This window comes from Momordica charantia, assembly GCF_013281855.1.
Source record: "Momordica charantia cultivar OHB3-1 chromosome 9 unlocalized genomic scaffold, Mcharantia_2.0 BLBB01000009.1, whole genome shotgun sequence".
Classification (NCBI taxonomy): domain Eukaryota; kingdom Viridiplantae; phylum Streptophyta; class Magnoliopsida; order Cucurbitales; family Cucurbitaceae; genus Momordica; species Momordica charantia.
This window is the reverse complement of record NW_028275167.1, coordinates 7694113-7838291: the sequence shown is the minus strand read 5'-3', so window position 1 is coordinate 7838291 and position 144179 is coordinate 7694113. Positions and strand designations below refer to the sequence as shown.

Sequence of the window (144179 nt, the reverse complement as noted above, 5' to 3'; positions counted from 1 at the left end):
ATATTAGTAATAAATGTGGGATATGAGAATTTTAACTTCTGACCATAAACAAAATAATAGATGTAATCACCATTCAGTTATGTTCATTGTGGTCATTACTATTTTATATTCCCATCAAATTTGTCGATAAATCTTAGGTGCTTACTAGTAGGTGGGACTAGTAAGCTAAGACAAATGAATACATAAAAAAGAAAGATAAAATATAATAAATATCGACCAAATTTTTTAATGATAATAAGTAGAAAAAACCTATGTTATCTTTAGACTGAAGGACCCTTAGTGTGGGTAGGTGAGATATGACTTATTTTCCCTTATTTAAAAGGAAATTAATTACAACAAAATTCTATAAAGCATTCTTTGAAATACTTTATTTGTCATAGCAAAAACTCAAACTAGTAGAGAGTTTTTTTTTCAAAATTTACCTACTCTACTTTTTGGGATTCTAGATTCTGTATTAGAACGAGAAGATCTATCTTTAATTATAAAATAATAATATAAAGAGAATATTTTATTTTTGCCTCTATACTTAATTTATGAATTGATTTTATTTAATAACTTTTAATTTTATCCGATCTCTTTGTTTTAGTCAACATGGGTGGCGATTCAAATTTACAAATTTTTTTATTGGAGATAGGATATCTTAACCAGTTGAGCTCTGCTCGATTTAGATAATTTTATCTGATCCTAAACTTGAATAATTTGAATAATTAGTAAAATTAAACCTCTTATAAATTAAGTTGAAAATTACCAATGAATTAACCAAAAATATTATACAAAAGTCAACTAATAAAAACTCAGAACGAAGCCAAAAAACCTAAATTTAGGTGAAAATTTATCCAAACCATGATTATAATATCACCAATAAAAAACAACTTTATTGAACAATAATGTCCATATCTAGCCACAAATCTCTGAGAAAAAATGAATGGAATATATGGACTTTTTATTATTATTATTATTTATCTTGAGAGTTATGGAATCTTTCTAATTGAGGGGTTAATTTTTTTTTTTTTGAGATAATTGAGGGGTTAATTGTTGTAATAGTTATGGAATCTTTCTAATTGAGGGGTTAATTGAGGGGTTAATTGTTGTAACATGAGGTTAGCAGAGCGCTAATTGACACCTATCGTATACCCATTCTTCTTTCTAATTAATCATAAATATGTGATTGTGCTAATTTGTTTAATTAAAGTAGTAATAAATTTTAATTTATTTTATTACTATATTATTAATAATTAATATTTTTTATAACAAATTATTTAATATTAATAATAGAACAACCATAATTTAATATAAAATACTATTAAATTTTATTATTCTAATATTGAGTAACAATGAATTATATTTTAAAAAATTTATGGATATTAATTAATGATAACAAAGTAAAATTAACAGATTAAATATAAATTTCGAATAGTTTTGTATAAATTTTTATTAGTAGTATAAATAAAAAAGAAATAATAAAAGTATAAAACAATTAATTAAAAAAGTTAGGGATCTCAATAGAGAGAAAGGGTAAAAGTAGTAAAGAAATTGCAATAAATGTGTGAGTTCCGAGAATAAAGAATTAGAATGAGATTGATGAGGGTGTAGGAGATGAATGAAATTGCCGCTTTTCAGGGAATAGGATTACCAAGTTTGAGGTAAACATGACCTAAGTACTTTTAACTACAGTAGTTGATCATATAGAAGTGAATTTGTCTTAGGTTTTAAAAGTAGTTCGTATAGAAGCTCCATAGGGAAAGAAAGTTGAATAGTCGTTTATTGATTTCAAGTAATAACATGATAAATTTATCGAAATAATTTAGAAAAAATCTAAAAAAATTTGCGTGAGATTAGCACACATACTAGTAGAAACGGTCCGACAAAGTTTCTTCTTCTTATTGCTCGCAAAAACAAGGGGAAATTGACTCAAATGACCTTCAAAAGTTTGTGGAATGCTCAAATGATCCACCCCTTTTAAATGTGCCCAAATGACGGGAATTTGACCGATTTGACCTAAAAATGTTTTAGGTTTGCTCAAATGACCCAAATTCAGATTTTTCACTTATATGACCCAATTCCTCTTTTGCTTTCAAATCAAGGTCCGTGAAATGACGAAACTGCTCCTGTTTTATATAAAAAACTTGACAATGTATAGCTCTAAAAAAACTCGATGGAGATTGCATAGAACTCGACGGAGTTTTTAATATATTTCACCAACCTAGATTTTATTAGTCACCAACCTCTTGTATGATCATTAATGCAATTAATTTCATTCGAAATGGATCAATTCTTTTTTGTACTTCTCTTTATCTGCAGAGAACAATTACTTTCAGTGTTTGAAACGTGTCTTTCGTCATCTTCAAACGATCAGGTTAGTTTTTTTGTTTTCAGAGTATAAGTTATATTTTCTAAGTGTAAAGGCATCATTTTCCCTTCTTTTTAAGTTTAAAAACATTGTTTGCTGGTTTTTGATCCGTTGAGAGTAAGAGAACGAGTTGTATTTATAATGTAGTTTGGTTAATCTCGGGTGAGTTACATAAGAAACTCGATGGAGTTGTGTGAATCTCTAGGGAGTTGCGTAGAAACCCAGCCGAGTTTTGTAAATTGGTGGAATCCCGAGGGAGTTACGAAGAAACCCAGCCGAGTTTAGGAACAAAAATTTCCTGGTCGAGTTTTATTAGATCCTAGTTGAGACTTATTTCTGAACCTATTATTAACTAGAGATATTCTATATTTTTCTTGCAGAATGCGTCGCCTATTTGTAATATACGGGGGTAAGTGGAACGAGGTAGGAACTGTGTACGAAGGTGGCGTTATGGGAGGGTTGGACGTTGATGAAACGATAACATATACTGACCTAGTAAATGCCTTGCATAGGCTCACGTGGGTTGATCCTGACAAGTTTAATATTGTTATAGAATGCATGTATAAATTTGAAATGCAATACGAAGTTCCAAAGTACTTTATTTTTTATGATAGTAGCCTAAGATTCTATTTGACTGGCCCTCCAGACCCTTCTCAAGTGCCGTTGTATGTATCTGTCTTATCGAAAGGAACATACGGTAGTGGGAGCAAACCAGGAGATTCGTCCTCATTTCCATACTATCCAAGTCAAAAGATCCCATCTCTTAGCCCTTCAACTTCTATTGATTCCCCCCCCCCCCCCCCCCCCCTTATTCCCACAGATAACTCCTTTAACCGACAACATGGTCCCGTGCAACTTAAGCGATGATGATCCACCTTATTACGATGAATTGTACGAGAATGAGGTTGAGTATGATATTCGGAATGAGGAGGAGTATGATCTTCATGAAGACGACGTTGTGCATGGGGTTGAGGACGAGGATGATCAAGCAGAATCTGAGTTTGAGGGTGAACATGGGCATGACAATGGCAACGATGATAAGATTAATGATCAACCCGATAATGGATCTGATCAACCTGGTAATGAAGGTGAGCCTGTCTTCGAGGTGCAATTAGTAAGTGCAAATGCACGTACTCATACTGTTCAGGAATTGCCTCGTTGTTCAACGCAGAATATCACATCTATAGATGCGGGAGATTATGTCTGTGACATCGTCATTGGGCGTATTTTTCGCTCAAAGGATGAGCTCCGCTTCAAATTGTCGGTGTTGGCAATGAAGCTTAATTTTGAATTTCGTGTAAAGAAGTCCACGAAGACTTTGTACACAATTGGATGTATTGAAGTAGGTTGCAAATGGGGGTTGCGTGCGAATAGGATCAGAGGTGCTGATTCGTTCACCATTTCGAAGTATACCGATGTCCACAACTGCACACGGGAGGTACTCAACCATGATCATAGACAAGCAGGAAGTTGGGTGGTTGGTTAGTTACTAAAGGCAAATTTAGAGGATGTAAGTAGACTGTACAGACCGAAAGATATAATGACTGACATGCGAAAGCAATATAGGGTCAATATTAGGTATGAAAAGGCATGGCGTGCGAAGGAAGTCGCATTGAATATATTGATGGGATCACCAAAAGAATCATATAATTGTTTACGTAGGTATGGGGAGGCATTAAAAGTTGTGAACACTGGTACGGTCTTTGAAATGGAATTGGAGGAAGACAAGTATTTCAAGTAAGCATTCATGGCCCTGGGTTGTTGTATAAGGGGGTTCTCTAGTTGCATCCGCCTAGTACTTGTGATAGATGGTGCACATTTGAAGGGGAAATACAAAAGGGTTATCCTTACTGCTTCTTCTGTTAATGGTAATAATCAGATCTATCTCATTGCTTTCGGAATTGTCGATATAGAAAGCGATGCATCATGGTCCTGGTTTTTGGAGAGGTTGAAACATTGTATAGGAGAGGTGGATGGGTTACTGTTCGTATCAGACCGACACGTTTCCATTACGAAATCGGTCCGAGAGGTGTTTCCAGAGGCTGCACACGGGATTTGCATGCATCACTTGTCCATGAACCTGAAGGACAAGTTCAAGAACGATGACATACAAGGAATGTTCATTTTGGTAGCTAAAGCATTTCAGAAATCCGTTTTTAGGTACTACTTTTCACAACTGGCAGGCTTCCCAGACGTTCAGAGGTACTTAGAAGGAATCGGTTTTGAGAAATGGACACGTACATTTCAGCCGAAATTGAGGTACGACCAAATGACATCCAATAACGCAGAGTCAGTGAATGCAGTCCTCTCCCATGCACGTGCTTTGCCAGTTACCGCGCTTCTTGAACAGGCGCGCGCTCTCGTTCAACGATGGTTTTACGAGAGGCGAACTTATGCATCTAGCAGAGAGACAATTCTAACTGACTACGGAGAGGCAAAGATGCGGGCCGCAGAGAACCTCTCTCGAACGTACTCCATCACACCCTTTGATCTGCACGAGCTGGAAGTACACGATGGATTGAAAAGGTATCGTGTGAATTGAAATGCTAGGACCTGTGGATGCAAAGAGTTCGACTTCTACGAGCTTCCATGTTCGCATGCTATTGCTGCGGCAACGTTTCGGAATGTCAACAGGTATTCTCTATGCTCGCCTGCATACAGCCTCCAAACACTAATTAACGCGTATGCCGAATATGTGTATCCTCTCGGGGACGAGGAAGATTGGGTTTTACCTGATAATTTCGTCCACCGAAACGTTGAGCCGCCGAAGATAGTACAGCGAGTAGGGAGAAGACAGACCGTACGTATACCTTCGGCTGGAGAGACTCGCCAAGTCTACAAATGCGGTCGTTGTGGAAACACTGAACATAACAGAAAAACATGTCGACAGCCGCTTAGAACTTCGGATAGTTAGATATACGCGTTCATTTTTTACGTGATTTTTGTAAGCTCAGACATTTGAAACTCAAGTTTCTTAAAGTTATTGAATACTTTCCTAAGTTTCTTTACATTATTTCTTAGTATTATTCAAATCACTTCTGAATGCTTTGAGTCAAAAAATGCATGGTCTGGAAAAAAACTCGGGGGAGATCGGTTGAAACTCGGGGGGGTTTAGGCGGTTGTGTCCTCTAATGTTCTAGAAAAAAACTCGGGGGAGATCGATATAAACTCGGGGGAGATTTTGACCAGTGTGTATATATTCAAAGTCAGTAAAATATTTGGATGGGGATTTATAATATCTCGCTTGGGATTTCAGCCAGCTACTTGTAAACAAAAAAATGACCAATACAAAAAACGTTCATAACAAACGAAAGTCAATTTCCGAATAAAAATTCAACGCACAAAATATCGAAAGAGAAAAAGTTCAATAACTTGAGGTAATCAAAATACCGGTCTGTTCGCCCATATTTAGACTGCGAACTGCCTTCTAAATAATAACATTCTATCCTGAGTTAGGGTTCTTGAGGTAATCAAAATACCAGTTCACCCATATTTGGACTGCGAACTGCCTCCTAAATAATAACATTCTATCCTGAGTTAGAGTTTTTGTATTAGAACCCGTTACATCGTATTCAAAAAATTTTACAGCAAATATACCACAATCCCCATCACCTTCCTGTTGGGGTGCTGACACCACTCGTCGAGCGCGCCACGGCATGATTGAGAGACTCGGGCGAACAGACATCATCCCGCAGTGATGCAGTAATGCTGGTAAAACTGTCCGCATGGGATTCAACGCCGCTTCTAACTCGGCGTCCGACGTTAACGACAAGAGGGAATCCCACACGACCAACTCACCCTCCTCGAAATCGACATAAACCATAATCCAGTGGTTTCCTCCAATGTTCACTGGCATGTAGACTGCGTCCACGTCTTTCCATGCATGGTCGTTGTCGGAGTGTGTTCCGTATACGTAGCTCAATATAGACTTTGCGTTTAGCTCCCAATCGTACTTCATTCTTGTTGGCACGGAAAAGGTGTCTGAAGTTCTTTATATGGGTCGTCCGTCCTTAGAAGGAAATCCTGTAGCCAGATGAGACATGGTTACCAACTATTCATCTTTGCAATTAAGTATGTACAAGTTTGTCTACATACCGTAAAGAGTACGTCGACGGTGGTAAATTTCCGAGCACACAGGTCCATCCGCTGGGCGAGCTTCTTGCTCCTGAACATGAAGAGTGTATCGATAACCTACACATATATGTAACATATCATATGAAAATTAAATAATGGAGCTAAACACCGAATGATATTTAATCTTTAAGAACCACATACCTCGCCGGATAACCATTTCTGAGGAGTCAATAGGTCGACGAACCATGACTTCTGCCGACTGGCATATACCGTGCTCCGCGATTTACACTTCGGATCGTCCATCCATGTCTGAAAATTGGCGTCCGCTACAGAAGGTATCTCCCATAGGGGGTCGTAGGCTAAGACCTTTCTCTTCTTACCGCCAAGCACTACTTCGTACGACATACGAAGTTTCCATGGAACTTGCCTCTTTCGAGACCCTCGACGAACTTCCGGAGTATGAAAATCAGCTCGTGAGTCCTGAGACTGACTACAAGCTACCACCGACTCCGCTTGCGAGTGCACGTCGATCGGTGGATCCTGAAACAATATAAAGGGTCTGTACATGCAAACGTGGGCCATAACATATGACTTAGTATACACCTTCGAAGAGACAATATCAGCGGTGACCGTGTCGATAGGCGGGTCCTTATCGTCGGGTTGCGATGCAAGAAAATTGTATGCGGCCGCCACCTCACTAGTACAGGCATCGAGACAGTGATCCTGAAGATCGATGGCCGGGTCCCTAACACTAGTACCTGCGTTCAGTATGGGATCCTGAACATCGATGGGCGGCACATCTCGTTCTGTACATGCGTCCGGGTCCCTATCACTAGTACGGGCATTAGGCAGGGGATCCTTTGGAGCCACGACCTCAACGGTGGTTGGTCCAGATTCGACAACTGAATGAGGCGATTTCCCAACCTTTTTCGGTGTCGCATCGATAACATCCTGCAAGGTTTCGGCTTTATACTATACATCTATGAAACTATTACATAACAATAACTAAAAAAGCAATGTTATTACCTCCAAATCGTTCTGTTCCGGTTCTGCAGATTCCGGATGCACATTTCGTTGCGATTTCTTAAGCTTGTTAAGATCAACGGCCACACCCTGTTACGTTCAATACAACCCATTATAACTTCACGTGTAAAAGTAGTATAACTTGAATCGAACAAATGCCTTAGAAAGATGCTGCAGGTACTTCCTAATTGCCTTCAGGTCATCTTCCATCCCATCTAAACACTTGTCCATTCTTGCAACTTGCTGATGAAGACCTTCAAGAGTTATTTCAGTCTGCCCCTTTTCTGCGTCCTCAACAGGAACAGGCTTATCCACTTCAGGAACAGGCTCTGCGTTAGCTATTGGTCGTTCGATAACTCTTTTCATGAAAGCCTTCTCTTCATCGGACGCATGTAGTTGTACAGTGACTCTCGCCTGCATAAGAAAATACATTCACATGTCATGCAAGTTCAACCACAAATTAACTTATATAATAAATAATATTAACGTACAGTTGAAGATCGGAATATATCGCTCTCAAGAACGTTATATGCAGTCGAATGTGAGCACGACCATCTTAGAATGCGCGGGATTGCGTCACTCTTGCTAAGACTGGCAACGCGTCCACTCAGTGATGATATGCACTCGTACGCCCAAACCTAATCAATAACCAATTAAAACTTATTTCTAATACAACACTATACCAACTTCATTAAAGATTTTATAATACATACCTGAAATGCATATGGAAACCCATATAGATTATACGTAGGCTTTAGCTCGCTCTCTTTCCCCTTCTTCTTTATATACAAGCCACGACGTAGGCTTTTCATGGTCTTTTTAAAGACATTAGTGCCCCAATCGTAGTTGCAACATGACTCCTAGTCATCTACAACTCCGAAATAGCTAGTGTCCACCAGTTGCCTCTTCTCTCTCCCCATAAGTGCAAGCTCCATGAAGTAGACCATACTGACTTTGACAGCATCATCATCGTTTTCAAATTGTGCTACCTCGTACATCGCTTCAAATTCACCTATCGTGAGGTCTACGCTATCCTGAAAATATAGAGATCGTAACCTTGCAGGGTGCCCACCTTTCTGATCCGTCCTCCTCCCATACTTCAGTCCAGTTATAATGTCAAATTCCTCCCGGCCGAATGTGCACTTATTGCCGAAGAGGTCCACACTGACCACGTTCGGTCTTTTGTCCTCAACCTCCCTCAACAACAGATGGTGAATCAATGGACCATTGAAGGTGATCTTGACATCGAGGAAGTGCCCAAAACATGTTTTCCTAAACATGTTAAGTTGACGATGGCTAAGCTTCTTTTGGATAAGCTTGACCGTTGTCCCTATGTGAGACAGGCAGTTCAATTGGGCACTGCCATACCTACCAGGAGGAATCTTCGGTACCATCTCCATATCCTAAAAATGCACAACATAATGAAACAAATAAGCAGATGATGAAAATATAACATGTAGGACCAGGATTTTATGCTCGAGTTTTAACAAGGTTTTAACAATCTGGAAAAGTTGGTTATAACATATAGGCCCAGAAACAAATAAGCAGATGATAGAAATATAACAATCTGGAAAATTTCCCCACGCATCTTTAGGGAGTTTATGCTCGAGTTTTAACAAGGTTTTAACAAATTTTCAAAATTTTCTCTCAAAATCCCGAGGGAGTTCGCGACCAGGATTTAACCAAGTGAGTGAGCTTAAACATGAAGGAACTCCCCAGAGTTTTAACAAAAAATGAATAGTTTTTCAATTTTTCTCTCCAAAATCCTAAGGGAGTTCGCGACCAGTATTTAACCAAGTGATTGAGCTTAAACTTGAAGACTCCCCAGAGTTTTAACCAAAAATGAACAATTTTCCAATTTTTCTCTCAAAATCCCGAGGGAGTTTGCGACCAGGATTTAACCAATTGAGTGAGCATACACAAAGGAACTCCTTAGAGTTTTAACGAAAAAGGAACAATTTTTCAAATTTTATCTCACAATCCCGAGGGAGTTCGCGACCAAGATTTAACCAAGTTAGCGCTTAAACTTGAAGGAACTCCCCAGAGTTTTTGAGTTTAAACTGAAAAATTTTTCAATTTCTCTCTTTGAATCCCGAGGAGTTCGTAACGGAGAGAATTTCCAGTGAGCTTCATACTTTAGAAAAGACTCTCGAGTTCAAAGCCTTTGAAAAAAATCTCGTGTAAAAACTCTATCGAGATGGATAGATAAAATTGGGGCTTTTTTCACCTTCAACCCTAATTTGAAAAACCCATATGAAATCGCCCTAATTAAACCCTAATTTGAACTCCCCTACATTAGATCATAGTTTCAAACTTCTAAATAGAACCCTAATCTGAAATCCCCCTACCTATGTTCTAAATGGAACCTAATTTCAGATCCCCTAGTTCGGAGTTTGCAAACATACTTTTCTCGAAAAAATTTGAAGAACTCGATAGGGATTCATCAAAACTCCAATGAAAGAGGTAATTAAAAGAGGCTCAACCTCGAGTGAGGTTTCTCGAGGTTCAATTTAGGCTCAACCTCGCCCGAGATCGGACCCGAGAAAAATGACAGAGGCTTAGAAACCTCGAGGTTGCATCAACTTTTTCTATCATCAACCGTTGACCTCGGGTGAAACCTCGCCCGAGGTTCATCGTTTCTTATGAAACTCGGTCGGGAAACCATAACTCCCGCCCGAGGTTCATAGTCAACTTTAGCAGAATCATGCATGCCGAAATACGAAACTAAATTTAGAAATGACAACATGTTTCAAAATCAAAGCAAACAAACAGCAAAATTGCTTTTCAAATGTAGTCCAATCTTAAGAATAAATCAAAAACAGCAAAATTAAAAGCAATGGTTGTTGTGAATTAAATGATTCCCGGGCGGGAATTAATATGACCCCGGCCGAGGTTTTTTCCAGCGGTCATGTCTTATAATTAAGGATATTTTAGTCATTTCATCTCCTCTGACACATCATTAATGCTTAAAGTATGTCATTTGAGCACATTTAAAAAGGGTGGGTCATTTGAGCATTCCATAAACTTTTGAAGGTCATTTGAGTCAATTTCCCAAAAACAAGCGTGAGCAATAATAGAGCTTGTCGAATAATCAAATAAAGTTTTGCGAAACTCATTTTTATTTTCTTTTCTACACGATCAATATGATGTCGTTGTTGGGAAAATTACTTCCTAAGAAACTTTTCCCTTTCCACAATTATTCAATGAAAACTAAGTCGAACACAATCATAAGAGAATATAAGGGAAGCAATTTATAGCGTCTCACCCAAGTGAGGGCTACATCCAATCTTCCGCTACACACATGTCTATTATGATGTTGTGATAATACAATGGACAATACAATAACTCTCACTCTATAGGCTTCAACAAAAGTCATCTAGCTTCTAGGAACTACAACAATATAATCCTAGGAATATAAGAATGAAAAACCTCACCAATAGACTGAGAACTGATTGCTGACAACACACTACAACTTCGGATCTCGTCTCTATCTCTCTGCCAACACACTGCCTCAGCACCCACTGATTTCGTGCACCTACATATTCGTGCCGACACTTAATGTGCAACAACACACTTGGAAACCTAAAAATACAAAACTATGAATTTATAACGCTGTTATAGTGCCATGGTGCTACGGACACAAAAATCGTCGGTGCGTAAGGGGTCGCGACAGTATCGCAGCATTGTCTCCTTGGCCAGGGTGGCTTACGGCAGGTCTTATTCGATTTTCTTTCATTCTTGTTTTATCCAGACTCGTTCTGACTCGTCTTGACTTGTTTCGATGTGATCAATTTGGCTTTACTAATCCCAACAATCTCCCACTTGGAGACAAAACGACAATCTCACCTCCCACTACAACAACAATGTTCATCATCTTGACAAACCAATAAAGCACAGTTATGACTGCACCAATAGCTTTTAACTGAGCAACATCTTCTTGGCACCAACCAAGGTTCGACTCCTACTACACCAACTGCTCCAATTATCTTCTTTGCAACAACCAAAGTTCCATCTGTGATTACCCTAAAACTGGACAATCCTATATTATCTTGTCTCTCATACGTAAGAGACATAGTTACGTGCTCTCACTCTAACTAAGCGATTCCCGATGCTTCCTTCTTTGATCGCACTCAATGATTCCTGAAAGAAAGCTTATTCGTTGTTGACTTGGCCAACCTAACAAAGTCTATTGCCAAGCTAGAGACCACATCCTTAACCTCAGCGTCAACTGTAGTCTTTCTTCTTGATGCACTATTTCGCCTATGCGACTTCATCAGCTCGCTAATCCGTCTGATAATCGGGGATAAAATTCGACAGTCTGCTAAATAACTCATTGAGCTATTCTTCTTTTTCCTTCTCTATTTACCAGCTGTTGAACTTGAACTGGTGGTAGATTATTATTATTTGTCTTGACTGTCAATGCTGCCGATTCTATCATGTCTCTATTGGAATACAGAATGAATTCGACCGCCAGGCACAGCGGAAGCGCATGCTATTAATCGGTTTTAGCTGATTCAATGGCACAAATTTAATTAAAATTAAAACCCTTTTCGAAAAACACAAAATTTGGGATCGAATCACTTACCTTTTTCGGATGAGAAAGAGCTAGATCGAACTCCACTGATCTTCCCAGCTACTCTCGATTTGTAGGAATAGTGTGTGGGCACTCTTGGGATAGAAAAACTCTATAGAGGAAAAGGGGTCTCTAACATGTGTCCCCTTTAGGGTTTGACCTATGAGTCTTCTTATAAAAGACTTTAGGGTCAAACCCTAACGGGCCAATCAATTATGGGAAATTTAAGTAATTGGCTAAATTATGGCACCCACTCAAGAAAATGTCCAATTTTTTTTTATAATTTTGTAAAAATGGCTAAAAGATATATTTGGAATTTTACATTTTTTTGTTTTTTTCTCACAATGTCTTTTCTATGTTTTTTATAATTTAAAGTATTTAACCAGCCAACAAACTTGCTTTTCAATTCAAATGTTGTTTCCTACTCATTGGAAACCACCTAACATTGATTTATTTCTCATATTTAAGAGATTTAATTAATTTGATTTTATATCCCCACCTTTTAAATTTTAGTCTCAAGGTGATCTCCCATATCTTTCTCCTCTGCAACAACCAATTGAACGACCAATGTATCTTACAAGATCTTCACTACAACGATGGATTAAGTCTCATCCATCCAAGCTGTCCTCTCGGCAATAGTGAATTCTATACTAATCGGATTTCTATATGACGGTAGTTGAGACCAAAACAAATCACTCAGACCAGAAATCTGTTTTAGTATCCGTAGTTTCCTACACATTAGGCTTTGTCATGATTGCAAAATTTTCATGGTATCTACTACCCTTGGCTTGGCTTGGGCATGGATTGAGGTTAGTCTTATTCAATTTTCTTTATGTTTGTTTTTCTCTTAGTCTTATTCAAGTTTCTTTCTATATGTTTCTCTCTCTCCCTTTACTATTCTAGTTGGAGTTTGTAACTTAGCCCCTGAAATTACTTTCTCCCTCTTTTCCCCTCAAGTTCTTTATCATAGGTCACGATTGTGCTCACAAATCATAGGAACAAGTTAGTTGTAGAAGACATTATAGATATTGCTTTTGTAGATACCAACATTTATCCCAAGATGAAAATACAACACTAGTACATACCATTGTAGATATTAATATTGACCTCGAAATGGAAGAGCGACCTCACCCAATGCAGACCACTGTATATACCGAAATTGACCCCATAAATGGAAGTGCGGACTACTATAGAACATTTACCCAATAAATGGAAGTGCGACCCCATAAATGGTTTCCGACGATGCATTACAACCCCAGGATCTCTTCTCTGTCTCTCTGCCAACACATTGTCTCAACATCCATTGATTTCGTGCACCTGCACGTTCTAGCCTCCACTCAATGTGCAACAACACACTTGAAAACCTAAAAACACAAAACTACAAATTTATAACATCGCTACAGTGCCATGGAACTACAAATGCAAAAATCACCCACATGCAAGGGGCCGCGACAACACCGTGGCACTATGTAGCAGCACCGCGGTGCTACCTCCTTGGCCAAGGTGACATTCATTTCTTCGATACTCTTTCATTCTTGCTTCGTCCCGACTCGTTTGACTCATCTTGACTCGTTCTAACGCCGATTTGCCACCAATCCTAACACTCATATACGGTAGCTAATTATATTATACTTCGAAGGAAGTATCATGTTAAGTAAGTCTTTGGTCAATAAATATTAAGTCTTCTTAATGAATGTTGGTGGACGAAATTAAGAAGACTTTAGGGTTCATTGACAAAAGACTTGGGTGGCATGGTATTTTCTTTAAGCATGCTAGACCCATCTATAATGAGGAAAAAATAGAATTTTAGGACCCGTTTGGTAATGTTCTCATTTCTTTGTTTCTATTTTCTCTTAAAGAAAAATAGAATTCCATGTCCCTGAACACTCATGGATTCAAGAATGGTAAAACAAAATTTTTATTTATGTTGGAATAAATTAGAAATGGGAATAAGAAATAAGAAACTTCTTTTGTTGTTTCCAAAATTTCTATACAATTTTAAGAATGTTTCTAAAAAATGAGAAATAAGAAATATAAATAGTAATCAAATGCTTAGATTTGTTAATAAAATTGGAATGGAACATACCAAACATGCTCTTAATATTCAAAAAAATAAATTCTAAGTGTCTTAAATTTTCGTATAAATATTGATAAAATTATATGGATCGATGTTTGATATTTTTAGAAAATATAAAGAAATTTACAAAAACTCATAAAAGGTATTTATTATTCTTATCGTTCTTATTCTACTGATAATTTAAATACTTTTTTGTTTTTTGGTCAGAGATAGGTGCCTTAACCACTTGAGCTATGCTCGGTTTGACAAATACATTTTGTTAATTCCATAATATTTAGAGGAAAAGATGTTATTCGTGGATAAAAATGTTGATTTTAATGGATGAAAATTTCAATAACACTACATCACGATCATATCTCTAGACTATACAACTCTACCGCGATGGGAGAAGTGAGATATAATTTTTTTTCCTCCTTGAACGAAAATTATTACCAATAAAATTATTGATGAAAATTTTAGAGACATGCAATTTTCTCTCAGACATATCTCTAGACTAGACAATCCTCATCACCGTGTGAGATATAATTTTTTTTCCTCCTTCAAAAGAGAATTATTACGAGAATTATTGCAATGAAATTGTTAAAGCATTTGAAATGCTTTTTTTTAGTACAAGCATTCGAAATGATTTAGTTGCATAATAAAAGTTAAACTTGAAATACTAATGCAAAATTATGGACGGTAGATATATATGAGGAGAAAAATCATAAAAGATTTTACATGTCTCTTTAGATTAAAAAAATGATAATGCAAACCTGAACTTAGCTTAGTGTTTCAATGTTTTTCTACAAGAGTTAAAAAAACAATTTCAAACACATACATGCATCTTGTATTGTTCGAAAGAAAGGTCAGCTGACAAAGTTACGAGCAAAAGAAAATTGATGATAAAAATGCCAAATAACGTCACCAAATGACGTGGACATAATGATCTCCACTCTTTGATCAAATGACTTAGATCTAATGGCCAAAAAAATAATTTGATCTTTTAGCGCTTTCATAAACCTATTTTCACCACTTTTTGGCCACCATTCTTCTCCAAGTTTTACAATACTTTGTTACTCTCTAATTTGTAGGGGGGGTGGTGGGGGAGGAGGGAGTATGGTTTAAAGAGTGTTCTCCGTGTTCTATCTTATGATTTATGTATGTCTGAAGTATGTTATGATTAACTTATGTCTTTTGAATTATGCATATGTGGAGTTATATCATGATGAAGAGCGAGAGGTAGGGGGGTATGGTTTAAGGAGGTGTTCCACGAGTTTTGTGGGTTTTAAGTAAGTGCATAAGTTCTCGAATAGTTCTTGATAGATTTTGTGATAGTTGCTTATGTCATTTGTTTTTTATTATTCTCGGGTTTGAATGAGGAAAACATATATATTTTTGTGGTTCAATTTTATGAAATTAGTTGGATTTTTGAGTTTTTGTTCTATATATGTTTATTTGACAAATGAGGTGTGTTTGTAAAATTGGTTTAGTATGTTTGTTTAATTTTATCTATTAGTGTAGGCTTTAATACTTGTACTACAATAATAGTTGATGCAATTCGCTGAACAGGATTGATGCAACGATATATGGTGGAAACATATTTTGTAACCTTGGCTCGATTGGAGGGAGAATGTTATTCGTAAATTTAGGTAGACATTTCGTTGTTTTAATTTTCAGAAATTCCATTCTATGTACGTACTCTAATTGAATTGTTTTTATTTGCAGAAACTTGTATATGTTTTCAATGACATATATTGTTTAATGAAATTCATATTATTATCTAAGTAATTTTGCAAGTTGAATGTTTTAAATTTAGCGACGAATTTTGATGTCGATTAGACATTTGTGTTTACATTTGCATAATAAGGAGAATTAGAATGAAAGAAGAAGGAAAACTGGGAAAAATATGGTCAGAATGCGACGAAGGCATTTTCGTCGCAGAAGGGCAAATGCGACGCAAATGATTTTCGTCGCATATGCGACGAAAATGGCCTTCGTCGCAGATGCGACGAAACGTTGAGTTTCGTCGCCAATATGCGACGAACGCGCGTTTTCGTCGCTTTACCTCTTTAGCGACTCAGTTTTAGCGACGAAAATTTCTTTTCAGCGACGAAAAATTTTCGTCGCTGAAACCCCTGATTGTTGTAGTGAGATGATTAAAGTTCCATCGTCATTCTTCTCACATGCAAAAATTTGTTTTATTTTTAGTGTCGCAGTGGAACCACGAAAACCAAGTCATGGTGAAGAATTTTGAGACAATCCTAGGAAACTCTCTCTCTGTTTTTCAGGGAAATTCTCCCGTATAACACACACCCAATGAGAGAGTGGAGAGATTTTAGGGGAGGAGCAGTTACATATTTTAAAATTCAAATTCAATTTGAATTTCTTCATTAGAACCTACCATTTTGTTTGAGAAAGAGTTTGTATTTTGAGAGTTTAGATTCTTGTAAGTTCTGAACTTGTTGACCTACTTGTTTGTGAGAGTCTGTACTACGTGGGAATTTATTTTCATATAGATTTTGTAACAATATGGGAGTATACCTTGAAATTATGCGAGCAGTTTGATATCTTGAACCCATCAAAATGATTGGTGTTTAATCTTGAGTTCAAAATACTACAAAAAAAAAAAAAAATACTCGATTCTCAAATACTTTATTCTCAACGTCGACATCGAACAAAATCTTAAATCAAATGGTCCTCCACACGATATTAGTGATTGATATACATGATATATATAGATAAAAGAAAATTATAATATTTAATTTCACATATGAATAGTAAAATAAAGTAAGGGAACTTTTTTGGGAGAGGGTGAAGGACGTGGTGGTTAGGGATCAGACTTTGTTTTTTTGTTTTACTCAAAAAGTTTCATCCTAACAGAGATGTTGTCGCTCACTTATATACATATTATCTTCTTTCCTCCTCTCACACCCAACAATAATTTTTTGAAGAAGTTGGTGATGCTATGAGTCTCACTAACTTCTTTCCACATTCTCTAGGTAGATATACTTTCACCAGTTTATTTATTTAATTTTCGTTGTAGTTTTGTTCTGAATTTCACAATTTTTTTTTGAATGCTAATTATTTTTATTCTTTAACGTATTGTCAACTCGAAAATATTAGATACATGCACTCCCACGTAAATCAAAATCAGTTCTGATGTATTAGAATTTCATTGTAATATATGAGTTATCACATTGTAATAAAAGTACTTGTTACATAGAGAGAGAGAGAAGAGATTATTATATGATATATGGTTATCATGAAACAAGAAAGCATAAAATTTGTCAAGGACGACCACCTCTATCACCTCCATGACTTCCATTCCAAGGATTATCTAGTTTCGGACCTATCATTCCTTTCCTCATTTTAGGACCTGAAATTTAAAGGAATCACATGGTTTATCAAACAATAAATTAATAATTAAGTCCGTCCCATAACATTTTGTTTCTTATTTTTGGTTTCCATTTATTGTTTTCGGTTTCTTATCCTAAAATAAATAAAAATAAAACTACATTTGATAACCGTTTCTTGTTTTTTGTTGTTTATTTTTTATTGAAAATAAGATATAAACATGTTTTGTTAATAATTTATTGTTTCTTATTCTTTAAAATTTTAAATTAAAAGAAATAGCTAAAGTTTTATATGAAAATTAAATTTTCAAATTAAATCTTCAAAATTTTTTATGTTATATTTATTTTTTGATATTTATTATGCGCTTTATAAGTTAAAAATGATAAAATAATATTTTTATCTATATTTAAAAAAAAAAAACTTAAAAGTTGGAACCAGAAACAAGACATATGATTTTTGTTGTTTCCAAAATTTCTACACAATTTTAAAAATATTATTTATAGATAAGATACGAGAAACTATTATTTCTAAAAACTAGAAATGATAAATAAGAAATAAGAAATGACCAGTAATATATTATTAAATGAGCCTTTAATAACATACCACTAGGAGGTGTAACTAAGTCGCTTGTTTTTGTAGCGGCTGCAATGTTGCAACAGGCTAAGACAAGCATGAGCAGAAACATAGTCTTTCGTATTATCGACATCAAGCGGTGTTTGAAGCCCATTTTTCTTTCTCTTTTTGCTCAAAATTTATCTTTTAGGATTTTTGTAGTTAATTCATATGGTATATATAGCCAATTATATCATATGATTCAAAGAAAATACCATCTCATCTAAGTCTTAAGTCTTTGGTTAATGAAGACTAAGTCATCTTAATTAGTTAAATCTTAATTAGTGAGTATGGCTGGATCCCACATGAAATAGGTAAAAGGGATGTTAAATTTGTAAAAGTATCGATAAAATATTTGAGTTGATTAATAATTAAAGAGAAACATCATGAAAATTATGGAAACTCAAAAAAGTTTCTAAATTAATAGATAAAAAAGACCTAACACCTCAAATAAGTTAGATATAAATTGTCATTATAATTAATATTAATTTATATATTTCATATGGTATATATCCTATCAATATATCAATTTTTCCGATATTTTTATAATATTTCGGAGAAAAACACAATCTAATAATCTTTAGGTTAATATCAAGTCATTTAGTTTATGAAAATATCAATAGAACATCGATTATTATAACTTTCTCTCCATCGTATTTTTAGATTAGATGATCTGAAAAGGTGACATATAATTCTTGTTTTCTCGACGACAATCATAATGATGAAATTCTTTAGTGTTTGAAAATGCTTCATTTTCATAAAACAAGTCAAACTAAACTAGAAACAAATTTTATTTTTCACATGCACATTTTACCTACCCTACTTTTTTGAATACCGCTTACTTGGTTCATGGTTTTTTCGGTGAACATGAAGATGGATAAGAAATTTCCTTATTTGGTATTACAAATAAGTTTTAAACCTGGATGACATTTGGATGTCGATGAAATGTCGATATTTAGATTTTATAGAAATGTTGATAAAAATATCGATAAAATGTCGATGTTGTCGTTGTTGGATACTTTTGGAAAAATCATAAAAAGAAATTAAATGAACAAATAGGCATTTCACCACTTTTAAATAAGCATAAAATTGCAATTATTAATATTATGTTCACATTAATGATATTTTTTCGATATTTTTTTATTATTATGAAAATGTCCATGTTGAACCCATGAACAATATGGAAATATCGACGTGTGATGGAACTTTAATACCCGACCAAGAGGAATCAATTATCAAATTTATAGAAATTTTAATTAAATATCAAAGACAACATTAATGCGAATATTATGAAAATTAGCCCTAATAAGCTTAGCTCAATATATAGATAAAATAAATATATTTAAATTTAAATTTTAAATAGAGAAAGATAAAAAAAATATTATAAGATAAAATATTCTAATAATAATAAATTATATTATATATAATAAATAAGAGAAAAGAAGGAAAAGAATTAAAAAAGAAAACTAAGGATATTTATTGTATTGGCACTATAGAGATCATCAATCTGGATAGAAATAAAAGATGTATGGCGAAAGAAAAAATTAAGAAGTAGGAAAAAAATAATATCAAATTTATTCCATCAATAAATATAAATAGTTAAAAAAATTAATAATTTTTTTTCATAGAATTGCAACAAAATCACCTCATTTAAGGGTAAATGTATAAATTTTTATTTGGAGTATAAAATCAATTAGTTCATTTAATCACTTGATTGATCCTTTTCTATTTATACTTTAGATCAATTTATGTCAATAAAATAAAAATAGATTTTTATTGTTATCAAAGACGAAATTTTAGGATAATAAGTATAGTATGGATAGAACAAGAGTGGGCAATATTGATGTGGATCAATTTCTAATACATATCTTTTCTTTACGTTGAAGGATACATTGACACGCATTAAAAAATTTTATAAGTATACATTTTTTTCTCAAGTCATCCCGAGGTAGGTGAGATTTATAATCATTTTTCCTCCTCCAAACACAACTATTAAAATGAGATTCTATAAAGAGCTTTTGAAACTTTGAAATATTTTGTTTGAATAAAAAAAATTTAACTAATTAATGGGTCCCCTTCTTCACACTTTACCTACCCTATTCTTTGAAATCACACCATATGATACATATAATATTTGCATGTGAGAATGAAAATGTTAACCAATTAACTCGAGCTAGCCCTCTCAAATCTTTTCATTTATGAAAATGTTGAAAGAAATATTGACGTGGATTAGAAAATTTATAAGTATGCATCTTTTTTCTCAAGTCACCCCGTGGTAGGTGAGATTTAATTATAATCCTTTTTCCTCCTCCAAAACACAATTATTACAATGAAATTCTATAAAAAGCGTTTGAAACTATGAAATATTTTGTTGGTTAAAAAACACATTTGGTCTCTATACTTTTAATAATGATTTAGTTTCTAAACTTTAGTTCATAACACAATTTAGTTTTTTTACTTTTAAATTGGTAGCAATTTAGTCCTTAAACTTTAATATGTAACAGTTTAGTCCTTATAGTTTAAATTTTTTTAACAATCTAGTCCCTATCGTAAAATTTTTTTGTCAAAATTAGGTATCGATTTTTATCTTGTAATGATTTAGTCTTTGTAATTTGTAAATACATTTGGTCCTTCATTGATTTATTGATCTAAATTTATAAGAACGATAGGAATTAAATTGTTACAAATTTATAATTACTGGGACTATACTATAGTTTGAGGGCCAAATTGTTACAAATTTAAAAGTACAGGGACTAAATCATTACAAGTCAAAGCTTAAAGACTAAGTTGTTACTTCATTCCAAGTAGAGAGACCAAAAGTATTTTTTAACCTATTTTGTCTATACCAAATACAAAAAAAAAAGTCAAACTAATTAATGGGTCAGCTACGCTCTTCACACTTTACCTGCCCTATTACTTGAAATCACACCATATGATACATGTTTTTGCATGTAAAAATGTAAATAAGTAAATCAATTTGAGCATAGTTCATTAACTAGTTAAAATATATATCATTGACTAAAATATTAGATGTTCGATTTCTCAATTCTATATTGTTGAACGAAAAAAATATAAAAACAAAGGTGAGAGATTTTTCCACACATTCTTTAAGATTCCTTCCTTGATGAGCGAGGCGGCTTGAGATGATACGGGGCCTTAAGCAAAACTTTGATTGAGAGACCTTAATGTAGGAAATAGGATCTAAAATATATTTTTCTTACTTTTTGAGATACAAAATATGTACTAAATTTTGATAATCTAAGTTCATGCAATATGGCCAATTCATTTAATCTTTCTTGTGACAAAGTTGCCCTTAAATACTATTTCATTAATTTTGATTTTGAAAAGCTTCTTTCAGCGTAAACAACTGTTACCGGTATTGTTAATAATATTCTATAAGCAATATATGCATTTGGAAAAACGTTTACATTTCTTTATATAATTTAATATTTTAATAGGACAATCAATTTCATCTTGCAAACTTCTCTTAATACGTTTAATTATAAAAATAAATCTAAACCACTGAAGTCTTTAAAAATTTCATATTTAAAATAAATCTAAACAACTAGTGTCTTTAAAAATTTCATATCAAATAAGAAGTTGAAAGATATTTTCATATAAGTAAAATTACTAAGTTGTATTAATGGGTTGAGATTTTTTGGACTGTGATATCATATTAATTTTCATAACCAATGACAATAAGAGAAGTAGATCATGTCTATTATAAACCATTGTAAAATCTTTTCCTTTTCAAGGTGGATCCTTAACCGAGAATAACTTTGAAAACCCTTTGTCATGCATAAAAATTGTAAAGAGTAGTAGTAAGCTGAAATCCTTCTCTCTAGTCTCCACGGCCTTTTTTTCGCCTACGTGAAACACTATTCTACTATTCTTCTCTTCTTCATCGAGTTGAATTGCAACTCCTCGAATGAGAGAGCAAATGTAAACAAAAACAATCTTCCTCATTTGCTCAACAATAGCAAATCCTCAAATGGCTCCATGTGCCAAATTGCATTCACATCAACACGGCATGTCACAACCCGACTCAAAGATACAAGACACGACCATATTCAACAATTTCCAACTCAAGAGTCGTTCATAATTCAGCATATGGTAGAATAGGTTTGGGAATCGGACAAGATGAGAACGTCCCGCTCTACCCCATAATTTAGAAGTAAATGCATAGGCATAAGCGATTTGAATATTTTAATAAATATTTAAAATTATTAAACAAACTATTTTAAAATAATTAAAATATTTTAATGATTCCAATATTTTCTTTTAAATAGGGATTAAAAAAAACTAACATAATATCACATATTTTTGTTGTAATATGATTCATTTCCATAAGGTCACAATACAGATACATAGAAGAATATATTGGATTTGGTTCATTAGGCTTAATAATATTATTTATTATATATTATTGTATAAAATTAATATTTTACATATAATTAATATTTAAACATATTTCCTGTCCCGTCCCTTGAGGACCTAAATAAAATTCCCAATTTGACCTCGTACCCAATCAAATTGAGGATTCTCCAACTTGTGGGAACTCAACCCCATTGGTTTTTTTCGTTTGCCATCCTGATGTAGCATGCTCTTACTTCTCATCAATTCCTCTGTTTTTTTTGTTAACAAAAGTTTAGTTCGACGGTAATTAACACTTATTTTTTATCGAGAGGTCATGAGTTCAAATCCCCACCCGCACTTGTATTAAAAAAAACCCTATATTCTATCATTTTGTTTTAATACAAGTGGAGGTGGGAGGTGTCTAAGACAGGTAGCAGTTAAGCTAAGCTTGGCAATATTTTGTCTATCATAGTACCCTTGAATCCATCATATTTAATATCCCAGCCTTCAACTGCCACCTCTGTAAATATTCATTAATTAAGATATGCTAAAGTGAAAATTGAAACTCTATTTGAATTCTGTGTTTGTTGAACTACTTAAAAATAAATAAATAAAATAAAATATCCTCATTTGCAAGTCTTTAGACATGAATGGTAAATTTCAAACACCAACAGTGACAAACTACATCTTTTTAACTTTTCCTCAATTAATAGGAAAAGAAAAAAAAAACATTTCAACTTTGAGATTTGACTGGAGACAAAGGCCCAATGGAAAAATAAAATTAAGATTTGAGTGAAAAACAAATCACCAGTTAAAAAACAAGAATAAAATATTGGTTAAAGAAAACTTTCTACATCACCTATCTTAAAAAATTTAGGGGTTTTGAACCTGAAGAAATGTGCTTTCAATCAACCTCCAATTAACTGAAAGCTGAGTTTATATGGCTGAAATGAAGGGTTGGGAGATGATTACTTAAGCAAGGGGAAATGAGATGGCAAGGATAACTTAATGGATAGCTTTCTTTATCTTGTTAGCAAAGTTACCTAGCTAATTAGTTTTGAGATGGAATCTCAGGAATAGTTTTGAGATGGAATCCCAAGAATATTAATACGGTATCAGAGTTTCGAGCCTTCTATCCAAAAATGGTATTCGGTCAAGATCGATGAACCAAAATCTTAGAGGGCATGTTAAGGATCCTCATTTATAAGATAAGAAACCTAACAAAAGTTTATAATAGACATAGGCTACTCCTCTCATTACCAATTGGTTTTGAGATGCAACCCCATGAATTACCAATTGGTTTTGAGATGCAACCCCATGAATATTAACATCTGTACTCTTCAACACATTTTCTCTCGAGACCAATCAATGTGGAAACACTTCTTAATGTCGAATTCCAAAAACCAACCAAAGGTACCCCACTCTTCTTTCGGCCATCCTTCTCACAAAGCTATACACCGACATTACCGCTTATACAACTCTCAACTTGCAAGTAATTAACCTTTTTTTTACAAAGGATGAATGTGCAAATCTTTTTCTGAAGAGTACACACCCAAAAACAATCGCATTACATTTACACAAACAGAGAATGTAAGAATGTAACTATAGTCTAACATCAGTCAGAAAACGGTAGAAAATCTTATATGTATAAACACGAACAACATCTCTATTGACACTACATCTTTCAGAGTAGAATCTCAAAGTAAGATCATAGAGATTTAAGCTCAAAGTAGACCATAAGAACTCATATTCTCCTAACAATATATATACTAGTAACCCACTTGAAAACTCATGTTAAACTATGATTGAATTCAAGAGTTTAAGTTGATACATTACAATAACTTTTGACATGCTTCAAAATAAGCACAACGCCCACAGAACCAGAACCGAATGAGCTCAAATCGAAAACAATGGAGGGCAATGGAAGACACAGAGGAGAGTATAGACAAGTGATGAAAATTGAAGCATAAATATATAAATAAATCCATGGAAGAATTCAGGATCATCATGATCATCAATGCAGAAAAGCGTAAATAGCAGTAGAAATATAGACCAAAAGAGCAGAGGAAACCAGAAGAAGCAGCGCCGCCGTAGCATGAACAGCCGATTTGCTCCCACAGGAGAGCATCCCAAGGCGAATTTGAATAACATCGACCATGGACAGCATGAGGAACAAGCATCCCATCACAGATCCAACGGCGGAGGCGAGCATCCCGAATCTGAGGACCTTCAGATTAATGTGTGCCCTAAAGGCCTCATCCACATCCCTGCTATTGAGGAGATTAATGGCGAGCTTGAGGCCCTGGGCGACGAGGGAGGAGAAGAGGAAGAAGCTGAAGGAGACGACCTCGAAGACGAGGAGCTTGCGGGCGACGTCGACGCCGGCGTCGCAGGCGGAGGGATTCTCGAGGCTGTGCTGGCCGGGGGTGGTCAGGGAAAGGCCGACGAAGACGGCGATGGTGAAGAGGGAGTTCACGTTGACGAGGCCGTCGAGGGCCGTAACGTGGACGCTGGTGGTGGACGATGAACGGATTTCGTCGGTTCTGCTCCGGCCGCCGTGGAACTCCTTTGGGTAGGGCTCGGATCTGGTCGGAAACAGGGAAAATCAGTTGAAAAAAATGGAGAATCGATCGATGAATGCGGAGAGTGAAGAGAAGGGTTTAGAGTTTACTCATCCATGGAGGAATCGGCGGAGATTTGACAGTGGATTCGCCGGCGGGAGGATTGAAAACTGAGGAATAGGATTGCTTGGGGGATTTGTGTTGGAATTTTTTGTGTGTTTGTTTTTGAAAGCGAAAGAAATAAAGAAAGAGAGAAATGAAAAGGAGATGCTTTTTGTGGAAACGTGGTGAGAAAAGGGTCAAATGGAGGGGACGTGGAAGTCAAGGGGTCTTTTGCCGTCTGGTGCGATGTTTTCTTTTCATTTCGTGAGACCAATGTATAATAAATAACAACTATGAGTATAGGTGTTACTTTTTTTGCGCAGAGAATCTCTGATAAAGCACCCGGAGTTGGATGGGAATGAATTGTTGAGAAAATAGAGCCAAAACATGTGAGAAACCAGAGGACCCACACCCACCCAGAGGGTCGAAGGCTATAGCGCCGCGGTGCTACAATCCCTAAAGATGGGCTATAGATGCAAAGACTAAAGCTTCAGGGCTTAGGCTCTATTGCTAAACTTTCGAGGGGAGAAAATAGGTAAAATAATCCCTACAATTGATTTCAATCTCAAATGGGATAGAACCTACCCATCCATTTATAATATGATGAAGACAACAACTAACATCTAAATCAAATAAATTTAAATCAAGGAATTCAAAACTTAAATCATATCCTAAATTATATCCAAGTCATAATTGGATACAAACACAAAAGGAAACCAATTCTAAAATAATTCTAATTATATCAAATCATATCATCTATCATGTGGTGTTGGGGCGCTAAATACATTTTGAATTTACTATTTGTTGTAGGGAGTCTAGTCTCTTTAGGTTTAGTGAGTAGCCACTCAGCCCTCACATTTGGTTAACTCCTCGCAATTGGTTAAGTTTATTATTGTTACATTTTATTATTTATTAATAATCGAGTTTCTTTTTATTTAAATTGAGAATTTAAGATTTGGGAGGTTTTTCGGGTGAAAAAACGAATTTGAAAAAGAGAGGTTTAAAAAGCCTTGTTAACTTTTATATTGAGTACTTACTTGTAGAAATCTTATAAATACCTCTCTAATCTCACTTTCAAATCACAACTTAAAACTCATACTTTCTTCTCTATTTTGCTCTTTTAACAGCAATTGGCTAAAAGAGGGATGCTCTTTGTTATGGAGCTTTGAGCTCAACCTCCTTTGCAGGATGGTTTGAGCTACACGATGTTTCAATTGGGTTGTTGTACCTCGGAGGGGATAGGCTAGAGGGTACCTGCTGAATCAATGGTTGATAAATAAATACACATCACAGAGGGCTTGGAGAGAGCGATATACTTGCGCCTCAACCTAATTGTTTACATGTTTATTTCTCAATTTCTACTCCAATTACCTCTATTATTTATAATTCCCCCAATAATAATTTTAAGGAAATTCAACTTGGATTTTAAGGAGAATTGATATGGAGTCTACCATTGAGAAACCTAATGAGAATATTCGAGATCTCAACAAGCACACTTTAAGAGATTGAAGGAAAAAGTGTCGTTCTACCTAATCTTCTCAAGGTGGCCTATGTCCTCACTGACAAAAACCCAATGAAAATTGATACTGAAAGCATGAGCGTTAAAGAGTTCGTGGAACACCAGGAGAAAATTGACAAGTATGAGAAAGATGAGTACAAATGCCATATTATCTTTTAAATTGTCTTGCTGATCATTTTTATGATTATTATGATATTACTTTCACATCTGCCAAGAAATATATGGAAAGCCTTGCAAAGTAAATATGATACTAAAGAGGCAGGGGTGAAATAATATGCTCAAGTCATTTCTTTCACTCTCATATGGTAGATGAAAATTTTGTAGTTGAGTAAGCGCAAGACTTTTAAATGATAGTAGCTGAAGTAGTATCTGAAGAAATTAAAATTGTGGCCGACATAATTGACAGGCTTCTACCATTGTGGTGAGAATATCAAAAAACTATGTGAGCAAAAATAAATTTCTCTAGAGATGCTAATTGTTGCATGCTCACAATCAAGGTGAATACCAGTGTACACTATATTCGTCAATTGTAGTACAAACGAGGTCGAATCCAAAGGGACTTAGTGTAAATTTCAAGCTATGCTCGAGAATACCAATTGTGCAATAAAGTAAAAATATAATGGTTTGTTGCTAAAACTGTAAAAAGATGTACTATAAATGAAAGCTATAAAGGATTCCAAGAAATGAACACACCCTACGAATGTTGGGGCAAGGAAAAGCTCTAGTACAGTACAAAAGAAAATGGATAACAATTATGGAGAAGACGGGGGAGATTCCTTAGCTCTCACTCAATCTCAACCCACACTCTAACATGAAATCGACTGCTATTATTCAACTCGACACGGTTTCTTTCCGAGATACCCAAATATGAATACCTACAACTCCTGTTGCTAGATATCCAAGCAATAAAAATGAGTTCTAAGCATGATTACGAGATCTCATTCCTGAGTATCCACGAACCCACTAAAATAAACAGCAGCTAAATCACAAATATAGCAGATCAATTATCCATACATCCTTCCGGATCATATAGAAACTAGTAAACTAAACAAAGTGGCCAACAATGCTTAATAAAATGAAAGAAATCAACACAGCTCTATTTAATAGCTAGCAAAATGAAATCAGCCAGAGTATTGATTGTTCAAAAGTTACAGCATGGAAATCTCCACCAAAATAAAGTTTAGTTCATGGGAAAGGGGGAAGTGAAATAGGGAAGCAAAAGATACAACCCATTTTAAAGAAGAAAACAAAAACGCAGATGGAAGAAATACTAGCACGCAAGGACCAGCAGAGCTTCTCTCTATCGTCAGCTCTCCTCCCGAAAATGGTGGATTCCTTTCCCTGTCTCTTCCAACACGAAAGGAATGTTCTCCTCTTGGAATTTGTGTGTGTCGACTAGGTCGAGCCCTAATTTTAGGGCACCCCACTAGAATTTTTACGAGCATGGTAAAATATCCTCTTGTGGGATAATTATTGCACTGTGAATCCATGCTCCAACATTAGATTGCTCCAGCTTTTTACATTTTCAACTCAACAATGCTTCATCAATTTCTGCCTAAGCTCTGTGCTTTTCTCATGTCTTAATCCTCAACTTTCAACTATGCGCAAAAGAGCCATTGATAGAAGAAATCAGCCAGAACTTAAGCTAAAGCATCAAATACAAGGGAATTAAGCTCATTTCACAGACTCTATTTCCATTTATGCTTTTTAAGATCTAAAATAGATACACAGTAGCAATAATTAGCACAAAACTACCCGAATAATAGTTAGAATAATTCTCTTTTGGAGAGTTATCACTAATCACTTGCATCCGCGTGGGAGAAGAAGCAAGAGGACAAGATACTTTAATTTAAGAAGGTAATCAAAATTTCACCAACGTAAATCTAATCTCTACTAATGATAATTTACATAATGGTCAAATTCTGAAAATAATCATTTAAAGCCAAAGAAGAGTTATATGAAAAAGAGAATAAACCTCATTTTTCAAATAAGAAAAATCCAAGCCAAGTGAATTCAAGCATATCCACAATACTCAAGATTAGTTTGTTTTGTTCGATTTTGCAGATTCCGAAAACATGAACCTGTACCCCAGGCTAATGTTACTGAAGAGTCTTTTGTGGATATGATAACTGATATATATATATATATATATATATATATATATATATATATATGATTCAGTGCGTTGATGGATGGTGAGATGGTTCTGGTGCCAATAGACATGTTTGTTATGATAATGATTGGTTCAAAGTTTATACTCCTTTTAAAGAGCCTAAAACAATAATGCTTACGACTTAAATTATGGGAACTAGTGAATTTGAGTTAAAATTCATTGTTGGAAGGGTTTTAATTTTAAAAGATGTGCTTTACACATCCTCCATGAGGAAGAATTTGATGTCAATCTATCTTCTTAATAAGGCTGGCTTTAAAGAGACTATGGAATAATATGATCAATATGTGATAACTAAAAAAGAAGTTTTTGTTGGGAAAGGTAATGCATGTGATGGAATGTTCAAATTGAACATTGATAATATAAATAAAGCATCCACCAGTTCAATTTTTATGCTCTCTTCTTTAAATTTTCGCATGCTCGTTTATGTCATAAACATAACAAATATGTGGGAACTATGAGTAGTCTGAGATTAATTCTTAGTTTAAAAAATGTTTTGAGAAATGTGAGATATGCAGTAAAGATAAAATTACTAAACGATCTCATAAAAGTTTAGAGAGAAATATCGAATTATTAGATTCAATTCATATAGATTTGTGTGACTTTGAAGGGATTTTAACTAGAGGAGGAAATACATATTTTATCACTTTTATTGATGACTTTTCTAAATATACTTATGTTTATTTCAGGAAAAATAAAAGTGATGTTTTTAAGAATTTCAAAAAATTTCTCCTCAAAGTTGAAAATCAATTCGGTAGAAAAATTAAAGGAGTTAGAAATGATAGAGGCCGAGAATATGAATCATATGAATTTAATTCATATGTTGAATCATTGAAAATCATTCATGAGACTATTCCACCATATTCACCGTATTCACCGTATTCTAATAAATGGAGTAATTGAGAGGAAAAATAAAACTTTAATTGGTGTGACTAATGCTATGTTATTATAATCATATGCATCTCTTGACATCGTATTTGATTCAGCTCATTTTTATTTATTTTATTTTATTTTGAGTTTTTTGTTTAAAATAATAAAAATAAACTTTACTTTAAATTAGTTTAGATTCTTCAAATTTAAATCCATCGATTTTGTTTACTCATTATTTAATTCAATCAGATAGGGATTGTGAGTAAAATCAATTTAAACTTTTAAGGATATTTTCGTTATCACTCATTCACAAAAAATTGAGAGGGTCACAAATTAGAGTTTTTTGAAATGAGGTTAAAAATCCAAATTAAATTAAAGAAGAGGTCAAACATCTTAATCTCAAAGGGGAGGGGAATTGTGGATTATGAGTAAAATCAATTTGAACTATTTTCGTAATCCTAGATTTACCAAAAATTGAGAGAGGTCATATTTTCAATAGGAGAGTCACGAATTAAAGTTTTTTGAAATGAGGTCAAAAATCCAAATTGAATTAAACAATAGGTTAGAAATTTCAATTTCTCCAAAGATTGGTGGAGATAATCAAGATTGTGGAGAAATTTAGTTTTCAGAAAATGGTCAAAAATCTCAATTTCCCCACTACAATATTTTGAAAATGGGTCAAAAGTCCAAACTCAAAAGTTCTTAGGGTCAAAAATCTAACTTTTCCAATAATGTTGAGATTTTTCTTTTCCTTTTTTGGTAAAATACATGTTTGGCCATTGAGTTTGAGAATAAGTTCGGTTTAGTCTCTAAGTTTCAAAAACCGGCAATTTGGTCTTTGACCTTAAAAAATAGGGTAAAAAAGTTCTCGAAACTTCCGTCAGTGACACTGTCACTGAACTTTGCTGACCTGGCATTGGTGAGTTGGTAAAATTTAGATGATATGACCATATTTATTAAATTTTTATTATTTTTATTTCACATGACATTTTTTCCTTCTTATTTTCCCGTTCTCTTTATCCCTACTCCCTCTTCTGCTTCCTCATCTCCGACATCATCGTGCCAAATCCCTAAAAAAAGAAATTTCCAAAATCTTCGATTCTACAACCTCTTTGGATATCTTCATGGCAAAATATTCAAAGAGGTGGAATCGAAGATTTTGGATATTTTAGGTAAGAATTTCGAATCGTGACACGGAAGAAGAATGTTGTAGACAAGGAGAAGGGAAGAGAGAGAAAGAGGAGAGAAAATTAAAAAGGGAAAAAATGTCATCTTGTTACATATCTTCTAAAATTTGTAAACTCATCGATATCATGTCAGCATTTAAGATGAACACTATCTAATATCATATCAACATTCAGGATGAGCATTATTTTTTAAATGTTGGAAACAAAACCGTCACTTTTTAAAACTGATATATTAATGGTAGATCCACACCTACTAATATCTTATACATCAAATAGAATAGAAATTTTTGTCGAAGTGTGCCTTAAATCAATTCATTGAATTCCAATGTTGGAATTGGAAAATTCACGAGATCCAAACGAAAATAGGCGTACTTTTCTAAATCCAAGAACACTTCCGTAGAGAAAATCTGTTGCTTTGCTTATACTTGTGAAAAAGTTTTCGCCGTCTGAGCCTCTTTGTACAATTCCAAAAACCCACTTCTCCAAACCGATCCAATCCTATAACCAACCATAACCATCCAACACAACAACTTCGTCGCCAAGGTTCAATCGCATCCCTTCATCGTTCCAATCAGCGAAGGGGAAGAGATTTCACCGAAGACCCACAGAATTCCGATTCTGAACCCAATCCCGCTTCAGTTTCCAAGTATTTTCTCAGTTCAGAAGACGAAATCAATCTTCATTTCAGTTTCGATTTGGATGTAAAGCGGTCTCGGCGGATTACGAGTTTCTATTCAGTGAGTTCCCATAATTCTGTTTACGGGTTTTCGTTTCATCATTCATTTGTCTTGACATTTTTTTTCTTTTTCGCTTTTTAACATTTAATCGTTCTTCGCTGCTCGGAATCTGAAACGTCTGTAGTGTTCCGGAACTTAATTGTTCACTAGTCTAGTTCATGCCCTAATTTTTCTGTTGGGTCTGAATTTTCCCACATGTCCACTATTGGAGTGGAGTGATGAGTAATGCAGAGTACTTGGAATTAGGTTGCATTTTCATTCTTTTAATGAGTTATTTCATGTAGGTGCTTGACAATGATTGAAACGAATGGTACTCATGGTTTTGGTTTTTCATATATGAATAATTTCCCCTTAATTGAATTGAATTATGAGAATTCCATCGGTTGATGTTATTCTGATTGTTTTCTTTTTCCTACTGTTTGAAGGAATGAAGTTACCTGTCATCCAGGTGAGGTAGTTCCAATTTTTGAACTCGATTTTATGTTATTGTTTGCTCTACTAAGATTAGGACTAAAATTATTTTTCATTCAAGTAGATATGTGTGTCCTTAATGATTCTTGAACGTTGCATTGCAACACTTCAAATCTGTGATGGTTAATTAGCAGTCTTTTCATTACGAGTTGATGTAGGCTTAACATGACCTATAGTTTGCGAGGGGAAATATTCCAATCAAAAAATGGGAGGCTTCTTCAAGATGAGGCTTAATCATGCGATAAGATAAAAGAGTCAACTTGTTTTTAGGCAGCTAATTTGAAAAATTTTCACCATATAGTTTTATACTTATGGTTAATTTGTACCATAATGTAACATAGATCCCAAGGTTCCTGTTTCTCTCTCTAGCCATCGCTCTCTTTCTTTTTCCTGTTCTCCATTTCTCTCTTTAGTTCAAATTTTTATATGCTTAAGTGTAGGATGCTTCATGCTAAAAACTTTGTTGCTATATCCTCTTCTTTATTTTTTTTTAAAATAATCTTTCATATTTATATCTTTTTTTTTCTTTGAGTACAACATGTTGAGGAGGGGATTCGAACTCACAACCTCTTAGTTGGAGGCATATGTCAATTACCGTTGAGCTATGCTCGCTTTGACATCTTTCATATTTATATCATTCTTGGAAAAAAGAGTAGTTTGTGATCTGAAAGAGCTTTTTATGATGTAAAATAATTTCTTATTGGACTTCCCCCTTTTTTGGAAGGAAAATAACTTTTCAAAAGAAGTGGGTGAATGCTCACTATAGTTAGGTGTTGATTAATGGAGAATCGCAATTAAGAAGAAACTAGAGAGAGCGCAATGATTATAATATTATTTCTTATTGATTTTAAACTCAATTTTCTAGATTAGTAACATTGATGAAAGTGTTACAGTGAATTTAGACGACGGATCAGGGCCAGCACACAACTCTATTGAGGTGAACACAGATGCAGCAGAAGGAAATGTGACTTTAGAGCCATATGTGGGTATGGAGTTTGATTCTGAAGATGCTGCCAGAAAATTTTATGTTGAATATGCCAGACAGATGGGTTTCGTCGTGCGAATCATGCAGCGGCGTCGTTCAGGAATTGATGGAAGAACACTAGCTCGGAGACTTGGATGTAATAAACAAGGTTTCTCTCCCAATCACAGAGGTATTTATGGATCAGACAAAAAATCACGGCCTAGTGCACGAGAGGGCTGCAAGGCAACAATTTTGGTAAAAATGGAGAAGTCTGGAAAATGGGTCGTTACAAGATTTGTGAAGGATCACAATCATCCTTTAGTTGCTTGTTCCAATGGTTTCAACAATTCGGTGAGTTATTATGATTCTTTAAGATATGCCCTTCCCTCACCACCACCACCACAAAAAGGAATAAAATAAAACTACCTGCTGATTTCTTTTGTCCTCTTTTTTTTTTTATTATTTTATTATTTTTTAATTTTATGTCTATAACTATAATGAGATAAGGTAGCAGTGCAAAGTAATAAATAAACAGAATTCAAATACAAAATAAAGTCCGGAAGATGATAATGCATAGCATTTCATTCGTCTTAATGAAAAGTTCGTTTCTTATAAAAAAAAAGGCCGTTGACTTCTGTCAAAGGATACCAGAGTGTTTCCTTAGAATGATGGTAGTAATCTGGTACTTCTTTCAAGTATGAATTGCTCATTAGCATACTAATTTTCTTTTTTTTTTTCTTGTTCTCAAAAAATGCCATTGTAGGTGAGGACCTATGCAATTGATAGTAACTGATTTAGGTATTGGAACGTTTCTTTTAATTTGGCTCCTTTTGGTTGGCTGTTTTTTTTTTTTGTATGCCCTTGTATTCTTGCATTTTTCTCTATGAAAGTCTGGCTTTTCATTTGGGAACGTTGTGAAGCCATAGCTAATCAATATACTTTTTGGACTGAGAGGGGTGGACTTCAACATATGACAAACGATTTGTTAGTGGTGCCAAGATTGCGCCTGACTGAAATTGACGATAGTAATCTGCAAAGTGAGTGAGATAAGAGGTTTTCAATTGTAATGAGAAGTATATGTTGGGTCATTCATGCATGAAAAGAGAATTGCTAGTCATTTTTGTCCAGGATTTTGAAGAGGACATATTGGAAATTTGGATATACAACATGCAGGAACTCGTAGAGGTCATAAGACACTACGCAACTATGTTGTTATGGAAACAAGAGTTTCAATTAAAGGAATGAAAGTATGTGAAAGGGTGATTATATTCTTATTTGATCTCACTGTGATCGAGAAATTGCGACCTAATACTATTGGGAAGCTTGGATGCCACTTTTGGGTGTGTAGTGGCTACTGATGTGGGTCTGCCACAGTTGATTGGAAATAGCTAATGGAATTCCTGGTAGAGATCGAAGGTGTCTTCTGAGTGACCCAAGCTTACTTTAATCTCAGGTATCTATCTTTTATTTTTTATTTTATTTTATTTCATTTTTAAAAAATGAAAAACCTCTCTTGGCATACAAAAAAAAAAAAAAAAATACCGATCTCAGGTATCTATCACTCAAGTCTATTTTCAAATATGTTCAAGTCTATGTTCAAACCAATCTTCTTAGGTTTAAGACTTCTCTGTGGGGTTCGGTCTCTAAGGCTTTTTGTAATTATCAGTTAGGTGTCATTCTTTTGGATTGGAGTCCTTTTCTGTAATGGACGTCTTCTTATTTGGCTTTTTTTTGCATGCCCTTCTTGTTCTCCTTTTCATTTTTCTCAATGAAAGAGTGGTTTCTTATTAAAAATAGAGTATATATATATATATTTATAGGAAAGGCCATTTAGTTTTGTTGAAACTCAACACTGTGGAGATTGCTCTGAAGACGAGAACATGATTGGGGTGCCATTCATGGGACATTCACCAAAGTCCTCACCACTTATTGCTTTGCTTTCATGCACCAGATGGGATTATCTCTCTCTAGAAGTTAAGATCATGCTTTTTTTTTTATACCCAAGCTTTTCTCTGCTCAACGTGAGACCCTATCATTATTCATTATTTAAGAAGGATGTGTTTGAAAAATTGATGAAGGAAATGTTGCTTGCGTGGTTTCCCCAGGTCTTGTTCTTGGAAATTTCACCGAGTCTTCACCCCTTACTGGTCTATTCCATGCCCCAGGTGGGGTTAACTTTCTCTAGAAGTTGAGATCATGCTTTTGAGTTGATATTAGACTCTTCTCTAGTCAATGTTAGATCATATCATTATGACATTATCCACAATTTTAGAAGGACGAGATCGAAAAATGAAGAAAATGCTCTTCGAGCTTTGTGATTCAACCAAGAACTAATGCCTTTTCTAGTCCTTTCTTTCTCATAAAAAAGAAAGACGGAAATGGGAGGTTTTGTATGGATTATCGAGCTTTCAATAAAGTTAGAGTCAATAAATATACCATACTGTAGTCAAAGGAGTTACTAGATGAGTTGTATGGTGTGGTGGTTGTTCTGAAGATAGATATAAAATTAGGGTATCATCTAATTTGGTTTAAGCTTGTGCATGTGCACAAGATAGTTTTTGTTAGAACACAGGAGGATGTAGTTTTTGTTTTAAACATACAGGGATGAAGGTCACTATGAATTTTTGGTAATGCCCGTTAGTTTACCCCTTAAACCTTTTATCCCGAACAATATCTGGTTTCCTTTCTTAAGGGTGTTCGTGGTGGTCTTTTTGAATTATAGCCCTACTTTACATGATCATGCCAATAATTTATCAACAGCTTTTGGCATTAGTTGATCGCATATGCTAAGAAATACCAGTTTGCGATGCCTCTTGAATATCTAGGCCATATTGTTTATCAAGGGAGTATCAGTTGATTAGTTCAAGATTGCAGAAGCCGGATGCCTTTCCTGCATTACTTATCGCATTGGTCTAGTTACATAGCCGTTGCTGTTGCCTGAATCTACTTCCATTAAATTGATTATTTTTTCTTAGAAAATTTTGTAGGAACGCTTCTAAAGGGCAAAGTTTTTGTGTTTTGGCATTGTGAGGTTAGAGCATTTTTTCGGCTCCTACAGAGAAAGGAATAGCAGGCTTTTTGAATGTATGGTACTTAGCTTCTTCGTGGATTACAAACCACAAGAAATTCTTTCATAATTATAGTTTACAAATGATTGTGAAGGATTGAAAAACAAAGATTGTCCAGTCTTTGGGGAGGGTGATCTCCACCCTCTGTCCTTGATTGTTTCTCTCCTTTTGTTTACTTGAATATATCAGGTTCTGTCTTTTATGATTTTATCTAAGAAAAAAAAAAGAAGAATCTACTTACATTCACCCTTCTTTTTCATGTTTCACAACTCAGGAAGGACAATGGTCATACCTTTCTAGTTATCCCACTTTAAAGCAACTTACTTCTAGGTATGATTCTGAGCTAAGAAGCACATACACTTCAGTTTGGTAACGTGTCTGTGTTAGATAGTCTGACATTTAACAGACACATATCAGACACTTGTTAGCTAAATAGATGTGTTTCACACACTAGTTGTACAAAGTAAATATAGATTCGACACTTATTAGGCACGTATCGAATACTTATTAAGCCTAAGAAATAGACATAAATTATAATATAGGACAAAACAATAAATTTCGAGAGTAAAATACATCAAATTGTTTTTTTAAGCATAAAAATGCATAAAGCTTATTGACTTCATTCCCATATAAAAATGATATATACTTAAAAAAATAGTATATTTTAATAAACATGTTCGTGTCATGTCCATGTCGTGTCGTATCCGTGTTTTGTGTTTGTATCTATGCTTCCTTCATCTCTATTCTTTCCTTAAACTATTTTCTGACCAAAGAAATCAAATGTGCGATGCAGACGAAGAGCAGAGATTGGATAAATGTCTAAGTTCCTAATCTAAAAATGTAGTTTTATTAATGAATGATTGTAGCTGATTTGTTAACATAAACATAATAATTGAAGAACCGATTAAAGAGAATCAGTTCTCCAACTCTGATTTTGTGCTTAATTGGTTCCTTTTTCCATTTTGTGTCCCATGTGGGCTCGTCTGGTGGTTGCAAGTATGTCTCTAACATGTAAACTTATTTAAAAGCTTTGAAGTTCTTCTTGGTATATTGAATCGACATCGGTACTTGCAGGGCGATAAAGATAAGAAGATCGAGGAGCTTAAAATGGAGTTGGAGCATCAGGAGCAACTATGCGTAGCGTATCGGGAAAAGCTTTTCAATTTCATCACCAAGGTGGAGGAGCAAACAGAAGAATTATCTTCAAAAATACAAGTGATCATTGGCAATTTAAGGCAAGTAGAATCTGGAACGCAAAAACATTTTTCATGTCGACAATAGTAAATAAAGCTTAAAGTGAATATGCAGAGAGTTGAAAGATTGAGTCTCAATAATGTTCTTGATAATTTAGTCATGTACAGTAGAGCCATTTATGTATTGAACTGAAGATCAGAGTCTTGGACTCTACTATACCATGTTAGATGCACTGAAAGCATTATGATTAATGAATCTCATAGTGTTTTCTGTTCTATTCTGATCTTAGGTTTATGCATTATGTAAATCTATTCTTGGGGATACAGACACAAGTATATAATATAACTCAGAAAGTGGCTTAATTAGTTTAAATACATGAGACAGCCAACTCATTCTATTATATACTTAGTGCCGAGAAACTAGTAGCATATTAATAATTTAAGTAGGTATTGGATATGATTTAGAAGAGGCATTTAAATTCATGGATTGTAAATAAGTTTAAATACTATTTTGGTTAACGTGCTTTCGGTTTTGGTTCATTCAAGTCTTGGTACTTTCAAAACGGCTATTTTGGTTCCTTCATTTTAATCTTTGTACTTTCAAAACATTCGTTTTGGTTCTTAATACTTTTAAAAAGTGACAATTTTGGTATCTTTAGTTTTATCCTTTTATCTCATTTGTTTCTATTAAAATTGTAGCATTACGCTGTGCATTAAATTTTTTTGAATAGTTATAAATTTGTATTAAATGATTTTCATTCCACGTGAAATTTGTATTGAAAATTTATAAATATGGATCAAATCAATGTAAGTATTTGTCAGCATTATTAATTAAATGTGGAAAAATGACCTTTCGATGTATAAGAGTTGTAAGTTGTAAGTTCCAATTTTAACCTTCCTAAAAGAGGAAAAGAGAAGATCTATCCAGCGTAGTCCTTTGTGACTGGATTTGTAATCTGTAGTTGCCTTTTTTAAAAGAAAACCAATTGAAGTGGATGACATGATTTGTGTTATTAAAAGGAAAATAAACTTTGAGGCAGTATATTGTAGGGTTAAACAACTCCCGTCGAAACTTCTATAGAACTAATTCGATTATGCATCCTCAACGGTCTTAAATTTGCTATTTCATTGAACAATCTCGTTCTTCTTGTTTTTTGGACTCACAACTTTCCCTATGGCTTACACGCATTGTAGAAGGGGAAATGTTTTCTTCAGTTGCCCATGATTCAAATGCTTTTTTCTTAAAAAAAATAAAAAATTTTATTTATGCCATTCTTTTTTGATTGGGGTTATTGAATATCAAAAACTTATTACATAGAATCTTTATTTCTTTTTACCTACAATAAATTAATTAAATAATATTTAAATTGTAGATATTTGTTACTATAGTTATTCAACCAAATTTGCTAGTTAATAGAAAAGAAAAAGGGTATAAAACAAAACAACAATCTTCAATAATTTAATATGTTCTTCTTTTATTAATTTTCTCGAACCACTTGGCTGCAATTTCTAGAGGGGTGAACTATATTTATACCAACGAAAAGCCATTAATTAATAAATAGTAATTGATTCCCTTTAGGATAGAATTCAATCTTGTCCTTCACAAACATCTTATCCAATCAACGAAAATTCATTAAATAACGTAGGCGGTATCCTTTTATTATTTGTTTGTTTAGTATATATATATATATATGAATTGATGGACTTAATACATATGTAATTATACACTATTTCTTGTTAAATCGTGTTTAGGGGCTTGGATGGGTGTAGCCTTACATTATTGTTTGGGTAATACCCCCATCAATTAGAGTTGGATCGTGCGCTACACTCATCCGTCATTGTTAGCGAGTGAGATAATGAAATACTACAGTTGGCCGCAATCAAACACTACTAATTGGGTGCCACTACAATCAATTGAAGTTGTTTCTCGTCCTAAATCAATGTTAGCATAACAGTGAGTGACAATGAAAGTTAATGTGATCATGTAAGGGCTACGTAGGAAGCGACCTTGCTCCTCTGGATACCATTGCCACCAGTCGGGCTTTGACTCGCAATCTAGTATCATCATTGATTGACAAATAAAATTTGAGATGAGTTAATTTCCCACTTTAGTTAAGATATTATTATTTAAAAAAGTTTTAGGTCCATAGTTTTATTACATTATGAATCTTGCTATCATCTATGTATGTGTAATTATAGTGACCATATGTCCTACTAGCAGTGCCAAAGATTTTATGCTTCCACACTAGAATTTTATTATTTTTAATTCAATTTTTTTTATTAAAGTTATTTGTGTAACTACTATGATTTATTTAAATTCTTATTGAATCCCAAATAAATGTTTTAAATTATAAATTTAATTTCAAGTTAAACAAAAATAATTTTGAAAACCAAAAGAGAGGGCCGTTTATTTTTTGTCACATTGGTCTAGTTACATAGTGGTTGCTAAAAGAGGGAGCGAGTCAAAACAAGAGCAAGAGCGAGAAACAGACGATAGGAAGGGAGAAGCGAGAGCGAGAAGGGAGAAATGAAGCGAGAGTGGGAAAATAGATAGAATTAAAAAAAAAAAAAGAGAGAGAGAGAGAGAGAGAGAGAGAGAGAGAGAGAGAGAGGGGAAAAAATAGCTAAAAAAAACGAAAAACAAGGAGCTAGAAATAAGGAAAATTAACTCGCAAGAAACAAACATAGAAGGAGAAGCAGGATCTAAAAAAGAGAGAAAAAATATATATATGGAGCAAAAAATCTACTTATCCTTTTGCATCTTCAAAATACACCTCTATCAAATAAAAATAAATAAAACTTATTTTAAAAAATTTTAGGGTTATGTTTTATTTAGCTCTCCACATTTAGATTATTTACCCCAAAAAAAAGAAAAAAAAATCCTAGATACATGCCTTATACACTCAATTATATTATTAGAAATTATCAAACAAAACAAAACATTAATGTAAACATGATTCTAATAATTATCAAGTATGAAAATCTTATATATTAATTAAAATATTTTCATGAGTTTCTTAATTTGTATAGTTTTCTCCACGATCTATATTCATCCCTTTCACCCTTTAATCCAGGGACAGATCCATGTTGGGACCGTAGGCACGTACCCCTAAATTTATATTAAATGTAATATAGTATACACAAAAATAAAGAAAATGCATGTAGCTTGTTGGGTTCCATACTTATTAAGCGTTCGTGTCCCACATTCTTAGCCTAAGTTCGAATTACATAAACTATTGTTATTAGTTTTCTAAATATATTTTTCATATATTTTTATTGTTTTTGAAATATATTTTTGTCAAAGCGAGTATAGTTAAGTGATAATTAGTACATCTTGTATTCAAAATAAAAAAAAAATCAAGTTTCTCAAATTCATCGTTAAATAATTCTGCCAAAACTTACCCATTGATATTTTTTCAAAATGTTCAATAACAATAAGCCAACTGGGGAGGAAAAAAAGGGCAACTCAAACAACTAAATCAAAATATATGTACATTAATAAAAAGTCAATAAAATAATGTTATATATATTATATTTTGTCAATTCACTGTTTAAATTTGAGCATCATTTCTACTTTTATCTTTGAATTTTAAATTATTTTAATTTCTTTCCAAGACTTTAATTAATAGTATGCTTATCTAAAAGATTATCAAATTTAATAGGACCAATTGGTTTTCTAGTTAGTGGGAAAATTTAGAAATATGGCCATAGAATGACACACTTAATCAATAATTCAGTAATTAAGTTTTCTTATTCCTATTTTTGGTGAACTAATTAAGTTCTCTTACTCGTGAATTTAATCGACATCAATGAAATAATAGGTTAAATTATATATTTTTTCCATATACTTTGAGCACTGTTTCCTATTCTATTTTAGAATTTTTTAAAATTTAGATTATTTTTCTAAACTTTTCATTGTATTTATCTTAAGTACTTGTCATTAACATCGACCACACAAATGAGTGACTTAGCCTCATGGTAGATATTATGTATGAAAAAGAAATGTAAACAAAGCATCAAACAAAAATCCAATAATTCAATAGATTTTTGTATTACTCTCTTCTCTTATCGTAGTCGCGTGCCATCAACAACTATAGATCAACTTCATACCAACTCTACTCATTTCGAATCTTCACTGTATATTTGTGATTGGTTGAACATTTTTTTATTTTATCTTTGAATTTTTAAAAAATTTAGATCATTTCCTAAATTTTTAGTTATGTCTTATCTAAAGTACTTGTCATTAACATCGGCCGACAGAATATGAGTGTAAATGGAAAAGCCTCATGTAGATATTATGCTATGACAAAAAAAAAAAATGTAAAGAAAACTAACAATACTCCAATAATTCAACGTATTCTCTTATTACTCTTCTATTGTTTAGTAGTGTGCCATCAAGAACAATAGGTGAACAGGTCAATTTGAGCAGCAACTCCAGTCATTTCGTATCTTTTTAATGTATATATTTATGATTTCTGGTTATAATCATCTTTACATATTTTTTAAGATTATTACATCACAAATGAGGGAGTGGGGTTTGAATCTTCAACTTTGAGAAGGGACAATACAAATATCATAATATTTAGGTCAAAACTAAAATAATTTCTTTTTATCTCAAATTCATTCCCATAAATTAGGTAGTGTGGAATAATTATGATAATAAAAAAATAGAAATGCATTGTTCAAAGGTTAGAAAAATATAAAAAACAACAATATAAATACTACTAAGGACGATATATAATGGCCAAAGAGAGGTTCAACAATAATTGACATATCTCTCCAACTAAGAGATTATGAGTTCCATCTCCTACCCCACACATTGTACTAAAAAAAATGATATATAATGTGTATTGGAGGTGTTAATTTTTTTTTTTAATTTTTGTAGTTTAAGTAGTTTATATAAGTTTTTATATAATTCTCAAACAAAAAAATTATTAATGTAAACATGTTTCTAATAATTATAAGTATGAATCATGTATATTGACTTTAATATTTTCATGAGTTTCTTAATTTATATAATTTTCTCCCTCCTCAGTATATATTCATCCCCATCAACATTTAATTTAGGGGGGATCTATGTTAGGACTAATCCCGAAATTTATATTAAATATAATTTAATATACATTAAAATCAAGAAAGTGTACATGACTCATTGGTTTCAGTGCTTAAATGTCAGTCTATTTTCGTTTTCTAAATATATTTTCAAAAAATGTATTTTTTTCATTTAAAATAAATAATTTTAACTTTTATGTCTAATTAGATTTTTTTAGACAAAATATGTCTAATTAAGTTTATATTATATTTCTTTTAATAAATTTAAATTCCTAACCCTAAACTTAGATAAATATCATAATTTTATCACTTTATTTAATAAAAAAAACCACATGAACTCATTATTTGAAAGAAGTCAAGTTTCTCAAATTGACCATTAAATAACCTTCCCAAAACACAAATTTTAGCTCAAGAATCAACTCTATTGTTGATTTTGTCTAAATCCTATCAATTATTTCATACCAAAAATATAAATTTTCTAACTTATTTGACACACGAGAATATTTTTTTCAACAATTTTTCAAATAAAATCTATCGAGGGTAAAATTTGTAATACAAGTGAAAATTACAATACTTATCCGATGCAAATTGATACATATTGTCAAGCTCAAGTTTAAAATTGATATTTTTCCGTTATATTTATATGCATTTGTGCTCCCTAACCTAAAATCTTGGATCCACTATACTGATTTAATCTCTATATATATATATATATATATAATTTTTTTTTCTCTTTTTTCTTCTCCCCATAAATTTGAGATCCAAAAATACCGACATTGATATTTAAAACTTAAGAGTTATATATATTTCATACAAAACCAAAGAGATAATGTTACGAAAAAAAAGAAAAGAAGGAGGCTATGAAACAAAAATGTTCAATAATTCAATAGGTTATCATATTACTTCTCTTGTCTAGTAGCATGAGAAGACAACAATAAGCCAACTTGGAGAAAAAAATCTCCAACAACTAAATTAAAATATATGTACATTAATAAAAATTCAATAAATAATAGGTTACATATAATATATTTTGTCTATTCACTTTTTACATTTGAGCATGATTTCTACTTTTATCTTTGAATTTTAAGTTATTTTAATTTCTTTTCAAGACTTTAATTATAGTATGCTTATCTAAAAGATTATCAAATTTAATATGGTCAATTGGTTTTCTAGTTAGGGGGAAAGATTGAAAATATGACCATAGAATGACACTCTTGGTCAATAATTATTGTAATAAAAAAATAATTCAATAATTAACTTCTCTTATTGTTATCGTTATTTTTGACTGAGTAATTAACTTATCTTACTCGTGAATTGAATGGACATCAATAAAAAGTCATTGACTAATAGGTTAAATTATATATTTTGTCCATGTACTTTGAGCATTGTTTTTCCTATCTTATCTTTGAACTTTTTAAAATTTAAATTATTTTCCTAAATTTTCCATTCTATTTATTTTAAGTACTTGTCATTAGCATCCATAGACAAAAATGAGTGTGACTTAGCCTCATTGTGGATATTATGCTATAAAAAAGAAAGGTAAAGAAAGCATCAAAGAACACTCTAATAATTCAATAGATTTCCGTATTACTCTTCTCTTGTCGTAGTAGTGTGTCATCAACAGTTATAGGTCAACTTCATACCAACTCCACTCATTTCGAATCTTCATTATATATCTGTGACTTCTGATTGTCATCATGTTTTTATTTTCTTTTAAAATATTATATCACAAATAAGGAAGTGAGACTTTGAACTTCCGATTTTTAAGGAGAAATACAAATATTTTAATATTGTATTATATATTGTATTCAATATTTTTCTATTTTATCTTTGAATTTTTTAAAAATATAGATCATTTCCTAAATTTTTAGTTATGTTTTATCTGAAATACTTGTCATTAACCTCGACTAAACATGAGTGTAACACTTATTTATGGAAAAGCTTCATGGTAGATCAAACAACACTCCAATAATTCAACATATTCTCTTATTACTCTTCTATTGTCTAGTAGTGTGCGGTCAACAACAATAGGTCAACTTGAGCAGCAACTCCCACTCATTCCGAATCTTTTCACTATATATATTTATGATTTTTTGTTATAATCATCTTTGCATTTTCTTTTAGATTATTACATCACAAATAAGGAGTGAATATTTGAATCTCCAACTTTGAAAAGAGACGATACAAATATCATAATAGTTAGGTCAAAATATATTTTTTTTTATCTCAAATTCATTCCCATAAATTACGTATCGAGGAATAATTATGATAATAAAAAAAATAAAAATACATTGTTCAAATTTTAGAAAGGTCAGAAAAATATAAAAAACAACAATATAACTACTACTAAGAAGGATGATATATAATGTGTATTGGAGGCGTTAATTTTTATTTTATTTTTTAAAATTTTTGTAGTTTAAAAAGTTTATATAATTTTTTTGTATAATTCTCACCATTTTTCTCAGAATATCCACCAATAGATATTTAATGATATAATTATTTCTTTGGAAAATGATATATACTGGCTCTATATATATATACTTAGACAAAACCCTCAAAGATTAAGTTGAAGCAAAAGAAAAATGGGTTCCAAACAGCATTCAATAATTTTTGAGGTTCTCTTATTACTCATGCTTATTTTGCAATGCAGCATGGCAACAGCAAGAACAAATCCATGGATTCTAACTAATACCGGTAATAAAATCTCTAAACTTTCAATTTTGTCAAATTTATGCTCTTCGATTTGTGTTTTGAAATTGAATATATGTCTGATTTGGAAATCTAAGGTGAGAAAACTATGTCCTTTAAAATTCCGAATGAGATCATTAAAGGATCGAACGAGGTGAAATCAAATCTAGAAGATGCTCCGCCTCAAGGTCATAATGGAGGTCGGACTCCTAGGAGGCCTCCTTAAAAGAGATTGCACTTCGCGAAGCTCTCTCAACGTGAGAAAAAGAGACAAACGAGTATGAAGATTATGAGAGAAATTCTATATGATCCCTAAATTTCTTTTGGACCATCCCAATTTCATGTTTTACCGAATTATAAGTCTCGCATTTCCTTTTTTTGTATCATTAAGAAAATAAACTCGAGTTGGTTACTCAAAATAATAATGTTATTTGGATGTCATTGTATAGAGGTTGGATCTTTTTTAAAAGAGAATATTGCACTTTCCTCAACATGAGAAAAGAGAAATGGAGACGAAGATTATGGTAGAAATTCTCTATGATCCTTAAATTCCTTTTGGACTATGCTAATTTCATGTTTTAATTACCTTATTATTATAAGGTCTTAAATTTCCTTTTTTTTATCTTTAAGAAAATAAACTCGAGGTGATTACTCAAAATAATAATGTTATTTGGGTGTCATGCATATATAGATTGCACTTTTCTAAGCTCTCTCGAACATGAGAAAAGAGAAAATTTTGTATGGGGATTGTTGGAGACGAAATTTCCCTAAATTTTGTTAGTTTCCTTTTTCGTATTGTTCATGAAATAAACTTGAATTTGGATGCTGGATTGCTATTTGGTTAGTTTAGTACTAAAGGAATATAACAGAAATTGCCTTCTAACATATATAAAAAAAAGTAATTTTTCACAACATAGAATTTAGAAGGACTTTTGGAAAACATCACAAGCACTTAGTGCTTTTAATCCAAGTGCCTATTATGAAAATACTGGGAAATTGACGTAGATAACCTAAAAAGTTTGTTGTTTGCTCAACTGACCTCAATTAAAAAATTTAACTCAACTGGCCAAATTTAATATTTTGAATAGAATGTTGAAGGATTAAATTACTATTTTAGCCTCAATCTGGAATGCAAGTGAAGTCGCAAACGAATTAACACGAAAGGAAATTAATGGGCAGGTTCGACCGTAGTTTTGACCGTGGTTATTGTTAGTTTGACCTTGGTTAGTAGAAGAGGAACACAAATTTTTTGCTTCACCACGACCGTGAACTATAGGACCCCGGCCGTGGTGTTCATGAAAGGCAACTAATGGGCTAGGTTGGACCGTGGTTAAAATGAATGCTTGACCACGGCCGTGAAAACTAGTACCACGGCGGTGGTATTCATGAAAGACAACTAATGGGCTAGGTTGGACCGTGTTTAAATTGTTTGCTTGACCACGGCCATGAAAAAGAGTACCACGGCCGTTAATTTAATGACCATTATACCCCTCAGTTCAAATTCAAACGGTTTGTATTGCTCATTCCACCTTCTTTTCTGTTCTTCCGTTTTCGTTTTCGTTTTCGCCCATTCGATTTACGCTCCCTCAATTTCCTCTGTTTCACTCTCTACTAGTCAATATCGTGCTCCGAATCGCTTCCCATATCCGAAACTTCGAGGTTAGAACATTTTATTTCGTATTTGCGTCCCTTTTATGGCAAGAAAATAAGTTTTTGTTTACTTATATTTGCGATTTTTTTTCGTTATTCATCCATTCATTCCTTCTATGGCAGCCTATTTAGTATTTTCGGTATTTGTAGGGCTCGAAATCGGCGTTTTTTGTTTATGATTTGCGTTTGTGGTTCAAATTTTGATTTAGGGCTTCAGGGTTTCTGTTTTCGGTTGTATTTGCGTGGGTTTGTGTGGGTTGATGTTTTCTGCTGCATTTGTTATCGTTGTGTGGGTTTTCTACAAGGAAGGTTTAAGGGTTTAGAAATTTGTGTTGAACCACGGCCGTTAACGCAACAGTGATTTTTGAACGATGCATTGGTTTTGGGCAAATTAATGGGCGCGTTAACGGCCATGGTTCAACGCAAATTTCATGGCCATGGTTTTTGGCCGTGGTTAAAATGATTGCTTGACCACGGCCATGAAAAAGAGTACCACGACATTGGTTCTGTCCAAATTCACGATCGTACCACGGCCATGGTCGTGACCTTGAAATTTGACAGAATCAACATCTAGCCCACCCATGACGCCACCTTCGTACATCCTACCAGCCTCATTCCACTTGCCACCATAGATCACAAATAGTCGACGCATCCTGCATGGAGAATAATAATAACACACAAGTAATAAGTAATCAAAGTCACCACGACCGTGTTAGTTTCAAGACACGACCATAATATAAAGCACAAACGCGAGTGGAGGCACATAATCGAACATTAGAGGACCACGGTCGAGGGAACATACAACCATGGCCCTTAATCGAACATTAGAGGACCACGACCCCGAGAACATGTCACAACGGCCATGAAACAGACGATAAGCACCACGGTAAAGGGAATTTGCAACCACGGCCATGAATCAAACAATAAAAGGACCACGATGAAGGAACATGCTACCATGGCCATTAATCACACGATAAACACCACGACCGAGGGAATTTGCAACCACGGCCATGAATCAAACAATTAAGAACCACGACCGATGTAACATGTTACCACGACCATTAATCACACAACCACGGCCGTGGTCCTACCTAAACACCCCAGTCACGAATCGACAAAATGGACCATGGTCGTGAGCCGATCAAGGTTATCTGTATGCAATCGACCTAAAACCACGACCATTAATCATAAAACCATTGACCACGGCCATTAAACGAATAAACACGGCCATGCATCATTGACTTACGTAACTTCTTTTACCCACAAAAATACTGATAAAAATTCAGAAATTTCATCTACTCCAACTAAATACATCATATTCTAGATGAATCGAAAACAATATTATGAACCAATAAAAAACTAACCTCGTTCAAGGTGTCAGAGATGAAAAATTGACTTCCTTTAATGGATTCAAGATGTGAAAAATGTTGGAAAAGGTATGGAAATTCTTCAAAACCACGTGAAAGATGTGCTTCTGGACAATACGGACTGAAACATACTTTTATTCTCTGCAATCGGTGAGAATGTGTGGGTATATAATAAATGATAGTACAAAAATTTGGTGGGGAATTATTAAGTTGTGGTACTTTAATAAATTCATGGTCATGAATCAAGTGGAACTCGTCCATGGTTTTAATTACACCAACCTACGTGATTCCGTGCCAGATTTGTTGTAGTTCAATTCATTTGGGGGTATATTCGTAATTACAGACTCTCTGAAATGTCAGAAAAGTTAAAATTGGATCAGTTGAGTCAATTTTTATAATTTAGGTCATTTGAGCAAAATAAAAACTTTTTCAGGTCAATTGAGTCAATTTCCCAAAATACTTTTAAGATTGTAAATGCAAACATAAAAATATTTTGTAAACTTTTTATACTAAAATAATTTTACTAAATACACGGATCTTAAAAGTAAGTTCTACTAGTTATATAGATATTACACATTAAACATAGCTAAGCGGTAATTGGGATATACCTCCAACCATGAAATTGTGAGTTAGAATCCCCTCCCCAATATATTGTATAAAAAAAAAAAAACAAAAGAAGATGATTTGTAGTGACTATGAGGCATGAATTAAATTATTATCTTTAAGATGATATCTGCCTAATTTCTCTCATCATTAAAGAGATCATTTTAAAATTCATATAATACTACAAAGCCATAATCTATAGTTGGCAATCCTGTAGAATTTCCATTTATTGATCTAAAGAAAAACCATGTATTTTATGGAAAAGACTAATTTAAAAATTATAAAAAAAAAATCAAATGGGCGTTAATTTTTTTTTCAAATTTTTTTATTTGTATTTTTATTTTCTAAGAATAGAGGGGGATTCAAAACTTTTTAATTCATAGAAGATGTTACTAATGTCTTAATCGTTTAACCTATGTTGGAATTGGTTAATACTTTTCTTGCAATGAAGTGGTGAAACAAGAGTATGGATAAAACTTTATTTATTTAAAAAAAATTGAGTAAAGCATTTGTAATACTCAAATATATGCATGTGACTCAACGATTCGAAATTATTATTAAGCATCGACTATTCAAAATATCCGTTAAAATGAACATAGTTCAGCAGTCAAAACATTTGGAACATTTTCTAAAGATCAGAAAATTTAATACCTATCCCACCATATTTGTTGCAATAAAAAAAAACACTCAAGATGATCCTTTGAATCAGATAAAGAAATAATAATAATAATAATAGAGAGGGAAGTAAAACTTGAAAGTTTTCTAGCTCTTAATAATTAGAGGGGCTAAAGCTCCATAAATTAGAAAGGTAAAAATAAGAATAATACTTAGAAATACCAAAAAGTTAGGGAATTTGATCGATTTGACCTAAAAATGTTTTAGGTTTGCTCAAATGACCCAAATTCAGATTTTTCACTTATATGACCCAATTCCTCTTTTGCTTACAAATCAAGGTCCGTGAAATGACGAAACTGCCCCTGCTTTATATAAAAAACATGACAATGTATAGCTCTAAAAAAACTCTGACGGAGATCGCATAGAACTCGACGGAGTTTTTAATATATTTCACCAACCTAGATTTTATTAGTCACCAACCTCTTATACGATCATTAATGTAATTAATTTCATTCGAAATGGATCAGTTCTTTTTTGTACTTCTATTCATCTGCAGACAACAATTACTTTCAGTGTTTGAAACGTGCCTTTCGTGCAAGATCCATTGTTTTTTTTTAACCCCGGAAAGATCCATTGTTTGAAACGTGCCTTTCGTCGTCTTCAAACGATCAGGTTAGTTTTTTTGTTTACAGAGTATAAGTTATATTCTCTAAGTGTAAAGACATCATTATCCCTTCTTTTTAAGTTTAAAAACATTGTTGGCTGGTTTTTGATCCGTTGGGAGTAAGAGAACGAGTTGTACTTATAATGTAGTTTGGTTAATCTCGGGTGAGTTACATAAGAAACTCAATGGAGTTGCGTAGAAACCCAGCCGAGTTTTGTAAATTGGTGGAATCCCGAGGGAGTTGCGAAGAAACCCAACCGAGTTTTATAAATTGGTGGAATCTCGGTAAGGTATGGTTGATTGTTGAAACTTGATGGAGTTTCATAGGAACAAAATTTCCTCATCGAGTTTGGTAGATTCCAGCAGATATTTCAAAACTCGAGGGAGTTTCGAACGAACCCCGTCGAGTTTAGGAACAAAAATTTCCTGGTCGAGTTTTGGTATATCCCTGTAGAGTTGTTGAAACTCAAGGGAGTTTGGTACGAACTTCGCCGAGTTTAGGAAAAAATTTCGCGGTCGAGTTTTATTAGATCCTAGTTGAGACTTATTTCTGAACCTATTATTAACTAGAGATATTCTATATTTTTCTTGTAGAATGCGTCGCCTATTTGTAATATACGGGGGTAAGTGGAACAAGGTAGGAACTGTGTACGAAGGTGGCGTTATGGGAGGGTTGGACGTTGATGAAACGATAACATATACTGACCTGGTAAATGCCTTGCATAAGCTCACGAGGGTTGATCCTGTCAAATTTAATATTGTTATAGAATGCATGTATAAATTTGAAATGCAATACGAAGTTCCAAAGTACTTTATCTTTGATGATAGTAGCCTAAGATTCTATTTGACTGGCCCTCCAGACCCTTCTTAAGTGTCGTTGTATGTATCTGTCTTATCGAAGGGAACATACGGTAGTGGGAGCAAACTAGGAGATTCGTCCTCATTTCCATACTATCCAAGTCAAAAGATCTCATCTCTTGGCCCTTCAACTTCTATTGATTCCCCCCCCCCCCCACCCCCCTTATTCCCACAAATAACTTCCTTGACCGACAACATAGTCCCGTGCAACCTAAGCGATGATGATACACCTTATTACGATGAATTGTACGAGAATGAGGTTGAGTATGATATTCGGAATGAGGAGGAGTATGATCTTCATGAAGACGACGTTGTGCATGGGGTTGAGGACGAGGATGATCAAGCAGAATCTGAGTTAGAGGGTGAACATGGGCATGACAATGGCAACGATGATGAGATTAATGATCAACCCGATAATGGATCCGATCAACCTGGTAATAAAGGTGAGCCTGGGGTTGAGGACGAGGTGCAATCAGTAAGTGCAAATGCACGTACTCATACTGTTCAGGAATTGCCTCGTTGTTCAACGCAGAATATCACATCTATAGATGCGGGAGATTATGTCGGTGACATCGCCGTTGGGGGTATTTTTCACTCAAAGGATGAGCTCCGCTTCAAATTGTCGGTGTTGGCAATGAAGCTTAATTTTGAATTTCGTGTAAAGAAGTCCACGAAGACTTTGTACACAGTTGGATGTATTGAAGTAGGTTGCAAATGGGGGTTGCGTGCGAATAGGATCAGAGGTGTTGATTCGTTCACCATTTCGAAGTATACCGATGTCCACAACTGCACACGGGAGGTACTCAACCATGATCATAGACAAGCAGGAAGCTGGGTGGTTGGTCAGTTACTCAAGGCAAATTTGGAGGATGTAAATAGACTGTACAGACCGAAAGATATAATGATTGACATGCGAAAGCAATATGGGGTCAATATTAGGTATGAAAAGGCATGGCGTGCGAAGGAAGTCGCATTGAATATATTGATGGGATCACCAAAAGAATCATATAATTGTTTACGTAGGTATGGGGAGGCATTAAAAGTTGTGAACGCTGGTACGGTCTTTGAAATGGAATTGGAGGAAGACAAGTATTTCAAGTACGCATTCATGGTCTTGGGTTGTTGTATTAAGGGGTTCTCTAGTTGCATCCGCCCAGTACTTGTGATAGATGGTGCCCATTTGAAGGGGAAATACAAAGGGGTTATCCTTACTGCTTCTTCTGTTGATGGTAATAATCAGATCTATCCCATAGCTTTTGGAATTGTCGATATAGAAAGCGATGCATCATAACAATAACTAAAAAAGCAATGTTATTACCTCCAAATCGTTCTGTTCCGGTTCTGCAGATTCCGGATGCACATTTCGTTGCGATTTCTTAAGCTCGTTAGGATCAACGGCCACACCCTGTTACGTTCAATACAACCCATTATAACTTCACGTGTAAAAGTAGTATAACTTGAATCGAACAAATACCTTAGAAAGACGCCGCAAGTACTTCCTAATTGCCTTCAGGTCATCCTCCATCCCTTCTAAATGCCTATCCATTCTTACAACTTGCTGATGAAGACCTTCAAGAGTTATTTCGGTCTGCCCCTTCTCTGCGTCCTCAACAGGAATAGGCTTATCCACTTTAGGAACAGGCTCTGCGTCAGCTATTGGTCGTTCGATAACTCTTTTCATGAAAGCCTTCTCTTCATCGGACGCATGTAGCTGTACAGTGACTCTCGCCTGCATAAGAAAATACATTCACATGTCATGCAAGTTCAACCACAAATTAACTTATATAATAAATAATATTAGCGTACAGTTGAAGATCGGAATATATCTCTCTCAAGAACGTTATATGCAGTCGAATGTGAGCACGACCATCTCAGAATGCTTGGGATTGCGTCACTCTTGCTAAGACTGGCAACGCGTCCGCTCAGTGATGATATGCACTCGTACGCTCAAACCTAATCAATAACCAATTAAAACTTATTTCTAATACAACACTATACGAACTTCATTGAAGATTTTATAATACATACCTGAAGGGTGCCCACCTTTCCGATCCGTCTTCCTCCCGTACTTCAGTCCAGTTATAATGTCAAATTCCTCCCGGCCGCATGTGCACTTATTGTCGAAGAGGTCCACGCTGACCACGTCCGATCTTTTGTCCTCAACCTCCCTCAACAACAGATGGTGAATCAATGGACCATTGAAGGTGATCTTGACATCGAGGAAGTGCCCAAAACATGTTTTCCTAAACATGTTAAGTTGACGATGGCTAAGCTTCTTTTGGATAAGCTTGATCGTTGTCCCTATGTGAGACAGGCAGTTCAATTGGGCACTAGCATACCTACCAGGAGGAATCTTCGGTACCATCTCCATATCCTAAAAATGCACAACACAATGAAACAAATAAGCAGATGATGAAAATATAACATATAGGACCAGGATTTTATGCTCGAGTTTTAACAAGGTTTTAACAATCTGGAAAAGTTGGTTATAACATATAGGACCAGAAACAAATAAGCAGATGATAGAAATATAGCAATCTGGAAAATTTCCCCACGCATCTCGAGGGAGTTTATGCTCGAGTTTTAACAAGGTTTTAACAAATTTTCAAAATTTTCTCTCAAAATCCCGAGGAAGTTCGCGACTAGGATTTAACCAAGTGAGTGAGCTTAAACATGAAGGAACTCCCCAGAGTTTTAACAAAAAATGAACAGTTTTTCAATTTTTCTCTCCAAAATCCCAAGGGAGTTCGCGACCAGTATTTAACCAAGTGACTGAGCTTAAACTTGTAGACTCCCTAGAGTTTTAACAAAAAACGAACAATTTTCCAATTTTTCTCTCAAAATCCCGAGGGAGTTCGCGACCAGGATTTAACCAATTAAGTGAGCTTACACGAAGGAACTCCCTAGAGTTTTAACGAAAAAGGAAAAATTTTTCAAAATTTATCTCAAAATCTCGAGGGAGTTCGCGACCAAGATTTAACCAAGTCAGCGCTTAAACTTGAAGGAACTCCCCAGAGGGAGTTCGTAACGGGGGAGTTTAAACTAAAAAAATTTTCAATTTCTCTCTTTGAATCCCGAGGGAGTTCGTAACGGGGAAAATTTCCAGTGAGCTTCATACTTTAGAAAACACTCTCAAGTTCGAAGCCTTTGAAAAAAATCTCGTGTAAAAACTCCGTCGAGATGGATAGATAAAATTGGGGTTTTTTTCACCTTCAACCCTAATTTGAAAAACCCATATGAAATCGCCCTATTAAACCCTAATTTGAACTCCCCTACATTAGATCATAGTTTGAAACTTCTAAATAGAACCCTAATCTGAAATCCCCCAACCTATGTTCTAAATGGAACCTAATTTCAGATCCCCTAGTTCGGAGTTTGCGAACATACTTTTCTCGAAAAAATTTGAAGAACTCGATAGGGATTCATCAAAACTCCACTGGGATGCAACAAAAACCCAGATTCCTTCCCAGTTCAGAAAACCCGTACACTTCCTTTATTTTTTCCACATTTAACAGAAAATATTTACACACAGGACCTCAACAATCAACTTTAACAGAGAAACACAATCAAAATAAAATCGTTTGAAAACAGCTCTATTATCAATGACCAAAACTTGATGAAGAAAGTATAAAGACTACAAATATCCCAAATACTAACCTTTCAGTTTGTTTGAGATCACTTTCGATGAAGGAGGAAGACTGGATGCTACTCGTTCAACCAAAGAAGAGGAAATACGAGAAATAAGAAAGAGGGAAAAAGAGGAAAGAAGAAAGAAGAAGGGAATTTTGTAAAAACTCCGTCGAGTTTGTAAAAACTCCGTCGAGTTTTGTGCGATCTCGATCGAGTTTTTTAAGAATAGATGTGTCCATTTTTTTCATATACAACATGGGCAATTTCGTCAAACCACCTTCTCTAACGTGTCAGAAAAAGAGAAATTGGGTCATATAAGTGAAAAATCTGAATTTGGGTCATTTGAGCAAACCTAAAACATTTTTAGGTCAAATCGGTCAAATTCCCCAAAAAGTTAACATTTCAAAAGTTTTTTTTTAATCTTTTAATTTGTATCTTTCTTTAATCTTTATTTATATTAAAAGGTACTTTGTAATAAACAATTTTTAAAATGCTTAACAAATATTAAAAGGTTTGGGTAAAATTGAAATGTTTAAAACATTAGGTGCACAAAATAGACCTAACTATCTATACACAAGTTAGCAACTTTTTGTGTAAATTACCATTCTAGTCTATGAAATTTAGGTTTGGTTTTTATTTAATTAATGTTGAAGTTCATTTTGTTTGGTGTCCCGGAAAATAGTCTTAAATAAGTCTATGAATTCAACCGACTTAATAAAAAGATGATGTGGTTGTAACCAAAGTTTTAAATGTCGCTATCGATGTAAATGTCAAAGTCTCAATTTCGTGAAAATATGGATGAAAGTATCGATAAAATGTCGATGTCAATGGATATTCCTGGAACGATTATAAAACAAAAAAACGAAAAAATATTTAAATAAACAAATAATCGTTTCACCATTTCTAAATAAGTTAAGAATGATAATATTAATATTATATCTATATTCGTGAAATTTAATTCATATTTTTCATATTTTATCAAAATTTTTTTAATATTACTAAAATGTTGATTTACCTCTCATGTCGATGTTAAACTCATGCATACATGGACATGTCGATGGATATTTAATATTATTGCAGTAACACCATTCCAGGAGTAGAAGTCCACTTATCAAGTTTGTCATGTCATCATGTCATCTTTTTGTGTTAGATGACCTGAGAGTCATTTTAATCTTCAAGAATCAAATAGAAACTATTGATGTTGAATTCTACCAAGCTATAAAGATCGGCTTCTGACGAACCCAAATGAGCTACAAATAGGCGAGTTGCGCAAGGAGTGGCCTGCAAAAAAGAAACAAACGTTCTGACGCCCAAAGTAAGGATTCAAGCTCAGTAGGCCATTCTCAGACAGAATCGCGTACCCGAGTCGGAAAAAATGACGTTCCTTTTATAGACAGCGTGGGGGGACAAGTTCGTCGATACCGTTCCGACAGGAGGTTGAGACAGTTACAGGTTGTCGGGCTTGAGGTCAATATCCTCAAGTCGATTGAGATGAACTTAGGTGATTTGCCTACTCGTTTGATCTCAACTCATTCTCAGAAGTAGGTCGGTCTTCTCCCTTTGGTTAATTAAGTTGTTTGGGTGTTGCCGAAATAAGATAATTGGTTCACATATCATGTTAAATTTTACCCTCGAATAGAAATCAAACTTAAACTTTAGCGATGAAAAGTATAATTTTTATAAAAAGAATAAAATTCAACCCTAACTTATATAATTGTTCAAATAATTAAATTATATTGTTTCTTTTTCCCGAAGTTTAATAAATGTGTCAGGGAGAATGACTTTGCGTAGGGATTGACAATTCCATTGCTCCTAAAATGCTATAAATTCAATACAAAAGTTAAAATACATCAAAAGTGCAATGTACCTAGAATTATTTAGTCGGTAATTGATACTTATCTCTGATCAAGAAATCATGAGTTCGAATCTTTACCCCTACTTGTTGTACTATAATAAAAATATATAATAGATTAACTCATGTAATTAAAAGTTAAAAATGAGTTAAACCTAATATGTAAATTTCTTATCCCCGACTAGAAATTTGTTAATCTAATGGATAATATTATAAATTCGTTTTATATTGCATGCTATATTTACAAGGCTAAATCTACCCATGGTTAGTAATCTTTTAGTCAATCTCTTAGTAGTCATTTTAAAAAAAAAATTAATCTTATCTCTAATGTATTAAGAATTATCATCCCAGGAAACATTTGTTAAAATTTGTTAACAAATAGTTGATGCAATCAAACATATTTAAGCATGCGAACAAATCACATGAAGCTCAACCTGCATATTAACCAAATTCAATTCATCTACTAATAAAATTCATTTTTTCTAAGTGACAGGTCTCACGAGTCAAAATATTTAAAAAGAAAACAATAAGTTATGATAAATTAGTTTTAAATTATTATTGTTTTTATAGAAAGAAGGGAAAAATACGTTTTTGGTTTATGAGATTTGGAGCATGTGTCTATTTGGTCTTTGAAGTTTCAAAATGAACCGTTTTGATTCTTGAGTTTTAAAGTAACTGTCTTTTTGGTCCCTCAAATTTAAAAATGGAAATATTTGATTCAGTTTGAGAAACAGTTCTAAATGGTCATTTCAACGTTAGTTGACTGTTTGTGGATTTATCTCTTCCTCTCCCTCCTCTTTCTCTCCCATATTTGGCCAGCCACTATCGTCGACCAACCATCTGACATTGCCACACTTTCTTCATCGCTGTACCATTGTCGTCATCGCACCACCGTCGTACTCTGTCCTTTGCAGTTGCCGGCAAGAGGATGAGGTCTCCCTCTCTCTCCTCTAGTTGGTGCAAACGGAACGAAATGCACGATAAACAGAGGCGACGACGACGGCGACGACGAGTGGTGAGTCAGCAATGACGAAAATAACATTGGCTGGAAATAGGAGACATAGATAAGGAGAGAGAAAGAAAAGACCCATTTAGAACAATTTTTCAAACTTTAGAGACTTAAAGTGTCCATTTTAGAAAGGAAAAAACTTCCCTCCTGAAGTTCAGAGACTAAATAGACACATATTCCTATGTGATCTAGTAGCATATAGACAAGTGGATCATACAAGAATTATACAAAATTAAAAAATCCACTTGTTTATATACTACTAGACCACACATGAATTAAGCTTCCTCCTAAATCTTCAGGGAAGTTTTATCCTTTTAGAATTTCAGACTAAATAGACACATATTCAAAACCTCACGAACTAAAAAGTGTGCATTTTGAAACTTCAAAGATTAAATAGACACTCACTTCAAACGTGAGGGCTAAAACTGTATTTTTACTATGAAAGAGAGACCTAGTTGAGAATTTTTAATAAGTAAAATTAAAAATTTCAAGAAAATTAACAGCCAAACTGAAAACCATGAAAGAGTAGGAATTATTTGATTTTATCTATCATTCAATTCCCTTCTAAATCCAGACACAAATTCTACAATACCAATAGGAAATTTGTTAAAAAGTGAGTCAAACAACTTTGACCACATCCGCAAAACTCAACTAATCCTACCACGTTTAGTTGCTCGCACCTAAAATTTGCAAGTTTCCAAGATAACCAAAAAAGTTTTTCTTGTAAAATTAGTAAAATACATTGGAGGAGTGAGCAATGGTTAAAAGACGAGTCAAACATCTTTTATAATGTCGAAACTCTACTAACTGCCCCTATTACATCTAGTTACTCACTCCAAAATGTCTTTCGTGGGAGTGGAATAAGAGAGCAAATTACCCCTAGTCTCAAATATAAAATACAAAAAACAAAAGCCTCCAAGGAGCAGCTCGTTAACAAGAGTTCGAGATCTCTCCGTCGTATTGACTTAGAAGTCTCAAGTTCATACAAAAAATTCTTTATATCTTTTGAGTCCGGGTGAAATTATGACTCCTAGTTAGAAAAATAAAATAAAAAACAAAAAAAGCGAAGTTCAATTACAGATGTCATTGGCCACAGCAAAACGCTGAGACTGAAGAGCCGCAGCCTCCTCCGAGACCAAAGCTTTGATCAACAATGTCTTCACCTCCCAAGCCGACAATGGAAACTCCCTTCTCCCATACGAATTCAACAATGCTGCAGTTGCCTCCTTCACCAGCCTTCCGAACGCCTCATCCCTCGCCGTCGCCGCCGCCTCCATTAGCGTCATCTCGGAGCCGTACCGTTCGCGAGCTCTCGATCCGAAAACCTTCGCCACCGTCGCCGTTTCCGGCGCCATCCGCGGCCAAGCCTCTCTCCTGCTGCTCCAGAACCTGGAACGGCGCAAACAACCGAGTCGATCTCAGTCCGATGCAGAAAAAACCTAATCTAATGCAAATACAGATGCGGCCAAGTGTTTGTTGAGGTGTCTACAAGAGCACCTCAACCGATTCAGAGTTTACGAATTATGAATTGAATGCATAGTTTTAGAGAAATGAAATGGAGATCTGAGATCTTACTGTGAAGTGCATCGTCCTCTGGCTCTCGAGAAGAGAAATCCAGGCCGCCGCGCCGACGCTGCGGTGGCGGTTAATTCGGAAACGGCGAAGCAGAGAAGGAGAAGAAGATTGAGGAAACGAGGCGTCTCCATTTAATTATCTTCGTCTCCGATTTGGGGATTAGGTTTTGGTTTTGGTTTTGGTTTTCTTCCACAAATTTCAAAGCTTCGTCCCGCTTTTGGCATTATAAAAACATGGGGAACGGTAACCTTTTTAACGTTACAAATATTTTAAATTTTGATGCTCTTCCATGAGTGGGCTTAATCAATATTTTTAACTTCTTTTCGTTTTATTTCCTAACTTAAGTTAGGCTCGATTTGACAACTCACTTAAAAATGTTTAAACGAGAATGACGATTTAATGTATCAAATGATCTTAAATCATACGAAAAGCAAATGAACTCAAAGATCACCTCCAAGGTGAGAGACATTATATTCTGTGACACAATTAGTTCAAATTCTTTGCAGCAACCATCGCATTGGATCTTGCTCCATAGTGTAGTGCACGCATAGTAAAGTTAGATGAGAATAGTACTATAGTGTGATGTTACTAGGAAAGTCCTATTTTTTTTTTTTTTGGATAATCCAAAGTAGAGTTTTGCTCCCCTATACTCATGGACACTTGTGCCCATCTCAAGATCCAAACTCAAACATCAAGAAATTTTAGTATTGAACTCACCAAAAAGTTCGAACTTGAGATCTTTAAACCGATATGACCAAGAGATCCAAATCTTTGCCAACAAGACCCTTTGGGGTTACTTAGAAAGTATCTATTATACTATTTTTTAAAACGAACGAAGACTATACACATTTCCATCTTGTTAATTCGCGTTCTTACCACTCATTTGAATTGGTCTGCACCGACAAGCACAAAATTAGAGCTATCTTACCTAAGTAATACATAGTTATATGTTTTCTTTTTTATATACTAGTTCGATACCTCGTACAAATGCACGAATATTTTCTATTTAACTTAATTTTACAATAACATAAATAAATGAGAAAAAAACAATATTAGTATAATAATAACAATAATAAACAAAAAAAAAATTAAGATGTATATATACAAACTTCATTAAAATATATGTACTTTACTAATTTAATCATTTAATCATTTAATCTATGAATGTATTTAAATTGCATTGTTTCGTGAGAATTTTATATTTGATTAAGAAATGTATAAGTACTTTAATTTTTTATTTTAACAATGTTATTTTATCTAATTTTGGTCCATTATTTTCTAAAAAATATTTTTTTTGTTTATTAAAAATTCTAAAAAAATTTCAAGTATATATTAAATATTTTAGTTTATACTAATTTAAATTCAAGTCAGTATATTCCAACTTTTTAGATTTGATACAAATTATTGTACATAATTAATTTATTAATTTACTATTTACAATTAATTAAAACTTTATGACCTTACACAAATTTTTTTTTCAACAAAATCAACATGAACTTGTAATAGAACAATACAAAACAATAGTAACAAAAAAAAAAAATCAAAGTTTATCAATACACTAATCTAAAATATGTTGATGCTTAACAATCACTATTATTTTATTTTACCTCATAAATTATGGAACGATGATCTCGCAAGCCTTGAATTCAAGATATAGTGTCGACACATGTATTCTCTACAACTTGATGAATATGTCGCCAACATGATTTTGAGATGTTTTTGAGATTGAATAATATTTGAGAGCAATGTTTTGAGAGAATTAAGTGTCGTGAAAAAATAGTGAAAGAAAGTATGTTTTTATAGTATTAGGAGATAAAACGTTACAAAACTTTTGTAATTCTATTATAAATTGTAATTAAAGAAAATAATTTAATTTAATAGTGTGGAAAACCTTTTGTATTCTAACCTTTTGCATTCTAACCTTGTTTATAACATGGACATTTATTATTATATTATTATTGATAATTAATAATCAATAATTAATTTAATATTTATAATAAATTATTAATGACATAATTTGTAAATTAATAAATTAAGAAAGGGACAAAAGCGTCCAAAAATGTTTCTCCGAGATCCTCCCCTTTTAATATAGTATAGATATAATATATCATGGCAGATCTGCAAGACTCAATCTTCAATCTATTAAAGTAACTAATACTTTAACCAGTTGAACTATGTTCAAATTACCTAATAGTTAAGAAGCAGGTATAGAATGTCTATAGAAGCAAGCAATAATCCCATACAATATCATAATGTGAGGCATATGCATTTTTGAAGTAACCTCCATGTGGAAAAATAAATAAATAAAAAGCAAACCATAAAGCTAGAAATGCACAAAATGATACTTATAATGAAAAAAATATATATCTAATTTTACAATTTGTAAATCTCCTCAAATTTGTTATCCAAGGAAAAAAACGAAAAAAGAAACTCCAAAAACTTGATTGATTCGTCATTTCATACAACTATGCTATAACTTATTTCTCTTCCAAGAGAAACGTCAAACTATTTTGAAATCGTCAATGTTGCCAAGTTGGCAAATTTCTAACTAGATTATGGAGATGTTAGTAAAGCTCCTCTATCACTAATCTATTTCTTCTCCATATTGTGTAGGGTTCAAAGATCGACAAACCTGCAGAATAAAGAACTACCACACGAAATGGCTTGTGAAAAAATGATCGCCAGAAGAATAAAGAATTACCATGCAAAACGACTTCCTGCTCCATCGAGAAACCGATCGGTATGCCACCCTTTGGCCTGAAGCTCAGATAGAAACGGAGTAAAAACGTCGTTCATCTTTTCGTAAGCCTCAACCAACATACCAGCACTCGGCTCATGAGAGGGCCCCTTTAAGTTTGCAGTATATGCAGCTACAAGATATCCCCTTAATGCATCTTCACCTGAGGCATCATGCTCTAGCACCATGTCAACCCACGTGTGACTTTGGTTCAAAACAAACTTCTCCTCTGGGAAAATTTGTTTCATTTCAAAAAGTTTTGATGGCTTTATAACCTCATGTAAAGGCCTTCCTACTTTCACATTTCCAGCATCGTCTATGAGTCTTCCAGGGAAAATGATGTCTTCTCGGTACCTTACATCGGCGGGGCTTGGTACCCTTCCTGACTTCATAAAATTGGCAACGATCAATGCTGTCCTCTGAGGATTCAACGTGTTTATCGGGGTTGCTCGCATTTGTTCTACAACACAATATACATGTACGATTGAAAGGAAAGGTGCAGCAATCAACTGCAAGAAAATAATAAAGATTAAAACAACAGAAAAAGTATTCAAATGTATCACTTCTGTTATGGTGAAAGAAAAATCCAAAATTTAACCAATTACAGAACCAACTTGCATAATGATCATGGAGGAAGAAATCTACTCATCTATAATAATTCAACTGAAGAAGGGTAGAAGAAAACTTGGGGTGCTCACACTTTTCAACAAGCCAGTGATCAACAGCCATTCCACCGGATTTGTAGTCAAACTGAGATTATTCCATTGATTTATATAAACCATGGGTCTGATAGATTATACCCTATAATGCAGAAGGTTTTTTTTTTTCTCTTAATTGAAAATCCTCTTGGTAAAAATTCATTAGTAAAAGAGGTGTGTGATAAGTACAGGAGGACCAGAGAAGGAAGAAAACATGATCGGGCATTTCTATTCACGAAGGGATAAAATTTTATTCCCGCCAAAACTGACAAGTCATCAATAGTTTTTTCTGCTTTACTCATGTCTTGAGGTTTTCCCTCTCATCCTCCATTTCAAAAGTAACAGCCAATCTGAAAACTAAGGGTTGATTTAATTCTTTATTGATACAGACATTAACTATCAAAGATATATGTTTCTGCGGATGATTCAACAAAATGGAAATGCGGATTGTTAACACTAATACAATTTTAGCAATAGAAGTTTAGCTTAAGAGTAAAGACATCTACTCCTCCCCTCGGGTCAGGGTTCAAATCTCCAACAATAATACAATTTCACCATCAACAACAAGTCAATAATACAAGTCCAATATATGAAAGCATATGATATCTTCAAGAGTAGAATCATGAAGCGTGACATCCATGATGGACTTATTTATTTATTTTTCTTTTTCCTGGATAAGAAACAATTAGTCGATATGATGTATTTATTTCTTAGTTGGGTTATTATTAACAAGCAGTTCAGGGGAACACCTCCCAAAAGTCAGGAAATTTTTTTGTACTCTCATAGTATCTACTCCCTCCGTTCACCTCCCTAAATAATTCTTTAATATTGTTGGACCTTGCATCATTCTTAACTGATGCTAACATGGCAAATAATGAATGGAACTAGTACCAATACTAACAAAAAATTTCCTCAAAAGTCACTATTCTTAAGCTAAATGCAGTTGAGTAACCATATGGAGTAGATGGGGGCAACAGTGTTGTATAAGAAACTTTTACCTATATTTATTTTAGATAAACTTTATGGGGTAGGGATTTTGTAGTTTCTCTCTTTCCTATTATTAGCAATTGTGGAGCCCCCTTGTAAACCCTCTTGTTCCTATTTGTTGGCTTTTCTCAGTGTGGCAGTGTCACTTAAAATGTCATTCCGGCAACAAATGCAGATAACCGAGTATACTACTTGATAATATTTGAATGGTAAATTTGACAGTTGACACCAGTGTGTTCTGTCTCTCTTTATGACATTGAAAAATGCCCAAGAAAATAGGGTAAAAAAATCCACAAACAGTTGAAATTCAGGGGAACCAACCTTTCCTTGTATTGATGAACAAACAGTTGACGCTAATTGTAGCCCAGCTCCCATTCCAACAGCATTGAAGAGAGTGGAGATGGCCTCCCCTTTGGCAAAAAGGTCACTAAGATTGCCTTCTTTTGCAAATGAAGAATATATTGGTAATCTCGTTGCTCTTGCAGCAACTACTGCCATTCCCTAGCCCCAAAAAGGGAAATAGAAATTCAGAAGGTCAAACCAGTGAAGTTTCACAAAATAAAGAAGGCATAATAGTTCTTGTACTGGCCAAGTAGAAAGGAGAAAAACTGATTAATACTTCAAACGGTTAGTTGATATAAATGAATAATTGCCAATATGTTAACATGATCACAGAAAAGAATACTAGAGAGTAAATATTTCATAATTGTCTAAAGAAACTAAGAAAACGGGAGTTTTTTTATTATTTACTCTTAATATCTTTTTTTGGGAGGAGGTACAGGACATCAGAATGAAACAAATGAATTAGAAGCAACTTAAACCTTTGCAAAGTTGCCTAGGCCGGCCATCTCAAGAAAAAGATGAGGGCATAAGGGAGAAATAACTTCCAAGCAAGCACCAAAGTCGTAGAGGATATCAGCTACAAAATAAAATCCAGTCATTATTAAAAGTGATGGATGGATGCTTGTCACTTAAAACAAAACAATGTGACTCCAAGAAACAAAAGAATGTCGCTTGGAAAGGCTATAGTACAAAATGACATTCACATGGAAATGCTATCGTAATTTAATAATAGGAATGGCCATTGAGGGTAATTAGGGTTATTAATAGAATAATCATGGGCTTGGGGTAATTAAGGTTATTAATAGAATAGTAAGGGTGCGTTAGTAATTAGATATGGAAGTATGCTATTGTTTGGTGTGGGTTAGGTTTGGTGTGGGATAGGTTGGAGGGATCTCAAGAGGGGAGGGTCCAAGTACCTCGAGCAACTTGGAAATTATTGTAATCCATCCATCCTTTTATCTTTCGATCTATTTTAGCTATTTGATTTCTATCATATACATACCTATAATTCGCCACCTTTTGGGCTCTGAATCCATTCTTGCACCTAAATTGCTGCATATGAGTTTTCCAACATGCTGCATCCCATCCTTCAAAACCTGCAAGGGGAAGAAAGCAATAACTTTTTTTAACCGCTTGTTGTATATTTCAAGTTTTACTTTAATAATTGTATCTGGTTAATTAAAAAAATATATTTACTGAAAAAACAGAGAGAATGAGGTAATGAAAAATCGAACAATGGAAAAGGAAAAAAAAAGAAAAAGAAGAAGTATGTCACCAATCAAATTCGTAACAAACAATTATCGAATGGAACTTACCCAACTTACAACAGTAGCCTGTGCCGCTGTTGGCCGCAATCCTGCAGCAAACAGCAGTGACTGAAGAGGATTAAGAACATATATCAAGCACAAGCTTGCAGATAAATTGCATGATAAATATGTAATTTGACTATTATAATACATTGTATAAGCATACAGTATCATAATCAACATTCACAATTTTGATGTCAAAGAGTTCAATAATAACAGTTAAAATAGGTAAATGACATCTAAAGTAATTGTATAAGCTCTAGATTTCTAAATATTTAATACTATAAAGATTACCATAATAATTTAACTTGTTTAGACCCAACACATGCATATGCAGGCACTGCCTGTCTCTTTCTGGTACCCTTCCAGATTTCGGAAAAGAAAAAGAAATGCCAGATTACTATTTTCAAGAGTTATATAATAATCATTCAAAGATGGAAAGATTCAGATAAGGACCTGCGTTGAGAGCACTGACAGAGCTGCACTAGTAACATGTTGCAAGGCTCGAAATTGAGTATACCTCAAATATCCTTCGTTGACACTGTCAGGTAAAATGTTGATGATAAAGTAAATTACAGAAGGCAGTTGTTCATTTTTATGCTTACATCCCCCCTCAGTGCTAATGGCAATAAATCATGCAGATTACCTGTATGGATATCCCGAGGGAAAAAATGTATTTAGGAAAGACTCGACAACCCGTTGAATTGCTGGTCTTGTGTCATCAATAATCTTCACCTACAGAAATCAATTTCTATTTTATATTAACATCCAATTTCAAGGTTACCCAACTGGAAAAAAAAAATGTCATTTTCTAATCTTGACTTCAAAACAATCATGGTTGAATCAATAACATTGTTATCCATTTTGGAATAATTTTTTAAGAACCCTTAGTCAATCACTCCTTAAGACAATCATGCTCTTCACCATGAACTCTCATAAATATCCATAGAAGAGGCTTTTTGCCAAAGCATTGTAACATAAATATCATCACTTTCAAGCAAACACTAGAACTAAGATGCACGGGATACAAGCAGAAGCAAGGTCTACCTAAGCAGTCAATAGGGTCAAATTGCTTGGTACTAGGTGGGACACCCATTAGCAAGGACATGTTTGTGCGCCTGTTTGGAGGGAGAATAAGCACAGAGGGCATGCCAAATGATTTGACCATTACACATCTTACATCTCTCTTCAAAGTAATTTAACATGCCAATCCTCATTCATTGTTGCTTTTCTCATTAAAATATGTTCTACTTTAACGTTACTTCATTCCATTCCAAGCTTCTCTCTTTGTTTTGAATATTTGTGGCCAAGACAGCATTTTATAGTTCTCCTTTATCCCTTGCTAAACTTTACTGGATGGCTTCTGTAGTTTCAACTGTGGGGAGGACTCTCATAATTTTTGTTTCGGAAGAGCCCATTTCATAGGGAGAATTGGGGATTGATGATTTAGTACATCGTCTATCTATTATCCAAAGAGTCAAATGTCAACTAAGTTGAAAGGGTATTTGACTTTTGATCGTCTGACTCTTTCGCTTGCAAACTTCTTGTTCACTCGACTTGTGTTGTGTCTCCGCCAAACTTTTCGTCACTAAGCTGTGGAGGGTCAAAATTTCAAAAAAGTAAGTTTCTCGTGGCTTGTTGCCTTTGGAGATTAACAACATTGATTTCATTTAGAGGTCCTCAACTTTTGGCTCACTACCATCAGCATTCTCCGGTAAGAAGGAATTAGAAGATTTGACACATTTGTAAAGGTGATGTGCCTATTCAGTTTTTCTATTGAAATGTGTACACTGGCACACTTGTGGGACTTCATTTGCTTCAGCTCTTCACTTTCACAAGTAGAGGTTATTTGCTATGGCAACGTTTCTTAGCAATTTTTTGACGTGGTTGGAGAGAAGTAGAAGGGCAGCCTCTTCGAACATTGGAATTTTTTGATAGATGTGTTTTAGGGTTTAGGGTTACAGCAATGTGTTTTTTCAATGTATTTTTGTAAAGTTCACAAACTAAGCCAGAGTCAGTAATATGTTCTCTTTGGAGATGCCTAATGGTATAGAAGTTGAGCACTAGACTCTTTTGGATAACTTGAGCAATCCAAGTAAAATATCCATGTATCAATCTACATAAAATCCGGCCAACTGCTGATATGAGCATAGCTCAATTGGTCAAGGCATTACTTACCTCCTAAAGTTTGAATATGTGAATCTCCCCACCCGTTGTTAAGAGAGAGAGAGAGAGAGAGAGAGAGAATAATCCTGCCAATTTCATGCTAAAACAAAGTTGACTAACTAAGTATATCAAGCTATGATCATTCTAGGTTCCAAAATCATGATTTGAGAATGTCCCATTTGCATCATAAAGGGCAGCACAGATGACCAGAAAAATTACATCACGCACCACTCTATAGACCATTCAACTTTTATGATACACTAAAAAACCTCTGCATTAAACGGACTGCAAAATCAAATACAACCATTTCAGCCAATCCTATAAAGTTCTGAGAGTAATTCATCGTGTAATCATCTTGGTGACAGCAATCGAAGTAAATAATTTGACCATCACAGATGTCCAACACCTCAAACCTTAGATTACCCTCCAGTTCCATAATAAAAATAATTGTAAACCATGACTTTAATTTGAAAAGAAATTCGCCCTTAATCTCAAAACCAATTAGTACTAAATAAACCACATCGAGCAACCAAGATTGACCACATTTATACTAAACAATCAATAACCAGAGAGCAGAAGGAAGGTTAATTTGAAAACCAAACACCATTACACATTCAGAAATCAGAACCCAGCTCAAAAACGTAAATGTCCGGCGAAAACCAGAAGCTCACAGAAAGTCGACCATCACGTCGAAATTGGCAGTGGCGGGAGACAGATTCGGAGATTTCAATCCAGGAGACAGGAACAGAGGGCGATTTTTGTGGGTCCTTCTTCCGCGTGCTGAACTTGTTCTGCGATTGTAGCGGACGAGATTCAGAAGAAGATAAGGGAAGGGAACGATAAATGGAGAAGCAGAATTGGAATGTACCAGTAAGTCCATGGAGGAAGAAGAGAAGCAAATACTGTGGCGAAACTTGGGGATGTAATCTACAATGGCCGCCCAAGGAGGAGCTTCAGGCGGTCTTCTCCAAGTGGACCCTTTATTTTAAACTTGGTTAAATTATGAATCTAACTTTGTTTTGGCCTTTTTTTGGCCGTAGTTTTAATTTGATTTTAAAATTTTTAATTTAGTCTCTTGCTGTATACGACAAGTACCACCTTTTAGTCGGGGAGAGATGTTGAGTTATGTTAAATTGGTTTAGAACTTGTTCCTATTATTACCAAATTAACACGTTTATGTATATAGCAATGAGTTAGTATTTCCGATTTTGTCAATTGTGTTAGTTGTCAGTATTAAGATTTAAGGTCATGTACAAAGCAAAAGGAGATGGGTGGATTTTTTGTTTAAGAATGATCCGTGAGATTTTAACGAAATTATAGAGACTAAATTTAAATTCTTTAAATCATATGGATCAAATTGAAACTACGCACCAATTATTGAGAAAATTTTAAAACTTTTAAAATGATAGGGAACCAATTGAAATTATGTAAAATGATAGAGACCGAATTTATAATTTAACCTTTACATTTTTAGATCTCGTTATCGACCGCAAAGTAAAATGTCTAATTGTTTATTTTACTAGGTGAACTTTCACCATTTTGTTTATAAAAATTATCTCTTAATAATTTTCTAGATAGACTAAAAACATTTAGTAAATAGACTATAGCTTTAAATAGGGATATTAATATGTTAAACTAGACATGTATAGTAACCAAATTGGTTGAGACGAGTATTGAGTGAACCAGATATAAAGATTCAACTCTTCGTCGAGTAGAACAATCCGTTTTTTTTCCTCTTTATTTTAACAACAATCCAATTATAGTTTTTTTTTAGTACAACATGTTTGGAAGTAGATTCGAACTTACAGTCTCTCGGTTGGAGGTATATGCCAATTACCACTGAACTATGCTAGAATTTGACATTATTTAGAATACTCATAGTAGACCCATATGTTATAACTTGTGAGTACAAACTATCCCTATATTTCAAAATCTTATAGGGAACTAAGCGAGGAGGACGATAAGAATGGGGAGGAGAGAAATTCTTAAAGGTTAAACATGGACACAACCTGAGAATAGTTAGACTAGTTAAGATATATATTTTATATAAAAAAAAAAATTAGAGGTTCAAATTGTTGAGATTTATGTTATTAAGCTTTTTAGGTTTTGCACCCCAAGCAAAATAAAAAAGGTGGTGGTTGCAGTTGTTTGGCAGAGGAGAAAGAGAATTTGATCTACAGAGCGTCGTCAGCAATCCATTCTCGTGATTTTGGTGAGGTTTTCCATTCTTGTATTCCTAAGTATCTATTAGCATAGTGTTTTGGTGAGGTTTTCCATTCTTGTATTCCTAAGTATCTATTAGCATAGTGTTTAGAAGGTAGGTGGCCATTGTTGTGGCATCTAAAGAGAGTTTTGTAGAGCGTTTTGTGAGATTCATTGTATTTATCCAAATATCATAGCAAAACTCATTGTAGCAGAAGACGGGATGTAGCTCATAGTTAGGTGAACCAGCATAAGTTGTTTATGTAGTTTCTTTGCTTTTCTCTATTTTTCTCTTATTATTGTGGTTGGCTTAGTTTTCATTTATTCACGAACTGTGGAAGGGAAAAAGTTTCTTGATAAGTAATTTTTCCAATAGAAGGTATTAAATTTTCATCATATTGGGGATGCGATCAAAGTCACACATTGGCTAGAGAAAATGTAGATCTTGGGTAGATAAGTTAGTGACAACATCTCCATATAATGAAGCCTTTTGGGTGATACCACAAACAAAATCATGTGGACTTATGCCCAATATGGACAATATCATATTAATGGAGATGTGGAGAGTGGCCGCTTGTCCGTATCAGAGCTTTTATCCAACTGGTGGTTTGAGCTATTCGACAAGTGGTTTTGCTCTTGGTGAAGAGAAGTGGCACTTTGTTAAATTAAATTGTGGTTGAGCGCCTATCCGATAAGTGGTTATGCTTTGATGAAAAGGGAGTAGCGTCTAGTTAAAGGTGATGTGCTCGTAATAAGACACGGATGGATGACTCTTTGACGAGAGGCTCGATAGTACTTTGTTCAAGAAATGAGGGAATGATTGTTACATGTGTGACCAAAGTCCCACCAATGGGTGATACAAAAGCAAAACCATGAAAGCTAATACCCAAAGTGAACAATATCACATTATGGAAATGTGGAGGGTGGTCCCTCGTCCGTAACACCTCCACATGTTGACATTTCCATCAACAAAGGACAAATCGGTATTTACGTAGTATTGCAAAAAATGGATACTTCCATCAACATTTCTTGCTGTGAACCCACTCTATCTCGCAATTGAGCAGATCTCAGCATCTGCTTTTGTGGATCTTTGGCTAGTTGCTTTGATCCGAGTATATAACGATGGTTTTGGACTCCAACAAAAACCCTTCACATGCCCAAATTTCTCCTCTAATATTAGCTCACTTATATATCTTTGCATAGAAGAAAACGTCGTTATTTCGTTCTATAACATATTATATAATAGTATTAGTATGTTGTAAAAGAATTTAAAAAAAAAAAGTGATAACAAAAGTTTTTACTAACATGTTTCATCCTAGTATAATCCTTCATTCATCCTTTCTTTGCACTATTGTGGGTGAGTTCAAATACTCAATTTCCATATATTTGATTTTTTCCATGTACAGACCAAGCAAGCAGGTAACAAATTAATAATAATAAAAGGAATGAAAAGATAAAGATAGAAAACCTTAATACTAAAGAATTTATATTGGTTCATCTCTCGAGACTATGTCTAATTTTCTATAATAATTGATCTCCCTCATACAACTCTATAAAGATTCCACAATAATAGTTACCTAGCTTCTAAGTATCATAACAATGTCTACTTAAGACTACGTCATAAAAACTCTCACTAAAATTATAGACTACTCACAACAGTCTCTAGCCTTTTTCTCTCTTTTCTCCGCTGCCAACTGCTATTCAAGTCTTTTGAGACTTATGTCCATAAAAACATAGCCCAAAACGTCGCGCCATGGCATTCCCCAACTCAGAAATAATACCACCACGACGTTGGTCACTCTACAGGGACAAGTTTTTGCTGCACACCATCCTGAAAGTAGCATTGCGGCACTGTCGTTGCCTTCTCGGCCCTCTTGACCCAAGTCTTACATAGCTCTATTTCTCTCTTGTTTTGGCTCCTTTCCTAATAGAAAGGCTACCAAGTCTTTTTAAGAATGACACGCCTTCCAACTTTCATCTTTATTTAAATGTAACAACTTTCTACACCGATGATATTTGTTCACGAATTTTCATTCTTTCATTCATATATTAGAGCGTTAATCAAAATAAAGTTGATCATGTGCCTATTCTGGTTTGTCGTTCTTGTAGTTTAGAGTGATGCTATTACGTACAATAAAAAAATGTGTTATATCTTAAAAGACAACTACATATTCTCAAATAATATATTGTGTAATAAGGGATACTTTGTGGATAGAGTAAAAATAACCATATATAGAACATGTTACTCATGAAAATGGTCGACAAAACATAACTCAATCAATTTGTCAAGACAAGACAAAGTTGGAATCCCCCACACCCTCACACCCATTTGTTAAACTAAGAAAAAAAATCTAAAATTTATTTGAATCTAAATTTAAGTTTTTCAATATTATATATATATATATATATATATATATAAAGAAAGTTTGTCAAAGTGGGTAATAATAATAATTGAAAACAAAGAAAACCAAAGAGAGGAGGGCAAAAGTGATTGATGTAACAAGCTAGCGCACTCACCTCTTTCTTTGACCAATATAACCTAACTCAATTAATTCCAAAGTTTATAGGATGAGTTGGACTTTCTTCAACCCTAATTTATAAAGATTTTAGTTAGATAACAAATTTTAACTTAATTATAAAATATATTATTTGATTTTTTAATTCAAAAAAAGGAAAAATTTTTAACTTCAATCTCATTTTTTTTAGAGAGGTAAACAGTTGAGCTATACGACAATATACTAGCTTTTTTTTTTTTTTTTGTCTTTTAGGACAATATAAATATTAACGGAGTGGCTTCTTTTTGCTTTTAATTTTGTAAAAAATTTATGAAAATGTAAGTCTGTTAAATATCTATTTTCTTATTGTTAAATATTGAAATAAGATTAGTAGTTTAATGTCAATTCTATATTTTGAAAAATTATACCTCAGAAATTTTTAAAGAATTGTTTTCCAAATTTTTAAAGAAATTTAAAATAAATGTGCATATATCTATTTTACGAGAACTTATACTTTAACGACCTTAAGAGGAATAAAGTGTCTTTTTGGAAAACATGGGAATTGAAAATCTTAAAAAACGTGTGGGTTCCCAATTTTAAAAGAAATTATCTATACTATATATAATAGGGACAACAGAAAGAAATTTTATCTCTCTATTTTACCCTTTAATTTTAATAATTTTCTCTATCACTTTGATGGTAATTTTGTCATTCATCTCTCTTTCTTTCTCTTCCTATAAATCTCCTCAAATTCGACAATTCTCTCTCCCCTCACCCTCCACACCACCCTCTTAATTTCAAATATTTTCTTTAACTATTAAAAATTTCACTATCTTAAATAATTTTCTCCCTCTCTCTTAAAAATTTAATTTATCTCTCTCTTAATTCTATCATTATTTTTATTTCTCGTCCACTTTTTTTTTTCTCCATCCATCTAAATTCCTTACTTGAATTATCATTTATTTAAGATTATTTGGAATTTGTAAGGGTGGAGAGATAATATTTAGAAAGATAGAGAAAGAGAAAATTAGGGTTAATTAGACGGTGGGGATCGAGAGAGAGAAAATTGTAAAGATTGAGAGATAATATTTAGAAAGAGAGATAAGATTAGAGGAATTGAGAGAGATATTTGTATTTAAATGCCAAAATTGCTCTTAAAATAAAGGTAATAAAGTGAAAAATTTCACGTGCATTGCACATGTTGTTTAGAATGGTTGAAGGAGTAAAAAATGTAAAAAATAATTATAAAGTGAAATAAATTAAAATTAGATATATGCAAATTTAAAGAATATTTTAAATGATCGTCAAAATATATATCTTACCTTGGTTCGAGAATGGAGAATATCTGTAATATATAAAAGTGAGAATAATTATCTCTATTATATTGATGCAAAGTTGTGGGTGGAATTGAAAACAAACACCTTAAAATAAGAAATATATTAACGTCTACCACCGACAAATCTTTATATTTTAAAGATTTAACTAAAATCATACCAACTAGAGTGAATTATTTAAATTTAGGGATCGGACTAAGTTGAAACCAATTATCTCAAAATTTATTTAATCTTTCCTTTTAACTTTTGACTCCTTTTATCTCCTTTTGTAGCATTCACTTTTTAGATAGACTAATCAAATGGTCCCTATTAATTACGTGATTTACCTTGATTTGTCTTTCTTTGTCAAACCAAATAAATAAATAAGGAAGAAAGAGAGATGCCCACGTTTAATTTTCATTGAGTATCAACCAAAATATCACATCAAAATCAACTTTAATGCGCTAACATATTTTTCAAATAATGGTAATTTAATTTAAATTCGCTGAATTAAAAAGAAAAGTTTAAATCGTATCAACATGTGGGGTGAGGGATTGAACTCACAATCTCATGGGTGGAGATATATGTCAATTACCGACTGAACTATGCTCGCTTTAACATATACATAAATATTTTAAAAGTACATGAATCAATGTGAAACGTATAGTGACCAAAATAGTATTCAAACCGATAAAAAAATGCTTTACTTTAGAATTTTGACTAAATTGTATTGTATGGGACAATATTTTTATTGTAAGAATGGAGAAAAGTAATTTGGATCATTGTAAACGTCACTCACCATTCCCCCACTTCTACCAAACTTTTAATAAGTTTAATATTTTTTGTATAACTTTTGACGTTACAATTTCAAAGTTTCTTAATTTATAAATGAGTATCACATTTGAAATGTTAAAACATAAATTATGGGTTGAAAGGACTTAATTTCAAGTATGATATATAAATAAAGTGTTTTTTATTTTGTTATAGAGATCGAGGAGGAATTGCTATTTGCCGACAAGCCTTCAAAGTCTTGATTTCTCAGACATTCTCACTAAGTAGATACACACAGTTAAATAGATTTCTTTTTCTTTTGAAAATGACACAGTTAAATTGTTAAGCAAGTCAAAGTCAAAGTGATGTTTATCATCGCATGTGTTTGTTGGAAAATTAGTGGTCCTGAATAATTTCTTCTGTCTACAGAAATATCAAACACACGCCATAATACGTAAATAAGGAAGAAAAACTATAAACACAAGGATAAACGACACAACAAATTATATTTGATTTACCATCAAGGGCTACGTTCAGTCTTCCACTCAAATGTGGGTAGTTCACTAATAATGTTAAGGATTGGTTACAACAATTCTGCCCAAAATATCTTTTATAGGTCTCAGTAAAAGTCCCCTAACTTCTAAATAATATAATACAATTACTTAGATACAAGAATGAAAACACTCACAAAGAATCAAGATACAAATACACGAACATGCACGTCGTTTTTTCGTTTTAACTTTCGTAGCATCGAGATGCTGTCCATTTGGCCAAATGGCCTGCAGTAGCTGCTCCATCTGTTTTCCATTCCCGCTTCGTCTCGACGCGTCTCGGCTTGATCCCGACTCATTCCTATCTCGTTTCGACGTTGTTTTGGCTCCACTAATCCAACAGTGTTTGAGTCGGAGTGACATATATTTGATGACAACATGTTTAAGGACCTTTATGACTCTCGTATAGTTGCCTTAGCCCAAACTTTATTATAGCGTAGCTTGAAATGGTAGTTTTCCCCTGATTATGTTGATTTGAAGCATGTGATCTCGGTGGAATCGTAGGTTGGAATTTTTCAATAACATGGGGCCACACATGTAATTATTTAATGTGTTTTTGCTATTTAAATTAAACCGATCCAATTATGTATATGTTTCGGTACAATGGGGTAATTATAAATTGTCTATGGGTAAAATGTATGGATACCACAAAATAGTTTCCAAATTGAGGGGCCAAATTGGAAATATTTAAACATTGTGATCGGTTGGTTACAAAGGGTTATGGTCCCCAAGTTAGAAAGATCATGTCTATTCTTCTCCTAACCCTTCAGAGAGAGAAAAGTGAAAACACCTTCTTCTTTGTACCGGTTTAATCGATAAGGCTAATTTGTGATCGAACCCACCACAGGTTCAATTATGGATCAAGGTACGCTTCCGCTTCTTTGGTATTAATTCTCTTGAAATGAGATGTGAACTCGATTTATAGCTTTTAAGTTGAGTTTTAATTTTCCCAACACCATATAAATATATTTATTATTTATAAAAAAAAATCATTCCAAGCTCATTCCCTATTAAGATGATAAATAAAAATTATAGCTTAATGGAAAAGGCACATATTAATTAATTTTTTCCAAATTTGATGGTTTGATGGAACACCTGTATTTTTTAACTAATCACTGATTTTAAAAAAAACGGTTTTTAATAAACCTCCTTCAATGAAAAAGATCCGGTGTAGATAATATGAACCATTCAAAATTCATGCCAACATGAACATAACTCAACTGATTCTATGATAAATGTTCAATTTGTTGTAATTAAAAACTAATATATATATATATATATATATATATAAAATTCAAAATTCACCATTTCCATATTCATCATTGTTCAAATTAAAGTTCTTATTGGACTTCCACCTACCTTTGGAAAATTCAGGAAGTACATGAATATAGCTAAGCTTGATTAATTATTTTATACCTTCACCTTTAGCAGTCATATAAATTATTGTACTACTTTATAAAGTTCTTTTTACATTGTTTTACATATAAATATACTTCCATCATGTGGATGAAAATGTCGAAGTGTTAATTTTATGAAAATATTGATAAAAAGTCGATGTCGATAGATATTTCTAAAAATATCATAAAAATTAAAAAAAATTATACCATATATTTAAAGTAAGAAAATAAGTATTTAGAAAATAAGTATTTCACTTTTTAAATAAGTTAAAAGTTTTTATTATTAATATCATGTCAATAGTTAAAGTTAATGGTTAAAGTATGTATTTTACTCTCGCTATTTTTTCAATTTAGTCACTATTGTTTAAAGAACTTCAATTTACTCTCTTATATTTTAATATTTTTCAATTTAATCTATCATTATTGATAAATATTAAAATCAACAAATGATGAACTTATATAGAATAATACTTTAAGTGAATTGACGAAAATTTAAAGGGAAGATAAAGTTAGGTGGAAAATTTATAGTTCTTCCTTCAATTTCAAATAAATTTGTTGAAAATTACAAGTTCTATTCTATTGATGACCTTTTTTCCTCTTTTAAATTTTCATCAATTCACTAAATATTAGGTCATTAAGTTTATCATCAACAAAGTTTAATCTTTATCGTGATGTACTAAATTAAAAAATGTTAAAACATAAAGGACTAAATTGAAATTCTAATTTTTAAATAATTGGGACTAAACTTAAAAAGAAAAACACCCACATTAAGGGTAAATATATATTAAGCCTGAATTAATTATCCAGTCAACTTAGATATGATAGCTCAAATGGTAAGCCATAGTATTGTTGTTTCCTTTACTATGGATTGTAAATTCAAATCATTTTCCTTTAATAATAATGTAATACTATGTGGAATAATTAATATTTCAAAATTTTATCTTTTTTTTTAGTTCAATATAGGTTTATTTTGTAAAGTTCAAACGATAAAAGTTAGTTCAACGGGTTAAAATACTTGCTTTCGATCAAAAAAATCATGAGTTCGAATTCCCGCTTCTACATGTTGTTGTATTTCAAAGAGAAAAAATATGCAGAAATATAAACTTTGGACTAATTGAGTTAAGTCATGTCGGCACTCAACATCTTCATTTTTAATTCTTTTTATTTTTTCAAATATATCTCTAATTGAATTCATGTTTATAAAATATTTTTGCAATGTGCATGTACTAGAGTAGAGTTTATGGACAGCACGTATGGATCATTGTATATTCATTTTCTTGAAATGGTTATTTAAATTAAAAAAAAAACATTATAGAAGATATAATTTTGACATTACTATAAAGTCTAACTTTGCTAAAGAAATAGCACACCATTTGTTTATGAGAAATTAAATTGAATAGCACATTAAAAAAATCCTTATTCTGTATCATAGATATTATGTTTTCTAAGTAGTTGCAAATTTAGGATTTTTTCTAAAAAATAATCTCTGTTAATTATGGATTGACTCGATGACATTAGTGTTATTCTTTTTATTCTTTTCAATAATAATTTATTTATATAATTAGTGAGTGATTTTAGAGGTTGATTTTAGTAACTCATAGAAATAATGGATTAATATGCTTTTTTTTTTGAAAGGATATTAATATGCCTTGGTTTTGCTTAAATTATAAAATTAGTTAATAATGAAATTTAAAATTCGTGTGTATTTAATTTTTCAAGTTTTTTTAAAAATAATTATGAATATGAACTTTGAATTGTATATAAGCTTATGTTTTCTACATTATTATTGGTTATTAAGTGACGTGTCAATCTAAACATAGTTCAACTAGTTTATATTTATATATATATATATATATATATATATATATATATATATATATATTCAACTAAAATATTAGAGGCTCAAATCTACACTCCCACTTGAATTAAAAAAAATTGATGTGACATGTTTATTAGACAATATTGATTAAATTTGACATGACGAAAAGATAGTCAACAATGAGACAAATAGACGTATAACATTATACAAAAATAATTTGATATGAGCTTCCCGAAAAGGGTATATATTGCATATGTTAGTTTGTCTCGGTTCATCATGCTAAATTAGCCCAAATTTTCTTTATCATCATTTAAGTCTATTTAATAACCACTAAAAAAAATTAAGTTTAGAAATACTACCTCCGACTCATGTTTTTTTTTTGTCATCTACTTTTTAGAATTATTTTCAAAATTGAGACGAAATTTTTCAAAACCTATTTTTATTTTTTGACATTTGACTAAATATACCAAGAATTTGTGAGAAAGCAAACCTAATTTTTAAAAACATAAAACACTGAAAAACAAAATGGTTATGAAACAAAATCTTAGTTAGAATTGAAAATACCATTGTTGAGCGCATTTTACTTGTTCTCTACTTTTAACATACACACATGACAACATCATGTTTGACACCAAAAGACATCCTATAAATAGGATAGAGAGAGGTTTAGAAGAGGGTAAAATGGGGAGAGCACCATGTTGTGAGAAAGTGGGACTAAAAAGAGGGCCATGGAGCCCTCAAGAAGACCAAATTCTCATCAACTTCATCCAACTCAATGGCCATTCCAATTGGAGGGCACTTCCAAAGAAAGCTGGTATGTACTTATTGGGTAATCGTTTATTTTTCTCGTCAATTTGAACATAACTCTGGTAACTAAGGTATGTGGTCGATGCTTGCGATTTGGGTGTGTGGATTGAAGATTTTTCCCTCCCTATTGGCGATTTGGGTGGAAAAGATGAGATCTCTTCGGGGCTTTATTTTTCTACTACTTCTTAATTGTTGTGTTTTGTTTGTTCTATTATAAAAAAGAATAAAAATGGCCTATATTTGAAGGTTTGAATCTGAATCTCCCTTCTCCTTGGGGGGAATCATTTATAAGTGGTTGTGAGTGACTAATTTTTCTCAATCTTTTCTACCTTAGTTACACAATTCAAATATTCAATATTTATCTTAAATTAGATTCGATATTCATATAAATTAGAAATAGCTAAGATCTGAATATTTTTTTATTTGACATAGAAGTATACTGGATAAATCTTCACTCAAATAGCTGACTTTTCATTTATTTGACTCGGTCTTTTCTTTTTTTGAACGGTATAGAAGCTATAATTGTAAACCGAAATCATACACTTCGTTGAACTCAAAGAAAATCTAAGAAATTACTATAATTTTTCTTTCTTCTTTTTGTTTGATCTGTTTTTATTTTTAGGACTGTTAAGGTGTGGAAAAAGTTGCAGACTTAGATGGACCAATTATCTGAGACCAGACATTAAAAGAGGAGATTTCACCATTGAAGAAGAACAAACTATCATCAACTTGCATCAAATGCTTGGAAACAGGTGCCTCTCTCTCTCAACTTTATTGTGATTTTTTTTCAATTTAACGTTACTATCGTTTCAAGAGTTTCAATTGAGTCCATTATATTTTATTAAAATTTTTCAATGACACCTTATTAATTTATAGATGTTAAATGGTGGCAAAATGATAGGTTAGCTGATAGAAATTTAAAGGAAAAGTTAACCTGCCTACGAGAAGAAAGGTAAAAAATTTCAAACGGTTTCCCGAAAATATGAAGGCGATTGAAATTGTAAATGATATAATTTAATTATCTAAATTTATATCAACGCACAAAATATCATGTCATGTAAACTTATTATCAACGGTATATTTGACATATGTGAGTAGAATATAATTTTAAAAAGTAAAAACAAAATGTGAGGACCTAATTACAAAACTTTTTAAATATTAGGAAGTAAAAGTAAAATAAACAAAAATTTAGGAAATTATAATAAAAACATATATTCAGCCTAATAATTAATAGGTTAATGTAATATTTTATGTTTTTCAAAGTTTCATTATATTTTTTATCCTTTAATTTTGGTTAAAAGGTGGCTAAATGTCACTCTCTATCGTCAATAAAAAAAATAACAAACATCACCTTACAAGTTATATTTTTTCACTTTTAAAAAGAAAAATATCCCCACAAAAATCCAACAACTTTATTATTAATTAATTACTCTCCACTATAGAATCCTTATTCATTAAAATAAAGTATTTATTTTCCACATATTGGCAACGTGTTCAATTTCTATTATTTTTCATGGACGAAAAAGACTTGTGATAAGCTTTAATCAATCCTCAAAAAAAAAAAAATCATAAATACCCTAATGAAATGAAACTTTAAAAAGCATATGAATCAGTTTTATGAATTTTTTTAGGTAAGATTTATGAAAATTTTAAAGTATATGAATTATTAGATTATAAAATTGTTATTTATCCTAATTAAGATCACTAAAAGTAAATACCTCTGGTTTTCAAAAATAAAAAAATAAAGAAGCCACTTTTTTCCCCTTTCATAAATTTTTTGGGAATTTAAAACTTGGCTGCATCAGATTTTCATTATGGGTTTAAGCAAACATTAGGTATTTACTAATCAACTTATACGAAGTTAATGATCAGATATATCATTTCATTTTCTTTTTTATTTTCAATCAAATTTATTTCATACCTTTATATTATTCAGATGGGCAGCCATTGCAGCAAAATTACCAGGAAGAACAGACAACGAGATTAAAAACGTGTGGCACACTCATTTGAAGAAGAGATCATTGAACCAAAACCAAACCCTAAAAGATCACAGCCAACTAAAGAAGAAAAGTTGTCTTCGCGATCGACCACCTTACTCGGTAATCAAATCAGACAGCGGAGAAAAAATCGATCATCGTACTATGAACAACACCGATAATAATGTCAGTGACAATGATACCAAGCTCGTAGAACTTGCTTTTGCAGAAGATTTTTTAAAGAATTTATTGTCGGAAGAAGAATTTTTCGATATCGATTCGAATCTAGAGAAGGATTATAATTGTGGGATGGTGATAAACGATGAGGTTGAAATTCCTTTGAGTGGAGAAGAATTTAACAGCTGTGGTTCTTCAGAGACACTTGATATCATGGATTTTTGGAGAAGTGTTTTTATGAGAGATGGAGAATTACCAGAAGTACTGGAAGAAAGTAATATAATATAAATAAATTTGGGATGTTATTTAATTTGTTAGGAAAAAAAAGGAAAACTATGAATTTTCAGAATTATCTGAATTTCTTGTTTTAAAATTGTTTTGCCACTCTCTTGTAAAAATTATGTTTGAACTGTGAAGAAACTACCATTGAAACATGTAATTGCGTTTGGTACGTAATTTGAAAATAGAAATCTAAAAACAAAGAATTGATTTGTATTCCATATTTTTTAATATATGTTCGTAGTATATTTGAGAATTGGATCTCTATTTTAAAAATGATTCAATAGGTGTTTAGTGATATATTTGTTTAATAGTTTTAATATTTAATTCAATTTAAAATATTATTAATTTATTTATTAACATATTTATTAAAAATTTATATAATTATTATTGTATAATACAATATTACCTATTACGTTTTACATGTTTTAATTTTAACCAAATGAAATGAATTTATAATATATATATATATATATATATTTATTTATTTATTTATTTATTTATCTTTTTTAATATAATTATGCATTTGAAACATTAAAACATATAATCTTGTTTTTAGAATTTCTATTTAAATCACAAAAATGTAAAATCAGTTTTAAAAATTGAATATATTAAATAGATATTAACTGATCCATTTGATTTAGTAAATTTGAAAAATTCGGATTGCATCCCACTCTAATTTACTTTATTGTTTGTCATTTATTTTGGATTTATCTCCGATTAGAAGGTCATGAGTGAGGTCTCACCTGATTGTAGAATAGCTGACAAGCCACGTCAAGGAATGACCTACATAAGATAGACAAATACTTTGATGCTGAAGTCAGTATAAGTTTGGACTTAATATGGAGTTTGAGATAGAATTTGATACCTGTCGCAGAAGTGATGTCCTCTATTTATAGGTTGGTTATCCGACAAGCCTTCTGAGAGGCACTTATGCGTATCTGAAAGTCTGTCATTTGTTGCACTTTAAGTCGGACCCATTCATTGATCGTGCTTCTGGAAGGCTCTTTTAAGGCATTCGTGGCTAAGGGTGGCACCTCGGAACGTATCTACTTGGAGCTCTTCTTGTCCTCCACGTGGCAGCGCAATTTTCACCCCATACAGGAATATTTTAGCCTTCAATTTCAATTCATTATCATCTCTATCTTTGACTAAAGTTTAAAAGACGTAATCGTCATATAGTTCAACTAATCATAATATTGCTTACTTTATCGGAGGTGGGAGGTTTGAATTCTCCTTTAGACCAAAGGCATATTTATCCTTTGTGAGGAGTAACAAAAGTCCTATTGTTTAGGGGTTTTTTTTTCTTTTAACTTTAGTCTTTTTTATCTTTTAAAAGTTTTAATTTCATCCCTCCAATTTTCTCAATTAAGTTTTGATTGTCACAAAACATTAAAAATTAAAAAATAATCAATGGACAAGATGTATAATTAATGGCAGAATTAAGTACCCTTTATTAATTGGGCTGAAAAATACTTAATAGGATGAAATAGACAAGCTTGTTTCATATAACTTAACACACCTAGTAAATTACTTTACTTATTATTACTCATTGGGACTAATTGAAAAAAGTTCAAAGATAAATTGAAATTTTTAAAATTGTAGGACCAAATTAAAAAATAAACACTCAGACTAAAATAAATATTTGTTCTATACATGTAAAATGAATTTCATAATATAAGATTATTTTTTTGTTCTAAGAACGTGAATGTGTAGCAAGTTATGTTAGTTAAAAAACATTTTCTGAGATTGGATTTAATCCACGTATTATTTTGGCTTATTAAAGAAATGGTTTAGGCTAATGTTATTTTAAATATGTGTTACCAACAATATTTATTGATACTAAATTCTACCGAATTACGAAGATTGGCTTCCGATGAACTCGAATGAACTGTAGAGAGTAAGTTGCACAATGAGAGACCTACGCAAAAGAGTTTAGTAAGTCGGTGTCAAATAGAATAGCATACCAGAAGGTTGTAGTCGTTACGAATTCTCGGATTTGAGATGGGGATGAGAATTTAAACTGAAATGATTTATAGGCCAAAAATAGATGTCAATTACCGCTTGGACTAAATTCATTGATCTTTTGATTATTTATCGATAATAATATTTGGTCAATTTTAATGAGAGTATGGGGACAATAATAAAATTTTTTAAAATAGCGATATTAGATTTACACTGAAATTGAAGCACATTTAACAACAAATATATTTTATATTAAAAATTAAAAAACAATTTAATTATCTAATACTTTTAAAGATATGTGTGATATTCTCACGCAATGGGTCATCATGATTAGGTGGGTAACCAAATAGTTTATTCCATATTTTAATATTATTCCAAAGTAATTTTTCCTCAAATTAAATTATTTTTTTGTTTTTTCATTATTCAAATAGGAAAGATCAATTTGCTACTAACTTTCTAAGTGGGGATAATGATGGATTTTTTTTCTTTAATAATGCTTATTTTCAAACTTATATATATGAAATAATGTAGTTTGAAACATATTAAATGTATAATGTATCGGTCGAAACTTATTCCAAAAATAATACTTTTGAAATTGTTCCACCGCTTTGTTGTATCTCGAAGAGGCGATCATGCCATTTTCAACATTTGAAAGCGTCACTAGTTTTTTTTCTTTTAAATTAAGATATGATTGTCTCTGGAAGAGACGGTCATCTATTAACGCACATGTGTGGTCGTTTTGTTGAGAGACGACTACAGAGACGTTGGTTTTTAGGAAAAAAAATAAAATTATATTATATATTATATATTTAATAGTAGCACTTCATGCAAAATATTTGTTAATGGTGTGATGGATGTAGCCCGCATCTTACAACCCAGCCTTCTTGTGCTCATGCTCGGGTATCTGTTTTGAAATCAACTTATTATTATTATTATTATTATTATTATTATTATTTAATAATAATAATAAAAAAATTGATTAATAGTAAAAAAAAGGCATCAATCCCATCTCGAACCCATTATATATAATTGTATTTTATATATTATTATTTATTTAATGATAATAATAAGTAAAAAGTTGATTAAAAAAATCAATTATATGGTCTCCAAATACTGAAAATGGCATGGTCAGACACGACCGACGAAGTGGTGAAATAATTTCAAAAACATTAGTTCTTTTAATAAATTTCAACCAATGCATTATACAATCAATATGTTTCAAACTATGATTTCATGGAAGTGTTTATTAGTTTAAACTTATTTTAAACTAAAGAAAATATCCGGATAATGATTGCATGAGGATGCTTCACATTCGTTTATGCCATATTCTTTTAAAGTGTTTTTCACATTTTATTGATTTTTTTTTAAGGTGAATACAAACATTATTTGGTAAAGTGACAATTTGATTTCAAACGCAAAATTTATGGTTTTTGTAAACTATCATTATTTATGAGAGGTGGTTTTTAGAAGATTAGAAAAATGATACTTATTTGTCAGAATCAGAAGAATATGTAAATGTAAAATAATATCATATCCTAAACAAGTTAAAAATACTACCTTAAGTGTTAACTTGAGCATAGTTTGAGTAATTCGACGTTCAATTTTTCTTTAAAGATCTTTAACTTGACGAAGTAATATTAGACGGAACTGCTTGAGCTAATACAATTAGGGTCCCGTTTACTTATCCACAATTGTAATCAAGGAATCATAATGAAAATTTCTATTACATTCAAGGGTGTTTACCAAATTGTAGGAATGAAATCAAATGGTGAGACCCACCTCAAACTTTGTAATCTCGGGTGTTATCTAATTACACCCCTACAATCTCATCAATCACATTTACATCTCTTATTCCATGGGCCGCACATGTATATTATAATTAATTTACAACTTTTACTATTTCTCTTATCTATTAATTAGACCCATACAATCTTTAATTAGTTTTTTTTTTATACTTTTATAATTTCTTCTCCATTTATAACTTTAGTAAACAACATCAAAGGAATTCTGATTACGATTGCAGAAAATTTCTATAAACAACATCAAGGGAATAATATTATGATTGATTTAATTCTCATTGATTTTCGTTGCGATTCATTTCCATTACCATTGTGAGTAGGTAAACGGACCTAAATCTCTTTTGATCAATAAAATTTAAAGGTAAAATATATAATGGAGTTGCTAAATCATCTATTATTTAGATAATTAATCCAAGTATAAATATTTAACCCAAAGGGTGAATAAGTCAAAAACATTTGAAAAGTTCGAATATTTCAATCCTAAAATTAAGAACCATCTAGATAAAACTGTCAAAACACTAAAGTGAAATTATGGTAAAGAGTTCAAATATTTGGCATTGAATTTTTTGGCTAAATATATAGAGCTTTTTTTGTTTTTTTTTTTTTCCAATTCAGTCCATATTTAAAAGTTCTTTTACATTTTAATAATTTTCACTTATAGCCTTGCCTACTTATAAACGTTAAATTTGATTAATGATAAACTCATATGGCATGATATTTACAAGTTAGTAAAATTTTAAAAGAAGAATTAATCCTCCTCCAAAGAACCGATAATTGATAACATTAGCAAACAAGCCCTTAATTGCTATATGAAACTAGGAGAATGGGTTATTGGAAATGACTCGAGACTAAAAGATCATAAGATGAATTTTGATGTACTCCAACTTTCGAAATCATGTAAACTTGCTAAATTGAGGGCATCCCTATGTTGTAAATGAATTTATGATGGAAAAGTAAAGTAATTGCTTGAATAGAGGTAAAATAGAGGAAAAATTAACTGAGTATACGTATTTTAAGCTAAATATATGATTCCGTCCCTAAAGTTTTAGTATTAAAAAAAATCAATTTAGACCTTTGCATTTTAAGAATTTTCGTAAAATATTAAAATTACTTGATAATAAACTTACATGACATGATACTAGGTGAATCGATAGAAATTTAGAAGTATTAAACTACTGAGAAATAAAAGTTTTCGGTTCATCCAATTTTTTAAAAGATTAGCAAAATTTTTACTCTCCCAAATAGTTGTCTAACATCTATTGCAAGGTAAAATATGATATCGTGTATGTTGTACGCAATTTACGTGAACTATATAGCAATTTACACATGCAGGACATTCAAAATTTTTAACTCAGACAAGAACTACCTTACTTTTGTCAAGTTCCATATTTTTAGGTTTTTGTTTACATCATTTTTAATTTTATTTTATTTAGTGCTCTATTTCTTTTTAAATTAAAACCCGATAAAAAAATTGAAATATTAAAATTACAGTCGATGAATTCACCTAGAGAATTGATAAACGGGCTAATGTTACATTCTATTTATAAATATAATTACAATTAATTTCGTTAGCTAAACAGTATGCAAGCAAAGACAAATATGCTTTACCTGAACATCGCTCAAATGGTCAAAACATTAGTACCTTTTTCTAATGAATCATAAATTTGAATCCTCCCCTCCATTTATAACATAAACTTATCCAAGAACAAACATAACCAAGCATAGATATAAATAGCTATCGGGGATGGTGATTACTTCGTGAACAATAAGAGGATTGAGAGAGCTCATCTTTTGGCGACGAAAATGCCAAGTCGAGAGGTTGCATTTATAGCATTCACAATGTCAAGTCGGGATCATCATCATAGTCGAAATCTTGCTCGCTTGAATGCCGCATTCTCTTTGCATCCCTCGGGGTTGGTCTTCCCTTTTTCGGTTTCCCTCTGCATATGGCAATCAATAAACTTTCATATAAACAATCAGAAGCTGAAAGGCTATAAAAGCACTCATCACCATTATGAAGTAAACAAGTTCAGATTACAGATATGTTCTTGCCTTTGCCTTTTTTTAGTTCTAAAAACATGTGTAGGTGAGGATTCAAACTTTCGACATCTTGGTTGGTCGGATATATTGAATGGTGTTGAATGGTCTTTTATGTTGCAGAAATTTATAGCAGGACTTTTTTTCAAATGAGTAAAAAACTGGCAGATTACTTACTGTCCATTTGAATAGATGCCTCCACCTTTAGATCGGCCAGGACCTAAGTCGGATCTCCCATCTGCAGCACAAGGCCAAGAAAAGAAGACAGTCAAATTTTTAGTTGCATAAAAACAAATATTATACTTCTTCTTACAGCTCACCGTCTCGTCCAGCTGCAAGCTCTTCGGCCTGAAAATTTAAGAAAAAGAAATATGAAACTTTATATGAAGTCCAACGGTACAAAAGCGAGGGAAAACCAGAGTGTTAAACCATGACAAATTACATTTATGGTCCCTGAGTTAGTACCTAATTGCTGTATAATGTTTTTTTCTTTTCTTCTATAACAAACGGTAATACATTAACATGAGAACAAAATAAACAGCCTAAAGGCAGAGGAAAAGAAAGTCTCCTCCTGCAGAACTAACGGATCAAAGCGTTCCGTGTTCCAGTATTTGAAGGATCAAACATAAAGCTGTAATTACAAAAGAATGTATTGTGTCTTAAACCACTGAAAGGAAGACGTAAGCTGTACACCATTACAAAACAGAGCAAAAGAAACTGAACTTCCTTAAAAGGCTCTTTGGTTCCATTCCTTCCGAATATCCCAGAGAAGGGCTCTAGAGACTAATGGTTTGAATCTTAAAATTTTTAACCAAGTTTTCAAAAACAAATCTAAATGATCCCTAACATTAGATTTTCATTAATAACAATATTAGAAATGGACATTTCTTCATTAGCTTTATAATATTGATTATGTTGACATGACCAAAAAATTAATTTAGTAATTTTTAATTGCTTGTATTGCTTCTTCTCCTCCTTGTCCTTCTAATCTTCTATCTCCACCCCTCCATTTCCCCTCTCCCCGCTCACCCTCTTCTTCAGTCATTCTCTCCGCAGTCTTTGTTTCTGTAACTACTAAATTTCTTCAGTTTTGCAGCAAATATTTCGAACATCCATACCTATTCTTCAAAGCTTGAGAACTCCACTTCCAAAGTTTGTTGCAAATTTTATGCTAGGATATTTGCACTAATCCATTAAAGCATCAGTTTTCTTTTTGCTTCTAATTTCAAATCCCATATGCTAGTACCTGTTTTTTTCCTTCTGATAGTTACAAAAAAAGGAGAGTGCGAAAGTAAAGATGAAACGAACAGAAAAATGAGACAAGCCGGCAGGTAAAATTCTCAAAGTTTGAATCGAGCTATTGAAGAAGGTATATATGAGCTCTCTGTGCTCTGTGATGGGGATAATGGGATGGGATTTTATCTCTCTGATTATACGGCAAAAATTTGATTTTTTTTTTCCTTCTAAATCGTTGGTCCCAATTTTCAGTTCTGAAATGGGGGCGAGGGAGAGGAAAACTAGGGGATAGAAAAAATAGAAGCAGCATAACAAAGAAGAATATCAGAAAGGTTGCCTAAATTGGAATCTTTTTTGTACTTTTTCCACTGTATTCAAACTTTCTAAACAAGCTTACCATCAGAACACTTTTCACCTTTTTTGGACACCTTCCTTTCCAAACAGCTTTGCATATTTTCTTCTCTGAAACTTCATTTGAACTATCAAAATTCTGACCAGCGATTTAACCAAAAACTGACCTGGAGAATCCAACGGCCAAATTCTACATTCTTTCTCCTCATTTAGCTCCTGGGACTTCAGACATCCTTTAGCCGCAGAAAATTCTTTCTGCTGCTTCTTTTAAATTTCTTCTAGTAATAGTAATGTTCCAACTCCCTACATATACATTTGAGTACCACAACTCCTTTATCAATTGAATATTTTAATCCACCACCCTATATAAGTTATAAACTGGGAAATCTGGAAAACGTTCAGTTCAGCTATGTAAACGCCACCCAATCCATAGTTATTCCCATAATTTTGTCCTACAACCATTACCAACCTTAATCTTAGAGTTCTAAAATTATCACTTCACTTTAAGATATTACTCCATAAGCTTCTTCCTCCTCCCTCTTTATCGACACAAGACAACCATTCTCCTTTCTAAAATCTACAGCCTTATGCCACAAAAATCTTTATAACCAATTAGCCATTGGAACTTCATATCTCCACTTCAAATTTCCTAATCCTATCCAACTTTCTTTGCATGTAACAAAACCACTCCCCTATTTACTAAATGACTCAAGTTTCCTCCAATCTTCCCTTTCCAAAGAAAATTTAATTTTCCTTTCCTCTTTATCTCACTTTCTTCAGTACAAAAAAAAATATTAAAAAAAAAACAGACATAAAATACATAGGAAGGTTCTCAAGAACCGCATTAGATAAAATATACCTTCCTCCTTCGGATAGTTTCCTCTGCTTTTCGAACTTGCAAATTTACAATTCACCTTCCCAGAATCTCAATAATTAGCTTCCAAGAATCTACCTTCGTAACTCCTTTGTATTGGGGCTTCGTTTTCCCTCTCCTTTTGAAAATTTCAGGCAACCTTGTCCCAAAAAAATTCTTCCTTTCTAGGTCTATCCTCTTAAAGATATTCCTAAATAAACCCCAGCTGAAAATACTGCTTTATAACCTACATTTTAAGGATAAATCTAAACTTCCTCACATGAAATATTGATTCCAAAAATTTGAGTCCTCTATATTCATTTTCAGTGCAACTCAAAAATTTTCAACACTGAAGCAATTCTTCGAGCACTATTTTCATGCTTGCATAAAATCAAAGTATTGTCCACAAAATGGATGTGTAACCGTAATCTTATTAGCGCCAACCTCAAAACCTTGGATCAAACCTTTCTATTCTTAATGCTCCAACAATCTACTTAAAACATCACTTGCTGAGACAAAAAGGCAAGAAGATATAGGATGTCCTTGTCTTAGCCCTATAGATGCAGTTTTACTTTTGTAAACTAAATCTAGAAAACTAGTTAGCATTAGTTTTGCGTGACAAATGATTACTTGGATAAATAACTAGAAGTATTCTCGAGAAAAATTATGGCACCAAGTAGTATCCTGTAAGTACGAGGGATTTGTTTGTAACATCAAATACAAGATGTCTAATGAAACGAAGGAAAAATTCAACTTCCAAACTCATTGCATTTGAAACTGCCAGAATAATCCCAAAAAAAAAAAAAAAAAATTTAAAAAATAAAAACTTTAGACAATGTCCATTCACAAAGGAAAAGAGTCAAAGTACATACAGCAGGGGAGGTAACTGAGGACAATGAGAAGAGCCTATCTTCAAGCTGGAACTTCCTAGACCGCTTCAAGCTGCAGCCTCAAGTATTTAGAAACATTACCTCACTTACCTTTTATCTATATTATATATAAAATAAAAATAATAAAAGACCAGCCTTTCATTACACCACATAAAAGGACATAAGGAATGACCTAAAAAACCTCAACCTCAATAAATGAGCCCACAAAACAAGACAAAAGAAATAAATTAAAAAAAAAAAAAAGGCACCCGTTGCTAAGGCTAAAAAATAATGGAGAGTTACAAGGAAAAGAAAACTTCGTAGAAACTAGCAACACTCCAAACCTCTTCTCAAGACTCTTCAATACCCTTGAAAATTCTATTATTGCTCTCAAACCAAATATTTCATTTTCAAATAATAGGAATGAAAGCCGCCTGCAAAGAACACAGCCATTCCAACTCCTCTATCATGTTTAGACAATATTTCTTAAGAGCCAAACTAACACCAAATAAAGCTACCCTAAACAAACTATCCAGATCTTCTACAGCCGTCTACTTTACTTACATGATAACAGCAATAGATCTACATCAAAACTTGAGGTGAAAAACCATCGTCTACTTCCACTTATACATATACATGCATATACAACTTCAAGATAACTTGTAATTAGCACAATACCTAAAGTAGTAAGGGTTGTTTCTACCTTTATAACCTTCCAAAATTTTACACTTTAGCTACTAGTTTGATAATTGAAGAAAAAACTTATTTCTCATCCTTATCATCTGAGACCTACAAATAGTTGCATATGTCTTTACGAACACAATAGAGGGAATAAAGATGGTAATAAATATACTACTAAAAAAATAAAAAAAGAAAAATAGAAAAAGAAAGGAAAAGGCATTAGTAGACAAAACTGACAATAAGAACTTCTCTGCCTTAAGAAAGGCGACAACAATTTTGCTGTAAAATAAAAAAAAAACTGACAATTTTTTGCCATTTATTGTAAAGAGGATAGAAGTTTGATCCAAATGTGTCAAATCAAATGAGTAAAGAAGATTGAAATACCGTTTTTTTTTCACAAATTTCTTGCTGCAAAGAGAAGGAAGGCCTGTATCTCAAACCATTTTCAAAAGACGGAACAAGTTTAGTTAAAAATTCGAAGAGAATAGAAGATATGATTCCCTCATTCAACAGCTTGTTATTAAAAAAAAAAGGAAATAGATTTGTACCATGTGGAATCTCTTTCAGCCAATTTCTACCGTTCATAGAAGGTGGCTTGAAAGAGTTTGAAACACACACACACACACACACAAAAAAAAAACGAAAGAGAGATTTTGGAAGCTATCAAGTGTAATGGGAGGGCAAAAGCACAGGAACTCAATGATTTCACCAATGAGTTCTTCAAGTTTCTCCTTTATGCTCCTCCCTCCAAATTTTATCCTTTATGCAAGGAAGGGGAGGAAGAAGAAAAAGAACTTTGCTCCCCCCTCTCCACACTTCTCCTTTTCGCTCTTAATGACTTATTTTTCACCTAAGTTTTCTAAAGCCACTATTTTTCCATCTACTTTTGGTCCTTCCAATGATTTTGAAGGAATTAATCCACCCTAACTATTGTGACAGGAACATCTTTGTTTTCCATATCACTAATATGAATCAAGGAAACTAACTTTCCATCCATGCTAAAAGTTTCTCCATCAACCTACTCCCTTGAGAGAGAGAGAGAGAGAGAGAACAATGATAGTACGGCATCGGCAATATCGACAAATTCTATAATGCTAAAACCATTTTTCCAGGCTAGATAAGTGTAAAAAAATACAAGTAGTTCATTAGTTTGTGAGTTGTTGGTACCCATAACTATCAGGAAAATAACTGTCCCCATTGATAAATTCAAACTCATTTAACATAAATCCCCATGTGTTAAGACAACTGGAGGGCTATTTTGTAATCTTCATTAATAGGATCTCTCATACGTTTTCTAATATTACATACCATCAATGATATATGTGTTTCCTATGTTATTAAAAGAAGGAAAAAAAAAAAGAAAAAGAAAAAGCAACTAACATGCAAGAATCAAGGGAACTCTAAAGGAAAATTTGCTGATAATTCCCATTAACAAACTCAAATTCATTAAACAAAAATCTCCAAGAGTTAAGACGACTAACATGCAAGAATAAGAACTGTAAAGAAAAATTTGCTGATAAAAAAAATATATTAGACACTCCATACAGAGCAGTACTCTTAGATGCAGACAGGAATCCTTCAAAACCTTTCAATACATTGCCACATTGGCTAGGATCATGTAGGTAATTAGTCTCCATGTCATAGACCTGCATATTTTGAGGGGGAAAAAGAAAATCTTGCATGAGCCACATGTACTGAGTGTGACAGTGAATTCAAAAACAACTAACACAAGATTTCAAAGTATAAATAGCAAACCTAACAAGTGTAAAACTCTAGGTACCCAAATAGAATTCACACAGAAAAAAACAAAAAACAAAAACAAACAAAAAGCCTCCAAAATTCACAATGTCAAGGTTTATACTAAGAACTACAGCAAGCCAAAAAATTTTTAAAAAAAAACGCCTTCAACGAAACAAATTTAACCTGCTTCTCGATATTCCGAAGCTCATCGTGGAGCTTGGCTCTCCTAGTGAGAAGACCTGCGAGCATGGCGGACGGATTTGTGGCAGTCTTTTGACCTGAAGCATGGATTTTCCAAAATCTAATGGCGTGAATTGAACGATTCATCATAAAATTCAACTTGAGAAGAAAAGAGAGCATGGTGAATGAAGGAAAAACGAGAGGAATCCAACGGTTACCTTCAGATTCCATATTCTCGCGGGAATAATTAAACGAAAACCTACAAACCCTAAAAAAATTGGGGGAAATTTTATGATTTCTTCGGTTCGAAACAACCAAGTGCGCTCTCAAATACGAAAATCTGTTCAATATTGGAATAAGATAATGCGAATTCATTTGGAACAAATCAGATAAATTGTTTAAAGTTATCGATTCTGAATTTTGTGTGTGAAAATATCACTTTTCTTACCAAAATGCCCCTGAATGAAGCACTTTCTTTTTAGGCTAAATTAAAAAAAAATAAAATAAAATAACCCTCTAAACTTTTGACATTTATTTAAAAATATCCTTATTCTTTCAAATGTTTCAATATTACCTTTTAACTTCTCGTAAGTGAATATTTATTAATATTTTAAACAAAAGATGGTAATTAATAGAGTTTTTCGAGAACAATTAATTGACACTTCAACAAATTTGATCTTTAATAATGTTCAAGATGACACCTTAATGTCAAATTTGTTGTAGTGACATTTTTTCAAGCAAGTTTTTCGTTAATTGACATATCATTCTAGATTCTATCATGTCAACTTTTCATTCAAAATATTAATGTATGTTTGTCCAAAAGATATTTTTTAAGATGTCTATGAAAAGTTACGAGTAATATTGAAACTTTTGAAATGACAGTGGTATATTGAAATAGAAGGCAAATTTTAGGGGTATTTTTTGTAATCTAGTCTTCTTCCTATTTTATTTTTTACTTTATAATCTTTTTTGGTAACGGAGAGTTGGAGCTTTGTTCTCCTATACCAAAGGTACCGGTGCCCACCCCAAAGCTCGTCTCAAAGTTGGAGCTTCTTTTTATTATTATTCTTTCAATCTCCTATTGCTTTTAAATTGTTGGCTAAATATATAGTTTAGTTTCTAATTTTTGATGTTTTTTCAATTTAATCCCAATTGTTTTAAAAGTTTCAATTTAGTCTCTTATGTTTTAATATTTTTCAATTTAATCCATCATCGAGTCGCGAAAATTGATGTGACATAACACAGTGAACGGAGTTTTATTCTCTTTATGACATTTTCTCCTCTAAATTTATATCAATTCACGTTTTATTACTCTACATAAGTCTATCGTCAAGTAATTTTTACATTCATCGATGGTGGGAGACTAAATTGAAAATATTAAAAAATAAAAGACTAAACTTAAATTTTTTAAACAATAGGTACTAAATTAAAAAAAAAAACATTAAAGACTAAAATATTTTTTTAATTTGTTTTAGAATTGTTTTAAAAATGTTTTTAAAATATCGATAAAAACGTCATCGATGGATATTACTGAAAAAATCATAAAATAAAATATTCATAGAAATGTATTTAAATTAACAATCACCACTTTTAAGTTTTAAATTAAAATTCGTATTATTAATGCTATGTCTAGTTGTAAATTAGAATTCGTATTATTAATGTCATGTTTATGTCAATGATATTTTGTTGTTATATTTTTATATTTGACGATTTTATGGTAATAATATGAAAATGTCGATCAGATCCATGTCTACAAAATTTGGTTCCTCGAAATCAATCAAATCCATAATGTGAAAAAAATCGGAAGTAATAATAAAATAAAATTTTAAAAATTATTTATTTCAAAAAGGAAAAAATTATTACTTTTTAGGGACACTTTTGAAATAGGTGAAAACTTTTCTAACAATAGATCATCAAATATTTCATTAGAGTCATACGGAAAGATCCGAACCTGATTCGAACCTATAACTTATAAAAGAATCGATCCCTCGAAAATGATTAATTCAAACCCTCTAATTATTTCTAGTAGGAGAACAAATTCAAACTGAGAAAGATTACTAAACTCTTTCAATCTTCATCATTAATCCAAAATTGAAGAATGCAAACGAAAGGAGAATTTTGGCATTATATTGGATGCGCATATTATGTTCTCTGGAACTCTTTAAACTCTGAACTACGTGTCAAAATCAGTACAAAATATACATTTTTGTTTTAAATATTAACTAAATTTGATATGAACCAACTATTTGATATTTGATACAGTACAACAAATTTTGTCCTCACAAACCCAGCTTCTTTGGTCTTAGATAAGTTCCGGAACCTTGTCGTAAACCCGGCGTAGAAACTTGTTGCTGCTGCTTTCGTCGCTTCTCCTTTTCACGCTCCTTGCTTTCTCTCTCGGACTCGACTTGAATCTTTCTCAAAGACTCCATCTCTTCCTCCATGGCTGTTTTCTCTTCCTTTTGTCTTTTCTTATGCTCCAAGAGTGATGTATCCGACTCCTTGACGGAGAAGAACATCGGTCCAAGTTCGGCCAACCATTGGGGCTCGACTGCGGTCGCACACTGCATATACTCCTTTGTTGTCAAAATCAATTCGTGATAAACGACGTAGTCAGGAGTACATCCCATGCCGTAGAGAGCACTGCTTGGATGAAGATGGCATGGCATCCCATTCCTGCAATTTACATACTCTCCCACACCCTTTAATCGAGCTGCATTGTGAAAATAAGCAGAGCAAATAGCTTTTCTCACAAGATCCGTATCGGGCCAACAGGATGTCAGCGGTATCTTCAGTGTTTTCAAAATATCTAACAACTGCGACCGCACCTCCCGAGCCTTTCGCAGCCCTTTCACGTGTAAGAAATGGTCGTTGCACCAGTCCCCTCGGTATTGGTGTTGCTTCCATTGTTGGTAAACGTTATACAGCGTTAAGTGGTCGGATTCAGGAATGAAAAACCTTTCCCTAGCAGCATCGCTCTCCTCGACACGATCTTTGGGTCGGAAGAATACCGATGGTACTGAAAGCATCGAGACAATAGTCAGCACCTCGTCGATGCATCCGAGCTGTTCGCCCATCAAAAGCATTTTGGCAAGAGGGGGATCCAATGGGAACTCGACCATCTTCCACCCAAGTTCAGTCAAACTTCCAACATTGTTAAGAGCCCCTAATACCCACAACTGGTACATAGAGTTAAGGATGTTATCCTGTGGTGGTGGATCCATAAAATCAAAATCCAGTAAGTTTTCAACTTTAAGGGATTTAAGCAGTAAAACTACATTCCCCAAGTTAGTTCTTTGGATCTCTGGCACGGGACTCGGCAGCATTTCGTTTAAGTATGCACTTTCCGTGTACAAACGGTAGCAACTACCAGGTCCAGTTCTACCAGCACGTCCAGCACGCTGATCTGCAGCAGCACGACTAACCGGAAACACTTGCAGTGCATCCATACCCATCCTAGGATTGTACACTTTCATTTTACCATAACCAGTGTCAATGACATAAAATATTCCATCCACGGTTAAGGAAGTCTCGGCAATGTTGGTGGCGACAATGCATTTACGAGCGCCGTCTTCGGCTTTCTGAAAGATCTTTGCTTGCAAGTCGGCAGGAAGCTGTGAATATATGGGCAGTATCAAGAGTTTGGGCACCCCCTTTTTTGTGGTTGAAATAAGCTGTTCAATGCGCTCCGCAAGGGCAAAACAGGCTGCCTCAATCTCGTCTTGGCCAGTCATGAAGATGAGAATGTCTCCGGGAGGGCTTGTGATATGGATGGTCATAGCCTGCTTCACTGCTGCTTCAACATAATCTTCACATGGAGTTTTGCTGTACAAAATGTTCACAGGAAATGTTCTCCCAGGGATGTGAAAAATAGGAACACTGCAAAAATTTAGTGAACCGGTTATGATAGGTTTATCATCCAAGATGTACAAAGAAAACATAGAACAGTAAATCAACAATACCTTCCAAAAAAGTTTGAAAACTTTTGTGCATTAAGAGTAGCAGACGTCACAATAAGCTTGAAATCACGACGTTGGGCAACCACCTTTTTCAAGATCCCGAAAAGGACGTCCGTGCTAAGTGACCTCTCATGTGCTTCATCCATCACAATTACACTGGGAGAAAATGATAACCGTCAGCAAAAATATAGCTACCGCTCCATATTGGCAAATAAATCTTAACATTTCATACCGATATTTATCGAGATCAGAATCTTTGAGAGTTTCACGCAGAAGTACTCCATCAGTCATATACTGAAACGTACAGGAACAAACATTAAAAACTAGTGTGTCCAGCTATAAATCTTCTGATCATATAGGTAATAAAAATGAGAATGACATTCATCCCTTATCTCTTGAGCAACAAGGAAAAAGAACTTTGACCTGGAAAGTCTCATATAATTAAAGGGTAATTTGCCATTTGAAAAGATATATTCACCTTAATAATAGTTGATGGCCCAGTTACGTCCTCAAATCGAATGGCATAACCTACTTTATCACCCAAATCGCACTCCATCTCTTCGCTCACTCTTTTTGCAACGCTCATTGCTGCAACACGCCTTGGTTGGGTGCAACCCACTACACCATTTGTAGTATAACCATCTTCAAATAGATACTGTCAAAGCATGTTGGTTAATAAGGTAAACGGATGAACTATTCAACGATGAAAAGATAGGTAATGATGAATAAACCTGAGTCAGTTGAGTGGTCTTTCCCGAACCAGTTTCTCCAACGACCACAACCACCTGATTTTCACGGATAACCTACAAAAGATAGTTCAAATACATTAAAAATGTCTAAAGCAATGTCTTCTTCCCCCACCATTTCCCCTAAGGATGTATGAGAATCCACAAACACTTCTAGTGGTTGGAAAAAACAACTTTGAAAGAAATATTTTCAGCATTCAGTCGTGAACAATTTTATTTATACTTCTTGCAATAAATTTTTGGCAAATCACTAGAATAATTTCTTGTTGATAAAGGATTACAACCTAGTTCAGACGTTTGAGGAGTCTGAAAACTTTCCTTTCTATGTTCAACACAATTTAAAGATAGTCCTTCCATTTTTTTTCGTTTAAGAGAGGCCAAGGGAATTAACTACCAACATTATCGGTAAGATCAAATTCCACAAAACTAACTACCCATAACTACCTGTAAATTCTCAAATTAATATTTTTAGCCTCTCTTTATTTCTTAATCCATCTTACGAGCCCCACACCTAGTATACAATTCAAAGGCCATTGATTTTATCTAAAGATATAAATAACGGATGAAAGTAAATAAGAACTAGTATTAAAATACACCAGCCCAAAACTTGTTATTACTTGATTTTTATTACCCTGAACTATAAATTAGAAAGATTGGAAACAAACCAAAATTACATAATAAAACATTAAAAGAGAACAAACAGAAGGAAAATAATTATAACCTGCAGCAACTCATCTCTAACTGAATATATAGGAAGATACTGCCTTTGTTGTGCTAAGGTTTTAGACTTGGCAAATTCACTCACTGCTTCCCCCTTCTTCATATGTTGTGCAAACTTCGCATCTTCCTTGAAATCAACCTCACCTTCATCACCTACTTCTGCAGTATCTGCATCTATCTATCATATTATAGAACACGTTAAGAACAATTATGGAAAAAAGGTACCAAAAGACTTCATCTTTATCTTGCAAAATATCATACCTGCTCTGCCGTTTTCTCAACACCGAGGATATCACCAAGTTTAGAGCCTGCAAGCTCCCAAAATCGTTGTCGTGACTTGTTCTGGTTTTGTTTCTCATGGATTTCCCTCACCAGTGTAGATCCTTTGCGCGATATTATAGCCATATCTGATGTAGGGTCTTTTATTGGCATTATTGGTTCTGCTTGTTTAGTGAAAACAACTCTTCCATCAAGGAAAGGGGGTTTTGTATCTGTCACAAAATTGCAACTACTTCAGTTTGAACTCAGCAAAAATGGCATCATGGTTATCTAAATTTAAAATATGAAAGAATGCTTCTTACCATGGACCAGAAGAATGACTTTGCGCTCTTCCTCATCGTCAAAGTCAGTCTGCACCTCGGTACCCCTAACAGCTCCTGATCTCAAAAGTTGTCGGTCTTCCCACTGTGCATTATCAGCAGTGAGCTGAGACATTTTTTTGCTCTGAGCAAGGGTCATCTTAGTCCCATCTCGACGAACCTGCATCAAAGATCATGTTGACTCACTTTGAGAACTTCTTAAAATAAGCCTACATCCAACTTTTTAATGGAAATACCTTAAATTTAAAAAGAATGAGGGTTATGAGGTATCCAAATCTAAAATTAGAATTGAAAATAAAATAAAAATAAAAATAAAAACCTTCCCAATTTAGACCTATAAGAAAAGGGGAATAATAACAGAAGATCCTATCCGAAGAACACTAGGAAGAAGCGTGGACCAAACAAAAGAATCCTCCCAAGCCACCACCAGCCTCCTAAATGAAGCCCCTTTTGAACTTAATCACATACCAAACCCCATTAAATCTCCCCAAAGAACCGCAGTCAATTGATAGAAGAGGTGGTTGCACTCTTTAGGACTATTCAGTATTCAGACAATTGATTATTCCTTTTCTAGATCCTCTCGATCCTATCAATAAAAGACCATATCTTACAAGCTTTGTTTGATAAGGACAAACATTATAAATGATAAATTTTCTCACTCCTCAATTTCTACCTCACCGTCTAAAATTATCTTTCAAAAGTTTTGGGGGTTGTTTACAATAACAAAGAGATCTTTCGAAACGGTTTTTAAAATTTATATATAAATGTTATGTATATACATATAATATATATCTAGATGTATGTATACATAGATATATATTATATATTATATGTGTATATATGTATGTGTATGTATGTGTATGTATGTAAAAGCAATCATAAAAAACAACCAAACAGTCCCATAATCTTCTCCATTACCCAACCTACAGGATGAAAATTGAAAACTGTTCTAAAAAGCCCTGTACTTTTTTATTTTAAACTAAAGAGCTTTTAAACAATCAAGGAGAAGAGAACTCAATCAACCAAGCCCATCCAAGCTGTACTTGATGTATAGACATTAAATAACCGTTAACTACCATAGCAGTTTTTTTGGAGTACATAAATGTCCAAATTATTATTATTATTTTATTTATTTATTTATTATTATTATAACTTTTTTTTGTCAAAAGAGACAAGTGTCGAAATTATTATATTTATTCTATAACCATCAACTACTGAAGGCCAACTTGTTCTAATCAAGAAACTAGGATATAGGAAGATGGCTGGTTTTAGAATGTTTTCACAGGTAAGGAAAGGCTAGAGTTTTGTGGAGATGTGCTTTTAGAGCTCTTTTATGGAACGTTTGGCTGGAAAGGAATTCACGCTCCTTTGAAGACAAAGCTAAGCCTTGAGATTCTTTTTGTAATAGTGTGCAGGTTTTAGCTTCTTGGTGATGCATATGAAATACAAAATTCTTTTGTAATTATAGCCACTCCTTGGTTTTACAAGATCGGAGCATGATTAGTTTGCTTTTTGTAGGGGGCTGCCTTAGTCCCTGTCTGTAGGCTGTGCTGCTCTTTTGTTCTTTCTAATGAAATGTTTCTTATCCAAAAAAAAAGGATATAGGAAGATGGCCTCAATATTTTTATAGAACTTACGACCTTTTCAATTAATCCAGGCCTCCTACAATTACTACTAAACCCAACCCTCAAGGTTCACCAAAAATTTTTAATTCAAGAGAAACTTACAACAGATGGGGTAGACAGCACTTAAACCGAATAAATAATTTTCCAAATACCAACACTGATGCAAATGAGTTACAAAGGGTGTTTGGTAGAAGTTGCTTTATGAAACATGTAATACACATAAGCTTAGAAAAATAAATTTCACATGTTAACATACCAATCTTTTGGCCAGCTCAGCTTCTTTCTTCTGGATGTTAGCATCATCTCCAAAGAAAAATGATGAGCTATCAGCATCGAACATTGTATTACCTTCATCTCTATCATACCTATATAATGAAATTAAAGACCATAAGCTCTGAGAAGTTCTAATCTGGTGCAAGAGCAAATCCAAAAACCAAAAGAAGTAGATGGTCAAAAAACAATTTAAAATAGAAATTCCTAACTATAGAAGCAACTTAACAAAGCTAACAAATTTACTTTACAACATCCCACTATCTAAATAGTTTTAGATTTGGATTTTTACATTGGATAAGTGCATAATTTGGTCATCCTGGAAAACATAAACACTATGACATTGATGGCAATCGATCGAGGATAGGATATGTTAAATTACCAAGCCCGATCAGAGTTGTACTCCATCTCCAGGCGCATATTCTCACTGATCTCATACTTTGTTCCAGTTGATTCAGAATCGTCCATTTGAGAATCCTGGAAATAGTAACAAAAACACATTCATCTAATGGTAAAAGTAGCTTGCACATTAATCATGTAAAAAAAAAAGCACAGCTCTTGACAAATTCAACTTAGAACAATGCATATATTTTCCATGAGAAAATTTGAAAGTGGAGCTGCACCATAGCCAATAAGTCTAAGAAAATTAAAAAATATATACAGAGCTTCATAATCTAACCACAATGCAATACCTCAGACAGATGAGAACTTCGTGATGAAAATTTAAGGTGGTGGGACTTTGCATGATAACTTGAACTTGATGACTTAGTTGAGGATCCAGAGGCACGTACTGGAACAGGTGAAGGAGAGATCTGGTCCCAAGGTGAAGCAGAAGAACCTGTGCAATATGCATTTTGATCCAGCATAAGATGCATAGAATTAACGAGGGAATGTTAATGATAGCACCATCATCTATAATACAATGGAATCCACAAGAAAATATTTTTCAAGAGGATTTAGCCTACCAGAATTAGGAGTGTTGCCACCCAACCATGGAGAAACTAATCGAGCATCTGGTGAGGCGCCAACATACATTGGGGATCGTGAAGGTTGATGATGCCTGCTAGAATTAGAGCGGCCATCCCTACGTGGTGTATCTTCCCATTCCCATCTACCATCATCCCAATCAGATCTGCCTAAAATAACCATACATGATATTACTAGTGAACATAATTTTACAAAATTTGTTATAAGCACTTAAATCTTCAAGTTAAGAGCTTTAATACAACGATAAAATCAAGACTGTCAAACTCGTACGAGTTCTTCAAACATCATGATGAAAAACAGAGTAATTCAGAAAAAACACTTTATGTAACTACATGTCCACCCAAGAAGGCACAATATCGAAAAGCAATTCCTGCAGAAAAATAATAATAATAATAACCATAGGTAGATTTCCTGTAATTTCTAGACCCTGCATACGTTACCTGTCTTGACCTAACCTATCTAGACCTAAGAAGCATGAACACAGACACGGGACATGGACACAACACGACACGGACACGGCGATACGCCAATTTCTAAAGATATAGGACATGGACACATCGGGGATACGTTAGTTTTTTAAAGAAAATTTTAGATAATATATGTATATATATTAAAGTAGTAATTTTATAATAAACTATAGAAATGGAACATTTTGTTGGTGAATTTTAAAACACTGTTCTAAAGGCACTCCATCATTCTTCTTTGGTATTCAAAGCACTGTTCAAAGTTTGTTGGAAGACCAAAAGCGCTAGGAAGGTAATTATTTTCATTTAACTACAATAGATAAACTTCAATGGAAATTTTCTTTCGAAGCCTGGCACCCTTCTCTGTGTGTTCTGTGAAGATCAAGAAAATACTACAAGTTTTTGTTACAACAATTTAATGTTTCTTGCGTTTTGATAAAATATCATGTTCCTTGTGTTTGGCATATTGAGACAAGAAGATCTGTAAAAGAAGATGAAGTTGAGGAGTTTGCAGCTTTGCTGGCCGTACTTATTTCAGTCTCGGTCATTAATGATGCTGATAGAAGGCGCTGGTCTTTGGAACCTTTGGGGCTTTTTCGGTAGCTTCCTTAAGTAGGCAGCAGAATTCTATTCCATTGTCTAAGGATCTTTTTTATGCTCTTTGGAAAACAAAAAGTCCAAAGAAAGTTAATGTCCTAGTATGGATTCTTCTCTGCGGCAAAGTTAATACGGCTGATGTTCTACAAAAACAGATTCCTTCAATGGTTCTTCATCCCTCTATTTGCTTATTGTGTGGTAATTCTTGCAAGTTCCAGCAGCATATCTTCTTCCATTGCTCCTTTGCCGCATCTTGCTAGAAGCTATTTTTCGAGCTTTTTAACGTTTCTTGGGTTTCTAAGCTTGACGTTTCAAAGAACGTCAATTCATTGCTGATCAATCCAAGTCTTGCACCCAAAGCAGGTCTTCTTTGGCATAATGGAGTTAGAGCCTCACTGTCCGATATATGGTTTGAAAGGAAACAAATGATATTCGAGGGGGAAAGTAAAGCTTTGATTGATGTTTTTAATTTAACCAAGTTTAAGACTTTTCAATGGTGTGTTCTTTCTAATTTGATCGCTAATTATTCTTTGAGTATGATTATTTCGAATTTGGAGGCTCTTATTAACTCCTTAATTTTTGTTTTGATTTTTTACTCTTTTTTTTTATACTTTCACTCCTTTGGAAGTCCGTTTCTTGTTAAAAAAAATAATAATAAATATCTAAGAATCGTATTCCTCAACATCTATGTAGTGTTAAAGTCGAGCCAAGCTGATCTGGGTGGATGCAGCAAAAGCTATTATGACAAAAATCTAGTTCAAAAGTATTAGAGTATAATTAGTATATTTTATATTCTTGTATTAATATTAATTTGTCATTTACCTTCTCCTTATAGGATAAGGTCAACCTTGTATATTTGTCTATATATATAGACTTTAATAATGAGAATACATAACATTGGATTCTCTCCAACCTTAGTCTCTACATGGTATCAGAGCTCTAGGTTTCTTGCCCATTAGGGTTTTTTGCCCATTAGGGTTTTGATGCCCATTAGGGTTTTGTGCCCATTAGGGTTTTGTCCCTTAGGGTTTTGTTCATTGCTATCCAACACAATTCACTACGACCGTCGTCGCCGCCGCCGACGTTTGTTGATCCGCCAACACTGCTGTTTTCCAATTGCTATTCGTGGGTTTCGTCTCGCCGTCCTTCGCACCTTCGTCGCCACCAGTCGCCGTGCGCTTCCGTCACTGCCAATCGCCTTCGCCCCTCTAGTTGTCGTGGGGTAGCACTTAGGGTTTCTGGTTTCAGAAAACACCTGATCCGGTTTGGTTTCAAGTGGTTTGGTTCATCTGGTTCAAGTTCGGTTCGGTCTGGTTCGTCACATTCCGGTTCGATTTGGTTGATTTATACCGGTTCTGGTCCGGTTCGTTTGTTTCAGTTCAATTGGTTTGGTTCACTTGGCTCTGTTCAATTGGTTTGGTTCAATTCCCTTTCCTCCTCCATATTTGGTTTGGTCCGTTTCAATGCAGTTTTTGTTTGTGTCCATATTGTTGAAGTTATGATTGAGAAGAAATTAATGGTAACGATTTCTGCGGAAGAGTTTGCTAAATTCCAACAGTATCAAGAGTCATTGATGCCATCATCCTCTAATCCAATTACTGTCATTTCTGATTCAGGTAATACCAATAAATGTCTTATTTCCTCCGCGTCAAAATGGGTCATTGAATCTGGTGCTACGAATCATATGTTAGGTAACCCCAATTTATTTGCTACCTTTTCACCATCTACATCTTTACCTGATGTTACAATAGCGGATGGCACCACTTCTCCTGTTCTTGGCTCTGGCACAGTTCATCTCTCCAAAACTCTTTCATTGACCTCTGTTTTAAATTTGCCACAATTTTCTTTTAATTTGATCTCTGTCAGTAAACTTACTCGTGATCTCAATTGTTGTGTCTTATTTTTTCCTGGTTATTGCTTATTTCAGGATCTTACAACGAAGAAGACTATTGGTAAAGGGCGTGAATCTAATGGCCTCTACACGTTTGATACACAGATACCTACAGCCACCGTTTGCACTCAAGTGCCAAATCCCTTCGAAGAACATTGTCGTTTGGGTCATCCATCTCTCTCCGTGTTAAAAAGTCTCCGTCCTCAATTTCATAGTTTGCATTCTTTAGATTGTGAGTCATGTCAATTTGCTAAGTTTCATCGTCTCAGTTCCTATCCTAGAGTCAATACACGAGCTAATGCTCTTTTTGAATTAGTTCATTATGATGTTTGGAGTTCTTGTCCTATTGAGTCCAAAAATGGATTTCGGTATTTTGTTACTTTTGTCGATGATTTCTCTCTTGTAACTTGGTTATATTTGATGAAACATCGTTCTGAGTTACTTTCTCATTTTCGTAACTTTCATGCTGAAATTCGAACTCAATTTGGTGGCTCTCTTAAAGTTCTACGGAGTGATAATGCTAAGGAATATTTTTCTGGTGTTCTTGGCTCCTATTTAAGTGAACATGGTATTATTCATCAATCCTCGTGTGTTGATACTCCGTCTCAAAATGGAGTTGCAGAAAGGAAAACAGACATCTTCTCGAAATAGCAAGGGCCTTAATGTTTCAAATGCATGTTCCGAAATACTTTTGGGCTAATGCTGTTTCGACGGCTTGCTTCTTGATTAATCGCATGCCTTCGTCAGTTCTTAAAGGTGAAATACCTTATCGTACTCTGTGTCCTACGCAACCTTTATTTCCTATTAAACCTAAAATATTAGGTTGCACTTGTTTCGTTCGGGATGTTCGCCTCCAGCTCACCAAATTAGACCCTAGATCATTGAAATGCATTTTCCTTGGTTACTCTCATGTTAAAAAAGGGTATCGATGTTATTGTCCTGATCTCAATAGATATCTTGTCTCTCCTGACGTTACGTTCTTTGAAAATACTCCTTTTTCATCGTCCTTGAGTACCAGTCAGGGGGAGCAGTCACAGAAAGATGATACCTTTCTTGTCTATTCTATTGTCTCTACTTCTACTGAAGAACTTCCTAGCAATACATCTCCCTATGCGCCTGATCCTTCTCTCCCCACTATTACTCACTCAAGTTTATTCTCGTCGGCAACCTCCTACGGACTCATGCCCTATACCAGCAGCTTATTTGCCTGTGGATCCAGGAACGAGTGATGACCTTCCTATTGCCCTTCGAAAAGGTAAGCGTAAGTGTACTTATCCTGTTTCTTCTCTTGTTTCATATAACCATTTATCATCATTTACTTGTTCGTTTATTGCATCCCTTGAATCTGTATCTATTCCTAAAACTGGAAAGAAACCTATCGGTTGTAAATGGGTGTTTGCTGTTAAAGTTCATCCGGATGGATCAATTGCCCATTTGAAAGCTCGCCTTGTTGCTAAAAGATATGCGCAGACTTATGGAATTGATTATTCTGATACTTTTTCTCCGATTGCTAAATTGGCTTCTGTCAGGTTATTTATTTCATTGGCATCTATTCACCATTGGCCCTTGCATCAGCTTGATATTAAAAATGCATTCCTTCATGGTGATCTTCAAGAAGAAGTTTATATAGAGCAACCACCAGGTTTTGTTGCTCAGGGGGAGAATAGAAAGGTATGTCGCCTTCGTAAATCCTTATATGGGTTGAAACAAAGTCCGCGAGCATGGTTTAGAAAATTCAGTCAGGTGATTGAGAATTTTGGAATGAAGAAGAGTAAGTCAGATCATTCTGTTTTTTATAAAAGATCTGAGTCTGGAGTTATTTTACTAGTTGTATATGTTGATGATATTGTGATTACTGGTAATGATTCATCAGGCATCCTATCACTCAAGTCTTTTCTTCATAGTCAATTTCATACTAAAGATTTGGGAATGTTGAAATATTTCTTAGGAATTGAAGTAACAAGGAGCAAGAAGGGGATCCTTTTGTCACAAAGAAAGTATGTACTTGACTTGTTAACTGAAACAGGAAAGTTAGCTGCTAAGCCGCGTAGTACCCCAATGATACCTAATTTACAACTTACAAAGGAAGGGGAGTTGTTGAAAGATCCTGAGAAGTATAGAAGATTAGTAGGGAAGCTGAATTATCTTACCGTTACGAGGCCAGACATAGCTTATCCAGTCAGTATTATGAGTCAGTTTATGAGTTCTCCTACGACTGACCATTGGATCGCATTGGAACATATTCTATGTTATTTGAAAGGTGCTCCTAGACGTGGCTTGTTATATAAAGATCATGGTCATCTTAATATTGAATGTTTTTCAGATACTGATTGGGTAGGTTTTAAGGAAGATAGAAGATCAACCTCAGGATATATATATATATATATTTTTTTTTTGAAATCCGTGTGTCCGGACCAGCTTGCGCGCACCTCGACTAATTGGAAGCCTTTAAAGACTTGAGTGTTGGATGCCTGATGAGTCATTAATTTTTTTGACTTACTCTTTACTGTGTTGTTAAATTACTGGTAATGAGTAAGTCAAAATTGGAAGCCTTTAAACTTCTTTGTAAATTTAGCTTGAAAGAAGTTCTTTATACTCCTAAAAGACGTTTGTAACTTTGAACATCCTCGTAACTTTTCAATTATTCAAAAAAGTAAAAATAAAGCACCCAACAAATTAGTAGCTAATTACAAGTGATCCAAAAGATAATTTCCTAAATAGTACAGTTATTTAACAATAAAATACATAAAAAAAATATTATTCATACCAGGAGTTCTTCGTGAACTTTCATATCTACTTCTCTTTCTCTCATCTCTGTCATGGTCCCTTTGATACCGGGATCTCCCATAATAATGCTCATCACCATCATAACTTTGCCCATGTCTCGCTCTCCTGTTACTTCTAATATCATTGTCAAAATCTTGTCTCTCTCTATCATGATAATCATGGTCTTGTCTAGGGCTCCTATACCGGTTCACGTGTGTGCTTTTGGATGACATAGTTACAACCTTCAATATAGAATAAAAGCAAGAGTATATGAGACTATGACTAATCTAGAAATATGATATGATGCATAAAATAATAACATATCCAGAAGCATATGACTTTCTATCAATAATCCCAAAACCAACGACAAGAAAAAGAATAACAGAGCAAGGATATTATCATATCTAAAGTAACCTTCAATCATATACATCATTATAAACTTCTTAATAGAAGTTGGTTTTCTATCAATACATGTGCATATAACCTTCAATCATATACATCATTATAAACTTATATATATTAAATATCCGTGAGTGTCTAGGCCAACTTGCACGCACCTTAATTATTCTCAAGGGACAACAACTAACCCTACTACATTTAATTGTCAAAGTAACTCATAGAATATTAAATCCCAGGCAGGTGACAATCATAGCTTGAACTCATCCCCTCTAAACTTTTTACCATTTATATTGGCCAGTATTGACGTCAATTCATGATGGTTGTAAGAAAATATATAATATATATAATAAATGATAATAATAGTCGTCATTCTGAAAAATTAAATCCATCAAAAATCATAAAACCAGCTATATAAATTAAAATCCCTACAACTTCATGACTGAACAGACATTAGTGTCACATTTCCATCAATGCTGATGTTAATACTGAGTTTGAGGTTATTCAATATATTGAAATCAAAATTAAGTTAGATTAGATTGCTTCAGGATTCAACTAAAACTGCACAGAAAAAAAAAAAAATACAATATAAGCAACCAAAATGAACTTACACTGGAATCCGAAATTTCACTTGATTTAGGATTCTTTAATGAATCTCCAGCTATTCCTTCTTGAGTCGCAGTACGCCCTGCAACATGAAAACCAACAAAAATATTTTTACATGAATTACAATTTTAATGGGAAACCAAAATAAACAAAATGGTCATGCTGTTATGTTTATATCTAGGAAAAGTTAGGTTGAAAAGTACGTCAAACGTGAAAAACTGGGATTGGAACTGCAGGATTAAACTCGTTAATCGTCAAGGATTTCTTATGGAAAGGCACTAAGGAAGAAGGTGATAAAAATCTTGTTAACTGAGACTTGACTTCTCTGCTCATCTCTGAGGTGGTCCTCGGGCTGCCAAATGATGCTGGAGGTTTATGAATGAAAAAAAAAATGCTCTATGGAGGACCATCATAGTAAGTAAACATTGCCTCCCAATAGTGGAAGGAACAAGTCCCCGTCCTGAAGTCTTCTCACAGATTTAAAGGCTCCTGGATCTCGATCACTAAGAACTGCATTCTGTTGATAATTGTTACAATTAGATGTGGGCAAAGGTGCCAAGATACGCTTTTGGGAAGATCATTGGCACACTAATGGACCTATAAGGTCTTTATAGGGTGGCCAACTCCAAAGAGATACTCATCTCCCAATGCTAGGTTGAAGCTGTGAGGAGTTTGGATCACAAATGTAGAAAAATCTCTCAGATGTTGAAATAAAAGAATGGACCGCTCTGATTAGCATTCACGCGAACCTTGCTCCTACAGACCGGGAGGACTCTAAATGTGGTCCCTTGATAGTGATGGTATTTTTTCCGTGAAGTTTTTGGTTCATAATATTAGCGACAAGAAAGCTTGCCTCAGCCAATCTTATATCATTATCATTTGGAAAGCTAAAATTCCAAAACAGATGACAGTCTTATTGTAAATGTTTTTTTTTTAATAAGAAACCGCACTTTCATCGAGAAAAATGAAAAGGAATACAAGAAGTGCATAAAAGAAAAACAGCCCAAAAAGAGGACACCCATTAAAGAAAAGGGGTCCAATCTAAAAGAATGACACCTAACTGATAATTACAAAAGGCATAAGAGACCGAAGCTCACAAAGAAGTCTTAAACCTAACAAGGTCCTAAACAGAATCCACCGTCTTCTCCACCCCCGAAAAATTCTATTGTTCCTCACCAGTCAAATACCCCACAAAGTAGACAAAAAACCCGCCTACCACAAGAATCGCACCCTATCTCAAAAAGGAGGGGAAAGCAGCAACTCCTCCAAAAACGCCCTAGCATCCCTAGGAAGGGCAAGCACTACCCCAAAACAATCAAAAAATCGAAGCCAGAGCTTCTAAACATACTGACAAGACCATAACAAATGCTCGAGGTCTTCTTAGGCACCTCTACAAAGAACACACCACTGCGGGCCCAAGCACAAGGACGAAGTCCGAATACGATCCAAGGTATTGATTTTTCCAAGTAAGACCTACCACCCAAAGAACTTTATCTTCTCAGAATTTTTATCTTCGGTAAACAAAAGGGTCGACAGGGAAGAATCCGGGGAGCTTAAAACATGAAAATAGGAACGGCAAGAGAAACCTCTAGAAGGGTTGGGGGACCACACAAGCACATCCTCCCTCCCAGGACTGAAAGAAACCTCCGACAACAAACCAAGCAAAGCGGAAACCTCCAGAGACTCACGATCTGTTGAAGAACGACGAAGCCCCAAAGACGGAGGGCGCAACCCCTTCCCCCAAGGATTCAAGATAGCGACCACCGAATGCAACCTCTTATCAGAAATATGGTAGATTCGAGGGAACAAAAGACTAAAAGGTTTATCTCCCACCCAAGTATCCTCCCAGAAGTAGGTATTATGGCCATCCCCCAAAAGAAGAACGAAGGAATTGAGAGAAGGAAGGAAGACACAAAGCAATAGCCTTCTAGGGTTTGTTATTATTCACCTTAGCACCACCTGCCGAGACCCACGCAAAAGGATGTGGCCCATACTTACAATAATCCTTCGCCATAAGGCGCTAGGTTCATGGAAGAACCGCCACAACCATTTAGCCAAGAACGCCTCATTTCTAAGCCTCAGCTTTCCGATGCCCAAACACCCCACATCCAAAGGCTTCACGACAATTTGCCAACTAACAAGATGAGAACCACCTCCCTCTTCCACCCCTTCCCAAAGAAAATCCCTCATCATCTTTTCTATGTTCTAACTAACAGCCACAGATACAAAGAGGGACAAAAAATAGGTCAGAATGCCCCTAAGAATGGACTGAATCAATGAGTTTCCCACCCTTAGAAAAGAAGGCTTTCTTCCACAAGGGAAGGCGTTTCTGACACTTTTCAAGCACCGGCAACCAAAAACTCGCACTCTTGGGATTATGGCCCAAGGGGAGACCAAGATAAGAGGACGGCAAACCACTCACTTTGCACCCCACCTGAGACGCCCAAGCACTACGCTTACCAGGGCCACAGTTAACACCCAAGATCGAGCTCTTACCTCTATTAATCTTAAGGCCTAAAATAGATTCGAAGAAGCCCAAAAGACAGTTCAGATTTGAAAACGAACTATCCTTACCAGAACAAAATAAAATGGCATCATCTGCAAACTAAGGATGAGAAAGACAAACCTTCTCCCGTCCCACTTCAAAGGCTTCCAAGCCACTCCATGCCGACAGTAACTAACTTACTAAGGACATCCAACACTAGAATAAATAAGAACGTGGACAGATCTGAGGCCTCTAGAAGCAAAAATTTAAATGTAAATACATGCATAGAATGCAAAGAAGAATGCCTAAAGCTTTTCTCTCCCCCCGAACTGGTGTCTGACGTGTAGAAGGAGAGAAAAGTGCACTAAGTATGTTTTCTTTCTCCACCACATCGCTGCTTCTTGTTGGTCTGAACTTTTTCAAGCCTTTAATATTCGTTGGTGCTTCCCCATGCGAAGCTCTGATTCATTTAAACAGCTCATTTCTGGTACCTATTTAAGGGAACAAGCTAGAATTGTAAAAATTACAATGTGGTGGTGGCTTTGCTTTAAATTGTGGATTGAAAGAAACAAAAGAATTTTTCAAGGGATAGACTCTTTTCGTGATGTTTCTAGGGACCTAGTTAAGAGTCTTTGCTTCTACTCGGTAGCCCACTCTAAAGATTTTTTTATTTATAATTCAATGCAAACTTTCGCCAATTGGAGCCATTTTTGTAATCTAGGGGATATCTCATCTTCTTGTTTTGTAACCACTCCTCTTGGCTATAGAATCTTTTGTTTCCTAAAAAAACAAATTTAGAGGATGTAAAATGTAAGAAACAAATTTATTTTCTTTTCTTTTTGAAAATGAAACAAATAATTTTTTTTCTTTTATAACAAGACATGAACTTTTCATTGAGAGATGAAAAGGAACTGCATAGGGAAGATAGGGTATCCCCAACCACCTTTAGCCATAAAAGAGATCACAAAGACTTTCCAATTGGCAACTATGGAGAGAATAATCATAAAAATGCTCATCCAAAAGGCACTTTAAAAGGGGGCAACTAAACAAATACATAAAAACCCATTCCTCCCAATGCCCTGGTCATGTCTAGTATGTTCCCCCATTATTCCCCATTCCTTCTGAATCTAAATTTCCAAAATGAGGATGGGACCTAGGTGACGTTCAACCAAAGGAGATATGGCTTCTTCCTAAATAAAACCAAAACCAAACTTCATATATGTTCTATAAGCTCCTCAGATTTCTAGGAGCTATGGAAGCATCATAGGATTTATCCCAAATAACATTTCCCTTCAATCAGTTTACACCTATATTGCAATGACAAATATCTAGAATTGTCAAGTAGCCAAAAAAAAAAAAAATTTACATGGTAGAAACTTTACAAGAAAAAACTTAAAGGTACCTTCATTTGAATCATTGGAAGCTACTTCCCGATAATGCCGACTTTTAACAGAATGATTTCGAGAGATATTAGCTTCTTGTCCAGATTCAGTGACTCCAGAGGATTCAAATGTCTCCTCTTCCTCCATTGATGAAACAAAAGAAGCAATACTTTGCCTTGGGACCTTGAATCCATTCTCGTTAGATCCTCCCCGTTTTGCATTTGCAAGTACATCGAGACCTTTACATTAAAAAAGGAACACAATAAACAACTCAAACAATTTTCTCTTCATAGGGTCAGAGTGAACGCAGCAATACATAGACATACTACATAACAATGGAAGAGACAAAGATAATACTAGCCGAAATATGCAAGTTAATCAAAAAAATTTCCATGAATGAAAGATGTAAATCCATTGGAAAACGAAAATATGCAAGTTAGATGAAATGGTTGTTGCTATCTATTACACTAATGACAAAATAACACATTAAGAAATGAAATAAAATAAATGAAGTTATGATGCAATAAAACACAATGAGAAACATAATTTCCAAAAACTATAAAGGAAAAGTCTTGATACTCAAACATGTACTATAAAACAAGGTAACATCTTTTTTAGAATGAGAACCCCTAGTTGTGGACACCAAAAATGACATTAAAATGGGACAAACCCCACACTTCGTACCAGGAACCCTCAAACCCTTAAATTCTAACCTTTCCAGAGGCTCTAACCCTTCGAGGCATAGTAAAGAAAAGGTGTTTGGCTAGGGAAAAGGACGGAACCAAACGAGGAAAAGAAATGATTTAAAAGAGCAAGTCAGACAAATTTATAGCAAAAATATTTCACATCACTGTAACCCCAATGTAAACAAAAACCATGCAAAAGAGACAATTAAGAAGACATATCCTTGGATTCCCAACCCCCACAGCTCTTCTTAGGCGAAAATTAAAAGAAAGCATGGTCACAGACATAGAGGACAAAGGTGTTGGAACTATATGTGAGGCCTCCCATTATTAATATTTATACGAGGAGGGGCAAAGGTGGAAATACCATTAACGGTTAGAGAGAGTGGGGCGGGTACAGTCCTTTTGAGTACGGGGGACCACGTAGGAGGGAATATATGGTCAGGATAGTTTTTGGGGAGGGGGTACTTCTTATTTTGTGCCAAGGTTCAAGGTAGGGTTGTAGGAGAGTTTCCATCCTCTCAAATTGGTGGACATCTTTTTAATGCCCAAGGGCTGTTTGCAACTTTTCTGAATATCAAAAGTGTAAGGAACCATCTTTCCGTACATTTTCCGATAGCTTTCAAAGCGTGGTCCCATATAGCTTCATTTCTGGATCTAACATTTGCCTTCCTAAGAAGATTGATTCAGAAGGTTTTGAGGGTGTCGACCTTAAGGGGAAAGCTTCTATTATGTGGAATTGTGCAGCGAGAACCTTGGTTTGACTCCTATGGAAAGAAAGGAATAGTCGTCTTTTTGAAGATAAGAAGTCCTTCTTGGATTCTTTTTGTGTGAATATACAGCATATGGCTTCTTGGTGGACTACTATCCACAAGAAGGTTTTTTGTAACTATAGTTTACATTTGATTATACGTGATTGGAAAGTGGTGATTGTATAGTTCTTTGGGGAGGATTTTCTCAACCCTCTGCCTTTAGACGGTTTTTTGGCTGGTTTGTTGGATCTATGGTTCTGTTTCCTATAAAAATAAAAAAGTGTAAGGAACCTTACAAATTGGTACCTGAGAAAGTTCATCTTAGGAAAACCGAGGGAGATAACACATAAAAAATTGGAAGAACGTTGTCAGTCCACAGAGAAGGAGCTACTAAGCATGAAGGAAATAATGGTGATCAGGAGCTACCAAGCATGAAGGAAATAATGGTGATCAGGAGCTACTAAGCATGAAGGAAATAATGGTGATGATCAGCACCCAACTGGAAGAACACTGGAAAAACAAGACCAGTGAAAGCACTCAAAAGTCCTTAGAAATGTTTATGGCAAAGATTACGGGTAACATAATGCTACCAACAGCGTGGGCCATTGGAGAAGATTCAATCGAGGAAGACTCCGGAGGAGACACCAGAAACAATGGACACACAAGAACAACAATGGACACACAAGAACGACATCACAATTGAAATAAGTTTAAAAAAGTAGAGATGCCAATATTTTCACTAGAGGACCTAGATTAATGGCTATTTAGAGCATAGCACTATTTTGAAATTCATCAGCTGACGGACTCTGAAAAAATGATAGTCGATGTGATCAATTTCGATGGCATAGCCTTGGCACGTTATAGATGGACAGATAATAGACAAAAGTTTGCGGACTAGGATAATCTAAAAACATGGATGTTTGAACGGTTTTGGCAGTCGAAGGAGGGAATCAGTGCGCTCGTCCTCTTGCCATCAAGCAAGAAAGCACTGTCACTGAGTATCAACGACTATTTGAGGCACTCTCCCATTACCCCGGTTGATAGATGACGTTCTTGAAATCGCCTTCCTAAATGCGTGGACTCATTCATGAGAGCAGAGGTGGTGGCCATGGAACAAATGGGATTAGACCAAATCATGCAAAAAGCCCAACTATCGAAGACCTAAAAAATTTGGACCAAGTTGCGAGCCAGTCGACCCACGAGTCCAACCCAAGTGGTAACTAAATCCCTAGAAAAAATACCAGAGGCAACTCCCACGCATATTGTAACCTTAATGAGCAAGGTAACAAGCACATCCCCTGCACTAAAAAAGGAGACAACATTCAAGAAACTGATGTAGATGTATATAGTCTTATTTGGTTGTTAATTCTTTAAACATAGCTTATAGCTTCCGCTTGTGATCTTTTTAAAAGCTTTCCATTTACTGTGTGGTAACTTGAAGTTACGGTTTAGCTTGTTAGTTCATTACCCTCTATAAATATGGTTCCCTTTGATGAATAAAGGCAGATTTGAGGTATTCTCAAAATTTTGTGTGCAAGTGTGCATCAGAAACTCACAAAGGTTGAGTACCAAAAACGTAAGAAACGTGGGCTATGTTTTCAATGTGAGAAAAAATACAATATCAACAAAGTGTAAAAATAAAGAACTTGAGTATTTGTCGTTCATGACAATGAGATAACAGATATGGACGTAGACGTGGGAGGCTGGGAGCAACCGAAGAGAAAGAAGTAACCTCAGACAAAGTGGGCAAGGTAGTGGAGTTCTCTTTCAACACCATGGTGGATTTCTCGACACCAAGCAGGATTAAGCTCAAAGGGACTATCTTTTTTTTTTTTTTTTTAGATAAGAAACTTGTATATTCCGAAAGGAAGACAAAAGGAACAATCTAAGGGCTGGGGTAGAGGAAACCCCACCAAAAAGAACTAAACAACCGCTTTCCAATTGTACATAAGCATGGAAAGGTCGTAGTTACAAAAGAATTTGCTATAGTTGATGCACCACCAAGAGGCAGTGTGCTGTACATTTTTACAAAAATCTCAAAAGAAGAAGACTTATCTACGAAGACCCGAAGGTTCCTTTCCAACCAAAGGTGCCAAAGGAGAGCTCTCGAAGCACATTTCCACAAAAACTTAGCTTTTTTAGGCAGAGTCCAGTCATGCAGGGCCTCGGCCAACCAAACATCTATATGATTAGGGAAACAAAAAGACAACCCAAAGAGATCCATGATAAAGAGCCACCCTCGAGCGGCAAACGTACAGTGAATGAAGATATGATCTATTGATTCAGTGTTGGCCATACATAAACAACAAACAGAGGGGGAGAGCACCCAATTGCTGCATTTCTTTTGAAGCTTCTCATGAGTGTTCAAGCTTCTGTGTGCTAAGGACCACAGGAACACCTTGACCTTTCTTGGAGAGGCAAACATCCAAATAGCTTGAATGAGAGAAGATTTCAAAGGGGGAGTACATTCCACCATCTTCATACAAGCAGACCTAGTAGAAAACTTTCCACCATTGCCAATAGACCAGCCAACCCGGTCTTCCCCTTCCCCTAGGCGCACTGTGTCGATGGCATGGATCAGACCCATCCAACTTTCTATTTCCCAGTCAAAGAGGCCTCTTCTGAAGCCAAGATCCCAATCGTTCTCAGAATTATTCTAGCAATCGGCAATAGAAGCCCCCTTTTTTGTGGAGATATTAAACAAGTTGGGAAAGGAGCTTTGGAGGGTGTTTTGTCCTATCCACTTGTCTGTCCAGAACTTGATACGATTCCCTTTTCTCGCTTTGAACTCCAAGAACTGATTGTGAGGCAACTCAAGGGATATCAAGGACATGGAGGTAGTAATATTAACTGATTGTGGGGCAACTCACAACTTCATATCATAGCGACTCGTGTAAGAGCTAGACCTACCCCGAGCACAGACATCCAACTATGGAGTAATCATGGGCACTGGCGTAGCAGTAAAGGAGAAAGGAATCTGTATGAGGGGTGGAACTTTGTTTACTTGAAATTATCCTAATGGAAAACTTTTTACCTCTTGAATTGGGGACCCTCTACGTGGTGTTAGGGATGCAATGTTTGCAAGTCATGGGAAAGATGGAGGTGGATTGGCCACTGTTGACCATGTCGACCATGTCACTCATCAGGGGAGAGAAGGGAATCGTCTTAAGGGGGGCCATCACTAACCAAATTGGAGGTATCACTCAATCATCTCTCTTGCACCTGAGAGGATAAAGACCAAAGGTACCTAGTTGAACTAAGGGCCTCCTCACAACTCAACCTGATTAAATGGAAGCAAGGGATTCTACTCTGCCCAACCCGTTACCACGAGCCATTAATAACCTCATCACAAAGTACGCTTCAGTAGCCCCACCACCCTTCCCTCAACTCATTGCCCAGACCAACAATGCAATTTAAAGAGGGACAAGAACTTGCCAATGTGCAACCTTATCGGTATCCTTGTGTCCAAAAACAGAGATTGAACATCTGATCAGCAAAATGTTGGCCGCATGGATCTTTCACCCTAGTGTGAACCGTATTCGAGTCCAGTCATTTTAGTTAAGAAGAAGGATGGCAGGTAGATGTTCAATGTGGATTATTGCACCCTAAACAATGTGACCATGCTAGACAAATTTTCCATACCAGTGATAGAGGAATTGCTAGACGAACTAAATGGATCCCAAGTCTATTCCAAGATAGACCTCAAATTTGGCTACAATCATATCTGCATGGCGAGAGAAGACGTACCTAAGATAGCATTCCGCACACACAAGGGACATTATGAGTTCCTAGTGATGCCCTTTGGATTGACAAACGCCGTTACCACATTCCAAGCTCTGATGAATTAGATCTTTCAACCATTCTTGCATAAGTTCATCCTAGTTTTCTTTGATGACGTCTTAATTTACAATCCATATCTTGATTCCCATATGCACTGTGCACTAATCTGAAGAAATGTCAAGATTGAATATTTAGGGCACTGAGTTTCAACTTAAGGGGTGGAGGCGGACCCTAAGAAAGTTCAAGCAATGTCACAGTGACCTTAACCAACGAATATAAAGGAACTCTGCAGATTTCTTGGACTGGAAGCCTACTATCGAAGGTTTGTGGCATGGTATGGCAACATGGCGCTCCCTTAACACAACTCCTAAAGAAGGACTCGTTCGAGAACAAGCAACATTGGCGTTTGAGAAACTCAAGAACACGATGGTAACTCTACCAATCTTGGCTCTACCGAACTTTGCTTTACCTTTTATCAATGGAAATGAAGCCAATAATGGATCTGGGAGTAGTCTTCACTTAGAACCAATAACCAATAGAGTTCTTTAGCCACACACTTTTAGTACAAGCTCAAGCGAAACCAATCTATAAGAGCGAATTGATGGTCGTAGTCCTAGCCATCCAATGATGTAGACTTTACCTAATGGGTTAAAAATTCATTGTATGAACTGATCAATGGGCTCTAAAGTACTTATTGAGTAGAGCTCAACCTGAGTATTAGTGATGGATTTACAAACTACTAGGATACGACTTTGGGATAGAATATCGATCGGGTTTGGAAAATAAAGTTGTGGACGCTCTATCTCGACTTCCTCCCACAGCACAACTTGCCTCCATGACAGCACCGAAAATCTTAGATTTGGAAGTTATTCGTACTGAGGTAACAGTAGACCCCCATTTCGCTAAAGTGATAGCAGACTTACACAATGGTCCTAATAGCATACCCCAAATCAGCCTCCATCAAGGTATGTTGAAGTACAAGAATCGTTTGGTGCTGTCAAAATCTTCATCACTTATCCCAACGATACTTCATACCTACCATGATTTGGTGATGGGAGGGCACTCAGGTTTCCTAAATTCATATAAGAGACTCATAAGGGAATTATATTACCCCAGGGATGAATACAGACACGAAAAGTTGTATTGAGAAGTGCACAACGTGCGAGAGGAATAAGACGATGGCAGCATCGCCCGTAGGGTTATTACAACCTTTACAAGCTCCGGATCAATATGGGACCATAACTATGGGTTTTGTGGAAAGCTTACAAAAATCCTTGGGGAACGACACATGCTTTGTAGTGGTTAATCGACCGAGTAAGTATGCACATTTCATTCCAGTGTGTCATCCTTTTTCCACCAAAACCATTGAAGAAATCTTCATACTAGGGATAATAAGGTTACATGGTTTTCCTTTCACAATTATCTCAGAACGTGACAAGGTTCTCCTCAGCCACTTCTGGACAGAACTATTCCGATTGTAGGGAACTCAACTTCGTCGAAGTACGAATTACCATCCTTAGACAAACGAACAATTGGAGATAGTAAACAAGTGTCTAGAGACGTACCTTCGTTGCTTTTGTAGCGAAAACCTAAACAATTAGGGGGGCAATGGTAATCATGGGTGGAGTACTAGTATAACCAAACTAACCATATATCAATTAGTACCACCCTGTTTCATGTGGTTTATGGCAGACTCCCACCACCGCTGGTATCGTATGGAAGCCAAAAGACAGCCAATGCAAGTCTCGACCAGTAACTCATTATGCATGATACAATGTTGGATAGCCTTGAGGAGCATTTAAACCAAGCACATAATAGGATGAAGAAACAAGTTGATCGCCAGAGAAGTAGAGTTTGACATCGAAGATAGGGTCTTTTTGGAACTACGACTGTACCACCAGAACTCGCTGGTCAAACGACAGAAAGAGAAGCTCACCCCTAAGTACTTCAGCCCCTACACCATTGAGCAGCAAATTGGAAAGGTAGGATACAAGTTAGACCTCCCTCTGGATACTACAATTCACCTTGTCTTCCATGTATCGCAGTTGAAGAAAATCGTGGGTGATGCTAGGTAATACAACACATCACTCCTCTATTGACGGAGGAACTGGAATGGACCATGGAACCTAATAAAATTTTTGGCACCCACCAGAACATGAGCATAGGGGAACGGGAGGCACTTTTGAGCTAGAAGAATTTGGCAGAGGAAGAAGTAATTTGGGTGTCCACGGAGGAGATCCGTCAGCAGTTCCCTAATTTCCACCTTGAGGACAAGGTATCGTTGACCCTGGGGATTGATGTGAGGCCTCCCATTATTAATAATTATACGATGAGGGGCAAAGGTGGAAATACCACAAAGAGTTAGTGATAGTGGGGTGGGTACGGTCCTTTTGAGTAGGGGTGACGACGTAGGAGGGAATATATGGTCAGGCTAGTTTATGGGGAAGGGGTACGTACGTCTTATTCTGTGCCAAGCTTCAGGGTAGGGTTGTAGGAGAGTTTCCATCCTCTCAAATTGATGGACGTCTTTTGTAATGCCTAATGGCTGTTTGCAACTTTTCTGAATATCAAAAGTGTAAGGAGATGCCTTACACTATGTTCCACAAATGGCATGTATATATGGACAACCACCACCAATCTCTACTGAAGTTTGTAAATCTCTAAAATTTAACTCCAAAACTTATCCACAGAAATTTCTCAATTTTTACATACACTATCTTAATGCTTGTTCTGTTTAGGTGTAAAAATACAGATCCAAATGCAATTCAATAATAATCATACCTAGATGAGATCTTCTCTCAGGAGGTCTAAACACCGGTCTGTCCTTTCCAGGAACTGACAATCCCCCTTCATTATTGTTCTCTGGTTCCAACAATAGTGTTGTCTTGTCTATGTCAATAACTCCACCATCACTCCCTTGCGTCTAACAAGTAAAAAAACAGGAACAACCCATGGTTACTAAATGCAAGAAAAAAAGGGGGGAAGGTAGAAAATCAACATATCATATATAAAATATAATAGAACAACTGTGTTGGCAAACAACAACATAAACACTTCATATATAATTGAATTACATGCTAACCTTCATTAGACAGCAAAGTTTTCAAACTTCAGTTCACTAGGCTCCCCTCTTTGCAAACACCAAAAAGTTCTCGTGTAAGCAAGGATTGAATCTGAAAGAGAAAATAAGAAAAAACAATAAACTTGCATTGAACCACCACTAAAAGATAAACAAACTCACGAAGAGCCCAAAGAGACAGAAAACAAGATAATCTCTCCTCCCTAGATTACTCGCCATCCGTTTCCGTTTCCGTTTCCAAGCTGTCTATAACTTCTACCCCATAATTTGGGAGGATATTTGAAATCATTCTCAGCGTTTGGTTGCTCATAAACACAATCCGATTTGGAATCATGTTTTGGCTGAAAAATTTGTACTTGTTATATTATTATTAGAGAAGAAAAGAAAAACCTGGCGATCGAACTTCGCCACAGAGAGGGGCGGCCGGAGTCGCTACGTGAACTGCACGACAGAGCGTCGGCGCGGCTGGACCTCACGGCTGAGCGGCGGGGCGGCGGGACTGATGCCGCCGGACTGATCTTTTCCCGAAAAGAAAGGAACCGAGTAAATCGCGTGCGGCTACGGAAACAAGGAAGACATGGCCGGAAAAGAGAGTTTGGAGTTCGTTGTTTTTTAATATATAATAAATATATGGAAAAGGATAAATTATGTTATTCTTTATGTTTTTTTATTTTGATATTTGTTTTTTCTTTTTCTTTTTCACAATAAAGATTGTATTTTTAGATTTAATTTATTAAGACCGTTTATTTCGATTAAATGATTTGTTTTCAGGAATATATGCAATTGAACTTGATGTTTTTTCTTATATAAAAATTATATTTTAGCAAAATTATAAGGTTGTAATAATAAAATTTTGATATGCTCCAAGTTTAAGATTGTTTTTTAACTTACCCAACAAATAAATTTGCTACTTTACAAATAAATTTGCTACTTTAAGATTGTTATAGTCACAACCGTAGTAGCATTGAGGAAGATGGCCACCACGTCAGACTCCTCGACCCATTTACGTATGGTTTTCAAATTGTAAGTATGAAAAATGGTCTCAATACAAACCCTATTGTTCGAGGGGTATTGCCTAATCTTAAAGGTTGGACTATAAATCTACAGATTTAAGTTTATAAAAAAAACATATTACTTGTTATGCTATAACTGAAGTAATAAACAAAAGAAAATTTAAAAGTTAACCAGTAATAAATTTGTATCAATATGGAAGAGAGACCTTTTTAGATTTTAATTCCTTTTTTTTAATATCCAGAATGTCGTATACATGCATTTAGTCGCCAGGGTAATTCATAAGATGTTAAATCTGGACATCATGATTTGAACTCATTCCTTTTAGACTCTTTTACATTTACTTTGACCCTATTCAACTCTAATTTCTAGTCACCTTTTGATCCTCCTAAGTTATTGTACAAACTATATAGTAGAGAAGATCCTGAAAAAAAGGCTTAGAAAATTAAATGCTCTAAGGGCATTTTTGTGACTGATTTTGGCATTATCAAGATTTATGTTGGCATTTTGTATCACTATTATATCATTGTAAAATATTATAAATCTAAATGAGTGGCTTTTCGAATGAGAAAAAGTGATTTTGTGACTCCCAAATTTGCCTATGTTTGACAATGATATACAAATGATTTTAGAAAATGAGAATTGTTTGACAATGATATACAAATGATTTTAGAAAATGATAAAAGTAATTCTGACTGTACCAAAATCGATCTCAAACATACCCTAAATCATCATAACAGTGAGGTTCTTTCATTATAATAAAAACATGGTCTAGAACTTGATAAATCAACTTGGAACTTGGATGTGCCTTATCAGCAACATGAAAACAATGAGTCTTTGTATTAATATCAATCCAACTACACCCAGCTGCCTTCCTTAGACCTCTTTCCTTCATGGTGTTTCTTAGCTCAGCTACCACATCCCATCTGCTGGCAGAAGCATACAAATTTGACAGTGAAATAAAATTAGAAGCATTTTCTGGTTCCAACTCAACAAGGGATCTGTAAGCCAATTCTAGCATCTCATAGTTCCTGTATTTTACAGAAGCAGAAACAAGAGCTCCCCAGACGCCCGGACCGGGTTCCACCAGCATTGTTTTGATAAAGCTCAATGCTTGTTCAAGTTCCCCTATACTTCCCAGCAAGTCGACCACGACAGCACAGATCTCGGCAGTTGGTTTGATTCCAAATTCCTGGACTACGGTGCTGTATATTTGGAGACCCTCGTTTACCAAACCAGACCGGCCACAAGCAGATAAAACTCCAACTATAGTAATTGGGTCTGGCTTGATCCCAAGTTCGACCATGTCATTATACAGTCTTATCGCTTCCTTGCCTCGTCCGTGTAACCCGAACGCAGAAATTAGCGTAGTCCAAGAGATTGCATCTTTACAAAAGGAATCAGACTCGAAGACTCTCCTTGCATTCTCCAAGCTACCACATTTTGAATACATATCAATCAAAGCATTGCACAAAGATACATCATCATTAAATTCTTTTCTGATAGCAAAACCATGGATTTGTTTTCCATTCATCAATCCAGCATGTGAGCTACAAGCAGGAAGGAGACTAATAAGGGATATTCTATTTGGAACTATTCCATCCTTCATCTGCATCTCCTGGAAAAGAATCAATGCCTTGTCTGGATCTTCATTTTGTACATAACCTCTTACCATTGCTGTCCAAACATAAATATTTTTACTCTTTATTTGGTCAAATACATATCTAGAAGCAATGACCTTATTGTCCCTTGAGTACATATCAATCAAGCAGCAGCCAAGATGAACATTTGAGCCAAAATCAAGATCCAACTCATTCTTCACCATATAACAATGGAGCTCTTTCCCATAACTCAATTTCCCGATGGGGTCACCACATAAAGGCAGAGTACTCGAAATAGTAAATGCATCGGGTTTTATTCCATCGGTCTGCATACTTCTAACAACTTCCCATACTTCCTTAACATAGAAACAATCACTAGAACTTGCATAGCCAGCTAATAGAACATTCCATGAGGCTGAATTTCTTTCAGGCATTTCATCAAACAGCTTTAGGGATGCTTCGCATTCCCCGTACTTAAAATACATTGATACGAGGGAGTTGGCAACAACAATATCTAACATGAACCCAAGTCGTATGCTCTTTCCATGAATCAATTTCCCAACAGCCACATTCCCGATCTCGGTGGATGCTTTTGCTAATGTGGATAGTGTAAAGTGGTCCGGTATTATGTCACATTGCTGCATTTCTTTAAAACGATCAAATGCCCCATGGAACACATAATTCTTAACAAATGCATTAATCAAGGAGTTCCATGTATAAATAGTTATAGTCGAAACCAAGTCGAATATTAGAGTTGACTCCTTGAGGTTACCACAAATAGAGTATGCAGAAATAAGTTTAGTTATCAAGAAAGAATTTTGTTCCAACCCACGAGTAATAACCTGAGCATGAGATTGGCAGGTGAGCTTCTGAGATTGGTGATTGATGGCGTGCTGAAGAAAATGGAGGAGAAGACCTGCGAGCATGGCGGACGGATTTGTGGCAGTCTTTTGACCTGAAGCATGGATTTTCCAAAATCTAATGGCGTGAATTGAACGATTCATTATAAAATTCAACTTGAGAAGAAAAGAGAGCATGGTGAATGAAGGAAAAACGAGAGGAATCCAACGGTTACCTTCAGATTCCATATTCTCGCGGGAATAATTAAACGAAAACCTACAAACCCTAAAAAAATTGGGGGAAATTTTATGATTTCTTCGATTCGAAACAACCAAGTGCGCTCTCAAATACGAAAATCTGTTCAATATTGGAATAAGATAATGCGAATTCATTTGGAACAAATCAGATAAATTGTTTAAAGTTATCGATTCTGAATTTTGTGTGTGAAAATATCACTTTTCTTACCAAAATGCCCCTGAATGAAGCACTTTCTTTTTAGGCTAAATTAAAAAAAAATAAAATAAAATAACCCTCTAAACTTTTGACATTTATTTAAAAATATCCTTATTCTTTCAAATGTTTCAATATTACCTTTTAACTTCTCGTAAGGGAATATTTATTAATATTTTAAACAAAAGATGGTAATTAATAGAGTTTTTCGAGAACAATTAATTGACACTTCAACAAATTTGATCTTTAATAATGTTCAAGATGACACCTTAATGTCAAATTTGTTGTAGTGACATTTTTTCAAGCAAGTTTTTCGTTAATTGACATATTATTCTAGATTCTATCATGTCAACTTTTCATTCAAAATATTAATGTATGTTTGTCCAAAAGATATTTTTTAAGATGTCTATGAAAAGTTACGAGTAATATTGAAACTTTTGAAATGACAGTGGTATATTGAAATAGAAGGCAAATTTTAGGGGTATTTTTTGTAATCTAGTCTTCTTCCTATTTTATTTTTTACTTTATAATCTTTTTTGGTAACGGAGAGTTGGAGCTTTGTTCTCCTATACCAAAGGTACCTGTGCCCACCCCAAAGCTCGTCTCAAAGTTGGAGCTTCTTTTTATTATTATTCTTTCAATCTCCTATTGCTTTTAAATTGTTGGCTAAATATATAATTTAGTTTCTAATTTTTGATGTTTTTTCAATTTAATCCCAATTGTTTTAAAAGTTTCAATTTAGTCTTTGAGTCGCGAAAATTTATGTGACATCACAGTGAACTAGTAATAATTTAAAGAAAGAAATATGGGAACTCACTGAATAAGAAACTCGTAATCCGTCGAAAGCGCTTTACATCCAAATCGAAACTGAAATGAAGATTTATTTCGTCTTCTGAACAGAGAAAATACTTGGAAACTGAAGCGGGATTAGATTCAAAATCAGAGCGTGGAGTTGTTTGCGAAATGTGTAAAGTTCAAGTTTGGGCAAAAACTTGTCTAATATTAATATATCTGTACCATATCTCAATGAAGCTACGGCTAGAGAATCTTTACCTCTCTATTTTGTCCCCAACTTTTAAATAATACCAATTTTATTCTTTAAATTTCTACGAGAGACACGACTGTTCGAGTTAAAGTGCCTGTTGAGATAACAAATCCAAAAAAATTGTAACCATTCGATGAAACAAGGAGTTTAATCCAAAAGAGTCGTAACTATTCGAGTAAAAAGGTGTGTTGAGAGAAGTTAATCCGATGAAAAGTAACTCTGTGATGAAGAGATGTATCTATCCACGTATAGGCGCCATAACAAATAATCTATAAAATGAAAGATTATATCTTTTTCTCCTATGACCTAAAACTTATTTCCAAAATATTAATGAAGATAATTCTTATCTTAAAACTAAACCATGTCAAAAGAATTTTTAGAATCTATAAACATATTTAATCGATTAAAAGGTAGAATACCAAAATTATGTATTCGTATTATCTTCAATTTTTATTTTTTTAGATTATTTTAATATTTTTTAAGATTATTTTAATATTTTTATGTGGATTACTTTTAAGTATATATTCATGATACATTCGTGTTTTAATATTTAGTTAATATTATTTTCAAGTTTGATTTAATATTTAGTTAATGTTCTTTCACGTTTGATTTATATTTTAGTATTAGTTTTCTTATTTATCTCAATATGACTTTTTGATTGCTGTTGTTCTTATTTTATTTTTCTTGGTCATATGATTCTTTATCTCACGTTTTTTAAATGACTTCATGGCAGTACATAGTATTCAATTTCTTTCTCAAATTTCAATTCTTTAATCTTGGTTCATTCTTCCTTATTACATAATATAGAAAAGATAAAAGAATGAGTAAATAATTTAAGAAAACACACAAAAAGATTATTGTTGTATTCTTTTAAAAAAAAATTGACAACGAATAAGAATTGTCCTGTTCAAATGAATTTTGCATTGAAGTTATGGGCACTAGGCAGAAGTTCAGGATAGAGCAATATAAAGTTCTCACTTTAAAAATATTTTTAAAAAATAATTATTGAAACTAATAATTAATAAATTTAAAATGAAAGAAACATATTCTCATTCATATAGTTAGATAAGATTATGTTATTTTTTTTCTTATTTACTATTTTGGTTTAATTTATATTTACGTCATAAACTTCAATTTTTGTATTGTGTCTATTTTATTTTTAATTTTAATATCAAAACATTATTTCTTTAACTACATAATATTACCTTAATATATTTAATTACACCATCCATTTTTTAAATTGTATCCATATTTAGATTAAGAAAGTTGTTAATAATTGTGCCAATAGGTATAGATTGTATTTTTTAATTATTATTATATTTAAATGGTGTAGTATAATTTATATTTATCCTTTTAAAAATAGAAAAAATATATTTGATTTTTCAATTTTAGAAAGTAGCTTAAGAGTAAAAATAAGTAATTTTATTTGTTCCAATCATTTAATATTTAATTATAATTTTGAGAATCTAACCAATTATTTCACTACTGTTCGAATTTTTAGTTACATAATTTGATTTAATTTATTATGTCTCAATTAACAATAGACTTGATTATCAAAAATTGATAACCACATTAATTATTTCAATTTTATAGTATATTCAATGTTTTTTATACCTCTTATTTTATTGGTTTTAGTTTGAAGACTGTACTTTTTTTTTATTGAAAATGTCAACAAATAATAATATATTTTATTTGAAATAAAATATTAGTACCATTTAAAAGTTCCGTTGAGTTGTTATTCTATATGTTAAATTTGTAGAAATATTATATTAAATTATATTTTATTTGAAACAAAATATTAGTATATTTAAGAGTTCTGTTGAGTTGTTATTCTATATGTTAAATTGTTAGAAATATTATATTAAAATGTTTATAACCACGTGCATTGCACGTGATACTAACTAGTTTATATTAAAGGTACCGATCTAGATAAAAATGAAAAAAAAAGCCCAAGTGAGAGGAGCCAAATGGTTCGATCAAATAAAATAGGACCAAATGGAAAATTACTGAGATAATGTCTTCGGATGACTGTTTTAGAAACTTATTTACATAAATATATAAAATTTTCTAATTTTACACTTTTAGATTTCTGCATAATAGGATTTTATTTTAATTTCGATTTTACCCTTATTTATTGCAGTTATTTGTTTTTTTAAATATAAAAGATTTAATTCCATAAATTATTATCATAATCCTTTAATTATTGTGGGTTCCATACTAATTTTCAACACAAATCACTTAATTCACTCCTTCAAAACCTTAATTTACTCATTGATTTTCCGGACAATTTAAAATCAAATAAACATCATTTGAAGCTCAATAAACATATAGCCGCATATTCAAAAAATATATTCAAAATTATAGTATATATCCATTTATATATCCGCATATATACATTCAAAATCATTATAGTATATATCTGCATATCTGCATATATACAAGTTGAGTTATAAGATATATCCACTTATATATCTGCATATATACCTTCAAAATCACTATAGTATATATTTGCATATATATACAAGTTGAGTTATAATATATATCATAATCAAATCACTATACTATATATCCTCACATATACAATATTTCACGTGAAATCAAAAATTGAAAAACGGAGCCGGCCAGAGAGGAAGACAGACAGCGACGGATGGTCGGAGAAGAGGAACGGAGGGTCGGAGGAAGGAAAATCGGCTGTCGGAGGAAGAAAAGAAAAACGAGGAAGAAAAAAGGGGTGGATTTCGAAAATGGATGTTTTTTTGGGGTTTGAGATTTTTTTATTATTTTAAGGGATTTGGCCTCCCAATTTACCAATTTTATATTTTAATAATTATTTAATATTGAGATGGATCTTATAATAAATTAGCAATTTGTGTTATGGGTACTATCTAACTAAGAATTGTTTCATGACAAAAGTTTAAATTCTATACTTTTCCATTCTTTTACGTAATTATGATTTCTAAATAGACCATCTATGAACTAATCCCAAAATTACCTCCGAGGCAAGAAACATGAAATCCAACGAGAGACCAAACTTGTGAGGGATTGTTTTCAGGGTCGTTTTGATAATTATTTTTCATAAACCTTCGTATTTTATATATTTAGATTTCAATATTAAAATATTTTTTATTAATACTAAGATTGTCTTTCTTTATTGCTTTTATATTTAATAAGATTTGTTTTTAATATGACCCAATGTTGTGACTTAGTGTTAGCCTAAATGGAAAACCACACACTCAGTATGGGTTGGCTCGTTTTGGTCCATCGATTGGGTTCAATTTCTTGGTCCAGTTAATTTCCCTCTCACTTTCAAGCTATTGTTCTTCATTTTCCGGGTCGCCAGGGAAGCTATTATTCTTCACCAAAGAAGAAGAGACGGAGACGAAGACAGCGAGCAATTGATCAAAAAACTTGAGGAGGCCACCTAGAGAATTGAATGGCTATTCGATTTCGAGGGATAAAAGAGCGGTTTGGTTTATTCTTCTATATTATCGAACAAGAAAATTTTCGATTCTCTCACGTTTTGGTTTTCAGGAATTGAGATCATTTTTTATGTTTAAATCATCCAACCAAACTGGTTCGCTTGTCTGTGTTTTGGGTTTTTTTTTCAAATGGATTCCTCTACAACCAGTATGACTAGGAGACTCCAAACCAATTCAGACTTAAGAAATCTAAGCATTTTGCAACTAACTATGTTTGTAATTCGAACTCATGACCTCCTGATCAAAGATAAGTACCAATTACCATTTAGCTAAACTCATGTGGGCTCATAATTAATACAGTGAATTTATATTTAAGCAAATCATTGATTGTTCATGTCATGAAATAGTTTAGTTTAGTTCACTGACATAATAATTAAATAAATTTATTACTTTAATTGTAATTCATCATTGGCTAAGCTAAGAATGTTTAATAATTTTCCAACCTATAAATATAGCACTATATTTAAGTAGATAGATATCTATACTAAACATCGCCTCTCGAGAGACCGTAAATGCTGACAAGTAGGCTAAGACATGGTGTAGGAATTCTACTTCTTTTTATAAGTAGTGGTTTCAAATTCTCACTCTTCATCTGCAATATTTTCTTTAAAAAAAATACGATTTATTTATATTAAGAATTAATTTGATAAAATTAAACTTTATGGAAGTTTTCCTAGAGAGACTCCAACTTCAAGCACATAAAATTAAGGATATGTTGACATGATCAAAGTTTATGGAAAGAAAATACTTGAAAAGTATTTAAAAACATTCTAAAAATAGTTTTCTTTTTTAATTAAAAGAATTCAACTATTATTGAAATTAATATATAAGAATAGTGGACAAAGAAGACTAAATATTTGTAGCACCCAAAAATAGGTCATTGGTTTAATCCTTTGTACCATATGGTATAATGACTTTCTTTTTCTTCCCTCCTTTTCTGGTTGACAAAATATAACAACCTAACTAAAAATAAAAACATGTGCCATATAAACATCTTATAATAATCATAAAATAAAAATTTTGAAAAACAAATTTTTATACCATTATTATAATAATCATTCAATAATATAAATGTTTAGTTTCGAAGCCTATCATTAATGACTATGATGGTTGAAAGATCGCATGATAAAAATGAAAATGGTCCTCGAAGGTAAGAAGGAAAGGTTATGTTTTTTCTAATTAAAAATTGAAAACATTTATAAAAATAGTATAATATAAATATGTATTTTTAAAAATAGCATAATTCAAATCAAGCTGAAATTCAAATATATGATAAATGATATGTAAAATATTCTTTTACATGTAGAACAATAAATATCACACACTTTGTATTGTATATATATATATATATTTAAATTAGAAGTTATAATGTTTTGTAGGATACATAATTAAATTTTTACAATTTTATGTTAAGAAAGAGTCTATCATATTTTCATTCAAATGGCAACAACTTTGGTGACATAAGATTGAATTGTTTGTGAAATAGAAAACATTTCAAAATTCTGTCAAATTGATTTAAATCAAATAATAAGTTGATTTAAATCAAATAATAAGTTGATTTTGTCTTTATGACGTACCAAATTTGGTTTAATTAATAAAGTTGTAAGTTTTGGTTCAATTTTAGTTCTAGCTTTCTAGGAATTTTCTTTTTTCTAACTGGTATTGGAGAATATATATTTGAGATATGTTGATATTGGTATTTGGATCACGATTAATTTACAATAATGATATAATAATCTAAATTTACGTACCATCGATCTTTAATATTAATTTTTTGATATATTATAATTTGTAAAAATTATTTCATGCATTTCACAAATACAAATTTCTATATTCAATGGGTTTAACCGATTAAGAAAACATATAAAGTTTGAAATAAGTAAATCATATTTTAACTATAAGTTCGTCTTACCATGGAGTTACATAGTTTAAGTTGATAAGACAACTTAATATCAATTCAAAAAGTTCATGATTTGTCTCATGATTATTAAACTCAAATATAACAATAATAATAAGTCAAATGCCTCTTGAATTAAAAAAGAAAAAAAAGAGAGATACTAATATAATTTATAACAATAGAAAAAAAAATGTGTATGACTTCAAATCTTCTCGAAGGGGGAAAATGATAGTCTTTTGTGATTAAGTTTTGCAAGTTTTTTTGTTTTTATTTTTCTTGAAATCAAGAACATGTCTATTTGGGCGATTGTGTTAGTTGAATGTATCGGATTTATGGCTATGTAAAAACTATGAAAAATAGTGGATTTTCATGGGGTAAAAAACAATTTATGGTGATTATTATGAGATTTAAACGAATTATTATAAAGACTAATTAATTTCAAATAATAGAGACTAAATTGAAGGCATTTAAAACTATTTGGTCAAATAATTTAATATTTTGTTTGAATTCAGTTAAGATTTGTGAAGTATTAAAAAAAAAATAACAACATCAAATTAAAATCATAGGTATAAATAATTTTGATGAGCTTAATTATTAAAAATATAAATCTAAAATAAAATCATATACTTATCAAATCCTTAATATTTTGTGCTATGAATTTTTAATTCTCAATCCGAACATAATACAGTGGATAAGACATCTATTACTTTTGTTGGAGGCTAACAGGTGTTTTCCATTAGAATAAGCAATAATTATCAAGTTTCTCCAGCTCGGTATATATCATCCGAACTGAGCTATCAAATAAGCTTATTCGGCCGACCTATGCAAGGTATGAGCCGATCTATTTGAAGGTATCCACATGGATGTCAACGACACACCAACTCCGACAACACGCTGCATTTCATGGGTAGTAGGATGACCGTTATACCTTGTTGGAGATTATCCTTGTAGATAAAGATGTCTACCTCTTTTACAAGGTACGTGAATCCATTTGTACTTAGAGCTTAGTTCGGATTGAGACTGATTTGCTCATCGGAGTGATAACCTTGTTTTGCAGGTTTCCCAATGAAGAAAGATTGTCTTCTTTGTTTCGAGCTGTGTGGATTCCGAAGTTGATCATTTTCAGGATCAAACAAGCTTTCTTGAGGGTTGAAAGCGTTCGATCTTTCATCCTATATTTATTGAACTCAAAAGAAATTAATCAACGATATGTAATTAATAATTATATCATTCAAAGGATAGTTGATTGAATAAAGGGACCGTAATTAGTGGACACTCATCACTCGTAGATATAAGAATTTTTTTTCCTCATTACAACAACTTTGAGGTCAACCAATTGATTTGAACTATTGTAATGAATTCTCAAGCATTTGTATAATTATTTGGCCTACAAGGAAAGATTATATTTGAAGTGTGTCTACTGCCAGGGTAGTATATCACTATCATAATCCTTAAATGCAGAGTAAAAATTATTTTCTAAATTTTTCTCATATATAGTTACGACAGTCACGTGCCATTGTATCATAGCGAGAGAAACCAACAAATATTTTTATATAAAATTAAAAAAATTATCATAGGGAATGAATTTTTTTTTCTTTTAATTTTCTACAAATATATAATTATAAATGTTGGCTGAAGATTTGAACATTCGACCCATAAAAAAAATATTAATACATTAATCAATTGAAATAAAGAAAGAATGAGGATAAAGAATCTCTCAATGAGAATTAAGAAGTCAAACTTAGTAGTTCTTCCAAATACTCAACACCTAAATCCTCAAAAACAACTACACTTTTTTTCTTCTTCATCTTCTTCTCCATCTTCTCCTCCTCCGCCATCTTCTTCCTCCATATCGAGTGGCGCCGCTTGAGCGCCACCACGGGCGAGCACCCCGCCTCCCACCGGTACTTCATCTCCCTCAGCGACTCTCGAACGACCTCCACGGGAAAATTGAGTGTAGCCAGCGCCCCTCTCATGCAAAATGCCGCCTGGTCGTAGGCCAATGCCGCAGCCTCCGCACTCTCAAACGTCCCCAACCACACCCTCACTCCATGTCGCGTCGAGTCTCTTATCTCGGCCGCGTACTTTCCCCACGGCCGCCGCCGCACTCCTCTATACGCCCTCTCCTCCTTCTTTGCATGGTCTTCTTGCACAAGATCGCTCAAACTCCCTTCTTCCAACTCCTCCTTGACATTCACCGCCGGAGTCGAGCAAGAGCTCGAATCCGGCGATGACGGTGGCCCTCCAGCCGTCGCGGCAAGCATATCAAGCAGGATCTCTTCCGAGTCATTGAAGTCAAACCATTGGTGGGAATAGCTCTCATTTTCTTTCCCGGGAAAAGGCAAGTCATTATTCCACAAGAAACTTTCTGGGTAGCCAAACAGATCATTATCAAATTCCATTTTCTTTTAATTGGGGGTTTGGGGAGAGGAGAGATTGTTGTGGGTTTTGGGATTTGTGGCCAAGGAAAGATGAGATATGTTTTTATAAGAGAGAGAGAGAGAAATGGGAAGATATGTATGAAAATATTTTATTACAAAGTTGGTGGTTAAAGAATAATGGAAATTTATAAGGCACGTGGGTCAAACAATCATGCTTAGGGCTAAGAGGCGGCTAGTTGCGGTGTGGGGGATCCCAAATGTCGTTTTTGCTGACCAAATAGTGGGCCTTCTAGGGAAACTAAGATCATCCCGAAACATTGTTCGGGAAAATCTCGTATTTTTGTCAACGGAATAAGTAGAAAATAATTCAGAAATAAAAGAAATTTCTAACAATGGATGAAGAGATATAAAAATTTACGTGGAAAACTTCCAAATCGAAACAAAGTTAAAACTTATCATAGAGAAAAAATTTATTGTACCAAAAAATATTAAAATTTTAAAGATGAATAAACTATTCCTCAACCCAAAAACTTAAGTTAATGGTTTGGGTATACTCCCTCTCACCTGTGCGCAGGACTTTCCGCTCTGATACCATGTTAAGATGAATAAATACCCCTCAACCCAAAAGTTTTAAGCTAATGGTTCGGATAAATTTAATTCATATTTTGGATATCTAATAAAAATCACAAATAATTCTCTCTCCTACCCAAATTACAAAAAAAAAGTTCAAAGCTTTATACCACTCACATAACGAGAGTTGGTATATTAGGATTAAATTGAGATGAAAAGAAATGTAAGCTTATGAGCCCCTCTTATATCGCACTTGAAGCACATCACCCCACTGTACATTTGGATTTTTACTCGTCTAATATTTTGAAAAGAACGGATCAATATTAAGTGGGAGATATGATTAAGTTTGTTTGAGTTTAGTTGGATGGTAGGTTCAAATGAAATTAAATTGATATAGCTGCGAATTTAGCCTGAGCTAATCAGATAGAATCTTATATGAAATAGCAACCTAAACTATAATCACCAATACAGTAGCAATAGCAATATAACTTAGTAGTTAAGACATCTCTACTTATACTTAAGGATAGATTAATGTAGGTCTAAGGAACTGGTTCGAGCCCTCCGAACTTTGCCATATATCTTAATAGTTTAGTTGAATTTTTCAAACAACCTCATTTGCTTAGAGGCATGCACGCCCCAAGTCCTTCGGAGCCCATGTTCGACTCATTACAGTAGTAGATTTCTCGATACCTATATATATCTTTATTTTTTTTATAGAGAGATTGGAAATTTTTTTATACAAATATGTCAATTTAAATATATATATATATATAGGTGGGATATTCAACCATAATTTTATACAAGTAATTTTCTTTTTTAACACTTCTAAATGGTGCCGCCTCCACCGTGCTTTAAACCTAAAAGAAATTCTTTTCAATTTATACATATGCATTTATCATCTCTTTGGTCTAATGGTTGAATTTAAGACTAATTTTATTCTTAATTTATATATTAATTTTTTCTATAAATTATTGTACCAATATATTATTTATTCTTTCTAAATCATCAAATTTTCGAGATTCGATATTCTTATTTTATATAATTTTTAATTTGAATTTTGTAGAGTCTAAAAAAATCGACAAAACTCTTTAAAAGCTCTGTTTTTTATATAATTTTTAATTTTATATAAAGTTCTTATTTTTAATTTTCTAAATAATTTAGACTTCTATATCTTATAGATTTATATCTATGTTATCTTTTTTTAGAAAAATAAAATTTAAATCTATCTCCAAATATCTATCATTATGAAAAATAATAATCTTTCTAAATTGCATTATCTTTCTTTTACACTTATATAGAAAATTTAATAATACTTCTATTCAACAATATAATAATACTTCTGTTCAACAAACTTGTTTAATTATGAGTTTAATTTTCATGAGCTTTCAGAGTTGTATCTCATAGGTTTGAAAACTTTAAGAAATGTGTAATAAACTTTCAATTTTAATTATAATTATAGGCGTTCGAATTTTCAATTTTATTTTGTTTAATTAATATATCCATAGTCTAATTAGACTTTTGACTTATTAATTATAATTATAGGTGTTTGAATTTTCAATTTTTTTGTCTAATTAACATTTCCATAGTCTAATTAGACTTTTTTTTTAAGTCAAAGAGCCTAATAAAAACGAAATTAAAAGTTTGGAGACCTATTTGACATTTTTTTTTAAGTTTAGGAACAATATTAGACACAAATTTTAAAGTTAAAGGACAAATTTGTAATTTATTCAACTTAATATGGAAGCGTATAAACTAATGTGTATATATATTTGAAATTATTTATATATAAATTTAAGCCCCTGCTAACCTGAGCATAAATCAATTGGTTAAGGCATCTATCTCCGACCACAAGGTCGTGAATTTAAATCTTCACCCCATAAGTTGTGTTAAAAAGAATTTAAGCATCCGACATAAAATTCTAGATCTGCCACTACTTACACAAAAAGATCCTAGGTTTTGCCAACATTTAGCTCAGTGGTAATTGACATTTGTCTCTGACCAAAAGTTCATGACTTCGAATCTCCCACACTCACTTGTTGTACTTATTCTACCGCCCCACATGTAAAGTAATATTCTAAAAAAAATTTGCAAATATATTAAAAATTTGACAAACAAATCAATGAGTAGTTAATGAGTGAATCTTTTCAATGACTATTAGTTCATTTTTTAGTACTATGATTGTAGTTCATTAGTATCTTATTAGTTATTAATTATTGCAAATTAATGATGTCTGCCCCTTGAAATAAAAACATAATGACCTACCATTATTTTGGATTTAACACGGAAGCCGGAAAAATGACTGAATACGATAACGAGACCATTCACAGCAGAACAAGAAGAATCACAGTCGACTCAACTTAAGCTATCGAGTCAGTAGCTGCCTTTAGAGTTGGGATAAGTAGGGTGGGTAGCAGCTAAATGGAAACGTGACTGAATTGGTCCCAGTTACTCTTCGGGACGGAATGGAAGAAGGGAGGAGATTTTCACGAGGAAAATGATCAAATTACTTCGAAAGAATTGAACGAGGAACCGACTCACAATAAAGCTAGGGCCTTATCGAGCAACTAGTAGTCCTATCTATCTACCTCTCCAGACACAATATCTTGAGTACCTATGATGGTGACCACATCTGTTGGCATGTGATGTTTGGGCATATAATCGAGTCCTGTCCCCTCTTTCCTTTTTTGTTATTAAAAAATTGGCAACTTTCTCGCTTGTTGCTTTAGAAAGATGACAGGGGTGCATTAACACTTTACTAATAGTTTTCGAAAGTCGACGGCTCCTCTCCTTTCCTACCAAAATTGTACAACTCTTCCTTCCAAAGAGTGTACTCATCGTAAACTTGACCATAAAATATTTATTTATATTTTTTTTTATAATTTAACTAGGAAAAAGAAAAGAAATTTTGGGATTGCTTAATAACAAACGAAATAATAAAGCAACGGAACCATCATATTATTTTTAAATTACCAAAAAAAAAGGTGGTTATTGGATCATTTACTGTGGTTTTAATAATATTAGTATATATTCATTAAAGTTAGTTGATATGATTATGGGGTGAGAAAATATATGGTCAATATGGCTACTTGTTCTTTTGAGATTAAGGGATTAAAATATATATATATATATATATATATATATATATATATATATTATAAACTTAGAGAGTGTTTGGGGGAAGAAATTATTGGCATGCCACGTGGAAGACGTTGATTTGGCCAAGGGTGAATTATTCAAATTGGCAGCTCCACCTCGAATTTGCTGAGGTGGAAGACTTGGTCGCTTTCTTAATCTTTACATTTATTAAGCGGTTCGATTTGCTTGAGTTCAATCTGAGTGATCCGACAGGTTTGACCTGCGACTCGACAAAAATAATCGTCGATCGTGAGGTCTGTCGGACCCCACACCTATAATTAGAGGACCTCATTCTTATCCTAGGGATCAAATTTCTCCTCGAACTTGTTATTAAGTCCGAACTGTTTAACTTGAGCGTCGTAGATTTTGCCCTCTTGTGCAGGTCAGTTCAAAACAGTTCGTGCTTACCGGCATCCGAGTTCGACCTTGACTAGGTCAAACCTTGTGCAAATTCTTGCATAAACAGAAAGCATAGTGCTATTATTTTAAAATTAAATACTAAAATAGATATTTTGAAATAAATTAAATGTTTAGAATCCAAATGAGATTTAATTTTCTTTCATGGGAGAAGAAGAAGAAACCAAGAATGATGTGAATTGATACTAAAACAAAACCATAATAAAAAAAAAGTGACTTTAGAAAAAAGAAAAGAAAAAAAAAAGAAAAAGAAAGAGAAAAAAGGTAACAGTTATAGGGTTGAGACAAAACTAATTATTAATAAATCTATAATTGTTGAGCTTTTATAAAATTAGTATATTTAATCCCAAAAAAAAAAAAACTTTTATTTTCCTAAATATGTTGAATAATATCGAAGGCAAGTTGGGAAATAAATATACTATTTTCTCCAACTTTCCTAACATTTCCTCTTCCAAACTTTCCTAAATCAACTTTCCTGATAAAGAGTCCAACAAAAACAGCTTTCTTTTCTTCTTCTTCTTCATTTTTTCCTTTTTTCTAGAAGACAAAAAAAAACCAACTTTCAGAATATCTTTGATTATGTCAAACCAGAAATTTCATGTTTCCTTCCTTTTCATATATATAAGTATATATATATTTTGAATAGTTTAATAATTATAAAGTAGGAGATCGGACAACTATTGATTTCAATGGAACAATTCTTAGAAATTTTTTAAAAATCCACATTTTTTTTACAACTAACGTGGGATAGAGAAGTACATCTCAAATACCGCTGAGTTATGCTCATGTTGATTTTTTTATACTAACTTTTGACTTTTTATTTATTTTAGCTTAAAACTTACGAGGAAACAAATTTTTTACTAAATTATATAAAATATCTTTGATCTTGTATAGCCGTTTTCAATTTTGAAATTAACGTTTTAAATGCTTTGATTTGATCTTCAATCATTTTTTTTTTAAGGAAAATCCTTTACAATGTCTAATGAAAAGTTAACAAATTAAAAATAGATTTGGAAAATGTTTTTTCTAATTAAAAGAATTTAACTTTTGCACATTTGAGTGTTTGTGGAGTGACAAGAGACAAGCCCAGAAGTTAAAAAAAAACCAACACATCAAAGAATTCAACTATTATTGAAAATTAATATAATGTGAATAGTGGCCAAAGAAGACTAAATAGTTAGAGCACCCAAAAATAGGTCATTGGTTTAATCCTTTGTACCATCTGGTATTTTTGACTTTTTCCCCTCCTTTTTTGATTGACAAAATATAACAACTAATAATGCAACATGTGCCATAAAAACATCTTATAATAATCATAAAAATAAAATTTTGAAATACAAAGTTTGTGTACCTTATCATAATAATCCTTTGGTTTCGGGGAATGAGGCTTTTCATTAATGACTAATTGGGAGATAGCGTGACGAAAATAAAAATGGTATTATTCTAATGATCACTAGTTGAAAGATGACATGATGAAAATAAAAATGGTATTATTCTAAAAGAAATAGATTAAGAAATGAAGGTTATTTTTTTAAGTTTAATTATCAATGAATTGAGTTAGAAGTTTTTTCTATTTAAAAAATAGAAGAAATTATAGAAATAATGTAATATAAATATGTATTTTTAAATATATAATAAGAATGGTAAGATTTTATACTAGAGAGGAAGGAAGAGTAAAAGTGTTAATATTTGTTAATAATTAAATAGGAATTTGGTTTTAGTATTTAATTTAAGGGTATAAACTTTGAGTCCCTGAAATGAATTATATATATATGTTTATTTTGTGTAATTACTCTAGAAATAATAATAAATCAAATTTAAATAAATAATAAATAATATAAATTAAATTATTTTATATTAACATTCTAAATTTTAAATTAACAATTTAGCTATATTGGAAATTTAGCACAATAATCAATTGAATAATTAATATTAAATGCTATTTAACTAAAATTCAATATATACATATTTAGCAAAACGATATATTTGTATAAAGCGTTAAAATCAATCAAAATTAACTTACAATAATTAATTTACAATAATTAATTTATCTTTATTAAGTTAAAATAATAATTATTTTAAACAATTATGTTTTAATTTAAGTGTCACCCTTTAATAAATATATTATAAATAATATGTCTAAATTTATGTTGTTGATTTTATTTAGCAATCAATCTTAATAATTATCTATGTATTTAACAAAATTAATCATTTCCATCTTATTAATTTCATCAATTAATTACATTTTTTATAAAAAAAAAAATTAAGTATACACTTTAATAAGTTAATTTATTACAATATAATAATTAATTTAGTACATTATTGGTAAAATTTTGATATTATTTTATTAATTATTAATTTAATATAAATATTTTAACTAATTTTAATTAATTAATTGGAATAAAACAAAGTAAATAGTTACATTAAAAAAATTATTGAAAAGAAGAAAGACGAGGGTCTGGCACAAAACCTATGGACAAATTCATGAATGGTAAAGAAAACCCTTGTCCAGAAAATAAGGGATGGTTGGGGTGGTTGGGAATAAACTATTTCCAAGAAAAGATTTCAAATCTGTGTAACAAATAATAGCTTTACTTGTCCATGTCCCGAGAAAACATCGCAACCAAATGACCCCTACGGGATAGCTTGGGGGCTTGGGGTAATATCCTTGAGGTCTTGCGTTCAAGTCACATGAAACAGAATTCTACAGGTACCGGTACCGCCTACTGAGGTTCTCATCAATCAATTCCTCCCTTGGGAGAAGAACGACTTTAAGCGGGCATTATTGACTATTGAGCTCATTCGCTGAAGGCCCAAAGGTTGTCCAGTGACTGGGTTTCAATTTCAAAGCTTCTGGTCAAGTTCCTCGAGGATGGAAATAAATCGATTTAAGCTTAGATTTTCATTCCTCCTCTCTCTCTCTCTCTTTTTATGGAAATCTTCTAAATTTCCTCGATGGACTGTTCAGTCTAACAACCCACTAGTATCAAATGTAGTTCAAGTTGCGTTTTCTAATTAATTAAAGTGACTTTGTTGTGTTTAAAAAAAAAAACCTCTTACCACACTTAAAAAAACCAGAACATATATACTTATACAACAAATTCAAGAGATCTCTTTTGTTCTTAAGAACCCATTGGCCAAGATGTTCTTTTCGTTGTGGAGCTTTGAGGTTAATCTCGCAAAATGCAGAGTGATTTGAGTCATACAATGTTTCAGTTGGGTTGTATATCTTGGAAAGGACAAACATAAATTAATTGTTAGATTTTTACAAAGACATACATACCGCAGATGGCTTCAATCTCCTTAACGGGAGTGAGATATCAGCGCCTCAACTTCTTCTTCTTCTTCTTTTTTTTTTTTTTTGAGAAATGCGCCTCAACTTAATTGTTTAGATTTTTATTTTCGTAATATATATTTACTCCACACACAAGAAGGATTATTGATGGTGTGCTCCACAATAGTTGGAGGTATTACTTGCGCAGTCTAATTAACACTAGTATAATGTTTGTTGGAGTAACTCAATCGTTAAGGATGGTTACTTGAAGAAAATATTGTTTTAGATAATAACATTTTTTCTACAAGCACTTTTAGAAAAATTTATTTATTTATTTATTTTTTGAGATATAGAAGAATTTATTAATTAGAGTGTATTTAGGCCTGTTTGGAATGATATTACAAGGAATGATTTTAGCAAAAGAGATTTAATGATAATTGAATCTGTGAAAGTGATTTTTATATAATTATTTGAACTTTGTTACACACTTTTTTAATGTGATTTTTATATAATCAAAAATACTTTTTGAATTATTAATATTTAAAATTTAAAGGGAGAATTTGACAAAATTTTTAGACAGAGAAAAGTTAGAGAGAAAAAAAATGAGAAATTTAAGAGGGTGAGAGACAGGAGGGATAGCTACTTGGTTTTATAACATTTGATGTCGGGAAGCACATAGGAATTGTAGGCGGTTATCATGAGATTTAAATTCATTTCCTCTCACTTCAACGTAGCTCCTTTGAACCAATGAGCCATCCAGCCACCCATAATAGTTTTCGAACTATTTTAAACCCACCGTGACTCAAAAGTGAAACTAAGAAAGGATAATTGTGTAAAATAAAAAAAATGTATAAAATACTTTAGATTTAACTGTTTTTCCTATTATTTTCCCTCCTAAAATTTTGAAATATCGAAAGACTATATATATAAGTTAGAATTTAAAATTTTGTGACTCCCCAAAGAAAGAAAAGTTCTAATTTCACCCCTACTTGGCGGGTAAATTTCACCAATAAGGTAATTTCTCTAAAAAATATATATATAAAAATAGAGCAGCTTTCAATTTAATTATAAAAATGTAAATTTGATAAAAAATTAATTAGGGTACGTATACAAATTAAGGACAAAAATAGAGTAGTGGTCGGTCAAAGTGAAAAATCACCTATTTTACACGTCATTTAGGTGCCACGTGTATATGACCACGTACTTATCTAGACATCGCGTACAATGCATGCAATTTAATTTTTTAATAACCTTATCTCTCTTCCAAAAATATGAAAGAAAACGATGAGATCAAAATAGAGACCAATCTTTCTCAAAGGTATCTCTCCATCCATGATTTTGAATTCCAATCCCATCTTTGATCCTTTCCCTATTTTATTCATCACGCTGAAAAGCCAAAAATTGTTATTTCTCTCTCTCAACTCCTTTTTTCTTCGATCTTATCTTCAAATCAAATCGATAAGATGTCTTGGAGGGTTTGAAATCGAATCCTTTTTATTTTTTTTTCTAGGTAGTCCTCTCGAGAATTTCTAGTTTTGAATTCTAATTCCCCTGGTCGAATTTGACTTATTTATAAATTCACAAGATGTAAATATTATTTTTGCACAATCACAAAATTTATGGACGCGTGATTTAGACATGATAAAAGAAACTAAAAGAAAGTAGATCAATTATTTTAAACTAAATCCGTATTTCTATATATTGTTTTAAATACATTATTTAAAAAAACAAGAATGAAAAAAAAAACTTCCAAACATTGAAAGATTTATGACTCTAAAATACATTTAAAATCCCTACTGGGCTCAAACAACTACAATGACTATTTATATCAAATTTTGAGCCAAATGCTAGAATTCGTCTAGCACCAATTTAACACAACCTAACTCATATTATATTATATATTTCCTATTGATAAGATAAAGTCAGTATCGATATAAATGTTGAGGTATCAATTTTATTAAAATGTTGATGAAAATATCAATGTCAATAGATATTTTTGAAAAAATTTATAAAAAATATTTAAATTAATAAATAGGTATTTTTTAAATAAATTAAAAATTCTTATGGTCAATATTATGTCTAGTAATATTTTTTATAACTTTTTTAAAATTTATTGATTTTCTTATAATATTGATTCACTCTCACCAACTTATAAAAATATTGATGAGAATATCGATGAAATTTTTTTTAGTGCAACATGTAGGGGTGGGGGATTGAACTCACAAGCTTATGGTTGGAGGTATGTGCCAATTACCGCTAAACTATGTTCGTTTTGACGAATATCGATGAAAATTTAATGCTCGACTAAGATCTCAATTTTCAATTACTTTTGACAAACAATCACATCCATATGAATGAATCAACCTACAAATTACTCACGTAGATTGTTGAGTTCAATCACAAATAAATAATTATAGTGGTAATAATATAAACTTTTACTAGTCTTTTTAATTATTTATTATTATTATTGTTTTTTCTTTTTGTAATTTCTCCAAAATTTTTCAAAACCAATGAGAGAACGAAAACTAGGGGCGGCGGCAAATTCCCATAGTTTGGAAGTCATTATATCACATACAAGCCAAAAACATGAAAGACAATGAACAAGATTATTGTAATTAAATATATGATGATGCAATGCCATTATTATTATTATAATCTGAAACCAAAAAAAAAAAAAAAATTTAACAGAATCCATTTCCAATTTGTTTAAATTTGGCCATGTCGATCGGTTTCTTGTCAACTTGGAATGATATCAATGAAAGAAAAGTAATCTTTTGATATGTTTCATCTTTTAAAATTCTTAATTCTACTTTTAATGTATTAAAATTTTATTTTCATTAAACTAATTTTTAACCAATATTGATGCATCATTAAATTATTATTTTATCAATATATTTAGACATGTAGATATATTAATTTTGTAATAAAATATATGGAGGTGGGGATTGGAACTAAGATCTTTTAGTCAGTAGATGCCTTAGCAGTTGTTTGATCACAAATTTGACCAAGCGATGAACCTGACTTGCAAAAAAGAGAACACGCCGATACCAAAGTCAGGAAGAATCTGAGTTGCTCTAGAGAGAAAAAGGATGTTTGTGTACCTAAAAACGGAGTGAATAGTCTATTTGTAGGTGACTTCCCTGACAATATTCCTGATAAGGCCTCAACGACTCTTTGACTGTGAATCACGACGTGTTGTCGTGGAGTTTGTCGAAGACTGGGGCTGAGCCGATGAAGCTGATTAGCTCAACAACCAAATGGAAGGAGATTTTCTATGACGCTTGGTCAGCTCGGCCACGCAAGGCGATGGCGCGGTCATGAGACATGAGACCGAGGTGATGAGACTGTTGGGTTTGTAAAGTGATTGCAAACAAAGTCCCATATTGGCTAGAGAAGGGAGTGATCATAAGTATATAAGAGATGACAATTATCTCCATTGGTATGAGGTCTTTTGGGTAAAACCAAAAGCACGCCTTAAAATGGTCGACAACAAAATCATCCAAAAAGATGACAAATGATGTATAAATTGAAAATAATTTCTTGTAGGTTAAAAATAGCAAGTAGTGGCTACATAATTTAAAATCAGAGTTTAAATGTCTCTCCAACTTATATATTTTATTCTTTTTCCTTTCTTAAAAGTCGACATATTTGTATTATTTCAAATTAAAAAAATTGACATATAGAAAATTTACAATTTTTTTCCTATTTTATTTTTAAATTGACCTAACTCCATGACATTTTTCCATCTTTAAAA

At 33.5% G+C, this 144179-nt stretch overlaps 10 protein-coding genes, 1 long non-coding RNA gene and 1 pseudogene across 18 annotated transcripts; 4 read left to right on the top strand and 8 right to left on the bottom strand.

Moving 5' to 3' along the window:
* The first annotated feature begins 3191 nt into the window (after positions 1 to 3191).
* LOC148208897 (uncharacterized) lies at positions 3192 to 5264 on the top strand. Its single transcript, XM_088117047.1, has 5 exons — positions 3192 to 3788; positions 3837 to 3928; positions 4013 to 4087; positions 4133 to 4876; positions 4985 to 5264. Exons 1-5 carry the CDS (start codon positions 3192 to 3194, stop codon positions 5262 to 5264), a joined length of 1788 nt encoding a protein of 595 aa, XP_087973173.1.
* Positions 5265 to 5792: 528 nt separating this feature from the next.
* On the bottom strand, positions 5793 to 6308 carry LOC148208896 (uncharacterized). The gene has a single exon (XM_088117046.1). It carries the CDS (start codon positions 6306 to 6308, stop codon positions 5793 to 5795), a length of 516 nt encoding a protein of 171 aa, XP_087973172.1.
* A 17871-nt stretch (positions 6309 to 24179) lies between these two features.
* LOC148208895 (maternal effect embryo arrest protein) lies at positions 24180 to 25366 on the bottom strand. Its single transcript, XM_088117516.1, has 2 exons — positions 25070 to 25366; positions 24180 to 24983 (listed from the first exon to the last, which is right to left on the bottom strand). Exons 1-2 carry the CDS (start codon positions 25075 to 25077, stop codon positions 24413 to 24415), a joined length of 579 nt encoding a protein of 192 aa, XP_087973642.1. The 5' UTR covers positions 25078 to 25366; the 3' UTR covers positions 24180 to 24412.
* Positions 25367 to 31116: 5750 nt separating this feature from the next.
* LOC111013448 (protein FAR1-RELATED SEQUENCE 5) lies at positions 31117 to 37518 on the top strand. 5 transcript variants are annotated; one of them, XM_022287895.2, is made up of 4 exons: positions 31117 to 31544; positions 32909 to 33330; positions 36322 to 36377; positions 37122 to 37328. In XM_022287895.2, coding segments are annotated over exons 1-4 (546 nt in total). In that variant the 5' UTR covers positions 31117 to 31543; the 3' UTR covers positions 37189 to 37328. The 5 variants fall into 5 exon arrangements, 4 of the variants coding, with proteins under 4 accessions (XP_022143587.1, XP_087973640.1, XP_087973641.1 ...); XM_088117514.1 differs by lacking the exon at positions 36322 to 36377 and adding an exon at positions 31970 to 31992 and having other exon boundaries at positions 31127 to 31544; positions 37122 to 37518; XM_088117515.1 differs by lacking the exon at positions 36322 to 36377 and adding an exon at positions 31970 to 31997 and having other exon boundaries at positions 31127 to 31544; positions 37122 to 37518.
* Positions 37519 to 44612: 7094 nt separating this feature from the next.
* Positions 44613 to 45421, top strand: LOC111013460 (uncharacterized). Its single transcript, XR_002601687.2, has 2 exons — positions 44613 to 44986; positions 45079 to 45421. It is a non-coding gene; the product is annotated as an uncharacterized LOC111013460 (long non-coding RNA).
* A 12565-nt stretch (positions 45422 to 57986) lies between these two features.
* Positions 57987 to 59040, bottom strand: LOC111013459 (pollen Ole e I family allergen protein). The gene is made up of 2 exons (XM_022287910.2): positions 58804 to 59040; positions 57987 to 58617 (listed from the first exon to the last, which is right to left on the bottom strand). Exons 1-2 carry the CDS (start codon positions 58932 to 58934, stop codon positions 58299 to 58301), a joined length of 450 nt encoding a protein of 149 aa, XP_022143602.1. The 5' UTR covers positions 58935 to 59040; the 3' UTR covers positions 57987 to 58298.
* Positions 59041 to 61133: 2093 nt separating this feature from the next.
* RUS2 (root UVB sensitive protein (Protein of unknown function, DUF647)) lies at positions 61134 to 68047 on the bottom strand. Of its 3 annotated transcripts, none has more exons than XM_022287913.2 (9): positions 67909 to 68047; positions 67712 to 67831; positions 65521 to 65609; positions 65331 to 65415; positions 64884 to 64943; positions 64571 to 64664; positions 64047 to 64144; positions 63547 to 63726; positions 61134 to 62049 (listed from the first exon to the last, which is right to left on the bottom strand). In XM_022287913.2, exons 1-9 carry the CDS (start codon positions 67918 to 67920, stop codon positions 61501 to 61503), a joined length of 1287 nt encoding a protein of 428 aa, XP_022143605.1. In that variant the 5' UTR covers positions 67921 to 68047; the 3' UTR covers positions 61134 to 61500. The 3 variants fall into 3 exon arrangements, with proteins under 3 accessions (XP_022143605.1, XP_087974213.1, XP_022143607.1); XM_088118087.1 differs by lacking the exon at positions 67909 to 68047 and adding an exon at positions 65169 to 65236 and having other exon boundaries at positions 64884 to 64924; positions 65521 to 65625; XM_022287915.2 differs by lacking the exons at positions 67712 to 67831; positions 67909 to 68047 and adding exons at positions 65169 to 65236; positions 67651 to 67668 and having other exon boundaries at positions 64884 to 64924.
* Positions 68048 to 78269: 10222 nt separating this feature from the next.
* On the top strand, positions 78270 to 80963 carry LOC111013467 (transcription factor MYB15-like). The gene is made up of 3 exons (XM_022287919.2): positions 78270 to 78402; positions 79018 to 79147; positions 80332 to 80963. Exons 1-3 carry the CDS (start codon positions 78270 to 78272, stop codon positions 80834 to 80836), a joined length of 768 nt encoding a protein of 255 aa, XP_022143611.1. The 3' UTR covers positions 80837 to 80963.
* Positions 80964 to 86103: 5140 nt separating this feature from the next.
* LOC111013461 (histone acetyltransferase subunit NuA4-domain protein) lies at positions 86104 to 92933 on the bottom strand. Its single transcript, XM_088117751.1, has 7 exons — positions 92757 to 92933; positions 92542 to 92636; positions 92164 to 92264; positions 89941 to 90010; positions 86949 to 86976; positions 86806 to 86866; positions 86104 to 86531 (listed from the first exon to the last, which is right to left on the bottom strand). Exons 1-7 carry the CDS (start codon positions 92911 to 92913, stop codon positions 86426 to 86428), a joined length of 618 nt encoding a protein of 205 aa, XP_087973877.1. The 5' UTR covers positions 92914 to 92933; the 3' UTR covers positions 86104 to 86425.
* A 1712-nt stretch (positions 92934 to 94645) lies between these two features.
* EMB3011 (RNA helicase family protein) lies at positions 94646 to 120934 on the bottom strand. Its single transcript, XM_022287849.2, has 18 exons — positions 120716 to 120934; positions 120329 to 120419; positions 120028 to 120169; positions 112052 to 112270; positions 108170 to 108246; positions 107164 to 107404; positions 101423 to 101593; positions 101150 to 101295; positions 100840 to 100934; positions 100444 to 100552; positions 98545 to 98722; positions 98225 to 98454; positions 97965 to 98141; positions 97229 to 97300; positions 96976 to 97152; positions 96730 to 96791; positions 96501 to 96653; positions 94646 to 96417 (listed from the first exon to the last, which is right to left on the bottom strand). Exons 2-18 carry the CDS (start codon positions 120332 to 120334, stop codon positions 94818 to 94820), a joined length of 3855 nt encoding a protein of 1284 aa, XP_022143541.1. The 5' UTR covers positions 120335 to 120419; positions 120716 to 120934; the 3' UTR covers positions 94646 to 94817.
* A 967-nt stretch (positions 120935 to 121901) lies between these two features.
* On the bottom strand, positions 121902 to 124185 carry LOC111013411 (pentatricopeptide repeat-containing protein At3g12770). 2 transcript variants are annotated; one of them, XM_088116898.1, is made up of 2 exons: positions 124013 to 124185; positions 121902 to 123915 (listed from the first exon to the last, which is right to left on the bottom strand). In XM_088116898.1, exon 2 carries the CDS (start codon positions 123861 to 123863, stop codon positions 122049 to 122051), a length of 1815 nt encoding a protein of 604 aa, XP_087973024.1. In that variant the 5' UTR covers positions 123864 to 123915; positions 124013 to 124185; the 3' UTR covers positions 121902 to 122048. The 2 variants fall into 2 exon arrangements, with proteins under 2 accessions (XP_087973024.1, XP_022143534.1); XM_022287842.2 differs by having other exon boundaries at positions 121902 to 123892; positions 124013 to 124184.
* An 8079-nt stretch (positions 124186 to 132264) lies between these two features.
* On the bottom strand, positions 132265 to 133093 carry LOC148208894 (ethylene-response factor C3 pseudogene; annotated as a pseudogene).
* Between the last annotated feature and the right edge of the window lie 11086 nt (positions 133094 to 144179).

Bases quoted from the DNA above. Each gene is read 5' to 3' on its own strand.
- LOC148208897 (XM_088117047.1), top strand. From the start codon at position 3,192: ATGGTCCCGTGCAACTTAAGCGATGATGATCCACCTTATTACGATGAA. The intron at 3,929-4,012 runs GTATGAAAAGGC...TTGTTTACGTAG, and splicing joins CAATATAGGGTCAATATTAG to GTATGGGGAGGCATTAAAAG. The intron at 4,088-4,132 runs GTAAGCATTCAT...GGGGTTCTCTAG, and splicing joins GAGGAAGACAAGTATTTCAA to TTGCATCCGCCTAGTACTTG.
- LOC148208896 (XM_088117046.1), bottom strand. From the start codon at position 6,308: ATGAAGTACGATTGGGAGCTAAACGCAAAGTCTATATTGAGCTACGTA.
- LOC111013448 (XM_022287894.2), top strand. The intron at 33,331-37,121 runs GTGAGTTATTAT...CGGTACTTGCAG, and splicing joins CCAATGGTTTCAACAATTCG to GGCGATAAAGATAAGAAGAT.
- LOC111013459 (XM_022287910.2), bottom strand. From the start codon at position 58,934: ATGGAGACGCCTCGTTTCCTCAATCTTCTTCTCCTTCTCTGCTTCGCC. The intron at 58,618-58,803 runs GTAAGATCTCAG...GCGCCGTTCCAG, and splicing joins AGAGGACGATGCACTTCACA to GTTCTGGAGCAGCAGGAGAG.
- RUS2 (XM_022287913.2), bottom strand. The intron at 65,416-65,520 runs GTAATCTGCATG...TTTACCTGACAG, and splicing joins CCCTCGGGATATCCATACAG to TGTCAACGAAGGATATTTGA. The intron at 63,727-64,046 runs GTTTAAGTTGCT...TTTTGGGGCTAG, and splicing joins GCCTAGGCAACTTTGCAAAG to GGAATGGCAGTAGTTGCTGC.
- LOC111013467 (XM_022287919.2), top strand. From the start codon at position 78,270: ATGGGGAGAGCACCATGTTGTGAGAAAGTGGGACTAAAAAGAGGGCCA. The intron at 78,403-79,017 runs GTATGTACTTAT...TTTTATTTTTAG, and splicing joins GGCACTTCCAAAGAAAGCTG to GACTGTTAAGGTGTGGAAAA. The intron at 79,148-80,331 runs GTGCCTCTCTCT...TATATTATTCAG, and splicing joins CATCAAATGCTTGGAAACAG to ATGGGCAGCCATTGCAGCAA.
- LOC111013461 (XM_088117751.1), bottom strand. From the start codon at position 92,913: ATGAATTCGCATTATCTTATTCCAATATTGAACAGATTTTCGTATTTG. The intron at 86,867-86,948 runs GTGAGCTGTAAG...CTTGTGCTGCAG, and splicing joins GCTTGCAGCTGGACGAGACG to ATGGGAGATCCGACTTAGGT. The intron at 86,532-86,805 runs GTAAGTAATCTG...TGCCATATGCAG, and splicing joins GGCATCTATTCAAATGGACA to AGGGAAACCGAAAAAGGGAA.
- EMB3011 (XM_022287849.2), bottom strand. The intron at 98,455-98,544 runs GTAAGAAGCATT...ATTTTGTGACAG, and splicing joins AGTCATTCTTCTGGTCCATG to ATACAAAACCCCCTTTCCTT. The intron at 97,301-97,964 runs GTTATAATTATT...TATCTTTTGTAG, and splicing joins TTAGAGATGAGTTGCTGCAG to GTTATCCGTGAAAATCAGGT.
- LOC111013411 (XM_022287842.2), bottom strand. From the start codon at position 124,169: ATGAATTCGCATTATCTTATTCCAATATTGAACAGATTTTCGTATTTG. The intron at 123,893-124,012 runs GTAACCGTTGGA...TCCATGCTTCAG, and splicing joins CGAGAATATGGAATCTGAAG to GTCAAAAGACTGCCACAAAT.